This window comes from Empidonax traillii, unplaced genomic scaffold (assembly GCF_003031625.1).
Source record: "Empidonax traillii isolate 1590-97213 ecotype Southwest subspecies unplaced genomic scaffold, ASM303162v1 scaffold554:size495636, whole genome shotgun sequence".
Taxonomy (NCBI): Eukaryota; Metazoa; Chordata; class Aves; order Passeriformes; family Tyrannidae; genus Empidonax; species Empidonax traillii.
In genome coordinates, this window is record NW_020955747.1 from 164496 (window position 1) to 307745 (window position 143250).

The 143250-nt window shown below is 44.5% G+C and overlaps 4 protein-coding genes across 13 annotated transcripts in view; 1 reads left to right on the plus strand and 3 right to left on the minus strand.

Annotated features, from left to right (window-relative positions):
• Positions 1-17200, minus strand: part of BOK (BCL2 family apoptosis regulator BOK) — a 33747-nt gene extending 16547 nt beyond the window's left edge. For all 3 annotated transcript variants that reach the window (XM_027897690.1, XM_027897691.1, XM_027897689.1), the window contains exons 1-4: positions 16908-17200; positions 15696-16054; positions 11728-11856; positions 3890-4053 (exon numbers count right to left, since the gene is read on the minus strand). In XM_027897690.1, coding sequence (XP_027753491.1) covers positions 3890-4053; positions 11728-11856; positions 15696-15918 — 516 coding nt within the window. In that variant the 5' untranslated portion in view covers positions 15919-16054; positions 16908-17200. The remainder of the gene's footprint in view (positions 1-3889; positions 4054-11727; positions 11857-15695; positions 16055-16907) is intronic.
• Positions 17201-32081: 14881 nt separating this feature from the next.
• Positions 32082-49975, plus strand: STK25 (serine/threonine kinase 25). Of its 2 annotated transcripts, none has more exons than XM_027897698.1 (12): positions 32082-32131; positions 32944-33070; positions 39141-39371; positions 40568-40624; positions 41078-41186; positions 42434-42591; positions 42855-43040; positions 43175-43320; positions 44154-44268; positions 44564-44635; positions 47090-47226; positions 47840-49975. In XM_027897698.1, exons 2-12 carry the CDS (start codon positions 33020-33022, stop codon positions 47877-47879), a joined length of 1302 nt encoding a protein of 433 aa, XP_027753499.1. In that variant the 5' UTR covers positions 32082-32131; positions 32944-33019; the 3' UTR covers positions 47880-49975. The 2 variants fall into 2 exon arrangements, with proteins under 2 accessions (XP_027753499.1, XP_027753500.1); XM_027897699.1 differs by having other exon boundaries at positions 32092-32127.
• Positions 49976-51709: 1734 nt separating this feature from the next.
• Positions 51710-120369, minus strand: FARP2 (FERM, ARH/RhoGEF and pleckstrin domain protein 2). 5 transcript variants are annotated; one of them, XM_027897693.1, is made up of 27 exons: positions 120169-120368; positions 111612-111835; positions 97051-97155; positions 95612-95654; positions 91805-91883; positions 91053-91150; positions 88917-89031; positions 82518-82665; positions 81698-81787; positions 80425-80588; positions 80212-80280; positions 79591-79648; positions 78691-78931; positions 68024-68202; positions 67615-67704; positions 66267-66400; positions 65340-65421; positions 64259-64496; positions 63300-63430; positions 62517-62585; positions 62041-62130; positions 61334-61416; positions 59152-59270; positions 58227-58390; positions 55443-55550; positions 54509-54660; positions 51710-53379 (listed from the first exon to the last, which is right to left on the minus strand). In XM_027897693.1, exons 2-27 carry the CDS (start codon positions 111813-111815, stop codon positions 53289-53291), a joined length of 3144 nt encoding a protein of 1047 aa, XP_027753494.1. In that variant the 5' UTR covers positions 111816-111835; positions 120169-120368; the 3' UTR covers positions 51710-53288. The 5 variants fall into 5 exon arrangements, with proteins under 5 accessions (XP_027753494.1, XP_027753495.1, XP_027753498.1 ...); XM_027897694.1 differs by lacking the exon at positions 120169-120368 and adding an exon at positions 116372-116408; XM_027897697.1 differs by lacking the exon at positions 58227-58390 and having other exon boundaries at positions 120169-120369.
• A 6604-nt stretch (positions 120370-126973) lies between these two features.
• SEPT2 (septin 2) overlaps positions 126974-143250 on the minus strand; it is an 18928-nt gene continuing 2651 nt past the window's right edge. For all 3 annotated transcript variants that reach the window (XM_027897658.1, XM_027897659.1, XM_027897660.1), the window contains exons 3-13: positions 142437-142557; positions 139208-139294; positions 138202-138325; positions 136759-136893; positions 136422-136539; positions 134984-135085; positions 134547-134692; positions 133830-133913; positions 131987-132044; positions 130059-130171; positions 126974-129664 (exon numbers count right to left, since the gene is read on the minus strand). In XM_027897658.1, coding sequence (XP_027753459.1) covers positions 130067-130171; positions 131987-132044; positions 133830-133913; positions 134547-134692; positions 134984-135085; positions 136422-136539; positions 136759-136893; positions 138202-138325; positions 139208-139294; positions 142437-142557 — 1080 coding nt within the window. In that variant the 3' untranslated portion in view covers positions 126974-129664; positions 130059-130066. The remainder of the gene's footprint in view (positions 129665-130058; positions 130172-131986; positions 132045-133829; positions 133914-134546; positions 134693-134983; positions 135086-136421; positions 136540-136758; positions 136894-138201; positions 138326-139207; positions 139295-142436; positions 142558-143250) is intronic.

Below are 143250 nucleotides of genomic sequence, written 5' to 3' on the forward strand. Positions count from 1 at the left end.
CACTTTTTCTCTTGCCTTAGTGTTTTCTTTGGAAGACAATCAAGCAAGCCAACCCCTGATTTAAATCTAAAGCAATGCAAGCTTTGTGTGTGGAAATGTGTATGCTGGCAGAGGTGCCTCCCAGACGCGTGGGCCAGATTCAAAGATCGCTTGGGCAGCTGGTTTCAAGTGTTAACAAGAAGAGAAGCTGGCCTGCAATGAATAAAAAATAACAACAACCCAGCAAACTGATGAAGACAGGCTCTCACCTGGCATGGGGAGGAGAAGGTGGAAAAAACCCAGAGGGTAAAGTGAACAGGACAGAGGCAGAAAGAAAATTGCATTTTCTTGTGGAGGAATCAATATTAGAAGCTCTGCCGGTGATATAACTGAGTTGTGGATAAACTTCAGCCTAGCACAAGGAGATGTGGACTGTGGTTGAGTAACACGGGGTGCAGGCTCTAAACCCTGAGATGTTCATCCCCAAAACAGGACACGAGAGATGATGAATACTCCAATAATCTTCTCCAGTCCTTCTGCCTGTGTTGAAGACATGGGTGAGCCCCACATCACCAACTTTGGTCATCATCAGAAGGAAGCAAAAGGCAACTGAAGGGACGAATGCTGGTGGCTGGTTAGTGAGCACAGCAGTACTAACCGACCCCTTTGTCATCTACAGACCAAAGCTCTGCTGACAGCAGCCATGTTTTCCAGCAGTTCCTCCCCCACAGCGTCTGGAATGCTGGCATGCTGCAGCTCCCCGCTCCACTGATCTCCTGGGAGCAACAGGAGATGCTGAGCCCATGAATAACTGACAAGCAGAGACTGCAGGAGGAATGAATACAGGCACGTAAGGATGGGAAAAAACAGGATGACAGGAGGAAGCTGAGTCAGCACCAAGGTGTAGAAATACTGCTGCTTATAGCAAATAACCATGAGCAAACGTAGCACACAGCCAAGGCAGCTAACAGAAGATGCTGCAGTGTGGTATTGGTTGTTATAGGTACTTTATCTGTTTTGTGGAGGAATGTAAAGTGGGTCTCCTTGAATACTTTCAGAGATGACTTAGCACATTCACCCTATTTGCATTTGAAAAAAGTCTTCACTGATTCAGCCTGTTCAATTTTAGAGTCTTTGTTTAAGACAAAGATGTGCCTTTAGTTGAGAAGAAGTCATGACGTGCAGGTACCTGTCTGAACATGCATGTTAGGGTACCTGATCCATGAGAAACATAAGCTCTGAAGGACGTAAGCGCTTCATGTGAGCCAGCACATGGCCCAAATACGCACACTGGGTTGATTACAGCTGCAGAGGGTTAACTGCCAGATGAGAAAATGTGAACTCCTTAAAGCCCTGCTATGTTCTCCCAAAGACAATGGGCTCACCGCTCTGATCAAGAGGAGCTACACTCAGAAGCATTTACAAATTTGTATGGGGCTTGCTTAGATAAGCAAAATTGCTCAGCTGTATAACAATTGCCTTAGCTGCTCTTATCCAAATCAAGCATACCTGATAAGGCACTGGAATTGAAAACTTCAAAGCGACTTAATAAAGCAGGTCTTTGAGCCTTGTCAGGCACTGATAAAGTGCTGCAATGGCAGTTTGATCTTCTGTATTAATTGTTCAAACAAGTTCAAGTCACATGCACTGCTCTGTAGCAAATGCTGCTAAGAAAATTAAAGTTTTTCTATTCTACTGTAAAGCCACTACTGAGGCTGCAAACTCTCCACAGGGAGAGATGATGCCTCAGAAGTTCAAACTTTCTTCATTCCTCTGAGGAGGTCTGAGTTGGGTTTTGCGGGGTAGGGTCTTCTCCACCCCGTGGAAGCAGTGTGGGGACCCACTGCTGAGCGGAGAATTTCATATGCCTTTCCAAGGTCTCCACAGTGGCTTTTCTGGACCAGCTCGGGGCACAGTGGTTACTCTTGGCAGCCTCCATCTGAGCTGATGGGAGCCATGTGCACAGGGGAAACAAGGACTTTGTGCCAAGACAAACTAACACCAGCTAGGCCACACAGTAGGCAACAGGGTCCCCATCACAGAGTTGTTTGGTCTGGCCTCTTAGTGAACAGGGCTGGGAAATACCTTGCTGCAGTGCCTGCAGATCAAGAGAAAGAACTTTCAGGGAAGCACGGCACAAGATGGCAGGAAGATTAGTAGCTTTCCCCCAGACTTGAAGGGCCCTTCATTTCTGGTGGGCAAATAGCCCCTTGTCACAGCTTGTTTTGCAGCTTGTCTGCTTTGCGACAAACTTTCCAAAAATATCCTTTTGGAAGTATCCAAACAACTGTTTTGAACTCTAATGAAGTAATAGAAAACTTAAAACAAGATGCTAGCTTATCAGAACATGCAAGTTTTACCAAAACAAAGAAAAAAAATAGTTGGAAACTAGAAGGAGACAAGTTCCTATGCAACATTTCCATTTTAATGAAACTGGATCTTTTCCAAAGGAAAAACTGTTTCAGAGAACACATTTCAAGCAGCTCTACAGGTGCAAAGTTAAAGTAAGCCTCAAATAACACTGAGGCAGGGACAGGTATTCACAGGCAGGAACAGTGCTACTTAATCCCAGGATATCCTCTTTACCTGCCTCGGCAGAAATAGTTGTGTGGATGCAAAACGGAATAGATCAGGACATTCAAATCAAAGGTTACTTTTAGCCCAAACAACCAGTCACCTGAGTCAGTTGGCCTCAAGGTGACACAGTTTCAGAGAGGGCAGGGATGATTTAAGGTAGGATTGGCACTTAGTAATTGCAAGGGATCCAAAATCAGAACAATGCTACTCTCCCAGTTGCTCTTCACCGAAAAAGGTGCCTTCACTCCTGGAGAAATCAGGTGACTGAACCAGCTACAGGCACACTTGGGAAGTCTGAGCACAGAGGAGCAATATTCAGTTTGGGAAAGGACGTCCCCCGCCTCTCCAGGTTGGTGCAGGTGGGAAGGGCCTGACCATTTCCTGACGTCTCAGGAATAAATTTCACTTCTTGGAAAAGAGGGAATTTGCTGCTGTGGCTCAGTCTGGAAACAGCACATGCCTTGGGAACAAGATGTCCCATGAGCTCAGTGGTGTCATAGGGCAGTATTTAGCTCCAGGCAGCATCTTCCTGGCAGCACACCAAAGCACTTCGAGCTTTATTGCTCCAAGGAGTGTCCATGTCCCTGCCAGACAGGCACACAGAACCTGGTACATACATGCACCACCCAGCTGCCAGCCAGTCATCCCAGTCTGCTGGGGAAGCCACTGGAAAGGTGTCTGGCTATTCCACAGGACCAAAGTAAAGTTCTTACTCTAAACAATCCTCCACAGGAGCCAATGCTCCCAATGGGTATAGAGACCAAAGAAATCAGATGCTTAAAGGCGAAAGGAGAGTTAAATTGGCAAGCCTTGTTTTTTTCAGTTTCTGGAAAACAGCTGGACAGGAGAATCAGAGAATGGTTTGGGTTGGAAGAGACCCTAAAGACCATCTAGTTTGAACCCCTGCCTAGGGCAGAGACACCTTCCACTAGACCAGGTTGCTCCAAGCCCTGTCCAACCTGGCCTGGAACAATTGCAGGGATGGGGCAGCCACAGCTTCTCTAGGCAACCTGTGCCAGGGCATCACTGAAATGACCCCTATTTGCAGTCTCCGACTGTGACTGGCTGTTAGGTCCAGAGAAGATCAGGAATAGGTGCTGGTGGGCCAGGATTGAATTATCTTGGCTCAGCTACACTGGGCAGGAGCAGTAACAGATCCATGTAAGTCTAACAAGGTGTCAGTAGGACAGAGGTGACCACAGGGCTGTGGAAGAGAATCTCATACAGCCTTTTTCAGCATAAAGCTGCAGTGGGGACACTCCCACTTTCATTAACTGGGATGTTTTCTGGTCTGCATGTGCAGAAGCAAGTTTGATCAGACAGCATTTCTTACCCAGCCTCCTCTCCTTTTCAGCCACGTCACCAAGGTCTTGCGGACGAACTCTCCCAGGCAGTCGACGATGGTGTGAACCATGGCTGGCTGCGCGTGCCGCACGCAGTCCACTGCCAGCCCCGCTGCCACGGCGTAGAGAGACACCACCTTGCCCCATGTTATGCCTGAGAAAAGAAGAAATGTCATTCAGATTTACACACACACAGAGTTCAGTCTTGAATAACCAAAGGAAACGCCTCTCCTTCTTAACACATGCCCATGCTGCCTGAACGCAGCCACAGTTCTGCGTGCTCTCTACTGTGGGGGGAAAGAAATACTAGGGGACCAGAGCTGGGGAAAACTCTCCAAAACCAAGAGGCAGAATGAAATAATCTGCCCTTGGTATGGTTTGACCACCTCTCAGCACTGGGGGAACAGCTTTGGGGAAAGCAGCCCAATGGCACCACCAGGGCAGGGGAGAAGTGCACCACCATGGTTCGTATTGCCACTGGCTCCCAGCCACGCACATGCTGCACAGAAGGTGATGGAATTCAAATAGTTTGAACAACCTGTGGATTTTGCCATCAGCACAACTCTTTAACACCCTTTAGACAAAGCGCTCCTGTTTTTTTCTAGATGAGAGAAAACTGTCCCAATGTGACACACAAAGCACACGAGATAAGCATCTTCAGTTCTTCCATGGCACAAAAGCAAAAAAGAGAGGCAAAGGTACAGGGCCAAGAGGGTTCACAAAATCACAGCTAGAATATAGGATTCACAGAATCCTGAGTTGGAAGGGACACACAAGGATCATCAAGACCAACCCCTTTCCTACACAGGACAGCCCCAACAATCACATCATGTGCCTGAGAGCCTTGTCCAAACACTCCTTGAGCTCTGGCAGGTTTGGGGCCGTGACCACTGCCCTGGGGAGCCTGTTCCAGTACTCAACCACCCTCTAGGTGAAGAGCCTTTTTCTAATATCCAATCTAACCCCTCTGACATAGCTTCATGCATTCCCTTGGGTTCTGTCACCAGAGAGCACAGTGCCTGCCCTTCCTCTTCCCCTCATGAGGAAGCTGTTGATCAGTGTTGGCATCCTCCTCTATGTGAGGAGTACACCTCAGTCTCCACCTGAAAAACTGGTAGCTTTAAGAATTTGGCCACTCTGCCTACAATTTTTAACACTGCCTATCCTACCCCACTGAGGGCAGTGCAGGGATGTAGGGTCAGTCAGTTATCCAATCTCCCAGAGGACAGACTTCCTGCCAGGCTGACTTGCCCACAGCAAGGGCTCCATGGAAATTGTCCCAGCAGCAGTCATCTTCCTGTCAGTGCTAATGACAGGCGCTTGAGCTCAACTCTGGGTACCACCCAACTTCCTGGGGTGTCTCCCACGCTTTACCAGCACCACTGGGCATAAACCCTTTATGCTCAAACATCACAGCCAGTTGTCCCTCATCAGGCTTTTATCAGGACCAGTGACCTGGAAATGCAACTCTTCTGCTCTCATGCAGAACTACCACTGCACAATGGCACATGGATTTCCTTTGGATTGGCTAGGAAGTTGAATTCCCCCTCTGCTTTCTTATCTGGAATAGCCATATTTATCGAGCATACTGTGAAGTATTTTACAATGTTAGGTCTCTATGGAATCTGTCCAAGGTCTCTTCCCAAACATAGCAGAAGCCTGGTGAAAGCCCAGTATTTAAAAACCACACAGAACTGTTCTACAGGGTTGCAACAAGAAAGAAAACGGGTGAGAGGATGGAAAGATTTGTTCAGCGACTAGATTTGAGGACCTGGAGGGGTTAAACACACCATCAGAAAACTGGATGTACTCAGCAAGCAAAAATACAATTTAAAGGGGGTGAAGAGTCTCCCTCTTTCCTTTATTGCACTCTCAGATCCCCAGGCACTCCTATCTCTGGGATGGAGCTCCAGCCTCCTCACAGGTGTTCTCGCTGCAGCAGAGCACCCCATATTCCTCAAAAAACATGCAGATTTCAGAGCATTTCCACAGTTCTTCCACTTAGTGACTCAAAAGGGACACTCACACTAACACCTTTAAGAATCACTTTCCTTTTTTTTCCTTAAATAAAAAAAGTACTAAACTTTAGAAGAACTCTTCAAATGTCGGCCACAGGAATACCTTGTTAGACTGGTGAAAATCTATTCAGTGTTCCAAAAAAAGCCACTTTTCACTCATGACTAATGTAAGATCAAAATCTACAGCTGATCCTTTCGTGAGGCTCTGCAGCAAGAGTGACAGCAGTAGCTCAGTGTCCCCTGTGATACTGTTCCTCCCCAGCACTATCCCTGAGATCAGAGGAAGTTATTAATACGACTAAAGCAACCGCTATTCTTGTCTTGGCTTTATTTGCCGAGCAGGCCCTGCAGTGTCCCTTCCCCGGAGCTGTCACTCAGGAAGTTCACTGCCTGTGTGGCATTCACACTATTTATCTGCCTTTCTCACATTGTGTGTCACCATGACAGCCAGCAGAATGAGCCAGAGACTATGAAACCACATGAGAAAACACTAGACAGAGGGGTTCTCCCAGCAAGAAAGAGTCTCAGTGCAGGTATGTCTCTACCTAATGAAAGGAGCTTTAAGGGGTTACACGCCTTGCTGATGATATCTCTGGGACTGGCTTATACTCAGCTTTAGTGTAAGTCAGTTATACAGTTCTCCATCCCTGCAGAAATGTGGATCCTCAAATCTCGAGTTTCATGAACCAAAGTTACCCAAAATTCCAGGGAAGAGTTCACTGGCTTATTCCCAAGTTTTTATTGACCACACTCTTTAAGTATCTGAAGCAAGTCCATTAGCTCTGAGATATTTACATGGAAGTAATGAAGACTGACAGGGCTGAGGTCACTCTGGTACAGAAAGACAGCTGCAGTCTTGTTTAAGTTTTAAACCCAAGTTTCTCTTTCCAACAGAAGAAAAGTGCATCCACAGCTGATGAAAAAGATAAAGGCTCAAGAGACCCATGACTTGCCCAGAACACAGGAAAGCAGTTTACTCTAAGACACATCAGTCCAGGGAGAATGGCAAGGAAGCCCTTCAGCTGCAGCCTCCCTGTCAAGGTTGTTCCGTAGTGGTACCTGCGGCAGGACTTGCACAAGGTGAGGGCTTTCCCGGCACATGGAGAGAACCCCTCTCCCTTTCACTGGACAGCAGAAAGAGGATGAGCTGTTGGACAGTGCTTATCATGGTGATGGATGTGGAGGGCTTGGTGGTCACATCCTCTCTCCAGAGCATGTCCATCAGGGTCAAACCAATCTTTCAGTCTGCTTTTCCTGTTACCAGCACAGCCAGGTCATGGGGGCGGGGGGTGGGAGGAAATTGCCTCCTGATTTTCATATGTCTATTGTCACTGCTGGAGGCAGAAGATGGAGACAGCTGGCTGGGCTCCTCACCTGCAACAGCAGGACACAGCTTATGCTCTTGTTCTCACCTGATGTAGGGGAGCTCTGAAACAAAGGAAGAGCAGACATCTCCACAGGGGGCCTGTGGCTGGTCCCCCTGCCCAGGAGGGCTCCAGAAGCCATCCAGCCCCAGACAGGACAGGACAGGACAGGGGAACGTGCCTCAGCAGCCCTCCTCTGCACTTTTCCAGGACACCAGCTCCATTAACTTTTTTCTCTCAAGGACTCCCTTGGAAGAGGCAGAGGAGCACAGTCTACTGAAAGGGCAGTGCCTCTGTCTGCCACGATGTCCAGGCCAGCTTCAGGGTGACACTAGTGTGAGGCATCTCTCAGGATAAGCTGGAATTGCATCTGGCCAGTGTACATGAGCAGCGAAGACACATCATCTTGCTCCAAATTCCTCAAAAGGCTTGGCTGCCATCCATGCTGGGTGAAATGGGCACACATCACCAGGCAAGACAATCCATTCATAGGCCTTCCCACTGTGTGGACTAGCATGCACAGGAGAGAACAACAACAGGGAATGGAAAACTGGTCCAGAAGGGAATGATCAAAACAGAGAAACCTCCAAAACTTCTGCTCACAGAGATGGAACAAAAGGATATGGAAAAAGTGAAGAGCTGCTTAGAAGGTATTATAAAAAATAAGAAATACAAGATGCAGACTCAAGGCCAGCCATGGAGTCGAAAGTATGTAAACACTGGCGAGCCCAGGGGAAAATGAATTAGCAAGAGAGGAGTGCTCTTGAAAGTGTTCCTGCTCATATGAGCCTGCCTGCCCCAGGGGAGAGCTCAAGAAGCCATGAGACATGGCTGTGCGGTCTCAGAGCACCACACTACCCAAGGTTACTCAAATAAACTTCCCTCTGCTCCACTCGGCATCAAAGCCTCACTCACAAGTCAGACCTAAAAGAAACATGATCCAGTGCTACATTTCAACAGCTGGAAGAATACAGCCAGACACAATATGCTTTGGTGGAGAGAAAGAAGCCAAGAAGGATGTGCACAAGGCAGGGAGCTCGAGTCTTAAGGCCTAAGCAATGAGGGAGCAGTAGGATGCATTTCTAACAGCATTCCATAGAACGACAGAAAGGTTTGGGCTGGAAGGGAACTCAAAGTTCATCTCGCTCCACCCCAGAATCACAGAATCAACTAGGTTAGAAAAGACCTCTGAGACCCTGGAGTCTAACCTATGACCTAACAACACCTTGTCAACCAGACCATGGCACTGAGTGCCACATCCAGTCTTTCACCAGCCTAGCAGCTCTTACAAACAGCAGGGGACTGTTTCCTTAGGAAAGGAAAACGCCTGTCCCTTTTCTACTTTTGTTTCTCCACCAAGTGACCCCTTCCTTCTGGGATTTATTCAAATAGCTAATGTAAATGTCAGCTCAGCTAGGCCCCAATCCACAACCTGTAAAGTCAGGGCAGAGTCTCCTGCTGCCTGCAGAGCAGCTTTGGAGCACACACCAGAACCAATGGTAACATCGCAGAGGTGATGCTGCTGCAGGTCCTTCACCATCCAAAGCAGATCAGGGCTCTGTGGTGCACATCTCCACACAGATGAGCTCTCCTCACCCTGAAGAACTAATGGGTTGCATGGAAACAGGGGAGCAAAATATAGCTTGACCTTTACCATAGTCTCTTCTCCCAGATGCCAAGCAACAGGACAAGAGGAAATCGCCTGAAGTTGCCCCAGGGGAGATTTAGATTGAATATTAGGAAAAATTCCTTCACTGAAAGGGTGGTCAGGCATTGAAACAGGCTGCCCAGGGCTTAGTCAAGACTCGTAGACAGCAGGGACAGGAAAAAGCACAGCCAGAGCTACACTGTAAAGACTCAAAACCAGACTGGAGCGTGGAAGACAGACATGTGAGAGATTAAGGAGAAAACCTCTCCAGCAAGAAAGGATCAAAATCCCCCACTCTCTTGTGGAAAGGCATTGTGAGTGACTAGTGGGACTCCCCAGGCTGTCTAGGCACTGCAGTGCCAGACTGTAGCTGTTTTCTTAATAAACTGCACAGTGAAAAACAGCCTGAGATGGTTTAGCCCTTGGTAATTGGTATGAAAACTCAGACAGAACTTGAATGTCTGGTTTCCTTTGCTCAATAAGAGCCTCTTTCCTCTGAACTATGAAAAAAAAAAAGAAGTAAGGAATGAGTGTTTGGCTGTCACAGCCAACTCTGATTTGCTGGATTTAGCATTAAATGCTGAGTCTTGAGACTGCAGTAGGATCCAGGAATGTTAAAAATCAGCATTCTCCTCTGCCACTCAGCAACTTCTACCAAGAGAAATCACAATAACAAGTTGATAAAAGCAATTGAATACACAACCCCCAGCAGAGTGGCAGAGATGAGAAAGAACTAAAAACAAGGCATAGAGAGCACTGGGAAGGTTTGAATCCACCCCCTGTGCAGCCATCCCACCGCCAGCCATTTCTGCTGCACGGTGTCCCCAGACAAGGAGCAGCACTGGCAACAGAGCCTGAGCCTGGGTTTCTACCATGCTCCCAAAGTCTCCAGCATTGCCAGCCTCACAGGGCTGAGCTCAGATTTCATTCTTACTACCCTGAAAACCAAGGGTTTTGTACCAAGAATTATGACTCCTAGCTTTAATTTTAAACCATCCACGCCTTGCGTTTGACTCCTGAGCTGAGAAGCTGAAGAGCGCCAAAAAATGCAGCTCTCAATGAATTTGTCAATATGCATTGAGGGCAGGATTCCTAGAAGGCAGCAGGGCTTTCTCCCCAGCATCATGTTTATGCAGCTTAGCAGCACACATAGTCTGCTCCACTTGCAGCCATCCACCTTTCTGGCTTAGGTTCCTGTGTCACTGGAGGTGGGCCAGTTCTGATCTAGTCAGCTCTAGTCATTTAAGAAGACCACCTACTCACCTGCAATGCACATACCTGAGCCTGCCAACCTGACCCTTGTTTTTCTGTAATCCTTTAAGCAAGTAAAGCTCAGCACCAAGTGACAAGACAGGGCACCTGCCCTTTGAACACAGCCACACTCAGACATTCCTGCTATACTTGTCTGGCTCTTGCTTTCTGAGCTCACAGGACCTCCCAGGCCAGCCCTGTGTAAAGGCAGTCTGCATCCCAGGCATCTCTGAAAGGCTGCTGAGAGCTGCAGTACCAGCCACCCAATCCAATTCCATCCATTTCCTATGACACAGCATCAATTTCCCCTAACTCAGGGAGTAAATCTGCCCTGCTTGACCTGCCAGGAGCCCTGCCTGAGCAGTCCCTCTTGGAGATCTATTTTGCCATTGCTGTGATTCTAGGGAGGATCCATTCTCTCCACCACAACACACTTCACACCTTCTCCATTTCAAGGCTTCTCCAGGGTGTCAGTGGTTCTGCAAAAAGAAGCATAGCTGATTGTGAAGAGAAAAAGGGTTTAAGTGAGGAAGCTTGTTTGAAAGTACAACAGAAGCCTGGACTTCTATACTGTAGTAACTATTCCCAGTGTGACAAGAGTCACTGCGTCCTGTGACACTTGGCAGGTCATTGTCACTGGTTCCAGTGCTTTCACACTGCTATGCAAGTTGCTGTCTTTGGTTGGTTTTCCTTTTTTTTTTTTTTTGGTTTTGTTTCCAGTCTCTAAGATCTACTGTCCTTCCACAGACAACACAAGACATTGTAGAAAACCTAGGACAATGTCAGGACCTGCCTGATACAAATGTCTGTGTAAAAGGCTTCTCTTCCCTCAGTTCCCACAGGCTGCATTTCCAGTCACTGGCAGGGACTGTTTCCAGGGGAGGCTGAGGTTCCCTTGCAGGAACACAGCACAGGGCATATCTTTGCTTTTGACCATCACTGCTGGAACCAGTCTGACAGCAGCAGCAGAACACTCACATCTAAGCAGGGAGAAAGTTCAAAGCACCTGCCCGTCTGGAACAGCCTTCAGGGCCAAGACTCTACCAATATGAGAAAGGAGGAACATCAGACTCCATCGCAGCTCTGGCTATTGCTGTGGGAAAGGAAGCCAGGAGGAGAGGAACTTCCTTGTGATGAGTTGGTTCTGGCTCCCAGCATCAGCAGCATGAGCTGGAACAAGGGAGACTCCCATGCAATGAACCTTCTGCAGTTGCCAATGGTGAGCAAAGGAGTTTGGAATGAGTGACCTACCCATGCAATGAGGTAACACCACCTCCTATCGAGGAAGGGCAGGAGGTGCCTTCTAGAATGAGCCAGAACCTGCTGGGAGGATATAACAACACAGGGCATTTCCCTGCCAGAACAGAGCTGAGAGGAGCTCTCATTAAATCATTAAAGCAGGGCACACTGCCAAACTGCCCACAGCCCTTTCAGAAACCAGGCTCCACCTTGCAGGCTATCCCAGAAACATGCCTTCTCCGAGACAGGTGGCTCCATCCTGTCCTTTTCCACCCAGCCCTGTCTGTGTATGTGTCCAGGCACATTACCTGCAGTGAAAATCTGGGCAGCCACTGCCAGGAAGGCGTCTGTCACCACCGTCTCTGAGTGCAGCGAGATGTTCAGTTGGCGGGCGATATTCCGGTAGACATTGGGGCGAATGTATTCCAGCTCATCCCCTGGGAACAAACAGCCAGGAGTCAGCACACACAACACCAAGGCATGCTCTCACCGTGTAGGAGCTACAGTTGGGGCCACCCCACAGATCCCTTCAGCCAAACAGACTGAACCACAGCTCCACCCGAGTTTAAGCAGACAGCAGAGTGCTTAGGGTCGTTTAGATGCAATTCCCTAGCACCTGCACCCTCCTTTCCCAATATGCCCCGTGCCTGGCACTTCTGAACAGAGTGGGGACAGCCCATGGCCCTGTGTCAGTGGTGTAGCTGCAGTAATCCCTGAAATGCTGTTCCCAGGCTGGCTGCCTGGCTTTCCTTCAACACAGGAGACAGTCTCCAGATAAGCAAAGCCATCTCATTTTATTTCAGAAGTGAGAAAGAGGCATGCACATCCATGTAAGCTTCTGAGAGATACGCCCTTTCCCAGCACCCCATCAGGCATGTACAAAAACGCCTGAAAGCACATGAGAGCAACTCAAGAATGCTGGAGGCTGATGAAAGCCAAGGATCCACCCAGAGCTGCACAACATTAAGTGAGCAAACAGACTCTCAGTTCAGCTGTTTTACACTCACACAGGCAGAGCACTGATCTGGAGTTCTTTCTCTCCTCCAAAAGGTTAAAGTGATGTTCATTTGTATGCCTGACTCCTCAGGAGCAAGGTTCCTGACACACAGAGACATATGCTTTCACCTCCAGAGTGTTTTTTTCCCAGCTGGGAAATGGCTGGAGGTGTCAGGCCAGCTTGAAGACCAAGATGGAATTACTAAGGACAAACAGAGAACCTCCTCCCACAGGACTGATCAATGGAGCTTGGGAAATAACAGTAAAGCTTTTCCTCTGTAGCAAAACAACCAAGGAATTTCGCTCTCTGTAGGGGATCATGGATATTTAATGATGGTTTCATGGCTGCTGTAGGAGCATGACACGACACATCACATAAGATCAAGGTCCTTTGTGCACAGAGAGTCCTACGGCTTAGATTTAGGACACACTGTGCTCTTCCGCAAAGGGTGCTCTGGGAAGAGGAAGAGCTATCCCAACAGCTTTACCTCCCACTGCAAGATCCAGGTGACTTGTCCCAGCCAGAGGGCAACTGATCCTCCTCAAAATTTCATTTATATGGGAGCTAAAATGGAAGATGCCACCGCAATCAGGAGCTTGTTCCAGAGTCATTAGCTGGTCCTTAATTCATTTAACTGGCACTCAGCACAGTCAAAACCCAGCTCTACAGAATTCCACAGCTGAGCTCTCCTGGCTCTTTCTGAGTATGGGATTGTCCCAGTCTAATGGCAAGAGGAAATCCTGCCAACACATGGTCAGCCCCGATAAGAAGAAACCTTAGCTGCACTACTCAACAGCTGTTTTCTCCTCACAGGCAGCACAAAGGCTTCCCGGTAAATGTAAGGAAATGGGGATAGCCCTAGTTAGCTGTGAGGGAGGCACGGGAGGCTGGGATCAGCACTTGGTAGCCTGCCATAGTTACAGCTTCTAATAGGCAGTGCCTGGAGGCCCCAGATGAGATCAGGGTCTGTTTGGAAGCACACATGCCCCACCCTACAGCAAGGCACAGGGCAGACAGGAGCATCTGCGGAGGGAAAGCATTCCCTGTCCCAGCAGCAGTCCCAGGACCTCTCCTGCAGCACGTTACATTGGTGCTGATCTTCAGTGCCCTTGTTCAGATGTCTGACTTTGCAACATTTAGAGCAATTCTGGGGCTTCTCCTCCCTCCAGTGATTAAGGAGAAGTCAGCAGGGGAGCAGTGACAGTTCCCATGCGCAGAAGCTCATTGCAGTGGTCAAACGGCTTCCCTGGGCCTTGGCCAGAGGAAATACAAGTTCAGATAAACCAGAGCTCTGACACACACAGCAGTTTGGTCTGGGGTGCCTCATTTTGCCACATCATTAGGTTTTACCACTTCTGACTCATTAATTGCACTAATTATCTGCTAAGCCTCACTGAGCTGATGGGCTCTTGCTCCCCAAGACTGCAACTGCATTGCCTGTGCCCAGCACCCCTGCTGGCCCATCAGTCAGTTCACTGGACTCTCTACATCTAAGGCAGCTAACAAATACTCCAACTTCTCATCTCCACAGGCTTCTCAGCACTATTACAGCAGAAAAAAATGGCCTGGCTTGTTGCACTGCTTAGGAAGTGGCTAAGGACTACCATTCCTGGCAGGTGGCTGGATACCACTCAGCCTTGTGCTGGTGAGAGCAGCAAAGGGGAAAAGAAAGGGATGGGCCATATGACAAGTGGAGTTCCTGAAGAAACAGGACAGAAAAAACTCTTCATCCTAATGAGGAGGAACTGCTCACCCTTCTTGTTGCAAAGGTACCACATGGCGCTCTCCAAACAGATTTACTCAGAGAAGCCGCCAAGTTCCAAGGACTATCAGCCAAATCTTTCCATCTGGACATAGATAAGTAACAGGAGAGTCACCCAGGAGACGCCTTCAGATCCAGTGTGCCACCTGCTTGCCCTTCAACATGTTCCTGGCCACCCACAGAAGATCTGGTTGAAAGCAAATAAATCTCAACCCTCAACCCATGCAGAAAGGGAGGACAAAGAAGCAGCGAGATTGACAGAAGAACAGCAGGAAAAAAATCACCCAAAGATCAAACAACAACTGGAAACAAAAACAGAATTCAGCATAGGAAAGAAAAAGTGAAAAAGAACAAATTAAAAAAAAAAAGTCAATTAAAAGAAAGACAGCTATGCCTTAAAAAGAACTCAAACAGAGGTAGAAATGGGAGAAACTGGGGAGACCAGCCCTGGTCCTGAGTTTGCCAGGCCCAGTTAAAGGTTATTTCACCAGACTTATTTGAACTCTGGCGTAATTAAATCAGATGCAAAAGCTGGTGGTAGTTTCCAAGCCAGATGTGAACTAAAACACCAGCCTGCATGCAAATAGGGATGTTGGAAGCAACCTGCAAGAATGAGGGTGCTGGGATCCCAAAAGACAAGCAGCTAGACCTGAGCACACAGGATGCTGTAACACAAAACAAAAGGCCAGGCAACTGACAGCATTAGAGGGTGCTCCTGGTACATACACAGCTCTAGAGCATGTCTTCAAATCACAGCCTTCAGGCATGACCTTCAGACTGCTCTCCCTGCAGCCCCCGCAGTTGCTGTGCCATGAGGGGGGCACCAAATGGCACCATATGACAGGCAACATCAGCCAAACTCCTCCCTGCTCCAGCAAAAAGCAAGAAACTCAGGTCTTGTGGAATGATTAGGATAGATGAAAGAAGATTAAAAACACACTGTCATCCAAAAGCAGCTTTCATAAAATCTCCAATGCATATTTTGGAAGCCAGCTTCCTCCAAATTAAAGGTCCTTGCAGCTGTGTGAGCTAGTGCCGAAGCCCAGATCTAGAGGCAGCACTGCCCTACTAGATGCCAGGCTCGGTTGCTGGATTGCATCATGGCAGCAAAGTCACTCAGGTCTGGAGAAAACACTGCAAGACCACCTAAAATGCCCAGCTGAGAAAGACTGCTGGAAGTACTGTGAGAACTGTTTCACAGCTGGAGTCCTGTGCAGACAGAATTAGTTTGCTGTTGGGCTTTCTTGGACCACATCATGATTTTGAGTTGTTGTAAGTCCTCAGAAAAAAGCAGCTCTGCAGAAACCCTGTGCTGAGCAGTGCTCCAAGGGACTGAGGAAACCCAAGCAAAAGAGCTGTTTAGGGAAGACCACGAAAACCAAAACTAAATGCCCCAAGCAGAAAAGAAAAGAAAACCCTCTATATCGTCACTTGAAAAGCCTCTTCCAGAAACCTTAGTCTGGTGCAAATTGCTCCACAAAGTTTCAGTTCCCCCCCCAGTACCGGCAGGGACTCACCTAGTCTCAGCAGGATGGTGGACACCTCGGCCAGCTTACCCCCAGGCACTGGGACGTTGTACTCGGGTTTGCTCCAGCTGACACCCGCCCGAATCAGCCTTGAGTTTATGTAGTCTCTGCAGAGAGCCTTGGCTTGGGACACAAGCTCCTTGTCCGTGGGAGACCTGTCAAAAACCTCCATCACTTCTGCAGCAAAGACTGAGGAACGGCGCAGCACTTCCATCCTCAGCTGCTGAACCCACACCTCTGCACGCGCTGGCTGGAAGGCTGAGCCAGTGCCTTTGATGAGCAGTCCCTCAATCTCGTAGTTTGTCACAACTCCCAGCAGCTCTTCTCCACAGGCCAGTTTTTCATTTTACCTGGTGAATAAAAGCACCTGTAAGTCCTCTAGCATCACAGCAAAGATGTAACTCAGAAGCCCAAGAATACAGTTACACTAAAGTCAGTAGTAACACACTTGTACCGGTCCATCTGACAGACAAGGGGCAAAGTCTTTCATCTTTTGGCCTCTCTGACTTCCCTTCTAGAATCCTGTCAGCATGGTCAGAGCTGCAGCATGGAAGGGCTGCAGTTCTGAAGTCTGGAGGTGTTTCCTCTTTTCCAGTTCAGATTTGGCAGTTCTAGAATTATCCGTCAAAGAGACTACATGGTCAGAGCGCGGAAACAATTCATAGAATGTGTAGACAATCTCAGCTTGTTTCAATTAAACTGGAAAAAAAAAAAAAAAGAATCCCAAATACCGGCTACTGTTACCTCAACCAGATGTCAACAGACATTCCAGCTCAGTAGGTCATGGATCTTTCTGAAGAAATGGCACTATTGCAAAAACAGGGGTATGGGAGCATTTGGGATGTTTCAATAGAGACAGTTTATTACATTCTCAGTTTAGGTTTTGGTTCTGCCACTCTTTTTCCCCAAAGCAACATGCATACTGCTTCTTGAAAACCCCTAGGAGTAGCAGAGAGAGCAAAACAGAAAAGTAGATTTTTACAAAGCTTTAAAAAGAGCAACTTGAAAATTTCTTCAGTCACCTCAATTCATCTGAGTTTTTAACCCAGTGCTGATTTCAAAGTCAGAGTCAGACCAGTCTTTATTCAGATGCTAGTAAATGCATTTTTTCAGTCTGCAATTTCAGACACCTACTTACAATGACGATTTTCAAACAAAATAAAGCCAGTCATTTCTGTTTATCCCAAGGAAAAATATATTTACCTCTCATGTTGCACTTTTTCCCCCTCAGTGATTTCTTTTTGGGTTTGGTTTCACGTTTCTTTAGAAGATCTGCATCACTGAATACCTGGTTTAGGATTCATAGGTTACTGTCACACTTCTCTGGAGAGCACTAGCCTCCTCTGCTGTGCTCTCTGCAGGGCTCACGCCAGTGCCTCCTTCCCCATCTGTGTCAGCCCTGCATCCTGGCTGCACTCCACTGGGATCCTTGGGGCTTGCTCTCCTGCTTTTAAGGCACCCAGGCACAGAGGAAAGCTTCTGGCTTTAGCCTTGTAAGGAAGATGAAATAACCGGGAGGTGGGGTTGCTACAGCCAGAGAGCGACGATTTCTCCTCCCCTTTCTTCTCTCTTAAGGAGGTTCTTCCTTTTTCTTTGTTGGGCTTTGTTCAAGGAAACCCACGACTTTGGGGTGAGAGTGAGAGCATAATTTCTGGACCAGGTTACCCACGTAACAGACAGTGATGAAAGCACTGCTGAAACAGGAACAGCTCCTGCTGAATTCCCACTGCAGCTTTTCCAGAGTCGAAGTTGGCCAGTCATTTTCATACGGTAGCCAAGTGGGGGAACTACACACTGTCATACTTACAACCATGGGTTAGTTCTACCTATTCAATTCCCTCCATCATTTTGGACTTTGTCCCTGCCCATGACAGGGGGTTGGAACTAGATAATCTGTAAGGTCCCTTCACACCCAAACCATTCTGTGATTCTATGATGATTTTACGATTAACAAGGAGAGCCACAGCTCAGGGCTAAGGCAAGCGGCGTTTGCATTTCCCCAAGGTACGAGTAGTCTGGTTAAAAAAAAAAAATTAAGTGGGTTTGCTGACAGGAAATAGTTTTTCCAGAATGAAGTGTTTTGCAGGAACATGTCAATTTTATCTCCGTATATTAAGAAAACCAACACATAAGGTTCAAGGAAAACATTTCAACTAGTTCCAATATATTTATAAATTCATTTCAACATCAACTTCTTGTTGCAACATTATGGTATTGATGCCATAATGCTCAACTTTCTTCCATGTGCTTGTGTGATACCATTTCATCTCAATAAACCATATACAAATGTTGGCCTTTTGTGTTATGATTTGAAACAAAAGAAGTTTTAGTAATAGAAGTTTCCTGCAGCCAAGAAATTCTACCAGCCCAAACACAAATTCTCCCCAACAAATAACAATTTGTAGATTAACAACTGAGTATGTGGCATGTTTAAAACACAGAAGTGAGAAAAAACTGTTGAGATCTTGTTGCCTTCAAGAAAAGACAGAGGCAAGTACACCTCTGCAAGGTGCTGATCACAAAAATGCCCCAAGTATAACCTGCACCGCTGCTGGCCTCAAAATTGAGGGATAAAAAGGAACAAAAGAACGGCATGAAAAAGCCTTCTTATGTGACGTATCGAACACTCTGGCCAGCATCCAACACACAACTCACGCACAGATTAACACAGAGCATGTTGGCTGCCATTAACTGGATTGCAGGAGACTGCTTTGCTGTGTTGGAGGAGGGAGGGCTGAGGTACCTGATACCCTGGAGCAACGGATCTTCTTTCTGAGCTGGCTCTTTCCTGGGAAAGGAGCAGGGTTAAGGAGACGTATACGTATGCAGCAGTAGCCAGCTGGGACCTCAGCTCAGCTCGATGTGATAATGGTAAGGTAGCAACAGTGGCTGTGCTTGTCCAGCATCAGACGTGTTTGCTCAAAGATTCTCTCAGAAATCTGGTTTTATCCAACAGCCTTCCTGAAATTTAAATATAGACAGAGACCCATCCCATAGATGCTGAAATCAAGACTCCAGAGACCCTGTGCTGCTGCCCACCCCTAACCCAGCCCTTCCCTGCAGAGTGGGCCTGATATTCTCTTGGAAAATCATATTCTTGCCTTTGCAACCCTGAGGGCTGAAAAAATCATTAAAATTTATGTCTTAGCTTCCTGTAGCAGCTGACAGCTTGAAATAGGAGCCCTATCTAAACTGCCCCTATTCAGCAGGGCTCTGAAACAAAGATGAGTGCTTAAATATCAGTATTGCTTAACTAATGATAATGTTTCCCAGAATTCTGGCAAATATGCAAGGGCCACAGTGCCTCCCAGCTCCCCACGGGTGCCAATCTCGTCCCACGTGTTCCCTGCCCAACTGTCACAGCATGCAGCACCCCCTCAACTTCCACCCTGCTGCAAAGACACAAAAACTAGAAGCATGAGGGCTGTGTATAATAAACCAAACTTTGTATTACCTAAAAAAACCCAGCCAACAGTGCATGGTATTCTACCTGTGTTATTCACACACTAAAAATACAGCCTCACACTGAAAGATGCCTTTGTAAGTAAAAATAGATGAAACTACAGCATAAAATACTCAGCTGACTGCAAAAGGACAGGGCGTTACAATCCAAGGAGCTGTCGGTGTAATTGGAGCCCCTTTTTCCATAGTATGTTTATGCTTAGAGACTTGATCTATAATGGGAAAACCCCTGTAGCAAAGGAGTGGCAGGAAACAGTGCAAAAGCAGCTTGTATCGCCCCAAACCACTGCTGCCAGTGTAGCTATTACTGGCATGACAGTGTTCTGGATGGAACAACAGGTTTCACACCACAGCTCTTGTCTTTCTCAGGTGGAGTGACCGTAACAGCTTGGAACACTCCTTTAATAAGACCAGGGGACCACAGAGATATGACTACATTTTATAAGCATATAAAGTGGGAACAAAGCCTGGGGAAGCCACATCAGCGAGAACACAGCAATAGTCTAAATGTGGGCAGCTTCTGCTCAATATTAAATCGTTTAACAGCAAAAGAAGGCAGTCTCTGGAAAGACTTTTTAGCATTCGCAGTGGAAGTAAAATAACCAGTGAATTGAGAGCACGCTGAGTTTATGAAAGGGTCTGCATGATACGAATGCCCATAAGAGCACAAGAATAGCCCCAAGGGCCCTAGGAGGTCATTCAGCCTTGTGTTCCCACAGCCCGGTTCCTATCGGAGTTATTGTTCTGTCTCACTCTGCAGTGCCTGTCCCAGCCACCTCACACAGCCTGCAATTCCAGCGAAACCTACATGCTGTAACACAGAGATCCCACGTTATAACCACCTGCACAGCAAGGACTTTGAGAAGCAGAAGGATGCCAAAGACACAGAGTTGATCTCCAGAGAGCCAGGGAAGCAATCCTGCTAGCTTCTACCCTTTACAAGAGATTTCCCAGCAGAGACGAGATGCTCTGGCAAAACCCTGGCACCACAGGCAGACCAATGCCTTCCACCAAACCATCCCTGAACCCCGTTCAGCATTATTTCACCCAGTTTAACATACAGTCTTATCTCCCCTGAGTCTTCCTGTCTGATTTTTGCAGCAATACTTTGAGTCTCTGCTTGTGAAGTTATCACTTACCACTGTGAAAACATGTACAATGTCAGGCTTTGGGCTACAAAGCTGTGCAGGGAGGTTGGAAGAAACACTTCTTTTCACATAGAAATATTTTGCCAGCTGCAACAGGAAAACAATACATGGAAATAGCAGTTTAATGGGACTTAACCAAAACACTGAGGCTTTTTGAACATTTTTCTTGTTTCTGAAGGCCTTGATTCAAAGCCTCCTCACAGCCAAGCAGTGAGTTGTATCAGCTGCTTGATGGGAGCACTTGGGAGCACCTTTCTTGGAGGAGGATTTTGCAGTGCAAAGTGCCACATGCCAGACCGAAGAGGCTGTGTCACAGTCAACTTATCTTCCACAGCCATCAGACAATTCTCCTTCAGGAGGATACAGGTCTAGTGACTTATACACATCAAGATTAGCTATCAATCCATTACTTTGGGTTCTGATGTAGATTAGCACTCTTACCCAGTATTTTCTTCTCTTAACCCACTGCCACGGCCCACTGTCACTCTAGACACAACTTCTTTGTTATCCATATGTTTGGACAAAGGCAGAACAGAGATATGGTGTACTCCAGAGCTCATATACAAACACAGTGAAGGGAAAACTGTAGCAGGAATTTAACGTTAGCATAGGAGTTGAATCATAGAACCTGTATTCCTGACTCTTATTCTGGAAATGTTGTCCAAGAAGAGTTTTTGTTGCTACACAGGCAGCACTGAAAGACAGCAGCTTCTAGCTATGTCTAGGACTTTGACGATGCTGCATCATCTGCTTAAGAACCTAATTGCATAGATATAACTGTTTTGTTTGCCTTCTATCTTCTAATTTGTTTCCAAGTGGCTCATTTTACTGAATGGATCATCTCACAAGCCAAGAAGGCAGCAGACACAAAGAAATAAGAAGTTTTAAGTTATTCAACAGTTGGAGTTTTGTTTTGAAACACAAATAAAATATTTACCACCAAAATTTCTCTTTTGGTAGGAAGAATATGTCTAATAAGGTCACTGTCCTCAAGAGAGCAGAGTTCTCTTCCCTTTCAAGCTCTTACCAATAAAGGCAGAGAGTAAGCCTTTGTCTCACTCTAGGAACTGACCACCCACAAGGTTTGGGAATCAGTTCATGCTCACACACATGATACATGTAGATGCACAAGACAGGAAGATGCTTCTGCCTGCAATGATCCCAAAATCTCAAGAGCTTGAGGGGAGTGCAGGCACTTCTGCACCGGTTCAGCAGCATTCATGAGCTCTGACATTTGTCTGTGGCTGCGAGACACGTGCTGGCAACACAGACTTGTCCCACATACGCACAGGGATTGCTGGATCTGATAACCAGAGGGCAGGACTCTACCCTGCACACATCTTCATCCTCTAAACCTGCTCCAAGGGATTTAGACTCAAACTTTGCATATCCAGAATGTAATCCTACTTGTAATTAAACCCTTGGTGACTTTTGGAAAACCTCTTCAGCATCTTCAGTCTTAACCTCTATGGCTGGGCAGGGCAGCAGCTATGCTCTTAAAATAACTGTCTTCTCAAGGTCTCAGACAAGGAGGAGAGGCTGATTTCTCTAGTCTGCACAGATCAGTTTTGCAGTGCATGATTGCTTCATACACGGTATTGTACCATAGAGCACCTCCATTGGGATGGATTAGTTTAGCTGTTCCACCCTAATTGCCAGCAAAACACTTCTGCATACTTAATACACCTCTAGACTTTGTACAACTCCATTCTGCCAAAAGTTTTCTTCAAGGTTGCATTGGTAAACAAGATTTACCCCTCTTACTCACTGGAGCAGTATAGAGATGGGTTTTTCTCAGCAGCAGGGTCAGCTACAGCAACCTTTGTGTCCAGCTGTTCATACTCATTCCCAAATTGTCCTTCCCAATTGCACTGCTATAATTTAGTGGTTGCTGGCACTGTGGGCTGGTTCAGGGAGCTGAATGGTTATTTTTCATCTGGATGTGATAAACCTTCCATTCAAAGCACATCTGCAGAGATGTATTAGTACAAGCAAGGTAGCTACAAGCAGAAGGAAAGAAATTCAGCTTTGCCATCAAGACAAATGCCCATGAAACTATAGCACTAGTGTTGGCTGTCCACATAAAAATGCAGCTGCAGTGATCTGGAGGTTCTTCCTGCAGAAGACAGAAAAATGCTGACAGAAGGTAATAAACAGGTCCTCCCGTGAGCACAACGATTGCTCAGCATGTCTGGGCTTTCATGCACTTTTAAGACAACAGCTTTCCTGGCTTCTGATGGAAAAGACTTTAAATAAAAGTGACGGGGAAGGAAGGAACAGGAAGAGATGGCAACATTCTGTTACCTGACACTGAGGTATCCAAATCCTGCACGTACAATAACTACGACTAAAGCAATTCCTTCCTTCTGGCTGAAACATGAGTTTAATCAAGTAGGTGTCCAAAGCAGGGTTAACTTATATTTGTTGACCATGAATTTTATTATCTCCCTTATTTCAACTGGAAACTTTTAGGCTGGAGCGTTTACATGACTGTGAAAGGCAGTTGGGTGCAGTAGCTGCTCTAAGTGTTTGGGATGAGGTGACACGTGCCCACCCATGCTCAGGGAAGAAGGAAAAGCCCACCATCGTTAGTGGTTCCTTTCTAGGCTCCACAGTGCATTCTGGTCATTTTTCTGGGCTCTCAGGAAAGAACTGCTACAGGTCTCGGACCATCAGTTCAGCAAGAACCAGTAAACTCTTGGTGCTCTGCTTCTTGCGCAGCTTGCACATCTCCAGTGCTTCACTTTGCACTGGCATGACAACAGAAAACATCTGGCCAGATGTTAAAAAATATTGCCAAAGACGCTCAGGGTGGATCCACTTTAGTCAAAGTGATTCAAGTCAATTTTAATCATATTTAAGAATCGGTAAGCAGCAAATCCCATTTTGACGTCACTGATTTTAATCTGAGTTTATCTTTATTTCTAAGAGAGGGTGAGCCTCAGACTCACCTGTTTCCTTGTACCTGAACATAGCCCATTGCTATGGTTTCTCTCTCAGCTAAAAAGGAGAAAAGTCATGTGTATTTAAGCAATTCTACAGCTCATACTAATCAGAAATCTGAATGTGTCCAGGGTGTTTTCTACTTAGGCTATTTCAACTTCATCTTGCTAGTGTATGCCCCCTTGAACGTCCATACAAATGCCAATTAAATGAAAATAGAAATAAAATTATGTTTTTAAGTGCTAAATTAATCTATCAAACTTAACATTGAGAAGGTCTCTAGAATGTAGGAAAGGACCTGAGACAGAAAAAAACCACTACACAGAACTGTTCCTATTCAGGTACTGAACTGAGTCAACTGTTGAAATGAATAAGCAGCTGGAGACCAAAAGCCTTCTCTGGGGACAAAGTCAAGACTTCTGAGATATTGCAAGCTCTGAGAAGTCTTTCTTATTGAGTTAGTTCAGTTTGTCATTTGATTATGAGGAGCCAGGTAAGCAAGGGGGGGAGGGGGAATCTACTACATATTGGGCAAGATTTCACAACCTTTCACAAAGAGCCTGAAGAAGCACTCAACATAAGCAATGCTGGCTGCTATTTTACAGTACTCAAATATTTGCCATGCTTTCCATCACTTCAGACTTTCAACAGATGATCACAGCTCTAAAATTTTTATTTTCCAGGAAAGAAAGGGCTTAAATTGGACTTGATGATCTTACGGGTCTTTTCCAACCTAAATGATTCTATGAAATATTTACTGACCTACATGAATAAACTCTAAGGGAAAACTTGCACTAAAAGGTCCCTGTAACATTCCAGAAATTTCACCTGGGTAAGGTGTACACAAACTGGCAATGAGTGCAGTGTCCACAGGTGATTTAGAGGAGAAACCAGCAATACCCTAGCCAGGTTAAATCTGAAGTCTCTCAGCACCAAGGAGGAGATTAGTAAGTGAAACTAGAATTAGGGGAAGTGTTTCTGAAGAATGAAGTAGAAATGCATAAAACTACAGTTCTGGGGAAAAGAGGTATCTCATTTCAGTGAGCAGTTGTAACTTTAGCTGACTTCAGTAATTTCAAGTGAAGTGTTAGTGGTTTAAGGGAGGGAGTCAGTGCTGTTCAGCATCACTGCATGTGGCAAAGACAGTGGGAAATAACACACAGTCAGCTCCCACATTTAAGAACTGCTGCATTGGAGAGGAGCAAGCAATGAGAGAAACACTCCCAGGTAGCTTTCCATTGCCACCAAGACACTGTGGGCAGCTAAGAACATCTCCTTCTCTGGGAGGAAGGCAGCCACTGAGCTGTCTTGTATGCTTCCTGCCAAACATCTGCTGTTTAAGCACAGCAGTGCCCCTCTAGTAGAAGCCTCAAAGTAAGGGTGATGCACAACATGAGTCATTTAATCAATGTTCTTGATATAAAAGAAGCAGGTGCTGCTAATTGTGAGTTATCAGAGCAAAATCAGCAAAATTCCCTCAGACCTGCTCAGGGTCTGTGTCTCTCACTAACTCCCAAAGCATATTTCCACTTGAGGTCTGATTTCTCATTTCCTGGAAATTAAAGGCCAGTTTCTCCAGATAGAAGCCAAAGCAGCATAAAATTTCTGGCTGGCACTAACATACATACAGCATTTTGTTAGGAGGAATATAATCTTTGTGATTTCAGTTCTAGAAGCAGCCATGAGCTCATCAGTCTCACACTGCAGTGGCCTGGAGCGGTTTACATGGATTATGACTGAACCTTGCAGAAACTCATGGGATAGAGCTGTCAATGGTGGCTTTGGCTCAGCAGCAGAGGCCAAGGAAGTGCTCATCAAGTTGATGAACAAGTGGTCATCAAGCTGATGATCAAGATGCTGGCACTCAGTCCTTCAACACAAAGAGGCCTAAGAGACCAGGTAACTTTGCAACTTCTTGGTTTACAAGAGGACAGAAAAAAGTCTTTTCAGAATCCTAATTCCCTCAACTATTTATTCAACCAGGTAGCTCTACAGGTTCCTGTTTAGAAATGTTTCTGGACAAATCTCGTTGAAGATGCTTCTGCTTTTGCAGGCGGTTTGGACTAGATGACCTTTAAAGGGCCCCTTCCAACCGAAACTATTCTGTGAAATGAAAGAGGAGTCTTTAATTTACATGAATTGCTAGTTTTCCCTTCCACAATATGTCTTGGGAGTTCACGGGAGCACGGCAGTCCTTTCCTCTGAAGTACATGCATCTGAACAATTGGTTTTATTTAGTATTATATTTTAGTTTAATGGCTTGAAAAACACGTATTGATAAGAAAATAATGCTGTCAGCAAGGGGAATGTCAGCTATCAAGCCCTCTAACCTCCCCTTCCCTCTAAAACCACCAGGTTTTTGTCCGTAAGACTTTCCATGCTGAACTCAGACCCAGGGATCAGCACTACAATGGCTTTACTCCACTGTGGTTCTCCACACACAGTTGAAACCATGAGTTTCCTTTCCAAGGGGTCTCCAAATGGCTTGCACATATTGAAACTGCCCTCACGAAGCAGCAGTTCAGGCAGTAAAGGTTCAGAAAGCGCTATGGAATTTTGACAGAGGAAAGCTGGAACACAGAGGGGTCAGAAGCGCCTCAGATAACTGAGTTAGGTGATCATTTTGAACTGCAGAGACCTTTCTAAACACAAGTGTGACCACACTGTGGTTTTACCAGAATTACAGCTGAGTACTTCTGTTCCTAATTTGGACATGGGTGAGAAAGTGGGTGTTTGGCCAAGCTGCACGTACAATAGGCAGGAAGTCAAAGCAAGCTTATTTTCTCCAGCAGTTCCAGATAGTACTATCTTTCTCCTTATTTTCCTGGGCGGATAACTCGGAGGGAATTCAACCACATTTAGCAGCTCCAGTTTAAAAGCAGGTAGGCAATTGAAGCACAATGTCATGCTATCAGTTTCAGCATAGCATTTTTTTCTCTGTTTCAAGGAGTATTTACAGTAATTGTCACAGGTATTCTGTGGTTCCAGATAGGAGTTATCCCTGAAGTACTCAGTAAGTGCCAGGTCCATCCCCCTGATAAAGTGTGTGCCAGCACCTATCCTTTATGGCGAGGTCTACTCACTCACCTGCATACAGCTTCCACAAGAGACTAGCAGGAAAGCAACAATCTCTCCAGGAATTACATTAGCCACATCCATTCCTGCCTCAGCACAGCACATCATAGAGGCCTGCAAGAACCTAGGATTCAGCTTCATCGTCTTGAACTGTCTTCCACCATTACCAGAAACCTTGGCTTGGAAGAACATGCATTCCATGCTCTTGGCTTGGAAGAAGGCTAGTTTAATTTAGGGATTAGTCACTGTGGGAAGCAAAGGGATGCTGAGCCAACAGGAGCATCAGCTGCCCTCTGAGCTTTACAGCTGCAAGCGTCACAATCTTGCTTATTCCACTTTGCCAGCAGGATTGGGAGATAAAGGCTCTTTTCTTTGCTCAACACTCAAGACAGCCTTAAGAGCCATAATATCAGCAGAAAGCAAGCCCTGCACAGCCAATATTGCAAGATTTGTAGTGATACAGTCTGAAAGCAGGAAGGAGAGTGTTGCAGCTTTAACAGTCTGCTGCAGTCCCCATACAAGCAGGGATCTCCTGAAGAGCCATCATCAAAGCAAGTGGATTTCCACAGTACCACCTCAGCCTGGTCTATCTTGGTGTTATTAGCATGAGGCTCTAACAAGCTGAGCTAATATCTTGTAAGGTATGGATTCCTCTTTGAATTCCCCCAGCTTTCCTACAACGAGCACAGCTTAAGACCTGGAGCAGGAAACTACTGCCAAAACAAAACAATCACTTTAAGCTTAGTAGTAGCTGTGATGCCCCCAAATACAGCAGAACTATTAAACCCTAGACCTATCCCTCACACAAAAGGAAGGAGCAATTTAGATTCAAAATGATCTCTGCTCCTCCTTTCCTTTGCTAAAGTCAGGTAAGATACTGCTGCAGTTCAAAACTTTCACCAAAAAGAAAAGTGAGCAGGGAGAACATCCCTATTTAAAACTGTCGACGTAGCTTGCAAGCTCAGGCAGAGACTGTTTAGGCATGACCTCAAGTAGCACCTGGTGTACAGAAGCTCAGGGTCCAAGTCCAGACACAAACTATAAACCACAGCAAAGAGTAAAACCGCTGGTGAGTCCAACTCTTGCTTCTCTCTGTACAACTGTGTTCTTTCCTAGGGCTGGAAAGCTGCACTTTGCACTGGGCAAAGCCATATTCCTTGGGACCATGACAAATTCAAAAGGATCCTCTTATCAGAAACTTGCCTTTTGTTCTTACAGTGTTACTGCTTAACTGCATAATGCAGCAACAGTGCTCTTCCACATCACTGCTCTCCAGAAAAACAATACAGAAAACCACTCCAGTCTCTCAGTATCTGAATGGAGACAGAAATAGCTCCTCTCCAAACAAGCATCTCAGCACCAAGAGAGTTGTTCTGCTGCACGTTTTACAGGAGGGTCTGACCCCATCTATCCTGCTAAGTAACTCTACCTTCAGGAAGAGCACTTAACACCCAGCTCTCAGGCTAACTGCTCTGCTCCACAGCTCTGTTTAGGCTAGGAAAGTACTACCACTTGTCAGGGCTCTCCAGGCTCAAGGTGCCTAAGCTGCTGCTGCAAATAATCATAGAATCATGCAATAGTTTGGGTTGGAAGGGACCTTAAAAGTCATCCCATTCCAAACCCTCACCATGTCTCATAGTGACTCCAAAGCTAAGGCGGCAGACCTAACATCACCCATCCACTTGGCAGCTGTACCCAGCTGTGTGCACAGTCATTATCACTCTTCTCTCCACTGTTTTACCTCACCGTGCCTGAATTCCTAACCTGCTACCCAGGGTACACAGAAGAAACTGAACCAGGCTCAGCCTTGCTCATGCAGCAGGAAACCTCAGAGTCCCAGGGCAGATCCCAGTGGCACCAGCCAGCTGCTCCCTCCTTCGGGAGCGAGATGCCTGCTTGGAGGCTGAGTGAACAGCTTTGCGTGCCTGGCTTTGAGCACCGCTTCATGCACCAGCACGAGGGGCTGCGTGATCCACGCAGGAAAGGGATGAGCAGCAAGGGAGCAGCGGGGGGTTGGCAGCCCTGGCGCTGATGCGCGCTGCAAGCAGCCGGGGCTGCAAGGCGCTGTTGCCACCTGCTGGCACCAACACAGAGCAAACCAGGCTGCCTTCCAAAAAGTCTTACCTGTCCCTGAGCCATCAGTGCTCCCTGACAGCATAGTCAGCATAGGGAGGGCGCTAGAAGGGCTCTCCAGACCCTCTGCACGCATGGGAGGGGGAGGAACAGAGTGGAAAGCCCTGAGCTGCTGCAGGCTGAACAGCCTCAGAACTCAGAAAAAGCACCAGGCTCGTGTCCTTGTCTCAAACACAGTCCAGCTGCCCCATACCCCAAGGGCCATACCACACTGCTCTGCCCAGCTCTCCCAGGGATGCCTGCACAACCTCTCTGCAGTGTCATGATGAGTTTCTCAAGAGGGAAAGAACAACATAAATCCAGGTGTTCTGAATAATTCTTACAGAAAAATCTATCAGTGTTTGAACCAACCATGAGTAGATGCTTTCTTGGAGGATTTCATAATCCAGAGCAGAAAGTAGCTCTGGAGGTCCTTTCCTCATGGTTTGCTTTGGCCATAGTTAGCACAAGCCTGCAGCAAGACTAGACACTGTCTACTCACCAGTGTTCTTTGCTTTTATCACTACATGGGGCTCCAGGCTGACCTTCCTTAAGAGGAGCGTGTCCAAAGGAGGGCAGTGAAGCTGGGGAAGGATCTGGAGAACAGGTCTGATGAGGAGCAGCTGAGGGAGCTGGGGGTGACCTTCTCACTCACTACAACTCCATGAGAGTAGGTAGGAACCAGGGGGAGGTTGGTCTCTTCTCCCGAGTAGCAAGTGAGAGGATGAGAGGAAACAGCATCAAGTTGTGCCAGAGGAGGTTTAGATTGGGTATCACAAAAAATTTCTTCCCCAAAAGGGTAGTCAGGCACTGGCACAGGTTGTCCAGGGCAGAGGTGGGATACCTGGAGGGATTTAAAATCATGTAGGTGTGGTACCTCGGGACATGGGTTAGTGCTGGGCTTGGCAGTGTTGGGGGAATGGTTGAACTCAATGATCTTAGAGAGTTTTTCCAACCTATAGGATTCTAGGAGTCCACATCTTACCACACATTTTCACCCCCACTCCTTTCTGTCTGACCCAAGCCACCTACAGGTGGGGAAATTGTGCTTATGCCACAGTGCCAACAGAAAACATCACTTTTCAGAAATAATTACCTTTTTATAGAGAGAATGTTTGGCAATTTTGACACACCTTTGACAAAGGCTCCCATTATGTGGACAGGAACAGAGCAGGCTCCATGGTTAGGCAAAACTTCCTTGGGAATGGGGACTGCAGCACAGCTCACTTGTAAGCAGCTTTCAGAACTGAGGTGGGGTTTGGGGGCTGGGTGTTGAGCAGAAGACTTATTTAAATACTATATTTTTTTTATGTCACCAGGTAATCTTCCATACTACCCCAACAGGCTCGGGAGGAGCTTACAGCCAGAGCCAGAGCCAGAGCCAGGAGACAACACAATCCTGCCCAAGGCTCCCTTTCCAGCAGCCCTACTTCCCAGGGCCAGGTGAAAGCTGTAACCCTAAATACCCAATGGCAGATGTTTTGTACGCTTGGGCATTCCAGGATGTAATCAACCCTCTGCTGCTTTCCTCTGCATGAAATATTTCCTCGTTTGCACTTGCTTAGCTGGCTTTTTCCAAACATAGATCTCCTGAAGGCAGGGACTGGGTTTCTTTCACTGGAGGTGGAGCTCTTCACACAAAACACAGGTAACTTTTTGGGTGTTGAAGCAAAAGTTTTATATACATATATACACACACACATATAGATAGTACAATTTTTCTGTAGTCACAATTGCTAATGTTAAAATAAACTAAAAAAAAACCAAAAAACCAAAAACCAACAAACTAAAAGAGAGAACTACTCTGCTAGGAATGCAGCACTGACTGACAAAGAGGAGAGCAAGGTTTTGGCCCCAGCTGATATATTATGGGAATCAAATGGACACAAACACGCCATGGACAGCCACAGGGACGTCAGGGACGCCTGACTCCCCAGGGTCAGCATTTGTTTCTGCATTCTTCTGAGCACATAAATAATCCTCCCTCACAAGTAACCCTTATGAAAGACTTATCCCAAATTAATCTGACAAAACAAGTCAATAGCTGCTTGTGTATGTTCAGACTTGGCACATTTAATTAATATATGCTTCTTTTTGTGAGACTTGTGCTCCTTGGCCTCACGCCAAGAATGAAACTACATGGCTAAATTAATGAGCGTCCATGACAGGAGGTGGAGAGCTGAGCCATCAGGGTGAAATGATTCCTAAGTAACATACAGAGGGTTCAAACAGGGAACAGTTCACACCCCTTGGCCCTTCCTGCAGCAGAACCAGAGCAGAACTCCATTCTCCTTCCCTTTCCCACTTCACAAAAGGCTTTGGTTCTTCTGCCTCTTCATAGACCTCTTAAGCTAAGGTGTCATGCTGGAATAGGGATGTTTATATGACAAGATGAATCATATTTTGTGTGGCTAGAAGGCTGGTCCTTTAGGTATAAACTCAACGCTCCAGCAATCCAAGGATCCAACACGTAAGATCTCTGTGAAAACCTTCCAGGAAGGTACAATTGATTTAAATACAAAGATATGATCTCATTACAGGGGTATTTGATACCCGTCCTCTAGCTAATTGATGTTTTCACTCAAGTACCTCAAAGTGCTGGATGGTTTGATTAGGGGCAAGGAAACAGAGGGATGGGAGATGGACGGGGGAGGGAATCAGAGGGATGTGGGAAGAAACTGGAGGGATGTGAGGGAGCTGCTGGCTGCTATCCAGACCCATCTGTCCGTCCATGCAGCGACAGGTTCCAGGGTTGTTCCTCTTGCTACAGTCACCTGTGCTACAGAGCAGCACCAGCTCACCGTCAGAAGCAGCAGGTAGTGACAAAGGAGTTTCGTGCCAGTGCCTGGGAAAAGCTGCGCCTGGTTTTGTCCACTGCAGGGAAGAAATGCAGGGCCAGTGTTAAAGCTGCCTGGCAACAGAGGCTGGGAATTTTTTTTTTTTTTCCCTTTGAAAACGTGAATCAGCTACCGACGTTAAAGCACGTGGAGGAAAACCCAACCCCGCACAGGCAGCGCTGGGAAAGAGGCCATGAGGGAGCTCTCGTCCCCTCGCCTCGCCTCTGCTGCTCCCGCACGGCCCAGTGCGCTCGGCCGGCTCCCCCGAGGGCCTGGCACCCCGCAGAGGAGTGGGGGGCACCGGCAGCGCCGGGGGCCCCGCGCCCTTACGGGGGGCAACGGGTAGGGTTGCTGCTGAGGGCCGGCCCGCCCCCTATCTCCCGGCGGGCTACCGGGCACGGCCCCGGGAAGGCCGGCGAGGCGGGGCCGACAGGACAAAGGCGGCTCCTCCCGTCGGCGGGCACGGGGCTCCGGGGTCCGCCCCGCCGCGGGGGCCGCTGGGCCGGGCAGCGCTCGCCGCGGCCCCTCAGGACTCCCCGCCCCAGCCACCCCCGCGCCGCTACCCCGCCCCACCGCCCTCCCGCTGCGCGCGCGGCGTGCCGGGTATTGTAGTCCGAAGAGGCGCTTCCCGCGGCCGGGAGGTGCCGCTCGGAGACCACACCTCCCGGCATGCAGCGCGCCCCTCTCCCCCCTCCCTCCCGCTCCGCCGCGCCGTGTTGTTGCGCCCGGCCCGGCGCTCCCGCTCCCCCCCCCCCGCCGCGCTCGCTGTCCCGGGGCAGGCGGGGCGGCGGCGGCTCCTGCGCCAGGCCCGGCCATGGCGCTGCCCGCGGCGGCGCCGCGCTGCCCATAGGTGCGGCGGGCTCGGGGCCGGGCGGGGCGGGGGTGCACTACACAGGGGCTCTGAGGGGGCCGGGCGGAGCCGGGGGGGCGCGGAGCCCCCGGGAAGGGCGGGGATCTCTGAGGTGTGAAGCGGAGCGAGGTGGCCCTGAGGGCAGTCGGGGTGAGGGGCAGCCGTGGGGCAGCATCGTGACGGGGGGACAGTGAGGGGAGCGGGAGGTGCTGGGCCGGGCTAGGGGGTCCTCAGCCGCTGCCAGGGTGGGCGGGAGGGTCGCCGAGGAGTTGTGCTGGGGGCAGAACTGGGCAGCACTGGTAGGGGAGCAGCCAGGGATGGTGCGGGGTTGGGGTTCCCTGAGCAGGAAAAGGTGCGCTGGAGAGCCGAGCTTTGCCAGCGAGTGTGCTGGGGAGAGTGGGAGCAGAGGGGTAGCCTCAGCGAAAGGACTGCTGGGGAGCAGCGGCAGGAAAGGGGTGCCTGAGGACGATACTGTGAGTTGTGTTGGGGAAGGTGCTGGGGATGATGCTGGGAGTGGTGGTGAGGGGATGGAGCTATGGGGCTAACTGTCATACTGGGGAGCGTGCCGAGGTGATGGGTGAGGAAAATGGTGCCTGAGACTTCGTCAGTGTTTGTCATTAAAGGGAGGCTCCTCGACACATCTGTAAGGCATATCTGTAAAGAATTAAGAAATGGGGTTTGCAAGAATGGCCTGGCAGGTTCAAGGAGAACTGCAAATCAAGGAGAGAAAAAAGATGCAGGTAACTCTTCAGGGGAATGAGGCAGCCTCTGAGAACCTCACATGAGAGCTGTGGTGTTCTTTCTTGTCGCAGTTAACCAGTGGATGAGAAATCATCGCTTTCCCGCTGTGCTGCAACATCCCAACCCTCCCCGATTTTGCAGAAGCGAATGTCTGACCGTCCTGTAAGCATGGCTCACCTGAGAGAATTTGCCAGCCAGGTAAGTGGTGATTAAAAATTTGTTTTAAACTCATTTCAAGGGCAAACGTAGCAGTGTTTGCTCTTGATATAAGGGTTTCAAACAAATCACCAGAAAATCATGTTTTGCCATTGTTTATCTCTCTTGCACACGTCTCAGCTTACTCCTGTTAACTGACTGACTTGTGTCTCACTGTGCTGGTGTTGACTGATAGTGTTGTGTTGCCAGACATATAGAAAGGTAGTTCTTCACACACTATGGGACCTTCCTCTGAGATTAAATTTGCTTTTCTTAGGGAGACAGGAGTCACTGGGAGACAGCCTGAGTATTTTTGGGAGGGGAAGTCTAGAAATGGGAGCAGAAAAACTGTGTGTGTCAGCTCTGCCAGATGTACCTTCCTGAAGTGTTCGTGGCATTAGTCTCAGAAAAACAGTGCTTGTAACCTCACTGCATGAGAGGCAGTGATATTTGATACTGAGTAGTAACTCTTCCGAGAGATCTCATCCTCTGTGGATGCAGTTAAATGCTGCTGTTGTGATGGCATTTTCATAAGAGGAATGTGGAAGGATGATGTCATGACTTGGGACTAAAAGCTAAACCACATTAATAGTATTGGCTTGCATGTTCTTCCCTCTGAATTGGGTTGTGGGGTGTGTTTGATTATTGGCAGATGTCAGTACCAAATGTAGGTCTTCATAAGCCATGTTTTGTGAGAATTTGTGGCATTTTTCTGTTCTAGGTGTAGAATTACTAGAAGCTTTAGTGGTTTGAGATGATGCCTTCTCTGAACCTTTTCTGATTTAAAATTGATTTGCAATGTGTCTTACTTTGCATGCTGTTTTTCACATTCACTGTTTCCCCAAAGTGTGTATGGAATTAAATGCAAATATAGTACCTGAGTGAGTCACTGCACAGGGAGAGAAAGGGAAGGATACTGCCTGGTTGGGGCTGAGAACTGAGTTCTGTAGCTATAGAGAAGGTTGCTCTGAAGTTTTCTTACCAGAGTTCCAGTGGTCTCAGCTCTGAATTTATTATGGAAATATGAGCCATTCTTAGATCTATGTCATCCCATGCCTCACTGATCTTGGAATAGGAAACCAGTCTGTGCTGTCCATTCCTCCGGTCTTTTCAGGAATCCTTGGAGGAACCTTGAAATCTGTGTAACCGAGGCTTGCTGGGAGGGCATTTCTAACTGGCCCGAAGTTCTGTTCACCAGGATTTAGGGAACAGTGGGAAGCACTGTGAAAATCGAAAGACTAAGACTTGGATTGGGATGTCAGAGGCTTGACTTGTCTGATTCCGAGTTCTGGTGCTGACGGCTGATCCTCAGGTTGTTCTGAGTCTGTGCCTCCATTTCACAGGCTCAGAAGGATGTTTCTCTCTTTCCTTGGCTCTGATCTGAGCTCTGTTTCTAGTTTTGTTGTTCTGTATGTGACCTTGAAGAAGCCATTCAAGTTTTTTGGCTAAGTAATGCTTTACTCCCTGAAGCAAAAGCATACTGCCTGCGAAGCGAGTTGGGAGTCTCAAATTAGTGTGTATCAAAGTGTTGAACACAAACTTCCCTCTTGTCTGTAGCCCAGAGATTCAAAACTGCCTTAGGTTTTGACAGTTGCAAAGAGCTGGTCACAGATTTCCCATAGAAGGGAAACTTTCAGATGGTTCCAGATACAAGGCTGAGAACACAATGCCTGCTGCAGACACCTCTGTTGGTGGCCCAGAGGTGAGTGTGCAGCATGCAGTGTGGGTAAATGCTGGGTGGGAAGTTGGGGAGAGCAGAGGAGGCAATGGGGAAAGAAGGTTTATTAATACCAACTTCCTCCTTCCACTGTGTTTTGGCAGAGGAAACTTATGTTTGTTTGTTTGGCTGTTTGGAAAGTGCTCTAGTCAGAAATAACACTAAATGCTTCTGTAGTTCCATATAAACCCTTGGAGGTTGCCAAGCTCCCAGTCGGCTTCAGCTCGTAAAGTCTTGTGGCCTTGGCAATCTTCTGTTACAGACCTCTCCCATACAGAACAGTGGTTCCAATTCCAACCTGCCACAGACCAAGGAATTCTCATTTCCAAAAGTGTTTAAACACCCCTCAGTGTTTTATGCAACAGATGCAGGCATGATTCTTGCTGTTGAATATTTTGAGAATGAGATCCAGCTGGACATAGCCCAGAGAGATCTTCAGCTGGTTCAAGTGGTGTTTGCTTCTGTTCCCAGTACACAGCTTATCTTTCCAGGCAGCAGCTTTGAAATGAGGGCAGATTCTTACTGTAGGCTTTCTCTAGTCTCCTCTCAAAGACCATGGATATCACGTCTCTGCAGCTGGAGGTGGCAAAGTTGCCAAAACCCATTTTTTTTTCCCCATGAAGCAGCGGGTGTCACTGCCAGGCTTGTCTCATAACACGCTGCAGTTCCTAATTCCTGATGGCTGCAGTGAGTTGCTCTGTTTTGAAACATGGCATCATCAGTCAGGATGGCAAACACCCCCACACCTGTCAGGACCTTCTTTCCTGTGCTGTGAGATTAGATCCTGGAGGGCAGAAGTGGAACACATTACCAGGAGATTGTCATCATCCCTCTCATACTTTTTCCCTTCCTGGACTTACAACAGAGATAGTGAGTGCATTGTGTGCTCCCCCTCCAAAGTCTGCCCAGGCCTGCCTGAACCATCTCTGGTGCCTGACTGCTCTCACTGGGGAGGAACAGCATGAGTCTTTTTGCTCCAGAACTGCTGGGTAATAAACATTCAGTCAAGCAAAAAGGTACAGTGTAGTGACCATCCCTTAATGGTTTTACGTGCAGTAGTAGAACAAAAAGCAGCAACTGCTGGCCTAGAGCTCTGTTTTACAGCCCTGGTGGGTTCTGTGAATGTGGAAGAAAATGGAAAGAACCCTAGCTGGTGAGCAGTTGCAAAGGTGACAGGTGCTAATAAGCCTCTTTGTGTTATCTGTGCTCATTTAAGCAGGTGTAAAGCATTTCATCTGGATTATGGTACTTCTTACTAATGAAGTTTTCCAGGTGTGTTTGTAGCAGTGCAGTTCCAGGATTTGCAGCCAGAGTTGATTCTCTGAGATAATTCACTTTTAGGAGAGGGACAGATGGTGCTTGTTACACCCCTCACTGCGGTGCTCTGCAGGTGCAGATGTGTTGGGGTAGGGGAGAGTCAGGCTCATGGAGTGCATTCTTCACCTCCTCTGTCCCTCCAGCTCGAGCTCCCAAGAGTGACTGAGCTTCTCTTCTGACAGAGCAGTGCAGTTCCATAGCTCTCCATTCCTGTCAGAACTGCATTTGTGCTGTTGTCTGGTGAGTGCTGAGACTTTTATACCTATGGATCTGAGCATTTGTTTTTCAGCAGCAAGTTACTGTGTGGCAGCTCAAAACAGATTTTTTTTTAATGGACGAGGGCTTTTGAGCAGATGTCCTGCAGGCTAGCATGATTTTATCTATCTTAGTTTGTCATGGGAATTGAGGATTGCTGAAAACGCCAGCTGGCAATCTCTTCTGTGGTTTCCACAATGATAGTTCACAAGGTGTTCCCCTGGGCAGACACTGACCTGCTTACATCAGGGATGGGCCTGTTTCCTCCTTACTGTTTACAGAAAGTGAAGAAATTTGTCAGTAGACTCTGATCCTGCGGCAGCATCCAGAGACTGTAACCATGGCTGGAATGACTCTGTACCTCTTGGCCCTATACTGGCTCCCTGGGTTCTGGGTGTTGCTGGGTCTGACTTGTGTGATTTTGGCCAATGTGTCAAGGGATATACATCCTCAGGCCCTCCATAGAGTCAGATTCTTGCCCTGTCACCAGAGAGGTCTGAAGCATTTCCAGGTCAGTTTTGAAGTGGCAGGTACTGGGAAGGTAAATCCAGTACCTACAAAGGAAGTTTCCTGTTCCACCCTAATGTGGTGGGCTTGTCTCATCTGCCCATTAGGGTTGTATTGTTTTCCCTAGTCCCTTGGGCATAATTTGTATGTGCTTGTCAGGAAGCTTTGTCTCCTTCACCACCCCTACCTGAACTGCTTTGTTCCACAGAAAACAGGATAAACCAATATCCAAGTCTGGAAGCTTGTTTACCAAGCTGTCCATGATTACAGAGCCTGCCACATAAAGTGGCGGCTGTCCCAAAAGCTGCCTGCCATAGCCAGTGCTGCTATGTTTGGCGTCCTGTTCTTGAGGAATCAGTCCTGATTCTCTGATGTGCCATGCCACACTGAGGAAGGCAGCAGTCGCTTCCACATTGCTGTTTCTTACCTCGTGGAAAAGTTATTTACATGAGAGGGGAGGAAGGTTTTCTTGCAGTGTTGCTTCCCTGCAGGATGTGGGTAGCATTTCTTTCAGGAGCTGAGCAGGTGCTTTGAGGAGGTGGTCCTCTTTCTCTCCCTTCTCCCTGATGTGTGGGAGTGGCTGATGTGGTGAGTGGCACTTTTAGGGTGCAGTAGGTGACTGTGCAAAATAACATCTGGAGCACATTTTTGCCCCTTCCTCCAAATAGGTCAAGAGGTGGAAACTGCTCCTGGTCTGTAGTGAGCCTGGACTAGCCAAACTGTTCTCCCTGCCTGCAGTCACTGTTCTCATATTGTCTCCTGGCATTTCTCAAATCCTCTTCCTTTACCCTGCCTCCCTCTCTCCAGTCCCTGCTATGTGTCTCCAGTTCTTTTCATGTCTGCACATCCCCTCCAGTCTGTTTCCAGTGCATTTGTTCAAAGTACAGCCTGTTTAGGTGTTGCTATGGATGCAAAAGGATATTTGGTTACCCTTCTGTATCTTGAACTGGAGTTTGTGTGGAAATCCTGTTCAGTGAGCTGACTGTAAAGCTTGCTTGGGTCTGGCTTATAGCAATGCACTGGGCACAGAAGGCAAACAACCTGTAATGATGGGCTGGCTTAATCATTAAGCAGCACCTTGGGCTGCTCAACGATGACCTGCTGCTAGAACCTGGTATGAGATGAAAAAGTGCTGCTTCCCTGTTCTCTGATAAAATCTGCCAGCTCAAGGCCCTTGCAAGGGAGTGGTCTCGTGTTAGAGGTGAGACTGAGAAATTCTGGGTGTGGAAAACTCCCTATAGCAGCTTGGCTGCTTCCTGTAGGTCAGACCATATTTTCCAGATTATTTTTTTTAACTATTAAAAAAAAAAAAGGCAGAAAAACTAATCACAAAAAGCATTTTAGTAGCATGAAGCAGAGCAGGGCCTCCTGCTGTGCAGCTGGACTAAATGAAATAGCATTTCATTTGTCTGCTTTTTCATCCACACTCATCTTAATAAAGAGTTAACTGTGCAGCTGCTGTTAGAATCAGTATTTCTGTTAGCAGTTTCCCAGTTGATGTGCTTATCTAATGAAGGAAATGCTATTTGCCTTTGCATCTGGGTGTGCCAGCCATGGGAGAGGCTGTTCCAGAAAAAGCAGGTCAGGCAGATGGAGTGTCCATTCTGTTCTCCTGCATCCTCCTTGCTGCTGACCTTCCAAAAGATGTGAGGTTCCCTCTGAGAGCGTCTGAGGAGAGCTGGGCTGGGCACTGCCTGGAAATCAGGCTGCAGCAGAGAGGACAGCTAATGTGAACTGGTGTTGATACCACTGGGGTATTTCACCCTCCGGACAAGTAGGGAAGGGTGCAAATCTCTCAAGTCATTTCAGTCTTTGAGTGCAGGAAGGCTGACTAGGGAAACATTCTTATGGCCTCTTGCTTGTTGTTTTTACTGCCAAAAGAAGGCTGGTTCTGGTATACCTTGCTGGTCTCTGTTGAAGTGTGAGCAGGTGCTTGCTTGTGGAACTGCTTTGGCACCAGTTAGTGCCTCCAGTTGAGCAGTCCTGTCCCAGAGGGGCTGACACTTTCCATAAAGAGACTTGCTGGCATTCTTTTGCTGAAATTCCCTCCTCTTTCCCGCTCCTGCAGGGGCAGAAAGCCTGTGGAAAAGGTTTCTTCCGTTCTAATCTTGGATATCTTCTATGTCAAGTTTCTCAGACTTTTTTGGATATGTGAGTTTCGGATGAATTGATGAACGCCATAGGTGCACAGATACGGAGATGAACTGTATGGGTATGTGTGGTGCTCTATAGCCCTGGGATCTAATGGAATATTCCCATCTCTGCTTTCTGGTTTAGCACTCCAGAGTGGACCCTGAGGAGCTGTTCACCAAGCTGGAGCGGATTGGCAAAGGGTCATTCGGTGAAGTGTATAAAGGGATCGACAACCGCACCAAGGAGGTGGTTGCCATCAAGATCATTGATCTGGAGGAGGCTGAGGATGAGATCGAGGACATTCAGCAGGAGATCACGGTGCTCAGCCAGTGTGATAGTCCCTACATCACCCGGTACTACGGCTCGTACTTGAAGGTAGGACAAACCATGGAGATTCCTTGCCAACAGCTTGGGAGTGGTGTGGGCTCCTCTGGGGGTACTGCAGCGGATGGTGGCGCACAGAACGGGAAGGTGCCCGATGTGTGAGTGCCAGTGTGGCAACAGGAACAGCAGTGGCTCTGCTCACTGCACTGGTGTGCTCTTAATAGCACACTGGACTTTAAGACACTTGCTAAGCGCATGGAAATAAAGTGCCCGGTACAGTGTGGTACCAAGAGCAGGGCAATTCACTGGAAGAGAAAATTGTTCTTTGAAGACTGACCTCTCCCTCGTCTGACCATTCCTGAAAGGAAGTTTGTGAAATACTTTTCCAGAATAGCACAGTCTAAGGTAGTACCACTGAGGGATTTATGCCTCTGGAAAGAAGAGAAGGTTGAAACTGTACTTTGTGATCTTGTGATCAGCATTTCATCAGAAATGGTGAAAAGAATAGGAATATGGAGGAGTGCTGATACTGCTTCCATTGAGAGCAGGCTTAGGAATCCCTAATGGAAGATACTAGTAGTGATAATCAGAGGTGGCCTCTACATGCTGTCTGCTGGAGGTGAAAGTAACACTGGGACTGCAGCAAACAGTACCCGAGCTCTTTGGATCCTGAATATCCTTCACATGTTTTTCAAAGGCCAGAATACATTTTCACAGCCTTCTGCTGTAGTTTCATGGGCCTGCTGTTTTTTTCCTGCCAGGACCTTGTGAACCTCAGTGAGGAAGTCTCTTCTCTGAGGAGTAGGAGTGTCTTGCCAATTGTACCGTTCAAGATGGCAGCCCTGTTAATGAGATCAAAGGCTGCAAAGCTCCCCTGCCATTGCCAAGAAGGAGTTATGCTGGATGTGCTGTTGAAAAGATGCTAAGTGGCTCCAACCTGAGAATAAGCTTAATTCTGTGGGCTGGGCAGTCTGGTGCCTGTAGGGGCACTTGCTCAGATAAAAGTGCAGACTGAGAGTTAGAAATGTACTGTAGTCAGATCCACCTTTATAATACTGTGTCAGCAGAAAAGGGGGAACTGGGAGCTCCTTCCTTAAGCCTCTGAGAGCTGTGGTGTGCAGCATCTCTTGGATTGTGTACAGGACTACTCCTGTGTCTACTCCTGTGTCTTGCTGCCTCCTGGGCATTTCACTTCTCTGCCTGCTTTTATTACTGTCTTTGCTCTTGACTTGTGCTCTTACTTACAGGGCACTAAGCTGTGGATAATCATGGAGTACCTGGGAGGAGGTTCAGCCCTGGATTTGGTAAGTACATGGCAAGCTCTGCACTATGAAAATCACTGTCTGGAGCCTTGGTTTGGGAAATGCCTGTAAGCCAGACGCTTCCTTGCCACATACCATCTTTTGGCAGTCCTGTGCCTGAGGAGTGCGCAGTGCAGGACAGACATGCTGCTTATGCTTATCCCAGGACAGAGGAAATGTTTACACAGAGTTCAGCTGTCCAAGCATCCTGCTGTTTGTTTGGGAAGCCTTTAATAGACTGATAGACTAGCAGAAAATCCCCCAAAGTTTTTCCATTTAATGCTGCTAGTTGCAAAGTCCAGCATTCTGCTTGCAGAATGTGCACCAGGCATGCAAGTAGGTACTTCCTGCTGAGTATGACCTTCTTGGCCAAGGTTTCCAAGTAGTAAACTGAGAGCCTGAAAAATCCAAGGCATCAGTCACCCTCTTTTAAGTCATCTTTCTACCCTTTATCAGCTGAAGCCAGGACCGCTGGAGGAGACTTATATAGCTACTATCCTGAGAGAAATCCTAAAAGGTTTGGATTATTTACACTCAGAGAGGAAGATCCACAGGGACATCAAAGGTAAGACTGGAGAGCTCAGCTCCCTTTCTTGTCAGGGACATTAGTAACATAAAATTCAGAAGTACTATACAGTGATAATCTGCGAGATTTCAAAGACTGTTTCTCAGTGCTGCTTCTCCTGTTAGGTTTCTGGTTTTTGAATCTGATGCTTGTCACTGTATCACGACTCATGCTTTTCATGTCTCTAGGTGTTTAGAGTAACAGGATCTGTAGCTCTCCTCTGCCACTTGGAGTTTGGACAGGCAGGGAACTAAAGCAGAGGAGTCAGTGAAAGGCATGCTCAGATAGATATTCGCTGACTCATGTCTGGGCTTTTGCTTTGCTGCTGGACCCCAGGGGTGTGTGTGCTGGCCATCATGGTTACAGCTCACAGTGGAGGTGAGCTGTCCTCATGCAGGGTTCACAGCCCCAGAAAATGAGGGCAGCTCGCGTCAGCTTATCCTGTTACTGGTTTTTATAGTCATTGGCTGCGTGCAGTGTAGAGAGAGCTGGCATCTGCCTCCTGAAGAGCAGTGTCACAGCAAGCCCAGAGCATCAAAAGACAGTGGGAGGATGGAGGGACAGTGCTGGGGAGCTGTGGCCAGTGCTGGATGCTCACTCCTCTGACCCACTGCAGGAGGGGATGAGAGCAGGCAGAGCACAGAAACCTCATGCAGGGAGATAAGGATAAAAGATTCTGTTGTGTTTGTGAGAGACTGCACATTTCTAGGGCTGCAAGACTTGGCTACCAGCAGTGGGAAAATGCTGAAAGTTTGTAGGTAGGGTCTCTCTCATGATGAAAAGTCCTACTGAAAACCCCCATTCCCAAACATGCACAATGTTACTGTCTTATGATTGAATGAGAAGAAGCACAAGACTGGGACTTGAGCTCTTCAGAAGGATCTGCAGTTTCACCTGTGCTGAATGCTACTCCCTCCAAAAAATCAAGACCATTAGAGGCCATGTTGCCCTCCCTTTTTTGTGTAGCCAGGCATCACATGTTGTTGATTGTGTGATTGGCCCTTCACATCTACTCCTTGTTCCTACCCTAGCAATATTCCTGTTATGATCCAGCCAAGTGCATGAACTTGTTCCATGTTACCCGGTGGAGTTCAGAGCAGGAGAATGGGTGTGAGGCTGGAAATCCAAGCTGAGGGTTATCACTGGGGGTGAAGGAGAATGGCATAGGAGGGCCCTCCTCAGTGCTCAGTTCTGTGTGGGCGGGAGATTCAGAAGGCAGCAGACTTAATGCTTATTTGTGTGAACAGCTGCCAACGTGCTGCTTTCGGAACAAGGAGATGTGAAACTGGCTGACTTTGGGGTGGCTGGGCAGTTGACGGACACCCAAATCAAGAGAAACACCTTTGTGGGGACTCCATTCTGGATGGCACCAGAGGTCATCAAACAGTCTGCTTATGACTTCAAGGTGAGCTTGGGAGCAGGAGGGTTGCGACTTGGGCCTACCATACATGATGTGGTGCTAGGACTGGAACAGGGATTGGAAGTGCTGCTTACTACAGGAATGATTCTTTCCTGTTATGGTTCAGGGTCTGCTGGAGAAGTTTGTGTATTAGGCATGAAATGCTCCATCTGATTTTATGTAATTAACCTTTTGGCTGTCCTAAAACTGTGGGCTTTCGTGTTGTAGAATTGCTCCTCACTCTTCTGCTCTCGTTCTTCTGCTTTCAGGCAGACATCTGGTCCCTTGGAATTACAGCCATTGAACTAGCAAAGGGAGAACCTCCAAATTCTGACTTGCATCCTATGAGGGTTCTCTTCTTGATCCCCAAAAACAATCCTCCAACACTTGAGGGTCACCACAGCAAGCCCTTCAAGGAGTTTGTGGAAGCCTGTCTCAATAAGGATCCTAGATTTGTGAGTATTGCTGCCCACCCGTGGACTCAATGATCCTTGCGGGTCCCTTCCAGCTCGCAATATTCTGTGATTCCACTTGAAGTCAGTGTGTGCAGAGATGATTAGATGTGACATGCTTTCCTTGTCTGCTCCAGAGGCCAACAGCTAAAGAATTGCTAAAGCACAAGTTCATCACACGCTACACCAAGAAAACCTCATTCCTAATGGAGCTGATCGATCGATTCAAGCGCTGGAAGTCAGAGGGCCATGGAGAAGATTCCAGCTCTGGTGATTCCGATATGTACGTACATGTTCTGCACAGAGTGCCTACTGCAGACAGCTCAGGTCCTTTTCCCACCAGGGTTGGAGATCTTTGGTAGCTCAAGGAGACCTGTGAGCGTCCGTTTGTGGGAGCAGGTGACTGCTGCCTGAAAAACCAGGCTGTTACCTCCTGTTCCGTGGGAGCCAGTTCTCTGTTCTGGTCTTAACCTGTGGAGCCCTTTTGCTGAGTGTAAGGAGTTAGAGTATTGACAAGACACACTCTGTGTGTAAATAGTAAAACAGGGCTCTTGTTGCTTGTATTTTATGCCCACTCTGTTAAGTACAAGAGCGACAGGCATTGTGGCAAGAGCTGCGTTTGTGTGTTTGTGTACTCATGGGTAGAGCTTTGCTGCTGCTGTGCAGGACAGCCGGGTGGGGAAAGGGCACTTTATTGCCAGACTGGTATCACAGAGCTGCTCTTTAACTGTTGTGGCAGTGACTCCAGTGATCAAGAGCTCTGGGAGATGGGCTTGTAACATCTAAGCCTGGACAAATTCTCCTAAAATTCTGAGCCTGTGAAATTCCCCTAAATTTAACTAGCACTAGAAGCTTCTTCAAGCAGGCTAGAGCAGAAAGGTGACTGTGATGGTTTGGAAACATGATGTAGTACTTAGCTCAGATGTCTCCGATGCCGTGTATGTGCTGTAGAAGTGGTTTCTCTTTAGGATTTTTTTCTGGGATAAGGAAATGCCTGGAGATCTGGGATGATATGGCAACTGGGTGGGGGAGAGCTTGTGACTCCAGGAATGCATGGGCAAACCCCTGCTGTATGGAACTGAGGATTTGTGTTGACCTTCCCCTTTTCATTTGCAGTGACGGAGATGCAGAGGATGGAGACCAGGGTCCAATCTGGACATTCCCACCAACCATTCGCCCCAATTCCTTGAGCAAGCTGCACAAAGGAATGGCTCTTCATGGTTCCCAGAAGGTCTGTGTGCTGTCTGGTCTTTCTGAAGTGGACTGAACTAACACAAGCTTTTGGGTGTCTTGGGGAAGCCACAAGACACTCATGTTCTATCTAAAATTTACTTCGGTCTGGCACCAAGGGCTGGTGCTCCAGAATTGCCTCTTCCACATCATCAGAGTACTATGACCTGTGGCTTTCCTAAGACCTGGTGAGGGGACTGCTGTGGAAGTGCTGCGAATTCACCAAAGGCTTAGAACTTTGTGTGCTCTGGGAGCTTTTGCCTGTGCTTGTAACTTCTTTTCCTGTTGCTTTCCAGCCTACTGAGCCCATCAAGAGGCAACCACGGTCACAGTGTCTCTCCACGCTTGTTCACCCAGTTTTTGGGGAGGTGAGTAGAGCCTTCTTGGTGCCTGTGCTGGTTGGAGGTGAAGAGATATGACATGGATAAGTAAACGGGAAGGATTTGGAGAAGGGAGGCGCAGTGAAGTATCTGGTAGGGTTGGGGGATTCTGAAGCATTTGTGCCTCTGTTCAGAGGACTGTGGGGGAAGTCAGTATGTCCCTAGTGTGTCCTTCACAAAACAGTTGTTTGGAAGCAAAGCATTACTGTGTTGTCTTCTGATGAGGATCAGATAGAGGAGTCTGATCCTCAGCTCTCTCTTACCTGCGTCTTAGGCTTACCAGTTAGGCTGCTCTGGTCTCTGATGTCTGTGGCTGAAGTACAACTTCTGTTAGGGCAGACAGGTACTTGGTCTGGCCTGTCACTGGGCATGTCCCCTGCCCTCCTGCTGTCCACAGCAGAGTCATTGAGGGGAAGGTAGGTGGGTTAGAGCAGGAGTCAGCTTTGCTGGTTACTAGGCCATTTCTTGATCTACCCAGCCTGCTACTGGTAGCATGCCAAGGCCAAGGAGTTCCCTGCCACATATCCTCTGGAAGGCAGGCAGAGAAAATGTGTTTGGAACCCCCCCACCCCATTCCCTGCCTCATGTTCAGAGTGGGGATGTGGAGCTGAAGTAAAAGCTGCCATTAATGATAGGATCTGTATCCACAGAGAGGTGACTTGTCTTTCCAGCTGGGTGATGTTTTCAGGGAAGAGAAAAGGAGGATAGTCGTGAGGGGGGGCTGGCTACAGGCTCTTTTATATACCCTCCCTGCATGTGTGTTACTGGATGCTAATATAGAAAATGGCCCATGGGGAGTCAATTAACAGATGTGGGCAGCTGCAAATCTGGAAACTTTTTGGAGCAAGGAGGGAAAATGACATTTGCGTTTGGAGGACCAAGCAGTGAGTTGGAGGCAGCCTGTAAGGCTGAGCACAGTGTAGTGCTCTAATTCCCTGCTAGCCTTCAGAGAGCTCTTCTGCAGTGGGAGAAGACAGGCCAGCACGGACTGCTCCCATCACAGGCTGCTGGGCAAGCTGAAGGTCAGGGGTGTGGCATCAAAGGCTGATGATAAACTGGCAGCTTACCTGCAGGACAGGCTCTGTGTTTGTTCTGAGACGGGCAGCCTTTGGAGGTGGACATCAAATCCTTGGCTTTAGCATCACAGCTATTTTTGGCCTAAGAAATCTGTATCCTTGATGTGTAACTGAGTTGCCCTCCATGCCCCTGCCGCTTCTGAGTGAGCAGAGGTGTGTGTGGGTTCCTCCCACAGCTTTGTGTTGGGCAGCAGGTGCCCCACTGAGGAGACAGCAGCCCTTTTTGGCTGGGAACTGTTTGTTCACAGTGGGGGACTTGGAGCGCAGGGACAGCTGCAGCTATGGATTAGTGTTCACATTTGTCCTGCTTTCCAGAGCATGGAGAAAAGGTGAGCTCCAACAACAGGAAAGGCTGATCCTAAAATTGCGGGCAAAGAACTGTGAGGCTTATGTAAAGCCCTTTAATCAGCGTGGCCTAATGGGAGCTTAATTGAACTGGACAGTGGTAGGCTGGCAGACGTTGCTCCTTCAGCAGGAGGTTTGATTGTTGTTCAGCTCCTTGTGTGATGGTGAACTGGGGAAGGGGCTGTCATATCAGCACTTTTGGGAAGGAGATGGGGAACTGTTGCAGGGGGTGGGAATGTGGTGTTTCCAAGGACAGACTCCTTCAGGATCAGCACCAGTGACCTGTCAGGAGTTTCTTCTCCACAGAGGTGTAACTGTTTGAAATTAACTACTGGAAACATGTGCAAGTAGAGGCCTAGTTGGAGGGCACTGAGCATGAAAGATGTGAACTGGGGCTTTTCATCAGGGAAGATGCTGCATGTGGAGGTCTTGGTGCATGGACTTCTTTCCCTTGCTCCCTGGGTAAAGCTCTCTTGGAGAGGAGTATTGCAAACCAGGGGCTCAGGATCCCTGGCATGGCTGTTGTTTGCCTCGGCCTCCCAGTCACTGGAAGCAACTGAAACTTTCTGGGGTTATTAAAAGTGGTGGTGACTAACTCCTGGTGTTGGATATTGTCTGCCCTGCCTTGTGAGCCTGTGTTTGTGTCTGGGCACTGGGCTGTCATTAGCAGCAAAGGCAACCGTACTGCTTCAGATACACTGGGAGTTCTTTGTGCTGTCACTACGAGTTTTCAGGGCTGTTGATCCTTTTTTCTTACAATTTAATTTGTTTAAGAGTACGTCCTCTTTTGGTAGGGGCTTCAATTGCCATTAGTAGCTAGAGGAAAATCTGAATCCCAGACATTGGATTTCCACCTTCCTGATCTACAGAAAGAGACCTTTTTGGTTTGTTTAAGTACAACATGAGTGGCTTTCTGCACCCTGGTGGAGTCAGTAAAAGGGAGAGGGCCTTAGTGCTGGACTGCTTGACCGGTGCTTTCTGCAACGAAATAAGGACCTAATGCACTGTTTCTGGGTTGCAGCTCAAAGATAAGCACAAGCAGACTGGAGGCAACGTGGGAGCCATGGAGGAGCTGGAGAACGCATTTAGCTTGGCTGAGGAGTCCTGCCCAGGCATCTCTGACAAACTGATAGCACACATGGTGGAGCGGGTACAAAGGTGAGTGTCCTGAGTGTGATCTGGCAGCTGTACTCCATGGGTGTGAGAAAGGTACAAGGTGCCAAGCAGTCAAGACAGACAAAAGTGAATACTGGTGACAAGCTGCCTTAATAGTCCCTACGTCACTTCTTTTAACTGCTTTCATGTAATGGAAGCAGTTTTTCATGCCCCATGTCCAAGCCATGGCCTGCAGCTTTTCCAGGAGAAGCTGTGGGGGACAGCAGACTGCATCCATGGCCTTTCCCTCATCCTCTAAATGGGTCACCTGGTCATAGGAGATCAGGTTGGTCAGTCAGGACCCACCTTTCCTAAACACACACTGGCTGGACCTGACCTCTCACTGTTGCTTCCTTACTGTAAAACGCTAGTGCTGAAAATTTTCTATTAGGTTAAAACAATCTTGAAAACCTGAAAAAAGTGCCACCTTGGCTTTTGGTTAAATCACTGTGTTTTGCTTTCAAGACTTTTTTTCATCCAGCAAAAACGGCAGTGGCAGTGGGGACAGACCTACACAGACTCCTTCCCCCACAGACCTGCTGGGTCCTCTCCCGAGTGAGAGCTTCAAACAGCCAGAACTGACCAATTCCCCTCGCCCCATTCTTCTTCCTGGCAGGTTTTCACACAGTCGGAACCACCTGACCTCTGCCCGCTGACACCCACGTTCCCTGCTGCTGTCGTGAGGGGGGAAGGATTTTTTCCAGCTTCATAAAGAACTACATCTCTAATCCAGACCACCATCTGCCGTTGGATGTGACGTTGTGTGACGGACTCCAGGACATTTCAGAGCCTTCATGTTAGCCGTGTTTTCATGATAACCCAGGGTGGGGTTTGCGATGCAAGTACAATTTAGACCTTTTGCAGAACCCGAGATGGGTGGTCTAATTGTTTTTACAATGTAATCAATGCAGTTTTTAATTGTTTCCCTATGGATGTGTCAATTTTGGCTTGGTTTGATTCACAGCTTGTTTCTGGTAAATGCCTGGCTGCTGGAAAAGAGGGAGATTCTCTTCCACTGAGATGTGTTTCACAGGCGAGTCTGATGGGTTTAGCCTCCTGTCCTTCCTAAAGAAGTGTTTGTGAGCAGTCATGTGTGAGTGCAGGGATGTTGGGAAGCTCTCCAGGCATTAGGGCGTCTGGGAGAGCGAGAGCAGCTCTCCAGTTGTTCTGGAGGATCACTTCAACCCCTTCACACACGAGTAACAAAACACTTTCCAGAGCAGCAGCGGCTGAGCTGATGCACTGCCACTCTTTCCCAGCCTGTTGTTTCACAGGAGGGTGGGTTTGCTGACTGTACTTTTTTTGGCTCTGGGACATCATTTTGTATTAGGCCTTGGTTCATCTACTTCAGGCAACAGCAGAACTTGCTGTCAGTCTCTGGGAACCAGAAGGCAAAGTGGGTCCTTTTGTTGTGGGAGCTGGGGGGGTTCCTGTCCTTGGGGCTTTCAGCAGCAGAAGCAACGAGGCAGGCAGGCTGGGCAGTGCTGGTCTCTGAGTTGAGCAGGCCCAAATGGGGCAGAAGGGTTAAAAAAAAGGGAGTGGGGGGAACACAACAGCCAAAGGCACTGGCAGGGCTTTGGTTCACAGGGCAGAGGGATGCTGCGTAGCAGTTCTCAAAAGGAAACAACCTTTCCTCTACAGGAAGGCATAAAGTGGGTGGCTTGAAGCAGTGTGGTGGGGCTGGGGGTTTCTAAAAGCTGCTCTAGGCATCCCCTTCTCAACCTTTCCTTCCTGGCTCCTCCTTCAGCCTGGGATCTAAACTCACTGCAGCCAGGGCTCTGATCCAGTTGACAAGCTGGGGTGGTGTTTGGTAGCAATTAAAGCATCTGCTGTGTTGGTTCCTTAAGGCATTCCAGCAGAGCCATCCCCAAGGAGCTTTGCTCTCTGTATCATACTAGTTTATAAAGCATACATTTAATTCAGGTAAGCGCACAGATCTTAAATCTACACTTTAAAGGTCTAGAAAAACAGACTTAGGAAAATAACCCCTGATAGCTGGTTGCCTAGAGACCTGCCCTCTAATTGTATAAAGGTTCCCATGAAGTCAGCAAGACCTCAGTTATCCAGATCTTTCTGTCTGGGTCTTTGTGTGTGGATGATGCGGCTCACCCCAGAGCTGCTGAGAACAGAGGCTGGAGCTGTTCAGTTTTGGTTTTTTTTAAAGACAGGCCACTTGGTTAGAAGCAAGGCTTGATTTTTGGTACTTGGATTCAGACCTGCAGATTTTAAGTGCTCAGGAGGACCATATGTTCCCTCATCCTGGTGTGCAGTGTTCACTTTAGCTTATGACTATCCTTTATTCTTCCTGATGGTTAAATCCAGGCTCAGCAACACTATGAACCTGTCCCGTAGAGCAGAGGTGCTGCTGTTGGGTTTTGCTGGATTGCTGCTGCAGAGCAGTGTTCTGCTGTGGTGAGAGCCAGCTCGGAGCCTGCATTTAGGAAGAGCAGAACAAACCCATTTTTCCCTTAGGAGGAGTTAATGTGTAGACAGGAAACTTGGAGAGGGGGAAGGTAAGAGGCTGCAGGCCAGCAGAAGGGCTCCTGCTGCTTTTAAAGTTGCTGTTCACCACGGTAGCAAACCGTGTTGATAAGGTACCTGTATTGTTACTCACACTCTCTGCAGTGTAACGAGTAACCTTTTTAAAGGAAACAATCCCCACAACCTTTGTCCAGTACTCAAAGCAACAATGGGTTTAGTTTTTAATAACGTTGAAAGGGATCTGCCACTTTCAATAAAGTAACAAAACAAATGCGGCTGGTGTTACTTTGTGTTATTAGGGGAGAAGGATTGATTCCAGCTGCTTTTCTCTGCATCTTTCTTGGTCTTCCCCCACATCACCCAGGAGACAGACCCAAGTACTTCGTGTGTGAGGAGGAACTGCAGCTGAAGGCAGGTCTGTCCTTTCTGCTGGTGCTATGGGAAGCACACACTGCTTTGCAAAGGTGTGACTGTGTGCTGGGGAACGGGGGTGCAGTTTTTGCTGGAGTCTGTTCATTATCTGCGTTATTTAGACTCGGGTTTGACTGTGGAAACTCTCAGCAGGGTGTCTCTGCTTTCCTCTGTCTCCCTTTGTAGCTGGAGAGGGTCCAGGCCGTGGCACTGGTTGCCCAGGGATAATCTGCTGCCCAGACAGGGCAGCAGGGGTTGGATCAGACGCCCCTAAGAGTGTGACCACAGGGACAGGATGAACACTTGGAAGATGCCACTTTAGGTGTGTTTAAACCCTTGTGTGTGGCCATCCCTTCTCTGAGCAGGAACAGAGGTAAAGGGCACGGCTGGGGCTGTGACCAAGCTCTGTAGTGCTGCCTCACCTTCTTCCCCTTGCAGCCTGGAAGACTGCAAGGGGAATTTTGCTAAATGCCACGTGCTTGTGCTCACCTGAGCTCAGCAGGCTGTGCCGAGACAGGGGTGGGGGTGCAGCTGGGCAGGTTCAGGGCAGCAGGTGAGGATGCAGACCTGTGCAATATGAAAGAGGGAGGTGACTTCTCTGGTGAAACAGAGTCACTCCTGGGACAGGGAGAGAAGGGAGTAGCCACCAGAACAGCTCCAGTCTGTTGCATTAAACATGTGGTAGAAGCTGCTGTGTGAACTGAATTGTTCTGGTTTCTTAAGCAATGAAGCAAGACTGTGTTACCCTGGATGAAGGGCCAGCATGAGGAGGGAAAACTGATAGTGCTGGGGTTGTTGAGCCTGGAGAAGAGAAGGCTCCAGGGTGACAAGGGGGGAATGGCTTCCCACTGACAGAGGGCAGTGTTAGATTGGATATTACGAAGAAGTTCTTCCCTGTGAGGGTGGGGAGGCCCTGGCACAGGTTGCCCAGAGAAGCTGTGGCTGCCCCATCCCTGAAAGTGTCCAAGGCCAGGTTGGATGGGCCTTGGAGCAACCTGGGCTAGTGGAAGGTGTCCCTGCCCATGGCAGGGGGTGTGGGGGAGTGGAACTGGATGGTCTTTGAAATAGTGAGACCGCAGATACTAAGCCACGTGGTCCCAAATGCATCTCCCCTTTATGTACACCATGTCAGCAAGAAAACAGCAAGTAAGAACCCGATGTAATCTGTTATTGCCTCAGGGTCCTGTTAAGGAAACTGCTCATGCTTGTAGCAAAGACAAAAAATACTCCAGCAGAGTTCTGGAAAAGTAAAATATTTCATAGAGCTGATACACCACTGAAATCCTGACCTCACTGAAAGCTCACTGAGGTGAGGGGTCTGCAGTTTTGCCAGGAATAGCAAAATTTTTGGCTTTCCTAGCCTGAGCTAATCCTCTCTAAATGCAGAGACATTTGAGCTCAGTATTCCCAACCTGAGAAGGGACTTTTGCTGCCTGCTGTCCTTCCAGAAGCTCCTGTTTTGGGGAGTCCCACCTCAGCACGTGACTCTGGAAGGACCAGCACTTGGTGCAGGGTGAGACAAAAACCAGTCTTGGAAAACTACTGAGTAACTTGAATATGGGATGGTGGGCTCAGGAATAACAGGCTTAGAGAGTTTTATACCAAGAAGCTATTTACTTTGAACAGTCATATTCAGCCACAGTATAACATCTAATCAATCCACATGAATACACCTACAACAGGTAATTAAAAAAAATAATAAACGAGGATGCTAATAAATTAAGTACATTTAACTTAGATGGGACAATGGTCTTTGTGACAGCGGTGACAAAGGCTGGTTCTGCAGTCACTCCTCGAGGATGCAAATGCCAAGCGAGACAAATCCCTGGGGATTCCCCCTCCCTGCAGTCCTCATCCTGCACGTACAGAATGCACGTGCTGGCCTCTGTCCTTCCCGTTGTCACAGGGACCTCCACATTCCTCCATCCTCACAACATGCAACACTTTCCTTTTGCTTTCACTGCACCACTGCATTGTTCCTTCTGCTAGTACACAAACACTTTTCTATCTAATAATATAAAGCAGAGTCCCCAGAGCCCATCAAAGCCACGTCCAACGGCATCTTGTGGCACTTAGCGTGTATCAGTCCTTCCGTGGAGGCACCCAAAGGTGACAGCTTTACAAAAACAGAACAAGCTGCGAACTTTTCAGATTTAATACAGAGATTTAATAGAGCTCACAGACACTAATGCTTCGTCTGGAATCCAGTGACTTTTACACCTTCAGGAGAAGCAGAAGATGGATCCCACCCCAAATTAAAAGGCAAGAATAGGGATTTTTCAGAAGTCTTTGCATGACAAAAGCATAAGCAACGGTGACTTTCAGAGAGGCTTGTTCTCCTATAGTGCTTAAATGCCTTGAAAACATCACCCACACCAGAGTGGAGAGTGAATGCCACTCTGTGCCTTACATAATTCCTACTACAGGATAAAGAAATGGGAGCTGTGATACGAGAATAGTGATTGAGTTCAGAGGAAAAACCATGCACTCCCTGCACCGACCCACAATACACTGACACCTTGACAGCTCAGCAGAGGACCAGTTCTCCCACTTCCCTGGAAACTGCTACTGTAGCAGCTTCTGAGGAGCAGAGCTGTTTTAGGAGAGCTGCAGTTCCTGTTTGGAATGAACTGTGTGTAAGCTAACACACCTCTGGGTCCCCATTAGTCCGAGATGTGCCAGCAGGGTGACGTTGACAGCAGCAGGACAGGGGCTGTGCAGCCAGGGACACCGAGCACCCAGGGCAGGTGATGTCTGGGAGGGGCGAGCGAGCCCTGGCACCCACTGCTGTGAGCCACACCACCACTGGCAGTTGCTGCGTTTCTCCCATGTATGCTGATCATCCATTCAACATGTAAAAACAAGGTGGCACCGGCCTTCAGGGCAGGTGAAGGTGTTACTGTACAGGTACAACGGAACAAGAACCCTTCCGCGATGTGTGCGCTCCGGAGCTGTTGTTGGGTTCTCTGTAAGTAGGTTCAGCTGGAACAGACTTGACCCTCTTCCACAGCATCAGGAAGGGATGGGATACCTGTCTGCAGCCCCCTCACTCCCACTTCCCATACCGGGGGAAACAGGCCTCCTTGAGTCTTTGCTTTATCAACTCCAGAGACTCCTGTTCCCACCTGCCTCTTTTGTTGGTGTTGCCAGCAGAGATCCAGCTCTGCCCTGCATCAGTCAGTGTGACTGTCCTTCTCCTCCTTAGGAAGCAGCAGGCTTGACCTGGCCGGAGAGCTGGTGGCTCTCTTGATCACCTCCATCCACCTGCCAAGAAAGGATGTAAGAAATGCTCAGCCCCTCGCTCCCAGATAATCTTATCTTTGGTTATGAGCTGTACCCCTTTCCCCAAAGCTCCCAAAACGGACATTTTCTTTCTTTTACAAGTCTTTTAGGAAATTAACTCTTCAAATGAACAGCTTGAGATGTGCTAAATACCCTGCAGAACGTGGTTGCCTGTCCAAGTAACAGCTCTACAGTGCTCTGAGCTCCAGAGAACTCCCCTGAGAGCTCACCATGTTCTCCCCTCAGTGGGACGACAAGCTGACAATAATTGTTGCTTTTCGTACAATAAATTAGGAATTAGGTACAGCCTTACTCGTGGAAGAAAGCAAAGCAACAGTGAAAAAAAGCAAGACAAACCCACTCTGAATGAAACATTTCCCCCTTGAAATCACTACATGAGCCCAGTGGATTAAAGAGCACAACTTACAGCTCGGGTAGCTGATAACTAAGCTGTTCACAAGCGTGTGACACTCTCCCAAGGGAGGGGGACATATGTGACACCCACATTCCAAAGCAAACAATACGACCCTGCGTGGCAGGACCCTGGGCAAGGGTTTTCAACATTTAATATAAAAGCAAAGTTTTGTGCTTGATGCATTTGACACAAAATTCGGACCCTGTGTGGAAGCCCCTAAGAGCAGTTAATTGCAATTACAGAGAACAAGAATAATTAAAAAAAGTAATTACAGAGAAAGTAGCCAAGTGAAAGGCAGCCCTGGACTTGTTGTTCTCAGCCTTGTTATAAATCCTGCTTCCAGAGGCTGAAGAGAGAAAAAAAATGTATCTTTCCAGAAGCTGGAAATCTGATGCCCAAAGAGGTGGTGGGGCTGAGCACCCCACAGCCCTTCCTCCCATGTGCCTCTCTGGCTCCAAGGAAGCCTCAGACTCCTGGCACAAGGCACAGCTCACGGGTCTGGGTGCACCCCCAGCTCTTCCCCACCCAGAGGAGGGTTCTGGCACAGGAGAGATCTCCAAATATCATCAGTGGGAAATGAAAGGGAATGGATTTCCTGAGAATGTGCTCGGACTGGAAGGAAAGAGAGGTCTCGGGACGACCAACCACTGAGTTAACAGCAGGTCATACAGCAGGATGGAGGAAACAGAAAATTACCTCTCAAAGGTGTATTTGCTCTCAGCCCTGAAGAAATACACGTGGGACTTGAACTGAAGCTTGAAGACATAATCCTTCTGAATCCCATCCGCCTCCACGGGGGAGCTGACCGTGTAGCCGAGCAGCGGGAGGCTGGCCAAGGGATAATCGTCCTGGAAGAGCCCAAGAGCCTAGCCCTTAGTGCAAGGCCCCCCTGCCACACCGCTCAGCCCAACACGCAGGCACGGGTAAGGGCTGTGAACTTTGGTTTAGGAGAAGACAGGAGGAGAAGCAGCCTGCCTTTTTTGCAAGGCCACCGACAGCTTATAATGAAACCTCCCCCCAACTCCTTTCACCATTTTTATGGAGTTATTTGCTTCTGTTCCCCTGCCCATCGCTACCGCCTGGGCTCCCTCTTCCCTCTCTGCACCCTTTCTGTGGAACTCCAAGCACAGATCTGACACAAAAGGTAAAATAACCCTCCCAAATCAAATGTGCCCTGGAGGCGAGAAGCCAGAATAACCCAGTAATTGGGTTAATAAACACAGTTTGTTGGTTTAATAAGATGAAAAGATTGAGCTGCAGTATGGTTTGTTATCAAGCAGGTGCTGAATGCACCATGGGCAGGAAAATTCCTGGAGCCTGTTGATCTGAGCCAAAGCCCAGAAAGCCCAGAAAGGAGAGAAGTGGGCCAATACTGCCTGAAGGCTGCCAGGTCCATCGCCTCCTTTAGTCACTGCATGGGGGGACCCACAGAAGGTCAGTACTACCAGAACTGGAAATCCTAATTAAATTCCACAAGGAGGGCCCACAGCTTTTCAGAGACCAGCTTTATTATGAACTACCTCCCACTTGTTACTCTGCCTCAAACAGCAGTGCCCCTGGAGCTGAAAGGCAAGGACCTTCAGGCACCCCCAACACCCTAAACACCATCCCCTCGCCTACCCCTGCTCACCTGGTGCGTTTTGTAGAAAAACAAACAGAAGTTGGTGAAGACAACCCACAGTTTCTGCCAGCCATTGCTGTTCTTGAACTTCCTCAGCAAATACCCAGAGAGCTGGTTCTAGCACAGAAGGAAAAGAGAACTGCTGTGAGAGCACAGGTTGCCATCCTGCTGCAGGTAAACAGCCCCAGGCTGCCTGCATCAACTGCTCCTGCACTTGCTCCCCAGCGTAAAAGGCCTCCCAGGTCTGGTGACAGTCACCAGGGTCCATCCCTTCAGCCACCCTTTCTTATGTGCAGAAAACCCATGTGGAACACTCGGCGTGAGAAGGGAAGTAAAGCAGGAGACGAAACAGAGGGTGGCAGAGCTGGGGACAAGTGACACGTGGCAGCTACGCAAAGCCAAGCCAGCGTGGAAGGGACTGCAGGGAGGGGAACACCACTGCCTTGGCGTCAGTCGGGGGATAAGGAAACCTACACCACGGAATGACAGCGCAGCAATTCTGGGATTTGAGAAACAGACAGGATACATGGCAGATTTACACAGAGAACCATTTTGTGAGGCATAAACAGAAGGAAATCCTGTCTCTACAAGGCAATAGTACAACTCTGCCGCTGAGGATGAGCAACCTCACGCCAGCAAGTGAGCAGTTAAGAGGCAGGACATTTTTCTGGGCATCCCATGGCTCCTCCCCACCAGTGCAGAACTTTACCTGGATCATGCACAGGTAATCAGACAGGGATAGGCTCTGGTTCCGGTACCAACAAACATGGGTGATTGTGTTGGGCCGTTGGGCCTGGCCCAGCAAATAGCGAGGAGGAAGCTCTGGAGAAACAGCAAGAGAGCAGAAAACTGAGCAGAGAAAGGGGGAGAGAAATAGAAAAACAGAATGTTAGGGTGAGAGAAGTGATGCAAGAAAGGCAGCTGTTAAAGGAAAAAGGATTATGAAAAAAATGATGGTGTTAGAACACAGAACAGATCAGAGCAAGAGAGAGTGCAAGAACTCACGTTCAATCCCAAAACCTATAGCAGGGTGGGCTCATTATCCAGGCATAAAACTGTGAGATTGGTGCCTTTTCCAAAGGTGTCAGCAGGGAAAGGCAGGCCTGTCCTCTCCAACAGAAATCACAACAGAAACCAGCTCAAGTGTCCAACTTCTGGACCCCAAGCCCAGGTCACATCTATAGCATTTCTCTTACCCAGCAGACCCACATGCACTCTGTATCAGGAAAACCCAGGAGCTCCAGTGGCCAAACTTTTAACTCCTTCTATTAAACACGTTCCTCAGGAGCAGGGCAGGGCCGGCAGGCAGGGACAGGGAGCAGCACCACAGCACACTGCCCCATTGCTGTTGTCTAGTTAGTGACCTCCTTTTTCTCTCCACAGTACTTTGAGTCTTTCCACTTCTGGAAGCCTTCCAAGCATGCCAGCCTCCAGGAAGGTGTCCTACCTGCCAAACTGCTGCCTAAAGTGAAACCACAGAGGTGGGACAAGCAGTGTAAGGAGCGCTGAACTGATCTGTCTGGAAATCCGCAGGATTCAGGATTCAGTACCCAAACGTGCCACCAGTGCCACACTGCTCTGCACCAGATGGCAAGATCCGAGGTACCAGCAGCTCACAGAGTCAGAGGATCCCAGAATGGTTTGGGTTGGAAGGGACCTTAAAGCTCATCTTATTCCACCTCTCTGCTGAGGACAGGGACACATTCCACTAAACCAGGTGGCTCAGAGCTCCATCCAGCCTGCTCTTGAACATCTCAGCAAGGACATAATAAACAACTCTGCTCAGTATAACGTGATGCTGCCATGAAAAGGCACTTGGCTGATTCAGTCCTGCCAGCAAGGGAAGGGCAGAGAAGGTGTGTTCCCACTGAACTGAACTCCCTCTTCTTAATTCTGGGTGCAGTATAGCAGCTAACCAGAGCTCAGTACAGCAGAGTCAGTCTCTGAAGGGAAATATCATGGATAGGTAACTCACAGAATCACAGAACCACTAAGGTTGGAAAAGACCTCCAAGATCACCAAGTCCAACCTCTGATCAAATCCCACTAAACCATAAAGTGAAGTGCCACATCCACACATTTTTTGAATACTTCAGGGATCGTGACTCCACCACTTCTTCGGCAGCCTGCTCCCATGCTTAACCACTCTTTCAGTGAAGAAATTTTCCTTAATATCCAACCTGACCCTCCCCTGGCACAACTTGAGGCTGTTTCTTCTTGTCCTGTCCCTTATTCCTTGGGAGCAGAGCCTGACCCTCCTGCAGCTCTCCTCTCCTGTCAGGGAGTTGCAGAGATTGAGAAAGTCCCCAGGAGCCTCCTTTTCTCCAGGCTGAGCCTGCCCAGCTCCCTGAACTGCCTCTCATCAGACCTGTGCTCCAGATGCTTCCCCAGCTCCGCTGCCCTTCTCTGGACACACTCCAGCCTCTCAATGTCTTCCTTGTCATGAGGGGCCCAAAACTGAACCCAGGAATTGAGGCTTCTCACCAGCGCCCAGTGCAGGGGGACGGTCAGTCCTCCAGCAAGGAGGATGAAACCCAAAGGAACACCTCAGTCCTAGGATATCCTGGGTTTCCTTTCAGCTTTCCCTGCTTTGGTGCCGTTGCCGAAGCAAAGCCCTGCTGCACGGAGAGCGGAGCGTGAGTACAGACACACAGACATGCAGAGAGGGGACAAGCATGCGGTGGTGTTTGATGGCCCGTGCTCCCCCTGGATACAGAAACGCTGCCGAGGAGGAACGGGAGATGGAGGCCGGGGCAGGAGGGACAGAGTGAGGCGAGCGCTGCCCCCGTGGTACCTCGACGGCCACACTGTGGTCAGTCATGGAGACGCTGGTGTTGCGGTACCAGCACACGTGCATGGTTGTGTTGGCACGGTGGTGACTCTGCCTGTCCAAGGAGCTACGAGAGGAGTGTATGTCATCTTCAGACTCCTGTTCTAGAGAGACCTCATCAGAGGATCCTGGGGGAGGAGAATCGGGCAGCGGTTTAAGAAAACTGTGCAGTACAAAGAGCAAGAGAAGCTGGGATTCCTGAGAGAGGCTGTTTTCTCTTGCCATTGTCAAGTTGAACTGGTCACACAGCTCCTGTGAGCACACACTGAGCAGGCTGATCTGATTTTTGCTACTCGGCTCTGCCTGGGGCAGCTGATTCATAGGATCACAGGATGGCTTGAGTTGGAAGGCACCTTAAAGCTCATCTCGTTCCAACCCCCTGCTGTGGGCAGGGACACCTTCCACTCGAATAAAATCACAGAATGGTTTGATTCAATGCTGCGTCAAACAAACAAAAATGACCACAACTTCCTCTTGAGTCGGGAGGAATAGCACAGTGTTCCTAGAAGGCACACTGCATGTTTCAGCACAGCCACAACACCGCCAGACACAGGAATGTAAAAGCTGACCTCCAAAGATACCACAGTTTGGACAGAAAAAATCATTACATGGTTAAATTGAGAAAAATCTACGCAAGAGACGAATAAGTACCTTATAAAAGGTACCTTAACAATTCTGCAATGGGAGGATCTCTGCTGCATTTAAAGCTACCTTGAAGTCAGTCTAGGAAGACAAGCATAGTCCTCTTGATTAAAACCAAAGCTCCACTAACTCTCCATTACTATATGAATTATAAAAATACTTCATTTATGTCATCAAATTCACAACAGGAAAGGTGAAAAGGATAGGGTAACTGCTGTTTTTCAAGGAGGCAGGAAACACCACTTACTGTTGGAGCGGTTGCACACAGAGTTTTCCAGAAGCATCTCGGATTTCTCAGTAGATTTCTTGGCCATTTCAATTGCCACGTTTAGGTCTTCCATCCACTTCCCCATCTCCAGGCGGGTACTGCAAGAGAAGCAGTGGGAATGGGGATCCTCCAGCCCAGAGCTGTGACTGAGTGCCCATGTGCTGGAAGGAGGCACAGGTCACCACCCCTTTCCATTAGATAAATCAAAGCAAAATTAGAATTCCTCCAAAGCAGGAGCTTCCCAGAGAGGAAAAAGATCTCACACAGCCTTCATCTCTATACTCAAGCCTTGAAATAAGACTAAAATAACCATCAAACACTTGGACTTTACATCAGAGAGAATGAACAGACAGCTAGGGGGGACACAGAGCATCCCCTCTGGAGCTTTTGGGCTCAGAGAAGGAATCAAACATTTTGGAGATGGAGGAGTATGAGCAATTATTTTTTTGAAGGATAAAAGGCAACCTGAAAGACATCCCATCTTCTAAAGGGATCTGACATCTCACGTGAGTAAAACCCAGATTGCAGGAAGAGGAGGCTTCCTTCACCCCTCACAGGTTCCATTATAGGATGGCAGATTCACAGCTCCTCAGCGTGTCTCTGTATCCATGGATATCCATGGATATGCAACAGAGGAAGGTTTGCCTTTAGACAAGGCCACAATTCTCTTTTTTTTTTTTGGTAACTATCTTTTTTTTTCTGAAAGTTTTTAATTTGGACTACAGATTTCATACATGGTCTAGGCCCAGCAGCAATCTTTATTTCTGACAGGTATTCTGAGCTATTTCAAAGTTATGACAATGTAAAAATTTTATTTATTTTTCCAAATTTAAGAATCTTCCAAGCACCTTATGATTCGCAGCTGCTGAGAAATGTTAAAAAAAAAAAAAAAAGGACATTTTCAGTTGTTAGGCTGCATATCAAAAGTATTGATTCCTGTGCCACTACACACCTGATGTGTGGATATTTTGTAGTGGTTATTTTTCAAGAACAGGTCATCAAACAGTAAAAAACCCTATGAATTAAGGTTGAGATTTAGTGCTCCCACCCTGCATCCTTAGCATTCCCAACTCCATCTGCCTTTTCAGCACACCAGCAGAAAGACAAAACCTCCTAAAGCTGATCCTGAGACACCAGGTATAGGAGACACTCTAAGTACAATTCAGGCAGAAAGCAACAAAAAGGCACCAAACTCACTGCCCAAGGATAAAAACAATCCCTTTTCAGTCTTACTTATCTCCAAGCCAGCCTTTAATTTTTCCTCTCTCTTTCCAGCTTCCTCCATCAGATCTTGCAGGAACTCTCCCCTCCTTACAGGGATTTGCATGTTCTGGAGTTTAATTCTTTTGAGTCTCTAAAATATTTGTATGTTCTGATTTCATTTCGTCTTCTGCAGTGGTTTGAAGGATGACACTTGGCAACTCACAAGTACACCAACACAATGGCAATGTTATTGCTGCTGTTTGTGTTTTGGGTGAGACAGAATCACACTTCAAAGCTCACCTCATTCCACCCCCTGCCATGGGCAGGGACACCTTCCACTAGCTCAGGTTGCTCCAAGCCCTGTCCAACCTGGCCTCGAACACTTCCAGGGATGGGACAGCCACAGCTTCTCTGGGCAACCTGTGCCAGGGCCTGCCCACCCCTATGTCCAACCCTGCTCCCTGTCAGTGGGCAGCCATTCCCCCTGGTCCTGTCACTCCAGACTCTTGTAAACAGTCTCTCTCCTTATTCCTTCTTGGCTCCCTTCAGGTACTTGAAGGTCACAATTAGGTCACCCCAAAGCCTTCTCTTCTCCAGGCTGAACAATCCAAATTCTCTCAGCCTCTCCTGCATCCCTCTGCTCATCTTGCTGCCTCCTCTGGACTCCCTCCAGCAGCTCCATGTCCTTCCTGTGCTGGGGACCCCAGAGCTGGAGCTTCAGGGGGGAATCTCACCTGAGCAGGGGCAGAATCCCCTCCTCATCTGTTGCCTATGCTGTGGGGATCAGAATAAACTACTCCTTCCCAAAACTCAACACTGAAAAAGGAGTTGTGGAGTGCCCTGGGCTTATTCTGAAGTCCAGAGGGTGCATGAAACACCCCCTCCTAGCCCTGCACCAGTAACTTCCTGGAGACAGAATCCCTCAAAGCCACAGGCAATTGAGGAAAACCAGGGTTACCTGGCTGCCACCACTATGGTCTTCTGTGCAGAATAGATGGTGAAGCAGTGTGGGACGGCCCATTCATTCTCACTCTCCTCCACCTGCAGAAAAAGAAAAGACTTTTCTCATCACTGCTCAGTAATCAATAAACACTAAAACTGTCCTCCTTTGCTAGCTGGGATTGGAGTCAAACCCGGCTGCAGGAAGTGCGGAACAGCTACTTTCGGAGGAAAACCACCTACTTCCACGGTTATTTTGGCTCTATATTACAATCTATTGTGTGGTTCTACTGCAGGAGCACAACACCACATCCAACAGGGCAAGGAAAGCGGTCAGAGTAGATTTGACTCATTACTTACCGGAGGGTCGAGCACTATCAGCTGCAAACCAAAGACAGAAAGAACAATCCCATCAGAACAGGGGATGGGGAGGCAGGAGGGCTGGTTTTTTGCCTAGGAGTGTGCAGGGGGGGCAAAACACCAGGATAAATAAATCCCTATTTCCAGATCAGCCTCTCACAATAGTGTGAAAATGAATGGACAAGAGGGTGTGCTCCAGTAGTTTTGCTAATGTGGAAGGAAAAGGTTCATCACCTGCAGACAAGGCTGCTGAGACTGGCCTGGGAGCAGTTTGTGGCTTTGGTCCTTGTGCCCTGAAGGAATTCCTCAACCTGCCGTAGGCAAAGCCATTTCCTTAACCCTGTGATGCAACTTGGAACCACTTACCAACATGCCATGCAGAGAGAGGTGTCCGTGGATTTTGAACTGATTTGTCCCTGTGACCCCTTTGCTTGTGTACAGTAACATATCTGAGAACTGGAAAGGCAGGAAGAGGACAATCAGTGTTCTGAAAGCAGCAGGCAGGGACAAGGATTTTTTGACATCTCCTTAAAAATTTGTTGTTTAAAAGCCACAGTAGATGCATGAAAAATGCCATTTCTCAGTCAGTTTGGCAGACTTTCCTTAAATCCACTCATGTTTATTAACAAGAGAGGCAATTAAATTTTAAAATTCTGTTAAAACTGTGCCATTAAGGAACCAAGTTGACCAGAAGTAGTGCCACAGTCATGCTTTCTAAACATCCCTCAGAGCGAGCTTTCAGTCTCAAGTGCTGATTTTTGCCACAGGCACACAAAAACACACTTTCCCAACAACTTTATGTTGAAGACTTTGGGTTTATGAAAGCCAGAAGCAACACCCACCAGGAAGAACATCCGCTGCTGTAAGCCCTTCTTAGTGAGCTTGTACAAGCAACCTTCCCGAATAAACTCCTGCAGCAGAAAAGAGAAAGTTAGACAAAGCTTGATCTTTCCCAACTAGAGAATTTCATTTTCATCCCAGAGTACACAGATGTTGATTGGTGCCCAGCAATGATCACTAACAGATTTGTTAAAGGCCAGATGACACTTCTCCTCCTGGTTTGTGACATGAATCAGCTCCTTGCTGCAGCCAGCGTTTAAATCAGTGAAGGAAGAGAAAGGAAAGAAGCAGAATTCCTGTCGGACACCAGCAGTTCACCTATCACACTTACATCCCACCGCAGTGACTGCCATAGCATCCCCAAAGCACATGCGATGCTCCTGTATTTATGCCCAACACATCTATCAAAAACAAAGAAACAAAAAACCAGGCAGGAGCTGCACAAATTCCTGTAAAACAGAGACACCAGTTTAGCCCAGTGCCATGCTGGGAGTGGATTTCCTATGCAGCTCCCACTCAAACACAGAGCACCAGTGTACCCAGTATCTGTACTGGAAACACAGAACTGCAGTCAGAGTCTCAGCAGAAGCATTTTTGATTTGTTCCTCAGGACATCACCAAGGTGATGGTCCCATCATCCATGGGATTTACTATGAGACAGTTACACAGAGACTTTACAGTCATCCCATAAACCAGAGGGGCAGCAATGGCAAATCCATGGTTCAAAGGCACTTCCTTGGCAATAAAACCAATACAGGCTCTAAAAATGAAGCAGAGGCACCTACCCTGCCAGGTGCTGTGAGATTGTCTATCCCAATCAGGTCATGCTGCAGCTCTGTCAGCTTCTGGAAGTTTTCCAGGCGGATGAGGCTGTGCTGCAGCTGCGATGTCATCTCTGTGACTTCCTTCAGCGCGTCTGTGCGGAAAACAGCACCGAGGGGATCAGAGCGGAGCAGAGAAACGCAGGCCACCCATTTCACCCACCCCTGGAAAACTGAATCTGAAAGTTATATCTGAAATTTATAGCCAGCTTTAAAACAGAACAGTTTAGCTGGAAGGGACCTGCAGTGATCACCCAGTCCAACTGCTAACTCCTTAAAGAGTGCTTTAGAGCTACCCAGCAGGTAAGTAGATACTAACAAGCAAATTCATAGCACTTCCTATGCTTCTGAAATTTATTGTGTATCTCAAATATTGCTCATATAAAAAAGTATTTACCACGCAGCCAAAAGTAAAGTAAAAAATTAAATCCAACTATTTCTGCCAAAGATTACTTTGTCATGAATAGAATTTAATATCTACGTTTTTGATACTACAAAACAAGCATTTTTTTTGTCACATTTTTACTTATAAAAACCGAAATTTTTTTCCTGCTAAAAAGGGAGACAAGAAAAGGACTAATTTTCAGCTTTGGTTGAAACCTTGGGAGTCATTAAGATTACTATGAGAAAACCACTTCCTGGAACGTCAGACAAAAAGTATTTATATTGAATTTGTGGACCTAATTGAACGTAAGTGTTCCAGGCCAGGTTGGACAGGGCGCTGTGAGCACCCTGGTCTAGTGGAAGGTGTTCCCGCCCATGGCAGCAGAGCGCAACGAGGTCAGCTTTAATGTCCCTTCCAACCCAAACCATTCCACGATTCTATGATTCTACAATTCTTGTCTCCCCAGGGTACAGGCAAAATTTTGGATGTTCGTGGAAGGGGTGTCTGCCAGCAGGCACACAGCTGGGGGCTCACTCACTGCGGCAGTCGGCAAAGTCCCGGTGCTCCGCCGTGTAGTGCTTGCACAGCCTACCCAGAATCAGCTTGTAGTGCATCAGTCTCTGGATGGGTTTGAGCAGAAATGTGTTGAGGGGCAGGTAGCAAACCTTCTGCAGCTCAAACTCCTTATAAACTGTCTCCAGCTTCTTGAGGCGCTTGGTTGCTTTCTCCAGTTCTGTCAGGACCTCATCATGCTTCTGCAGGTAACTGGTGAACTCCTGTGGAATTGGACAAAGGATTACTCAGATCAAAGGAAAACAGTCTTTCATAATTCAAGAAAGTGGCAGAAAGCTCTCAGTCAGTGTCAAAATAGGTCTGTATGGCACTGTGCCTGTGCCTGCTGGTAGTCGAAATAGCCATCCCACACGCCTGCACTCCCATTCAAGCCACTGGTTTTAATGGAATAATTACTCCACTACTACAGCACAAGAGTAACTGTTCCACAGAGGCACTCTGCACCAAACAAAGGTGACTTCATTTCAAAAGCTCTGTCTTTAAAAAATACGTATATTTTCAAATTAAATAACCTTATGAACAAAGGTCTCAATACGGGAGCTAGAGAAACAATTTTTCTTTCTTTTCTGCTGAATAAGCAACAAATAAACACCTTTTCTCAAGGTAAACGTAAGTGGCTAAATAAAAAAACAGTGATCCTAAGCCTTCATGCAATTATTTTATTACGTTTTCTTTTCAAATTGTTATCAACAATAATTGTTTGCAAGTTACTTCAAGACTGACTGAAATAGAGCAGGGTTACATTGGATTCAGGGAAGAATTTCTTCCCTGTGAGGGAGGTGAGGCCGTGGCACAGGTTGCCCAGAGAAGCTGTGGCTGCCCCATCCCTGCAACTGTTCATAGCCAGGCTGGGTATGGAGCAACCTGGGATAGTGGAAGGTGGGCAGCGGGTGAGACTAGAGGAGCTTTAAGGTTTGTTCCAAACCAAACCCTCCTGTTATTCTGTGATTAGTGGAAATACTAAATCTTGAACTCTAATCCTTGACAAAACAAACCAAAAAAGACTCAATAATCCCAAAATTTCATTTCTTGAATCCTGTATTTACCTTTAGGATGCGCATATTCCTGAGCATGACATCTCCAATGCGCTGGTAATCTCCTTTCACGTGAGCATTGGTTCTGCCTTCCCTGGAACACACACAAGGAGGAAATAAGAAGGCAACATAAAGAGGGGATAAGAAATTTCTGTTTCCTCCCTCCATCTTCCTCTGTAATTCAAGACATAATCTTTAGCCACTTGAGATTCCCATTTCACTGCTCAGAATGAAAACCTGTTACATGAAATATGGAAGCTGCATGAAATAAACACAAAGCTACGCTGAGAAAGGACTAGAAATGAATTTGTGTGAAAGTCTATTCAGGAGCTGAACTCTCAGACCTCTGAATAAATGTTGTAACATGATCACACCTGAATTTATTTTTGTTCATACTCCTTTTGAATGGTAATTATATTATAATATGTAACATGTCAGGTCAGGAGAAGGCAATGCAAAGGCTAAGAGACTAAAAACATGCTCTGTGAAATAAATGGTGCTGCAAGAACTGAACTCTCACCTTAACTACAGAAAATGTTTCCTAGATTTTCATCTGGAGTTTCATTAACTGGAAGGTGTGGAAAAAACATGCAGATTATCTTTTAGACCTTGTGTTCCTTCTCTTTTCTAAGGCTTGAGAGACATTACCGAGTTATATTAGCGATTGGACTTGACAATCTTAAGGGTCTTTTCCAACCTAAATTGTTCTGTGATCACAAAACCCTTGGTCTGATGCACAACTCACACGACTACGGGGTATTATACACAAGGCAGAGCTTGAAAAATGGGCTTTGCACAATGCATTTAGTACTTTTTATATAACTACAATTTAGGAAAAGACTTCTCCTTGATTCTACTGATGCAGAAATACCAGTTCAAAGAGCGACTGAGTCTGGTTTTCACATGAGGATGTAGAAAAAGGTCCCCCTGTTCACTTACCAGAGCGACAGCCTTTGTTCAATCTCTTTCAGAAAGCCTCGATGGAATTCATAGATGGGGTCTATGTTGGAGAAGAGCAGTGTCATCAGGCCCTCTGGCATGGCATTCTCCTTGATGACCGCACTGCGGAACCACTGCCAGAAAATCAGAAATTCTGATCAATTTCTCTACTTTGGAAGTTCATCATTAGAACAGAGATTCCCGCTCCTGCAGCGATGAGGGAGGAGAAAGTATGCACAGGGAAACAGCAGGAAGGAAGGAGAAATATTTAGGGAAGGTGTAATTTGTGAAAAATGAAAAGATGGGATTTTTTTTTTCCTTGCCAAACATTAGGAAGATGAGACATGTGGCTGGCTCTGGGCATGAACGTGTTTTGGAATGCAATGATGGGATGGTTGGTGACAGCTGAGTGACGGTCAGTTACCCAGTGGCTGCCCCAGCTGCTGTCACACCACTGCTGTCACTTCCATGCAGACACAACTGCTCTCATACACCTTGGAGCCCTGTGCAAGTTACTCAGCAGTTGGAGACATCTCGTTGCAGGTCACACTCTGCACTTTATCGCTTTCGGTTCCCCGCTTTCTGGCAGGGACGGGGATATTACAAAAATCCGCTGAGGTGCCAGGTGTTCCCCCATCTCTTAGGAGAAGTGCTGGGAAGCCTGTAGGAGGAACTGGAGTGAGATGGTGCACGCTGAAGATGCAGAGAACACCTCAACTGAAGATGCAGGGCATTAAGGGGCTCCAGTTTTTCTTTGATGAAATTAAAACAACAGCTTATAGAAATGCAACAGTCATGGTGCTCAAACATGGAGCTCACAAACAAAGCTGGAAACTCACCCTGTCCTCCAAACCAGGACTCACTTGTCTAGTCTGGGTAAAAGGAAGTGGAAGAAAAAGAAACCAGAAAACAAGACAAAACTCCTCAAACCCCCATGGGCCCTTGATGCCCTTTGCAACTGCCATCTGCTCTCAGATCCAAAGGCACAAAGATAAAAGCTTCCCAAGGAAAACTGCTGAGGTGATGATCAGGTTATAAGCAGAGTTGACAGCTATCACTGAAACTGAATGCAAAACACTTTCAGGCTGTCTCTGTTCACAGCTTTCAGAGCAAAAGTTTGACTAAATTATCAGGATGGAGCTGCTGGAGCTAATGTCAGAAGTCCAGAGAAGATATCTGCTCTCCCACAGGAGGAGCCATGGAACAAGGAAGGGGACAGCTACTTGGCTAATGGATTATGCTATATGTTAGGAAGAAATCCCAAGTTTTTCCAAACTAGCAAATGGGCACAAATGTACCAAGAAAAGCAAAAAAAAAAAAAAATTAAGGAAAGTCAAACCCCCCTTACCACTGTGATAACTTCCAGGTCTTTTAAATAGGTCCGTTCCGTGGCGAGAATCTCCTTTGCTATGAAGTACGCCTTGTCAGTGGGGTAGCGCTGAAAGGATACACAGCCATCAATAAACAGTAAAACACAAATGCTCTAATTATTACTGAGCATCAGCTCAAACCTTACATCCATTTCCCCTTGCTGTGTGCAAATGGAGCAGCCCGTTACTAACGGCATCTCTGTGTTCAGCATCAATTCCCAAACAATGACTTCACAGTATTTTTTATATTTCAAGATTTTTAAAAAATAACATCAGTTATATGTCGATTGTCATAGAACATTCAGTGCCCTCCTCTACTGACAGCATCAGTGCCCAGCACAGCTCCTCACCTGACACCATCACTTCCCAGCTACATCACGATCTTACCTTCCGTTTCATTTCATCATCCTCTTCAATCCTGGCCCCGCCAGCGTCGCTGAGGACAGGACTCAGCAGAGGGGATGAGCCCTGGGCAGCTGCATTCAAGTTCACCTGAAAGGTCGGGGTCAAGCCCAGAGAACTCTTCAGCACAAGGGAGGAGAGCTGGGGATGGTCCACGGGGAGGCCTGGGTGAGAAGAGAACAAGAAAATGGAGTGGAAAAGGAGAGAAAATTATTTCAAAGATAGCACAACTAAGGTGATTACTCACTGTTACAGAAAACCAGAATTGCACTCTCATATTATTTTTAAGAAGGCAAAAAGAAAAAGAGCAAAAAGGCATATAGATCCAAAGACTTCAGTGTATATCTCAAAGCAAAGGGAGTGTTCCCTGATCCCATGGGTTACGTGGCAGTGCAGTAAGGATGGACACTGCTACATCTGCAGTTAAGGATAAATGGCTTAGTGTCAAGGAAAAAGTGCTGTTGAGCAGCAACACAGTTCACAACATAGGGTTATACTGCAGGAAAAAGAACACAGCTTTCTCCTTCTCAATACAGGAGCTGCTTTTCAACCCAGGGAAAAGCTAAGACAAATCATTCCACAACTCACCACTCCAGATGACAAAGTATGTTAAAAATACATTCAGAAATCAAGGAATCTTCAAAATTGGTCCAGTGGGAGAGGAAAACCTCTTGCTATACAGAGAGGGGGCATGCAAGAGAGTTCATTCCTGGCTCTTCTAATATACAAATAGAATAACCTCAAGGAAACCAATTTTGCAGCACTGAGTATTAACTGGATGGACACAATCCACAGCTAAACCTGTTACAAGCAGGAGCAACAGGTACTGCTTTGCTTTAGATTATTAACTGTCTTTTTAAAAAATATTATTATTTCATTTGTGGACCCTTTAGAGATTTCTGACACATAAGGCATCATCACAGCGAATTTAAGCCTCCTCTTTTCAGCATGTGGACCCCCCTTGGCGGTTCACAGGGAAAATGACCATTCAAGATTGGCTTTTTGGGACCAAACAAAGGCGACAGACGCTCCAATTACACTACACATACGAAATTCCTCCTAACCTCATATACTATTTTTTCTGATCTTCCCTGTGATAAACAGATGAGTTTCCTCAGATGAGGCAACTAAACAGGTACCATCACTTCAGTATCGCCTGCTCAAACACCCAGCCACGCTCCCAAGCCTCCCCAGCAGGATTTGTCGAGTCACAAGTGCTAAACCACCTGCCCAAATGCAAACAGGGAAATCAAGAGCCAACCCTAAACTGCCAACCCATCATTTCCCAGACTACTTAGAAATCACCACAAAAGGCTTTCAAAAAAAAAAAAAAAAATTCAGTCTCCACAGATATACAGTATTTCCTGACACAGTCACGAGGCTCGGGTGCTGGGAAGGAGTTGAGAGCTTTCGATTCCCAGCTGCTCAGGCTCAGGAAGCACACCCAGGGCGAGGCAGCCCCAGCCTGTAATTCCACATGGACAAACGCAGGAAGCTAAACAGTGCTGCACTCGGTCACCTGGAAGAGATTCAGATCATCCAGGCTGTGGAGTTAACTATTCATACACTAGTCCAGCACCAATTCTGGAGCAGATTTTTGCTTCTGTCTGAGCAGCCTCCACTCCCACTGCTTTTAATATCACCCCTGGAAAGCAACACTGTCTGGCATTTGTTTTACCTATCCAGAAATAGGAGTTTATTCAAAGTTTGCTTTCATATGCCAGGAATGCTGAAACAAGAGCTTCCAAACAAATGAGCTTGCAGGGGAGAGGAGCTTCTTTAAGTTCTTGGAATTTAACATGAAGTAGCAATAAATTCCAGAATCCATAATTTTGATTGTTTCTGGACAGCCCAAAAGCTCAGATATAGGAGGAGCAAATGGGATGTAACTTGCTCTGAACTCCATTCCCTGCCTATTTCAGTCGGGTTGGTAAGCTGGCTGGTAAATTAATTTCAAATACTGCATCCAAAAGCAAGAACCCCACTGCCCAAGGCCAGAGTGACTGATGGAAATGAGAGACATATTCACAGAATCCCAGAATGGTTTGGGTTGGATGGACCTTAAAGTTCATCTCGTTCCACAGCCCTGCCATGGGCAGGGACACTTTCCACTATTCCAGGTTGCTCAAAGCCCCGTCCAACCTGGCCTTGGACACTTCAGGGATGGGGCAGCCACAGCTTCTCTGGGCAACCTGTGCCAGGGCCTCACCACCCCCATATGGAAGAATTTACTCCCAATACCCCATCTGAAACTACCCTCCTTCAGCTTAAGGGCATTCCCTCTTGTCCTGTCACTTCAAAAATTTGCCTTTTCTAGAAAAGACTATAAAAATGTCACAGAGCAGCTGGGTTAGCTTTTTGGCTAACATTTGTTTAATTAAATGTTTGATAAATGCCCAGTATGATGATGTGTCTTGGCAGATGACATTACAGGTGAGGACTGAAATTTTCATTCTCATAATCCAAGTCTTCTTCACCAGAGCAGCACAGGAGGACTTCAGGCAAGCAGGTGGGATGTACAGCAATTCCTTATTCTCCAGGGGAAGCATGGTAAAGGGAGAAGCCATTTCAACAGCTGTTCAACGTAGAAAACTCCTAATTAGGTGGAAATATTGATGCAAAGATCAAAACTCATGAATGATTCCCTCTGACATCCAACTCTAGTGCTCCGAGGTCCTCCCTTCCCCACAGGCAGCATCCTCCAGATACATGAAAGCGGATTATTCTTTCAGAGGAATGTTTCCGTGTTTCAGTGTTCTGCATGAAGTAGAAAATTGTTCTCTACAAGTAAGTCACACAAACACCCCAAACTGGTGTTCATAAGTGCTGTAAGCAGGAGCCAGGGCTTCCCTGCAACGACGTGGGGATTCAGCGCTGCAGCCCAGACCCTCAGACACAGCTGCATTCTGCACACAGCAAACTTCTGCTTCCACATCACATACAAACGCACTTAAGGCACCATCCAAAAATGCATCAGCTCGGTGTAATATTCATACTCAAAGATCTTCAAGACTACTAATACTTCTTTCACTATGTAGTTAGAAACATGTATCCTTAAGCAAATAAACCCAGTGTCATAAAAAGACCAACATACATGTAATTGAAATAAAAAATCATCAATAAAGCATGGCAAAAGCACTGTAGTTTGCATGAGCACAGCTACAGACTTGGGTGAGGATGCTGGCCTTATCCACCACAGCTACTCGGTAATATTGGTTATGTAGAAGCAGGTTCCATTTGGTTTCCCCTGAGGTAACAAGCAGAATGATAATAAGCTTTTAGCATCACCTCCCAGTTATTTTTTCAGAAGGTATTTCCATTCCTCAATCTAAATTCAATTCCTACACAGAAAGTCAGATTTCAGTGCACAGGTTGGCCAAAATAAAATGTAAGTATAGGTTCTATAAGCTTTATGCCTGGATACTTAAAATACTTCAAAGACAGACAACTAAAATAGTATCCCAGTAATATAGAGCATTATAGGATGGAAAAAAGCTATGTGAGGGTTCAATGTCACCAATGACTCCTTATCAAATGGAGGGCCTCTTGCATTTCACAGAAAAATAACTTTATTATTATATCATTGTTATTACTACTACTTCAAACAGATGAGATTGTTTTTAGGTTTAACACCCAGCAGAGGCTGACTAGAAAAAGATAGGAGTCCACTAAGAGCCCCTCTTCTGCTCAATGCCCTACTGAACCCATTTCATGTACAGACCAAAGGATTATTTCCAGAGTGAAGTCATCAGCAAGCCAACATACTACAAGCGAAATCCTGGAAAACACCCTATCTTCCTTATTTCAAAATACCACAACGAATAGACTTTTCCCCCTGGCAAACTTTTCCTTTAAAAAGATGAGGGATAGTTGGGAGAGAGGGTAAACCTTGAAAATTATCTAAGAGCCTAAAAACCCACGTAAGAGACTTTAAATTCAAAGATCTCTTTCTTACCCTCAAACAGGTACAGATCACGTTAAAGCAGGTTTATAGCACATGGCACGTGCCCCAGGGCAACTGTGTGTACCTGTGAAGCCACATCTACCCCTGGTACTGTTGGAGAGTCCAAAGGCTGCTCCCGGTTTTATGGTTACACCCAGCAACTGAAACAACCTCTTTTGCCACCTTCCCCCCCGCTTTGTAAAGGCCATGCTGCTTTCAGGAAAAGAGAATTTACCTAAACATTGGTCACGATCTCCTGCAGGAGAGCTTTCCACCCAGAAAACATGCAATTGCCTCCACATGCTATGTTTGCAATAAAGGACAAACTTCCAATAAAACCAGATATACAGGAGAGAGTTTGAGGGACATACCCAGTTTAAAAGAAAAGGTCTCTGCAATAAATGGAATTCCTACAAAGAAATCTGAACTTCCAGTCCCATATGTATGCCAAGCAAAAGGTCTGCACAAACCAGGAATTTGAAACCCACACACCGGTGTTTGCCCCAGCTGTGCTCTACTTTCAATGAAGGGGTACAGGGAGAAAACTGTCTGGAGAAAGCTGGGAAGAGAAGTCTAAGATGCCTTGGCTAGGAGAACAAATATTTATTCTATTTCAAAGACAAGGGTAACGAAAATAAAGCTAAAAAGCCCATGTTGTCATTTATATCAAAGTTTTCCTTGTTTTATTGCATAAACAATTAAAATTATGAATTAGTACAAATCTGTAGTTTCATAATTGGCAATCTGAACAGACACAAAGATACTCAAAACCCCAACATATAATTCAATAAACATTTAGCGTATAAAAGATAAAAAAAAGTTCAAGAGATCAATTAAGAAATTCCAGCTGTCTTTGTTTTAATGCAATCCTTTCCTGGCAAGAGTAGCACCTATGGAACGGGGGAGTCCCTCTAACCAAGGCACACGTACCCCTGTATGTATCGATCAATGGGAATCTTGTGTTTCGAGCAACAGCGGAATATTGTGACTTTATAAAACGTACAGCAACACCTTCCCACAGACCAGGTTCAATTAACCACGCTCCAAATTTGAACCTCCAAAGTTCCAGCTCACCTGCTGGACTAGTCCTATGAGAGCCCATGAGCAGGTAGTGAATTAAGTGGATTTTATGATGCGTTCGGAACTGTAAATTCTCCCCATCTTCATACAGTGAATGTATATGTACAGCCATACATATACACACTGCATTGTGAGCAGTGGGGTGTAAGAGCTCCTAAAAATGACAGGCAATTACAGCTAAAGGACTACACAGAGAACTGTGATTATACTCATTCATTCCATCAGTACTGAGTAACTATGGCTTAGAACATTTTGCAAAATGACAATAATGGGAATGACTTATCGACAGGTTTGCACCAAAAAGCATAAAATTATAATAATTTTTATTAGTGTCTTCGCAAAATCTTACCTTTACCAAGACTTGCAACTAAACAAAAACTACCACCACCAAAAAAAAACCCAAACAAAAACACCCAATGCCAAACCATAACCAAGCCACCAACAAAATAAAACAGAAATCCTTTAAACAAAATCACCTATGACCACAATACAATCAAACACAGGAAAAAGGAGATCAATACTTGGTATTATCCAGATTATCCAGCAACTCTGAAATTCACTAGAAAATAAAGTGAAAGTTGAGAGTAGATCAATATATGGCCCTATTCCATCCTAAGATAAAATCCGGCAAGTCCTGGGAATATAAAGCATGTATTACTTTACTAATGAATGAGTACCTTAAAATTACAAAGTCTACACACAATAGATAACACAGGTTAGTAATATTACCAGAGCTTAACCAGATGACGTATAGGTCAGAGAATATTCCACGACCCATGGTTCTGTGCAAATTAAGTTTCACTAACTGCATAATGACAAAAATGCTCCGATGTAGTGCTTTACATTTAATAAATGTATTTAAGCATAGAAAGGTTGTAAGTATACACAGAGAGGAGTACAGATGCAGATTAAATTACTCACTCAAGACACGCATTTTGGTGCCTTTTAGTCGCACTGCAATGTGCAGTTCAGTACTGCAGAGCTAAGCCCAGCAGCCTAACTCATTGGGAAAAGCCACTGGTATTGACGTGCTTCCTATGGCTGCATGTTTGCTAAAGCAGAAGAGGGACATGGAAGGAAGGAAAACAGCCCTGCTTCCATAGGAAAACTCCCTGTGGAGTAGGAGCGATGCCTCCAGCACCCTCCTTTTGCCAAGACACCACGGCAACAGCTGCTGGGTGGACTGTGTGGAGCAAAGGAACGAACCTGGCAACCCCTCCGGTTCTCCTACTGGAAAAACACAGCAGCAAAACCTGTGCATTGACTAGAAATGTACGTACCTGGGTATGTCCCCCCAGCCTCCTGCAGAGGGGGGGTGGAAAGCAAACAAGAAAGAACGTACCTGCAGAGGTGGGTGTTGGGGGCTGGGGGGACGATCACTCGCTGGCCGTGGACTCACCAAGTTTACACCTAGGCTTTATATGCTCTACCACAGCTCCTCAAGTGCTTTCTTCTTGCATGGGATACTCGACAACAATCTTCCCATTTTTAATAAGTCATCTCCCCTGTTGTCCTTGCACGCTACAGCAGCGGTTGCTGCTCAGGGGTCTTCAAGGCTCCTGGCTCTTGGTGAGGTGGTTGGCACCAATGCCACACCTGCCAGCTCATTAATTTGGGAAAAGAAAACTGGTGTGTTCAGGAAATAAACAGAAATCAGTACCAGGAACTAAATTTTTAGTATCAACACCGTAAAAAGAAAATAAATCACAGGGAATAATGCTGAAAACTCAGCAGCATCAGCAGGACTTGGGACACACCACACTGCCCTGCAGTTCACCAGTTCCCTCACACTACTCAAATGAAGGGGACAGAGCAGGGAAAGCCATTCCTTCTCTCACCTTCTCCTGCCACTTCAGGAGACAGTCAGTGGAGAAGAGGATGCCTGGCATGGCTCCACTGCATTGAAATAACCCACACATGGTATTCGAGCTCCCTGCTAAGGTCAGAACCATCCCATTCCCTTGAGGGCAGCTGGTTTTTCTCTCCATCTCTACTGGAAAGTGTCTCTAAACTTATGCCTCTGAAGGAAATGATGAAGAACCTTTGCTCACAGCTTTCTTGATATAATAAAAACTCTACTCACAAACTAAATTTTCTACTCTTTTGTGTCTGTCTGGGAAACCATGAACAAAACAACACAGCTCAGTATGCAAAGATATCCTCAGAAGCCATATGGCTTTGGAAATCAAGAGAAGCACAGAAGGAAACCACAACAGCTCATTGCTATCAGTCAGCCAGAGCACATATAAGAACTAGCAGGGGCACAGCAGCAGCTCTGAACCCTCACTCTAACTAAAACCTTAATCTAAAAATATCTGTACCAGGGTCAAAGCTCCCCTACTCTGTCCTCACCTGTGGATCCACATAGCCTGCCCTCAACTAATGGATTGAGATTCTAGTCATTCCCATTCCTTTAGAAAACAAAAGGGACACTACACCAAGACTCTTATTACTTTCTTTTAAAAAAGCAAATCCCTGAGATTTAAAACGGCCAATAAAGATCTGCACCATTGCAAAATACAAGAAGAAGAACAGTGAAGATGCCTTTTCAAACTAACTGTGATGCAAGAAAGGAAAATTTGGAAGCCTGTCCATTGAAAACACAGGCAGCTTTTTCCTAACATCTTTTGAAAACCAAGAGAATTTAGTTGGATTTTTTTCCCATATTAAGCAATTCTAACACATTTAGAGGGAATGCTTGTGACTGGGGCACAGGACATGAAACAGAGGCAGACACAGTTATATGTAATAGTTGAATCCTGATTCTGTTTTTAGAAGATTCAAGAAACTAACAGCCTTTCTCTATGTCTACATATTTGTCCCTGATGCTACCACCTGTTATAGAGTTTGAAGACAGAAATCTGTCTTTTTTCTGATTTCTCTTTCTTCCTTACTAGTTTGTTGTGAGAGGAAATCAGACAAAGCACCTAAAAACATACTTAAAGGCACCGGCTTTGGACACCACTACAGACCTCCTCCAAGTCCTATTTTGAAATGTCACACCACACACCCAAGACATCATCTCCACAGGCCTGAATAAAGTCACACAAAGAGCCAGAACACACACTCCATAGGAGAGAAATACAGGTAACGTATAGCACTTATAAACCAAAAAAAAAATGAGTAAACTGTTGTACATTCCGGGCGGTCTGAGCTAATACTTTGTTCTAAAAGTGCTTTGGCTTTCTGTGCCACTGTCAAAGCAGACAGGTTTCTCGTGGGACAACAGAGATTTCACTCAAACACAGTAAGGTAAGTGAGACAAAAGCAAGCACTGTGCTTTTACACCTTGGTAAAACTAAGTTGGAAGAAATAGGTGACTAAAGGAGGTTTTACCTCCTCCTGTTCTGCCACGTGTTGAGAAAAATTCCATTGAAGTTCTAGTTATCAGAATTTTGAGAAATAATACTACTTTTTAAATGTTTGAGTAAACACTTAAGGTGTTTAACTGATATCAGTAATATTGAGCATAAAGTTATGACTGTAACTAAGTTGCTTATTTTGGAGGCACTGACTGCATCAGTACTGCACTCTCTGCAAAGGACTGAAAACTGGGCAGAAGGGAACCCCAAAAACAAACGGCTGAAGGAGATGATGCACAAGATTTGGGTCAGGTGTAATGGATTTCACATTCTTGCTTGAAGAAATAGCTGTTGTCTCCAGTATTCACCACTCCTAACAACTCAATTTCTCTGAAAATTTTGATATTTTTCTAAATACAGCCTATATTTTAAAGAAAAAGTTAAAGCTATCACCGGGTTTACCACTAGCTCTCCTCCACAGATAAGAAATTAATTCAGAAAAGTGTCCTATAAGTATTTTTATGAGAGTGACTAAGTAACAAGAAAGCAGGTGAGACAAAACGTGATGGGGATTAAGTGCTTTTATAGTCTCTGTATATCTCCAAACTGCTGCAAAATGTTTGTTGCTGGATTGCTGAAGGCACTTGGAAGTCAGCAAATATGATTGTCTTCACAAGAAGTTTGGTGACTGCTTGGCTGTGTACACATTCCCTCTTCCAAACTACCACACAGGCTATTTATTCTTCACAGAATACCACAGAGATGTTGCATAGGTTGATATTTTAAAACTGTCCTTCAGAGATGATTTGAAGAGTGTTCTTTTTTTGATTGCGGAAACAAAACCAAAATGAGGATCCTGCTACAGCGCTGGAAAATGGGCAGTTTAGTGGAAGCAGCTGCTGGTTAATAAGCATGTGCTAAAGTGACTGTTTCATGCAGGTGTTCCAGGAACAGCATATATCAGACTCTTACAGATACATTTATAGCCAAAGAAATCCTTCAGTATACTGTAAGTTGTGATGTCTGCATGAGCCAGTTGATACTTAACTTCTCTGAAATCAGTGGGTTTTCCTAAATGCAGTATTTTCCAACGTTGTAGCCTATTATAACCCATTCTTGATGCAGTTTGATGCATAGAAACGCAGCACCAAAGCCTGGATGCTTTGAGGGAAACTGAAGAGGTATATGAATTAACAAAAAAAACCCCAAAAAACTATGTTATGTGATTCAAAATCCAGCCACTGGATTGGGGGTTTATTTCCTAAAGCAACTGACATGACACCTTTTGACTTCCAAGCCTGAACATCATAGAGAGGTCAATCACAAAAATCAGGACTCGTGATTAACATGTGACTTCTCTGTCCAGTCTTCTTGCGTGAGATTTTTTAAATTGTTCTGAAAGTCAAAACCAAAGTTATCCCCAGTGGCTTGAGCAAAAGGGTTACTAAAAAAAAGATTTACATCCAGGGGCGCAGCAGTTTCGGAGTCCCAGGAGTCTGTGTCCGTGCTGCTGGAGTCTTCTGTGGTGGTGGGTGGATAGCTCAGCTGCTCCAGTTGGTCAATAATGTCCGTGAACTGGAAGGCTGAGCTGGACTCGGAGCGCACTGAGTAGGCAGGGAAGTTGACCATGGAGCTGGCCTCCGAATGGTTGGCAGAGCCATAGGTGTGCAGGGAGGACGTACCATTCAGCGGTAGGTTATTGAGGGAACTGCTCTCAGAGCGGTTGTTGATGAGGGAACTCGTTTCAGAGGGGCTCAGGAGGCTCTGCATTCTGCTCGCTTGGGCTTTCACCTCAAACAGCTCCGAGGTGTCCGATGGCCTCTCGTTGCCATTGAAATCACTCCCTTCTTCAAATTCAAACTCCTCTTCCATATTCATATCCACAGCTTCGGTTGAGTACCTGTCGGGGCTCGACTGAGCAGAGACTGTGTTCTGCTGGAGGGCATCTGTAGTTAAACGAGGTGACTCGGACATACACTTGGAAAACTCAGAACCCTTTAACTCTAACCCACTGTACACGTAGGAAAATGCCTCAGAGCCCCCAGCAAAAAAGGACATTTCTGCTGGGTCATCATCAATAAACTCCTCTGACACCTGTAACTGTGCATTTGTCAGTGTGAAAAGAGGGGCACCCCGGCTGCCGTGCTGCTGCTCTTTATCAGCAATGAATACACCTGTGGTAAAGTCATCCTCATCATTGTCATTTTTACAACCAGCAACCCTGCTCTCCTTACTACTCCTCTCTACGTCTACATCTACACCACAATCACTCTCAACAACAGGACAAGACAGGTTACAGTTTCCTTCAACACTACCAAACCCAACACCTTGGAGCATGGGAGATCCAGGTTGCTGCATCAGATTCCTCCCTGTTTCTTCTGCTGGTGCTGCAGTGGTTTTGTCTGGAATCCTTGTGTATGGCGCTCGGGAGTCCAAAGAGGAAGGGCTGGATTCAGCAAAGATGGGCAGGACAGGAGCAGGACTGGCCGAGGAGTGAACCGAGTAAAAAGGGGCAGCTGTTGAGGCAGGAGACCCTGGGGTTCTCAAGCCCTCAGTGAATGGGACACTCTAAGAGGAGAAAAAAAGCAGAAACACAACAGAAAAAAGGTTTTTGTAATACACAAAAAACAAATGCAGTTACATACAGATGCAGAAGGAATATTTGCTTCACTTTACAGCAAACAGAACACTGCACAGAAGCTGATCCAGCAGCCCCCAAAGAGACAAGGTCTTTTTCCTTTAATTCTGATAACTGGATGGAAAATTAAATCCATATATTTTATAGCCTCTGCTAAACAAGCACCCACAAGGAAAAATAACAAAATGACAGTGAAATTCCATGATGCTTCCTCAACCTCTCCCATGTAACACAAGTGCATTCAGTGAAATGCTTGTTTCTTGCCATGGTCTGCAGAAGGCATCAATACAATGAACTCGAGACTGCCAGAGAGCACCTGGAGACAAACTAATCCTCTGAAATGATAACATACTAGAAAGTCTGACATTTCCTTTTCAGTTCACCTGAACTTTGAAAAGCAAAATACTACTGACTTTACACTCCACTGCCTACAGCTATCAAACCAGCAACACGCACAAAAAGAACTGTGAAGCAGGGATGAAGAATAACCAGCGAAAGCAATTCTGGAGGGTTGACTCCTTCACTATCACCTCGGAAAGCTGTTTGTCAACGTCCCTGACCACAACAGCAAGAGCACCGCAGAACTGACCTGTTTTGGCACATCTGTGTTGGAGGTGCGTGTGGACGCTCTGACCTTGCTGTGCCTCCTGTGGGACAGAGCAGCCTGTGAGCATCCCAGACAAGAACCAGCCTCCTCCCTTCCCCAGTCACCCATCGCCATCCCAGCAGCCAACAGGCACGTCTCAAGCTCCATTTTACAAAGTTTTGTTAAAAACTGGTTCGAGATTTAAAAGGTCAAAGGAGTTGTAAATTAGATGATGCAGGAGTCATAAACACACAAACAATAGAATAAAGCAATACCCAGATCATCAGAATCACAGAATCATTCAGGTTGGAAAAGAGTTCTGAGATCATCGAGTTCAACTGCTCCCCCAGCACTGCCAAGCCCAGCACTAAGCCGTGTCCCCAGGTGTCACATCTCCACATTTTCTGAGCATCTCCAGGGATGGTGACTGCACCACTGCCCTGGGCAGGCCGTGCCAGTGCCTGACCACCCTCTCAGTGAAGAAATTTTCCCTCATATCGAACCTAAACCTCCCCTGGCACAACTTGAGGCCATTTCCTCTCATTTAAAACACTGAAATTTAGCCAATAAGGGCACTATGAAAGTCCCAGCTACATTTCACCTTACAAAGTTCTTTGATCTTACCTTTCATATGGGGTTCTCTTCATCCCACTGTCCTTAATATAATCCACTAGTTGCTTCTGTGTCCGTCCACTGTGAACCCACAAAAGTACAAATGTTATCAAACACAGGGGATGGGCATTAGAGATGGAATGACTTTAGAATATTTCTTCCTTTTGAGCTCAATTTTCTAAGACATGAGTTCAGCTTTAATGGCTCTGTTCTGTTTCTCCCTACCTGTATCTGAACGATGACCCTCTGGTGAAGAACACTGCTTTAGCCTTTGGCTTTGGCTGATCAAACAGCCTAAAGAACGTGTGATACTCAACACAGATTTTCCAGAAGTTTTTACACTCATCCCTACTTCCCAAAAGAAACTCCAACGTATCTTGGTACGGGCCCTGGAGAAAAAACACAGAAGTTAAGCAGCACATGAAGTGACAGTGAGGAGTAAAGAACAAGTGGGTGCAAACAAAAAGGCTGAACTTCAGTGAGATGTAGAATTTTGCTAAGTCACTTCTCATAAGCCTTAAAGAATAGGAGTCAAAAATCATTTAATGGCTTTCAAAAATATTTGCTTACCTTGAAACTGTAAAAGTGTTTAAAATGCGCTTGGCGTTAGAAACATGCTCACCTTTAGAAATTTCAAAGAAACTAAAATATGTAAGTGAAATAGTAGCAATTTTAAAATATTTCTCCTTTTTTGGGAGTTCTGATGCTTCTCTCACTTAATGATATTTAGATAAGAGAAGAAAATAATGCATATGTCAGAGTACATTTATCACATGAAATTTCTGAGGGTCTCTATATGAGACACATTACTACACAGGCAGACAGTGTGTCCTGTTTCAGGTGTCCTTGATATATGTAATTATTATATGTCCAAAGGTGGCTTTTGCCCCTTTTTTAATATAAATTAATATAATTTAATATAAATTAATATAAATTAATATAAATTAATATAAATTAATATAAATTAATCTAGTCATCCAGTGTGGAAGCAACAACTTTGATGACATCTGCAATCAAAAACATTCATTGTAAATTAGCCAAGCACGAAAAATAACATTTCTCCTATACAGATGCATAGAAAAGATAGAGTAATCACACTCCCCTTAAAATTAATCTCCAGCAATACAACCTCAGCCACATATTCCTTCCTGAGGCCTAACAGGTTATTCTCATTTGAATCAAGAAACTGGATGTAACTTTTTCAGTACAGAGACAGGATGCACCAAATACTTGGGTTTAGTAATTTTTTTTCTGTCTTACATTTATACATGTGTATGACTATGTCAAGGGTAAGCTAAGGCTGAAACACAAAACCTGAAGATCTAAGGTGACAATTGTGGGGAGAGAAAGGAAAGATTTATACTTGAATGATGAAGCCAAGCCTGCCCTGCTGAGGCTGTTTTATAAAATCACAAACTCTAGAAATGCTCATAATAAAATGAAGTATAGGTATTCTTTTCAACTGACCAGTTTATATTACAGTAAAACTTGCACAGACCTCTGGGTGGAGCTTAATAAGGAATCTTTTCCTCTTGAAGCTCAGTTTACGGACTTTGGACCAGTTGAAGGTATTGATTTTCGTGTTACCCTGAATTAAAATGAGAACCGTTAAAATTTGGCAAAAGTTTCAGAAGAGTAACAAACAAAATTCTGTAGCAGTTATATAGACATGTGCATGTGGACACCTTCCCCACCCCAACACATTCCGCTGTATTTTTAGTTCTGGTGACAATATTCCCGTAAGCAAGAAAGAGGCCACTGAGGAGTCCGCAAGGAATTGCAGGACTGCAGTGGTTGATGCACCTCCAGAAAGAAGCTGCCCCACAGTCACCAAAGAACAGGTAAAACTAAAAATCAATAGAAAATGAGTGCCCAAATGGAAGTATTTTAGTAGATCAGCTGCCTAGTAGATCTGTGTTTTGGTGAGAGGAAAACAACATCTGCATTCATAAACAGGACTCTGTGTACTGAGTGTTGTATTTAACACAACAAACACAGTAACACTAATTGTTCCAATCACTTCAATCAATCAGCACTTCTACACACTAAGAGCAATGGTATCCTAGCAAAAATACACTGCAACATTGAAAGAAGGGAAATTGAACTAAAATTCTGGGATGACAAACCTGTCCCAGGGCTGCACCAAATGAATTGATGATATTCCCTCACTGCACACCTAACTCTCACATAAAGCCCCTCTACTTCCCTGCCACTCTTGGTGGCATCATAGTCATGAGAGACACATGATATTAAAATGAGAGACTTACTCCAAGACATGCTAATGGACAGACAGACACACTCCACCCTCCCCACTGTACCTGGAACACCAGCACACCCATGTGTGAAACCGCCAGGTTGATTTTGGTGCCCTCACGGTCGGAGGCAAGGTGGAATCTGATGCCATACATCTCCAGTTTCCGGGCAATTTCAAGCACTTGAAAGTCAGATTCAGCAGGAGTTTGACCCCTATAAAGAGGAAGAAAAAGTTTTAAGAGCAATCTGATTCTATAATAATACCAACACAGCTAATGAACTTAAGTCTGAACTCTGGCACTAAATGTTAAGTATTACACTGAAAGTTCTGTAAGAGGAGTTCTGTATGACACAGCCGATGACCAACCCCAAATGCATCCCAAGACAGATGCTAAAACAGATGTTAACTAGCTCATTTTTGAAACTATGAAGTTGAACAAATCCAATTTCAATCCACTATGCTCTTTCCTCTGCTTGCTTGTGTACACATCAGCGTGAACCAGATAAGAAGTGAGAGCTGGCAGAGCTGCGCAGCCAGCGCAACAGAAAGAAAGCAAATATTGCAACAGAATGACCCAATTCAGGTCTCGTTTTGGGACTACAAAATTATTACTCTATTACTAGCAGGTACAGCAGATTCCCCCAGCCTTCAGCTGGATAATTACCTCCACACCAAGGAATCCAGAGAAGGATCTTTAAAATGAAACCTCATCTGCTGTCAAAATTACATTGAAAACAGGAGGAAGCTGTACACAGAAGGGAGCAACTGCTCTATGAGGGTGTACAACATCCAATACAGCAACACAGAGACTGTTCAGGACTCTGGCACACACCCATCAAAGATTCAGCCCTCACTGCTCCCCAAGTTAGCTGATGTCACTGACATTTTGTTCTCCTGCGTGAAAACAGTCATGCTTTTTTCTCATCACCCAGTTTTTCTCCATGACAGGGAGTGTATTGTATTATAGTATTGTATTGTATTATATTGTATTATATTTTTCAGCTGATACAACACTTTTTCCTGTAAGTCAAACCACTCTCTATCAGCTCAGGGGTCCTGACAAAGGGTTTAGGACCCTCCATGAACATATGCTGCCATGGAAATGAAGGGAATTCTTAGAATCATAGAATCACAAAATCATTACATCTGGGAAAGACCTCGAAGGCGATCAAGTCCAACCATTGCTACTGATGGTGCCCCAGTTACATGACAAAGCAAAGAAGTCCTTATCACAAACACAAGCCTGTCGCCCAAGGAGGTCTCTGAACTAAACATCCTGCAAGACAACACTGTGGTCCAGTTTTAGGCACAAATACAGTCCAGGAGAACCAGGTAAGGCAGGAGACCCTTCTCCTGTGCCAACTGCATGGAAACCCCACCCGCAGTGCTGCATCCACTTCTGGGGCCCCCAACATCAGGAGAACGTGGAGCTGCTGGAGCAAGACCAGAGGAGGCCAAGGAGATGCTCCGAGGGCTGAAGCCCCTCTGCTACGGAGATAGGCTGTGGGAGAGGCTATTTCAGCCACAGCTGGATAAAGTGACTGATAATCATTACTGACAATGATTAGAAATAATAAATACCAAATTACTTCCAAGCAAGTGCTGCATGAGCCATGTGCAAGTTCACTAGGATAAAAGTAATGATAGAAGGAAGACATAGGTGATAAAAATTTATTATTATTCTGTTTACAACCAAGCAGTGCTGAAACCAAATTAGATTCCTGCACAGATTAAGCCAAATTTTATAACCCCTGTTTTCCAAGAAATGGCCTTCCTTCCATAAATCTTCATTTCATTTCATTAAAACAGATGATAAACTACTTTTAGCATTACCTATTTTTGTGTACTACGGAGTGCCAACCACAATATCGGTACTAAATAAATTCTCTTGCTCCTCCTAACTTGCCTTTCTAGGCATGCTCCCTAAAAATACCTCCTTCTATTTACCTAGAGTCATGTGTTAGGTTAAACAACAGTTTAGCTCCATATAGATTTTTTTTTAAATATAGAGAATATTGAAGTGAATGATTTTTACATTTGAATTTATCAGAACCAGGGATGATGGCAATATATATTAATTCCATGTAAGAACTGCCTCTACAATTCAGAGTTCAATTATGAAACTTATTTAGTGTGCTAGGATTTTAAAAATGGAAGTTGTTAGAAAAAACAATGCTTCTTTGATACTCAGTAAAATGTTCCTTAGAGTAAAGCATACATATATACAAAATGCCCTAAGAAAGTAAGACTGAATGCACACACATTTGACAACAGGATTTCAGCAGTGTTCTGTTGCCTTATTCATTCACAAGGGGAAAAACAAGAATCTAAAACACTGCAACAGGAAATCCCACATTGATTTGCCAACTGCAGAAGGCAGGGATCCAGTGACATTCCTAAGTTTACAAGTTCAGTCCATAATCCACCCTTATCCAAATGTCAATATTTGTGACCATGTATGTATAAAGGGATTGCAAAGAACACTCACAGAGGAACAAAAACCTAATTTCAAATGGAAAAAGAAATGCCAGACTACAGAGAGAGTCTTGTAGCTGCATTTCTAGCAGTGTTACTGTTACATGTACTAGTTATGTACCAAGAGCTTCAACTGGTAAAGCACATTTCTCTTCCCCTCACTGAAATGAGTAAGTGCTTTTAATACCAGCTTTAAGTGTTGTTTCCATTTCTACCACAGATTCCTTAACTGCGTCATAAAAGCAGGAGTATCGTGGCTCCTGTTTATTAAACACACACAAGACAAAAGAGGTAGATCATAAATCCTACTTTTGGCTACAGCTTCCTGAGTTACACTCTGAGAGCACTGTGTGTAACTCCCACCCACACTAATTCCTGCTATAATTCTTTTGAACACAACGACATTAGGAATGAAAGTGGGGCTTTGTCTTTTAAAGAGGGTGCTGAGGTTGGCAAGGAGGGTTGGAAGGCAAGGGAGACAAAAACAAAAAATGGCAACTAGAAAACTGGAGCTACATAGTACTAAAAATTCCCCAGGAACAGTCTGGTGTAACTGATGCAGAATCACTGACAGTTATTTCACATACTGTTAGATACGACCCAAAGCACAGCACATCTCAGAAAAAAAAAATAAAAAATAAGGCAGCAGCCAACATTAAGAGTGTTCTCTTGCACACCACCTGCCTGTGCCTACCAAAGAAGGCAGAACCCAGTGTGGGGAAGCCAGGAACAAAGCCAGGCAGCTCCAGGTGTACCACAGACAGGTACAAAGAGAGCAGTTTCAGTAACTGCCCTCAGATGATGGCTGCAGGCTTAGCTGCACAGCCCAGCCCCAAAACAATCTGCTCTAATTTTGTTCAGCCATTAAGCAGATAAATCTACTTAATCTTCCCCAGGTCAATGGACAACAGACTATCTATTACCAGTATTTCCAGCAAAAATCACTGTCAGTGCAATAGGTTTTAACATAAAGGTTTCTTATATCCACTTATCTACACAATACTGGTTGTGTGTTACAATATTCCCGTGGCAATGAATTCAGAATAAATGCTGTCAAGTGTTAGGTGATTTAGAGAGCATTTAAACCCATTGATCAGTACAGAACTTCAAAGGTGAAGTGTAAAGTTAGAATTTTTCTAATTAACACACAATTGAAAGAATTTAAATCATGGACAACTGGGCTAACAAGTTCTGAAAGGACATAAGAGACAACAGTAAACATAAAATTAAATCTATAAAATCTTCTACTCCTTTCCTGACAAAGAAACCACAGCCATGTGAACACAAGTTGAATCCTGGATTGCACTCACCTCACGGAAGGTATTCTACTCCTCTCAGTAGTAGAATACACTACACTACAGCAAAAACAGTATTTTGAGTGTCTGGGTGTCAGGGTTTAACTACACCACCATCAATAAACCATCTACAAAATAAAAACCCTTTCTTTTTTTTAATAAACTACAGAAATAAGTAAAGTTAACAAGAGCTCTTGCTGAAGCAACTAAGTAATGTGCAACACCAAAAATATAACACACTCTGTTTATCATTACCACATTTGCAAAGTATAGTATACTTGTGGAAGTAAAAGAAAGTATTTGTCAAAGTGAAAGAAAAAAAATTAATAGAAAATAAGCTTTCAATTGTCAGCTTTCTGGTTACAACATTCTCAACATACAGAATGGATTGGATACACAGGTTCTGCTTTATTCAGGTTGATTACTCTCTACCACTTCTAATAGCTACAGTGAAGTAATTAAAAAAAAAAGAAGGAAAACCGAGGCACAAAGAAGGTGCTGCAGCAGTGGTCTGGAGATGAGCTATCCTGCCAGAAATGGGTTTCTCTTCCTGGATGCTCAGTTAGCACAAAGGTCTCTGTTAGAAGCACTCATCACTAAAGAATCACAGAATCATAGCATGGTTTAGGTTGGAAGGGACCTTAAACATCATCAGATTCCAAGTCTCCCTGCCATGGACAGGGACACCTTCCACTAGACCAGGCTGCTCCAAGCCCCACCCAACCTGGCCTTGAAAATACCAGTCTGGTCAAGGTAAGTGGAGGAATAACAAGGTCAATTAAAGGAAATTAAAAAATGAAAATAAACCACAAAACCAAAAATATGACACACCAGGATAACAGGAGAGGGAAATATTTATGTCTGTCCAACTGCACTTTGCATTGCCAAAAAGGAGCCAAATGCCCCAGGTCCCTGTTCCTGCCTGTTCCTTGGAACAGAAGTGAGGAAAAACGTGTCTACACTGAGAAAACATGGGACCTCCTCAGCTGCTAAAGATAGGAAAGGGTGGCCAATACTCCCTGAGTAAGGGAAGAGAAAAGAGATGTTGTCCTAGTTGGGGCTGGGGTTGAGGTAATTTTCTTCACAGTGGCTGGTACGGGGCTGTGTTTTGGATTTGTGCTGAAAACAGTGTTAATAACCCAGGGATGTTTTCCTTATTGCTGAGCAAAGCTCACACAGAGCCAAGGCCTTCTCTGCTCTACACACACTCCACTGGCGAGCAACTGGGAGAGCACCACAAGCTGGAAGAGGCCACAGCCAGGACAGCTGACCCCAGCTGACCTCAGGGATATTCCACCCCATATGGCATCATGCTCAGCATGAAGAGCCTGGGGAAGGAGGAGGAAGAAAAGGACATTCGGAGTGACAGTGTTTGTCTTTCCCAGTCATCATTATGTGTGATGGAAACCTCCTTCCTGAGGATGGCTGAACACCTGCCTGCCCATGGGAAGTAAGGAATGAATTCCTGGATTTGCTCTGCATGCTTGGGTGGCTTTTGTTTCACCTATTAAACTGTCTGTATCTCAACCCCTGAGTTTTCCCACTTTCACCCTTCCAATTCTCTCCCCCAACCCCACCGAGGGGGACCAAGCAGCTGTGTGGGGCTGAGCTGGGGTTAAACCACGGAAGTCACAGCTATTTTTAGGATTGCAGCGCTTGCAAAATGACATCTCTCTAACAAAATTTTTTCCACAGGCGTGGGGGGATTCAAAATATGCCTTGAAGGTTATTACTAAAGCTCAATGGCAACCTTTTCTAACTACATGCCTCAGCTGTTAATCTTAATGTGGCTTGCACGTGCACTTCTAAAACACTACTTTAAAATAAGATTTACGATCATTTTAATAGCATGGCCGCATTTTCCAATATTACAGGATGTGTCTTGGCCTTAAACACAGATGCTGCCCTGAAAAATCTCCTTGTTCTGTCTTAAAAGGAAGTCAGTCAGCAACGATCCATGATTTTACCCACATGAAGCAAAAGGAACATTTCACTTTCTAGTTACAGCATTTGGATCAAAACACGCAGCCAGGCACAATAAAGCAGGCAGGTAGATATTCACAATTAATAAAAGCACTTCAAATTGCTAAATCCTAATATTCAAGGTCTCAAAAATTACAGAAGAATACGTTCCTGCAGTTCCTGACTGCCTCTTGGAACCAGTTTTATATTTGTGGCAAAGAGTTTCTTTGTCACCAATAATCTTCCATTATTTCAAAACTATCATAAGATAAGGTGTTGCATGAATTCTGATGAAAGTTACTTCTCCCCCACTGCCTCCATCCTTCTTCATCTCTCTTGTGCTTGATGAGTACAGAATGAGTATGATGCAATTAATTTCTAATTATTTAGACAAAAGCAAGACCTACGCATTTGCTGGCAAACTGAGACTAAACTTTGTAGCCTGGAAATTCTGAAGAATTATTTTGCCTGAACCCATTATTATACAATAGCTTTCTTTGTCTTGTTATTAAAGGTAAGCTGCAAAAATCACTTGAGAAAAAACTACTGCCCAACAACTCCGTCCTAACTATGTAACTATTGCAACACCCAACTTTCCTTGCTCAATGTAAATGGTGTTTAATTCACACTCTCTTAACAACATCCTATCAGACAGCATGTTTGACATCCCCCACGCAAATCACTTTGCTCCCCAGGGGTTAAATTGGGGGTTTACATTAATTCTCACTTACACATGCTTCTTGTGGAACTCCAGGATCTTTCCTTCAATTCTTTCCTGGTTTGGCAAATACTGGTTTGTTTTAAGGTGTTCTCGATCCTCCGATTCATCGAAATCCCCTATTTCGGCTACAACAGAAAATAAAACAATTTTAGAATAAGAAGAAAACTAAGCAGTGTTAGAGTAAGAAGAAACAATGAAAAAGGAACCATGACCAAAAATACTTGGTAAGGAATTACAGAGACTCCAAGAGCCTTTAAGTGCTTCAAATTTGTGTATCACGCTTTCAATCCAGCTTCATTTTACCAAACTCTCACATTTATCCCAAGAAGACTTCCTGGGGATTAGAGCGGTATTTAAACATAATTTGGAAAATTTAGACTTCTCAAGGGTCCAAGACATGTAGAAAACCTGTAAGGTGGTGTGAACATTTGTTACTTACAGATACCTCATACCAACCACCATGTTTCAATGCATCTTTTTCTAAACATATGTAAAGTAGTAATGGACAAGGCTACTTGGGAAGATGGCAAATTATGGATGGAGTTTTGGTCTCCCCTTCACACACCCATGTCTTTCAGGCACAACACAGTGGATTTAGGAAGAGATTTACAGGAGGAAAAGGCATGATTAGAAAGTGCAGAATGGCTTCCATCTGATATACAGTATGAAGCGATTGGAAGTCTTCAGCTTGGGAAAGAAAAGCACAGGGCAGGCAGAACACATGGCAGATGTATATAAAAATTATGAGTTGAATAAATACATTTTAACAAGTAATTTAATTTTTGCTGATAGTAAAATATGAAGCTACAATGCTAAATTAAAGCACTAAAGTTTTTAAAGGACAAAAGTACACATTATCCTAACCCCCCCAAAAAAAACTAAGCTGTGAGGCTCATTTCCCTGAAAAGATGCCAAAAATATAAGCAAAATCAAAAATCAGACAAACACAAGGGCAACTAAACACAGAGATGCAGGTAATCTGTGACTTAGAAAGGCCACATGCCGAGATTATGGGATGCATGCAGCAAAGGAAGAGTTGCAATATGCCTGTTCTGTGTCTGAGGGCTTCCCCATGGCATCTGCCATCAGCTACTGCCAGACAAAAGAGTGGACTTGTTCTTAAAAAAAATGCAGCAAACCCTGTTTAGAATCAAGCCAGCACACGAAACAAGTAAAAAATATTTAAAGGATTTCTGTAAAATAATTTCCGTTCAAAATAAAACTATTCTTTCTCACATCCAATTTTCCAGAAGAGCAGAAGGAAGGCAAGACAGTGAGATTTGCTCACCAGCTCCCCACTGCTGGGAAATCATAAGCAGGTTTTTAATGGCACACACACAAGATAAATAAAATCAAATCACCCTAACTATTATAACTGTATTATTATATAGCAATGCAGAATTAGATAGCCAATAATTATTTAGCAGTGCACGTGTGAAGAACATCATTGAACAGCTTTTGCTTCCAGCCATCAAAGAGCCTCCAAAGGCCCTGTCTGCAGCTCGGGTTGCAGATCTGTGAACACTCCGGCTGCTGCTCCAGCAATTTGGTGTCCAAATCCAATCAAGGTTTCCAGCCTCCTTGTCTCAAAGGCCACGTTTTTAGGTCTTTAGGCACAGACAGACCAAGTCAGTAGCAGCATGGAGGGCTTCCAAGTCAATTGTTTCCCATTTTTATTTTCCCTCCTAGTGAGGAGGAAAGTTGTTGCTGACAGCCCCACTGTGGAACTTGTTCTGGCAAAGTTCTAGCTGCGTTTCAGCCCAGTTCTTATACACTCATCTTCCCCTAGGCACAGGAAAAGTGAGAAGCCAAGTCGAGGGAGCAGAGAGGCAGATGGGAACATCTGTCTGGAAGATGTGGAGGTCTGGTGACATGGCCTGCAGAGCCAGGGACAACAGACAACACGGAAGGGGTTTGGTTTCCTACAGCCTCCACGAAGCCAAAGTTATCTCACACGTAAGCACCAGTTGTTCCTCCCCACAGCCAGCCTGGATGACCATTCCAGGGCTGAAAATCAACATGTTTTAGAGTGTGTAGGGAAGGAAATACCATGAGGCAGAGATGGCATTTAGTTACCAAAAGCTTCTGTGAGCTATTTAACCTGGGTCAGCACCGGCACCGATGTCAGCCCAGCTGGGATACTCACACTGCAAAAGGTGGGAGACCAGCAGAGCTGCCGTGTTGTCGCTGCAGGTCAGTCGCTCCTCTGCCAGGTCTCTCTTGATTTGCAATGCAAACAGGTACCTGAGGGAGAGGTACAAGGGCTGGAGTTACAAGGACCATCCATGTACCAGATGAAAGGACCACAGAACAACTGAGCAGGGGGTTATAAAACCAGCAACTCCTAATTCTTCCTCCCTCCAAACCCAAGGTAACACAGCAGCCTGGCTACCAAGGACACTCTAATCAAACAAAATAACCTGTGACTTGTCCAGTGTAATTTATCAACACAGGACTGATCCAGCACAACGGACTCACAGGAACAAGGAAGTAGAAAGAAAACCATGTCTTAAGCAGGGTTCATTTGTGCAGTAACTGCAGCTGTCATTTTCAGCTGCAAACTGTGGGCTTCAGAAGTTTAAATCCTAAATAACTTATAAAGTACATATTGATTATTTTATATAGGTACTGTTTATAAATTTTACTATTTTCTATAGAGCTTGACACCATGATGTTGGCAAGCCCTAATCTGTGCTGTTCTCTATTTTGAAAAGTATTTTTTCTGATACCATTCATCTGCCAACACATGTCTGCTGAAACTGTGACACTCACTCCAAGTGCTCTTTGACTCAACTTCCACCTGAGTTCTGTTAGGAAGCAGCTGCACTGCCCTCCTACTCTTACCTCCCTGTTAATTCAGTAGGTAATGCAAATCTAATAGTTCTATAACTACTTTACCTAGTATATTCCTCTTGCAACTGACCCGGGTCTGGAGGGAAAAACTTCACAGCTAGACGAAGCATTGTAGTCTTTGGTCCTAGAAGAAAAGTTGGTCATTTCACGAAAAAAACAAACAAACAAACAAACCAAAAACCAACCAACCAAAAAAAAAAACCAAAAACAAAACAAAACAAAAAAAAAAACCAAACCAGGCATTCTTCATAAGTACATGCATATTCTATTTGCACACGAGCAGAGAAGCACAGAACACATGAAGTCTAGCCAGATTTCAACTCCCATGACTGTCCATGTCAAAGGAGATACAGCAGCTGGTTTCCAGAGGAACTTGGATACCAATGCCAAGGTGAGTCTGCAGGTTCAGCGCTGTAAAAAGAGCTCCATTCAACATGAAATCTGAAATACCCCAAAGCAACTACTTGGCTGCTCACAACAGCAGCGCAGGTGACCCAGTGAGAGGGTCCCAGAAGGGGAGGAGAGGGGAGACACATCCCACAGGCTCCCAACACCAACCACACGATCAGAACTGAACCCACAAGCCTGGCTGGACCCAGCTGGCTCCCTGCAGAGATAAAGGGTGTTTGCAGCCTGCTCCCAGCATGCCTGGTAATACCCATTTCCTCCCATTTTCAACACTATCCTGTCCATCTCAACAACAGGCAGAAAACTAATTCAATGTTCAAAACTAAACAGAGTTCTCTCAGTCGCTGTTGGGAATGGTCCATAACGCCCTGAGTAGCATTTTACAACAAAACACAACCACGACTGGTCCGCGTTAACAGTTCCAGCATCACGACTCATCAAGCTGAACCACAATCACCGCTTCACCTGGAGGTTTGAAGGAATTACCACAGGGTACCACAGTCACTCTCCATGCCAGGACTGGGCACCACCATTTTCCAGCTGTTTTTCCTCCCTTAAAACAGATGAGGCCGAGTATTTCACAGGCAGGCAGAGCACTGGCCAGCCTGTCCTTACAGGGGTCTGCTGAGCATCCACCTGACATCTGCAGGCACACTCTGGGCAAGAGCCAGGCCCAGCCACCCCGGGACTCTGTGTGCCACTGCAGTTTCAAAGCAAGCGTAGACAAAGTGAAATTAAAAAAAAAAAAAAATCAAATTTGTTGGAGTATGCTGGTAAGCGCAAGACAGCCTGCTTTAATTTATTTTAAGTACCAAGATATCTTAAAGCTTGACAAAGTCCAGTTTAACCCCATCAGCCCCAAGGCACACTGATTTCTTCTGTCTGGAATATCCAATTCTCATATGCTGAATGTTTCTCCACTCACTCTCATTTGCTAATGAGGGAATTTCAGACTTGGCTTTTTGACTAGGAGAACTGACTCAGAGATTATCACAGTTGTCACAAGAGCAGCTCCCTGCCTCCAATCCCAGAATCACCAAAGCTTTAGTGAACAAAAAACCTCTAAAATCCACATCCCAATTACACTGCAACATCTAGAAATAAAAGAAGGCTGGAAAATAACACCGTATAATGACACAGAAAGCTCACATATGGCAGAGACTAAGGATTTTATAGTTCTTGAGATGTAGCAAGTGAGAAAAATGAATAGTTTTAATGATTCCAGTAAAAAAACCCAAAACTTCACATCAAATTTCTGAAAATATCCTGAGCCTTTGGAAGATCTTCACAAGGTCAACAACAATACTGCATGATACTGATGCCAATCAACTGGAAAGTATTAATGTGGGAGCAATTCTGGAAGTCTTTTGAGCATCACTTACATCAAATGACAATAAATATAAAAAAATTAAAATCATAATACTGCATATTTGCCTCTGCAGCACAACCCTCCTCTTTTTGTTTAGTCAACCTTGCCTTTTCTCTATAAATAAGTCCCATTCAAATCAGGAGAAGAAACACTTGACCAGTGTTAACTGAGATGCAGAATTTATTTTAAGAAGCCAAATCTGAGCAAAAACAAAGACAACAATAAAAGAGATGTGAGGAAAAATTACTTGGGCAGGGATAGTGAACACAACGCTACATAAACTGGCAGCACCTCAGAGAAGGTACCCAAAGGCCAACCTGATATTCTGTGCCTGTTAGGGAGCTGAAAATCTGGATCCAAACCCCTTGCCTCCTGGAGCGGTTTGGTAGTAAAACTGACTGCATTCACTTGAAAATAATCAAAATAAAATTCTTCCCACACAACACAAAGCTAAATGTATCTCAGAACAGGTCACTAGCCAAGAGTAATTTAGAATAAATCAAGAAATTTTGTGTTTAGAGAGGATGTCAAAGACTCAGAAGTGCATATCTGCAGCCACACAGCAGTCACCAGCAACATCAACCATCAGGTTTGAGCTGGAACACCTTAAAGCCAATGACAACATTCCCCTGCTGCTGGACTAGAAGTTTAGAGGTTAACTTCAAAATCATTAAATTCAAAAAAAAAAAACCTCAGACAAACAAAAAGCCCAATGTATAGAAAACAAGAAATTTCAATCAATTTAAAACTGATTTCAGAACGTGAACATCTGCCAGACAAGTGACTGGTACCTCTTACAGATTAAAATTATAGAAATTTTAAAATAAATCTTTCCTTTTCACTGGCAACATAACGTGGGTAGTAGACCACAAAGCAGCCACAAATTTTAGCAAGTCCTCATGATTTTAGACCATTTTAGAACAATATTTGTCCCATCAGGGAACACCATCTAAGGTCAAGATTCCCCAATTTATACAGTATAGAAGAGAATACAGGAGTAACCAAGCAGCACTGCAGAGCTGTGGTCCACCAGATCTTTTAACAAGGATATAATTCCTTCCAGTCAGGAATATATAAAAAGTTGGCACTCCAACATTTTTTTGGGTGGGGAAAACAGAGAGTGAAAGTATTGTATACCCTCCAAAGGAACCCTTCTTTTATAGTTGGTTTGGCCCTTCTGCTTAAAAAACAATGTTGGCAAAAGTCAAAATCCTGACTTTAGTGTTAAAATATTAGCTAGAATTGGTGATTTCATATTTTCTGGCAATAAATTTTAGGCAGAAGAATAACTAAAAAACTACTTCCCAGTACTAATTTTCAACATATTTCAATCAGAATTTGGAAAGGAGTAGGAATCCACCACACCCTCCTGATCTTGTTCTTCCACAAAGTCTCTGCACGCAGAAGCAGAAAACAAACAAACAGCTTAACTCTCCTCTAAAGGAAAAAAAAAAAAAAAGCTGGATCTAACCTTTCAACATCTGAAGAACCAACCTGCATGCTGCATTCTTCAATTATTTTTCACCTTTAGAGTGCCTCTCACATTACTTTTCAGAGTAGGATAAAGGCAAGACAGCCTCGCTATTGCAGCATCCTCCTGGCCAGGGAGCAGAACCACATTTTACAGCCAAAGCAGAAGCTCTGAAGCTGCAGCCACCACCCAGGAGGGAGATCCCTACCTCTTCCCTCCTAGCAAAGCTGCTCCTGAGCACATGGAAAGAGCTCACATGGGAATCAGCCAAAATATTCCTTTTTCTTCCCACGGTATGACAACACAACTTCCAAAAGCTTACAAACAGCAAGTGTTATGTTTCACTTCACCATAACACCAGCTGACCCAATGTATCTAGATATTTATCAGAGAAAGAATCCCACCTGCAGTAAGTTTCCATTCCACCCACCACATACTACCTATTAAAAACATCAGGTTGGCATGTTCCAACAGGAACCACTATCACCCCTACCATGTGTAATTTGCAGGGAAGCATAACCAGTAAATCAAGTAGTAATTGTGAAAGCAACCCACATAAAGCAGATGCAAATTAAGGAAAACTTCCTTTTTTAAAACTACTTACTCCGTACTTGCTTAATAACAGGTTTCATAGGTTCCAGCCAAATCTGAAATTGCAGAGAAAAAAAATTACAAACTGACATTCTTATTTGAATATAATATGAAAGCATCAAAAGTAAATTTAAATCAAGCAGTAATTTATGAGTAGCATTTCTTCTGCAGTGCAGTAATTCCTTTGCTTTACAAACAGAGTAAAGCAAACTTATCTATTTGAATTGACATTTCTCATGCATCAGTAGAAAAATCACTGATCTGTGCTTAAAGCTCCTCTGGACAGAAAAAGAGCCCAGTCAGCAAAAGCACAGCCCCACTGCCAAGAAGGCAAGAGTCATGCCAAAACCCATGGCCTGACAGGAGCCAGGCTGCAGAATTACAGAAAGTCTGGAGAACAAGAAAAGGTCCATTTTTTTTTCCCTTTCCATGCTTTTTCTGGCACTCTTACCTACCTACTTAAGGGTTTTTACTCGTTATTAATTTCCCACCATTTTTTCTCTTTTGACAAGCACATTTTAAAAGAAAGACTATTGGTGTTCTTGTAACAGGAACATCCATAAAAGTAATGCAAAATATTCTGGATGCTCCACTTTTTATTTTCCCCACCCCTCCAAAGAGGAAACTGTTACAAGACAATTATGTTTGGTCCTTACTAGTTACTGCTCTGTCTGAGAGACAGATGAGGATTTTAAGAACGTTATTAGCCGCAGTAACAGTTCGGAAACCATGCAGAAGAACTGGAAACTAAACAAGTTTTATCGTATTTCCTCGGCTCAAGAGCAGCGTGGATTAGTGCCATTAGCACTCCCTATGTTCTCAGTCTCATTTTCTGCATGTCCTAAAACTAGAAAAAGTAAAAGGGAAAAAAAAAAAATGAAAAGAGGGTTTGGGGAACATTTTCTGGTTTAGAAGCCGCATTGTCCTCTTTGCAAGGTACAGGATAAGTGGCTAGGAGGCTTAAAGGTGTCAGCACTGATCTAGATCAATGATTTAAAAAGCTTGCAGGCCTGTATGCCTGCTGAGGTTTGTGTTGGAAAGAGGTTTGAGATGGCTCTTCAAGGGCTTTAATTGAAGGCAGAATTAAATAAGGATAAATATGAACGCTATCAAAGTTACACACTGTAATATGATTTTATAGGTGCTCCACAGAGCACACTTTGACTTGATGTTTCCCTTTCCAGAGGATAGGAGGATTTTATTTCTGTCCCTGAAAGTGGGAATATCAGCAGCTATTTAACAGCTTTATACATTTGCTGAGATTTTAGAAGCAGCAGGATCTGATTCCTCCCCTCTGTTTTAGTAGTTGTCATCATCTGGCGAGCGAAGCAGATCTACAAGAATCCAAGAGATAATCCTACAGGACAGTCCAGCAGACTTGGAAACTTTTAACATTCAAGGAACTGCATTCACCCAAGCTTTTTATTAAAGCTGAATTATCAGAGTACGCACCCAGTATGACTGGAGGTTCTGGAACTCAATTCCAAAGTAGTCCGATTCAATCAAATTCAGATGCTTGTAAACTTCTGTCAGTAATGTCTGGCCATAACATTTTGACTAAGGAAGAAATAAAAAAAGTTACAGTGAGATTAATATGCATAAATTTACAGAAAATAAAAAAACAAATTATAGTATCTTTAGAAACTGTTGAAAAATATCACAAAGATTTTTCACATCTTTTTTTGTCACTGTAACACACAAACATGGGCACAGCTCCACATAAAAAACCTTCACAGAACCAGAGGAACTGAGGCTGGAAGGGGCCACTGGAGGTCACCTACGTCCAGCCTCCTTCTCACAGCAGGGTCAGCCACGAGACCCGAGGAGACCAGCTGCAGGCTATTTGCAGCTCCTTCAATAAACCCACACGTTTGTTTGTGTAGCTGGATGGTGTGGTCTGCCCCAGCAGCACACCGAGCAGGGACTGCCAAATCCCTGCTCCATGCAGACCCCAACACCAGGGACTCCAGGGCCCCGTGCAGACTAGCAGGAACCCAACTAAATTCTCTTACACCACACTTGCTGTGGAGTCCTTTCGATGAATCCCTCCCTCAAGAAACCCACTCACCAACCCTTTTTGACAGTCAAGTTAGAGGCAAACCCACAACCCAAACACTGTCAGAAAGCAGCTACGGCAACATGGGAGAAAACAGGAAACTTCCACAGCACATCAAAACCAGCTCCCCTTGGGGCTCCTTGTTCAATCATCCCAGCATGTTCTCAGCATGACTGTAGCAGCCACCGCAAAAAAAAGAGCATTTATGAACCCACACATCAATCCATCACTCAGAGAAGGAGCCAAAGGGCTATCACACCTCTAGGTACCCATTCCAGCAACACACAAAACCTAGCAGGGTGCAGAGAGGTTGCACAGCCACAAAGCTACACCTGGGACCATGTAAGTGATCCTACAACTGCAGTGACAGGGTCTGGCATCATTCTGGTCAGCTGGGTATCTGACAGAACACGCTGGCAGCATTGATGCTACAGAGGTTTGTTCATGTGGAAGAGTCGGAGTGATGGAAGACTCCACAACTTTCCCATCAAAGCAGGCACAGAGTTCTGTAACTGACTCTTTAAACTCCAAATACTGCCTTTTTTTAAAAGTATTAGACATCCTAATAAGTTATCACAGAATGTTTTGGGTTGGAAGGGACCTTAAAGCTCATCCAGTTCCAGAGACATCTTCCACTATCCCAGGTTGCTCCAAGCCCTGTCCAACCTGGCCTAGAACACTTCCAGGGATGGGACAGCGATGGTGTCTCTGGGCTACCTGAGCCAGGGCCTCACCACCCTCACAGGGAAGAATTTCTTTCTGACATTTAATCTAAATCTACCCTTATTCATTTTAAAGCCAAACTAGCGCTAGAATTAGAATAATTTAATAAAATGTAAATGAAAATATCTGAGAGAAAGAATGGGCTACTTTAGGTTTAAAAAGTATAAAATATGGTGAAAGCTGGGGCAATCGTTTCATGTTACTGGGGTGCACAAAAAATTCAAAAGCAAATGTTTCTTACAGGAAAAAGATTAACTGTAATTTTTAAAACTATGCAATTCAGCTAAATGCCTCTGTAACACTTAACAAAACCCCCAAAACTTCAGTGAGAAAAAGTTTAACAGCTGTGCAGTGCTGCATATCTGACATAGCTTTGGTATTTGAACTGGTGTGAGTGGAGCTGACGGAATCCAACGCTGTAACCTCAGAGAAAAGCACAGAAACAGCACAGAACAACACGAGAATGGCTCATCCCTCTCACTCATCCTTTTACCACTCACATTACCTACAAGGGCAACCACAGGTGAGAAGCTTTGGTCGGGTGAATTCATCTGGCACAAACATAAGCCATTCAAAAAGGTTCTTGATATCACAGTGGCTCAGGCCACTGATGCTGAAACCCCCAAATAAAACTGCAACTCAGGTGAAGTGATCCAGTTTTTGGTGACTACAGAGGGTACAGAGATGCCTGGCTGAGGGATGACACAGTACGGGAGCAGGAGCACTCTCCTCTTTTTCTGAACAAGTCTAAAATGGCATTTTCTTTTTAAGAACACAGGTAAATTTTTTTTTAGCCAAAATCTGCGCTTACAGAAGGTTCTGAGGGTATGGGTTTTGCTTTTTAAATGGTGACAATGAAATAAAGAATGATACAAGTAATGGCAAGCCACATGTCCAGTAAATTACATTGTTGCTCTGTTGTCTCCAGACACATTTCCCAGGTAGGTTACAGACTCTGCCAGAGGGGAGAGATGCATTTTGAAAGTTAAATTTTTACCTTCCAAATTAAATACATTTCTTGCTATGCAGTTATGAATAAAGCTTCAAATAGTAACAGAAATATCTTTAAATATAGTAGGACTCTTTTTTTTAGGGTACTGATAAACACACATATGCCTCCTGCTCCCAGCCCCACAGATCCAAGAAGGGATTACTTTTCAGTCAGCAACATTTGTGGGGATGCAGCAATACCCTGACCATCATCATATTCTTCCGTGTGCAGAAGATGGGACATGTCACTTGCCTTTTCATGGAGAAATCTACTGAACTCTAGAAGCCCCTGACCAGGAGATGTCCTGCAACCCAAATCTCACTTGTGAAGCAAGCAGCAATTCTGGTTCCAGCCACCTTCTGTTAGAATTGATACACTTGGATTAACTTGTGAAAGGTGCCTGCTATCAATCAGACAACTTTTACAGCCAAACTGTGCACTGTGCTGATTAAGTAATCTATGTCCTGTCCATGGCTAGTTACATACAGGAATTAAAATTATCCCAACAGATCGTAATGCACAGGTTTCCCTCATTTAAACTGAGTTACATCTCTGCAGCTCCACCAAGCTCCATGCTTGAAGACAGTCCAGCTGCCTTCATCTCTCCAAAAAAACACCAAAAAAAAACCAAAAAAACAAAAGCCTGTATGCCACATTTCCCTGGTACCTCTCCTTCCAATGTCAAGCCCATGCTCCTTCAAGAGAAGCTGAAGGTGAAGAAATTAAGATGGTTAAAAGTGGGAGCACTTGACAACTGATCAAATTATAAAAGCATAAAATAATTTTGCTTGGGCTAACAACTGTAATTTTGGGTGTCAAGAAAAACCCCAGTCTAAGGTGAGTAGCATTTCATGTCCTTCAGGAGATAAATGCCACATTTTGAAAGAACAGTATTAATTTTATTTTGAAGTGAGTTTCAAAAGCTTGAGACAGAACAGGATTTTTTACTATTGTGCCTCAAATGCTGTGGGAAAACTCTTCTTAGAGCAATTTAGTTCCTCAAATTGTTTACTATGTTTATAACCATCCTTTCCAAAAAGCTGGACATTTTGAAGTGGACAAAAATGAAAGTGACATAGTGGGCAGCTCCACGTCACTGTTTTATTTGCATAAAAGCAGCACAAAGTAAAATATTTTAAGTAATTCCCTAATTACTGTAATTCTGGCATCAGGGCAAGCAGCTGCATGAATGCGTTTCAGAAAGGTCCTGCTTTCAATACAAATCCACAACACAGCATATTTTCCATTCCAAACTTCTCAATTACTCTTTATTTTCTGCCAAGACAACGACTACTGATATTACTGAATTATTTCACATATAAAGAAAGAAAAAAAAAAAGGTAAAAAAAATTAAATAGGCAGCTAACAACAGTTTTTCTCAGTGATTCCGTTCTGCAGATAATTACTGCAGCTAATTTTAACAAGTCATCATTAGAGGACTGTTCAGCACAATAGATTTATTTCAAATTGATTTGTTTATTCAGATCAAGCTTGAAAAGTTCCCTCAGAGCTGTGCAAGTGCAAGCAGGGTACCCTGACTGGTGGTGATGCCACAGAGAGCCCTGCATGGCAACAGAAGCAACACCTTCAGACCCTGCTCACTGCTAAAACATCATAAGGCAGGGAAAAGAAATTCATACGATCAAGCATTTTCAGCTGAAGTTTCTTGCCTGAAGGAGGTATCTGTATTTGTTGCTTTATCAGAAAAATAAACATATTCAATGTTAGCAATCTTTAGGACAGAGGAGTAAAATATAAATAATATTAAAAAGTCGTAAAACCAGTTATTTTTGTTTTATAGAATCATAGAATCAGGATGGTTTGGGTTGGAAGCAACTTTAAGTATCATCTCATTCCATGGGTAGGGACACCTTCCATTATCCCAGGTTGCTCCAAGGCCCATCCAACCTGGCCTTGAACACTCCCAGGATGGGGCAGCCACAGCTTCTCTGGGAAACCTGTGCCAGGGCCTCACCACCAACATCCCATCTAACCCTGCCCTCTGTCAGTGTGAACCCCCTATCCTGTCCCTCCAGGCCCTTGCCCAAAGTCCCTCTCCAGCTCTCTTGGAGCTCCTTCAGGCACTGGAAGGGGCTCTAAGGTCTTCCCAGAGCCTTCTCTTCTCCAGGCTGAACACCCTCAGCTCTCCCAGTCTTTCTCCAGAGTAGAGGAGCTCAAGCCCTTGAACCATCTCCCATGGCCTCTTCTGGACTCACTGCAGCAGCTCCACATCTGCCTTGTGCCATGACCCCAGAGCTGGATGCAGCAACACAGGTGAGGTCTCACCAGAGCAGAGCAGAGGGGGAGAATCAACCCAAGAGTTATTTGCTATTTTCTCAAATATCACAACCCACATGGCAGATCCTCTCTATGTGCCATAACATTTGAGCTCAGGGAGGAAAACAAACTGGGAACACACAGTCATAGCTCAAACAGTAGACCATAGCTCAGTATTATAGAAATTAATTCTTCTCTAACTCCCAAACTTGTCTTCCAGAACATCTTAACTTTCTGCTTCCACATATTTTAATTTAAAAACAAAAAAACCCTGGTACTTTCATAACAAGTAGTATTCTCATCTTCCAAAATGGACAAACTGCCCTTGCTCAAACTTTCCAATAAAGAAATCCGCTTTTGGCAGCAGTTAAGCTGGAAGGGAAAGAGAAAAAAAAGTATCAGTGCAAAAGTCAGGGGTCTGGAAAAACTGAAGAGTTATAAACTACAGGTATAGAATGGAAACACTTGAGCAGCCAGAGCCAGGGGAGCCACCGGTCCCCAATGTCAGCAAACACCTTGGATTCTGTGTTATAGAAATCTGCAACTGTCAGGAAATCAAACCCTCCAATAAATAGTGGATCTCCATGAGAGGGAGAAGTTTAGATTTGACGTCATCACTGACAAGAAGCCAACAGAGCCAACATGGAGCCAACACAGAGTGCCCTGAGAACAGCCAGAGCAAAGGGAACAGAGTTAAATAAAGGTCCCTTCACCAGTCATGGATTTTTATTGCTTTTTCTTCTTTGGGGGACTTCAGTGGTCTTCCTAAGGAAAATGTGATTTCTCGTTTTTGGCAAATTAAAAAAAAAAAAAATGGCAACTACACATAGACTTGTTATTTCCTTTCTTAATCACAAATATGCAAACATTTCAGTGAGTTTATAGCCCTGTTTATCTCCAGCCCTCCTGTAATCTGTTAGATCTCTGTCCAAATGCAGTGTGAGACAGAAAAAACACCCTCAAAACTCCCTGTTAATAACTATCATTAATGCCACACATAAACAAAACTGCATTTCTGAATACAGGGTGGACGCTTACATGTTTATTAGAAAGAAGGAAATAATCTAAGACGGCAAAGAAGACCATTTATTAACTTTGTGTTTTCGAGGCTAAAACAAGAAGACCTTACTGCTCCATATCTAGTATTTAATCTGCAGACTGAGAAAGTAAGAAATAGCTGCCTTCCTTTTCAGTACTTTATTGCTTCTTCAATTTTGATTGGATCAAGTGACTCCAATGAAAGCATTCCCTGCCTCCCCACAAAAATGGGTATCTGGTGACAACTGTGTCAAACTCTGGTTTCATGTGCTCAGCCAAACTGCTTAAGTACTATTTTATTTTGATCATCTGAGCATTTAACAATAACTTTAGGCTTCAATTCTTTCAATTTCTTTTTTAACTCTTTGTGAAGAAAAACAGTATTTTAAATACATTTGTTTTATCCACTCTTCTATATTGACAGGTCTCAACTACAGGTTACTTTATTGAGACCACACCTAGAGCAGCCTGCAGATCATTTAACAGCTTACAGAACACGGGATGCCCTGCTGGTGACAGCAGGGGATGTGACTCTGGTGCAAGGTCCTCATGCCCTGCAGTCCCCACCTGCCACTGACTGAGGTTCCCAATCCCAATTTCTAACAGAACTGGTCACGGAGATGACCCAGCAGACATATAAGGTTTGTGAAACTTCATCCAACCTTCTACCCTAGTCATTGGTATGAATTTATTTTTTTAAAACCTTCCTCCCCGTCATCCCCCAGAGAGCACAGTTCAGCTGCCAGGTCTCCCACTTGCAGCAGCAGTCTTCCAGCACCCAGCTCCCCTGATGTAGCCAAACCCTTGGCCAGCCCTGGTTTCCCATGTCCCTGTGCTGGTAGGGCAGCTCTGGACACTGGGAATCACTTCTATTAATGCAACACCGACATCCACACCCACCCAAGCCAGGGCCTCGCAGCATAGCTTGTACCATGGTCACAGACTGAACTCCCCCATCCTGAAAATTATTCCATAACTACTTCATCACAAAATGGGGCAGTGTGCACTTTCACCTTGAAAATGAGCTTCTTTTTAAAAATACTGTCTTACAGTATTTCTACACAGCACTGAAATCCAGTATACTCAAAAATGGAAGCTGCAAACACAATTACCAATGTCTAAGCTATTTGAAGTTCCATTATTGCACTCAATATTGGGCATATTTTTTTGTTTTAAAAATAAATAATTCTATGACTCCCTCCCCATAATTTTTTTTTGTCCTAAGATTTCAGTGGTTACTTTTGATGTGGGTTTGTCAGGGGTTTCTTAAGCAGAACCCACAGCCAGACAAATTATTCTAGAAATGGAAGCCTCTGGCTCATTTAATTAAAGCTAGCTTTAAAACTGTAATCATTTAAAGGTTCAAGCAGTGTTAAAGCACTTCACTGCCAAATGAACCAGTCCTACCCAACAAACATGCTTTTCCAGCGTGGCCAGACTCGCTGGATGCCTGAAAGTAGGAAAACAACAATTGGTTGACATGGGAAAAGATCCCCAAGAGGGAGGGAATTACGTGAACAGATTGGGAAATGTATACTTAGGTTGACAGCATATAGAGGCAAAAAAAATGGTCTCAAGTTTAAAAGTGGTGCCATGACGAAATACCTGTAGTACTTGGAATAAAACACACTGTGCTCAGAGAAAAATCAAATGGCACCACAGTTAAGCACTCAGTTCAACACACAGTTCCCAAGGGCTAGTTACAAACAGCCCATAGAAGAGCCATATCAAAAATACTGGCCACCAAGCAGAAATTCTCAGTTACTTTCATTACCTGGAGAGATAAATACAGACGTGAACCCCCAATACCTCTGCTTCATGCACTGCTCCAGACTACATGGGGAAGAGCGAAGTCACGCAAATTAAAACCCTGGAGCACTCAGACAGAGTTTCACAGGACAGTAGTACTGCCTGACGATTTGGTACCAGAATTGCTGCTTGCTAATAATCAAACATTCAAGTGATAACAGCAACAATATCACAGAGGAGAGCTGCTCTGGGGTGGCTGATCCCAAAATCAGGTTCATAACAAAAAGTCTAAACATCTACTTTGTTCACACAAGCTGTAAATCAGCATAACAAAGTGAAGGGACTAGTCATTAGCAGACTGATCACAATTTCTTCCCCCTTGAACTTTGCTACAAGCCCCTACATACTTGTGCAAACCCCTGCACCTTTCTATCCCTGCTCCCTCAGACGGGCCTGGTCACTTCATGCACTTAGCCTGTGGGTGCTCTGGGAACTTGCACAGTATCATTTCATGTCTATATATATGTATATAAATAAAACTACATTTTAACGTCCCTTTAAACACAGATGATATTTTGTTTTCCTTTGTTCATGTAAAAAACCATACTAAAACTGCAAGTCTTTCTCCATTAATTTTGCTTTTGCCTCAAAACCATCATCCATGCCAACATTGCCCAGATTTGATCTGGGCTTTCACAGAATTCCAGAATGGTTTGAGTTGGAAGGGGCCTAAAAGCCCATCCTGGTTCCAACACACTGCCATGGGCAGGGACACATTCCACCTTCTCAGGTTGCTCCAAGCCCTGTCCAACCTGGCCTTGGACAATTCCAGAGACGGGTCAGCCACAGTTTCTCTGGGCAGCCTGTGCCTCAGCACCCTCACAGGGAAGAATTTCTTCCTAATATCCCACCTAACCCTGCCCTCTAAAGCCATTCCTCCTTGTCTCATCAATCGAGGCTCTTGTCCAAAGTCTCTCTCCAGCTCTCTTAGAGCCTTTTCAGGTACTCAAAGATCACAACAAGGTCACCCTGGGGCCTTCTCTTCTCCAGGCTGCACAACCCCAGCTCTCTCAGCCTTCTCTCAGAGGAGAGCTGTTACAGCACCCAGGTTCTGTACTTCCCCTGCGAGGTGTTGTGTTACTCCAGGCTGACATACAACTCTGAGGAAGCCTGCCCAAAGGAAATAGTTTAAAACATAAAGAAATTAACACCAGTCATTAAACTCTACGCAAATGAGGTATTTCTATAGGAAAGGACAAACTCTCTTTTGTTTTATGCAAATTCAAAATTGTAAAAGCTTTCCTAACATCAATCTCCACTGTACTTTGAGCAGAGGCTCGATAACATGGTGATAAATACCTACACACCAGATTAGACAAGCCCAAGCTTTGCTAACTTCCCCCTCACCAGCAGGAGTCTTTTCTACACCCCTGGCTTCAGGCTACCTGCCTGAGAAGAGAACTGAGGGCACAGCAATGCTGTTCCTTCATGATTTCAGTTGAAGACATATCAGACAGCTCTAACAGAGTCTCTACAAAGCCTTTTCCCCCCGCCCTTTTCTTTTCTAATTCTTGTTTTTATTAATGAGTGACTGCTCTGTCAAAAAGAAGGGTTCTTCAACATCACAGCCTTGAAAAGTAAATCTCTCACGCTAGGCAGTGCCGCCATAGCAGAGCTTTTAAAATATTCAGTGTCTCCCTTTAACCAAAGTAGGCAACACTGCCCTTGCCCAAGGTGACTTTGGTTGTAAGGAGAAATGGCTGACACACAGATGTGCTGTTGCAACCCCGTTTCACTAAATGCACACCCCCAAGGCTGTGCTGCTCTGAACTGGCGGCACCACGAGACACCATCCCTGCTCACCTCCACGTCCCTTTTTTCTGTAGGCACAAACCTTAAGTTCCTCTGACCTGCTGCATAGCACACTGCACTTCTATAGCTGTCTTTAGCTGCCTGCAGGTTGTTTCTTGGTTTGGTTTCGGTTTTTTTTTTTCTTTCTGAGGCTCCATATATTCTACATATTTACCCATATGTGGACCCAACTTTGAACGTCGCACACAGCCAAAAAAGAGTTCCAGTGGACTACCTTTTATTTATGAATACAGCATTTCTTATACTTGTTCTGACTAAATGGCATAGGACTGTGGTAACACCTGACCATTTTCCTAAATGGTTTCTGTGTCTTAAGTTACAACATGTGCACACAATCAACTTTTTGTACAGGAATATTCAGATTGTTTCTCCTTTGCTGCAGCATAATTCAATTTTCTTTACACGTAATGGGACACCTAGTGTCAAGAGAACTGTAAAATAATAAAATGTGTTTATTACACAATTTAAGTTCACATTTTCCCTTAAAAAAAAAAAAAAAACAAACACAAATGAACAAAACACACACCCCAAAATGTCTCTCAATAAAATGGCTGCAGTTTCACCTTTCCCCACCCAATACCACATTCCTACATAGCATCAAAAAAGTCAAGCCCCCCCACACAAAATAACAGGTCTAAAAAAATATACAGTCGAATCAAAAAGTACACAAATTGCAAAGTTTCAGTTACCTTCATTTTAAACCCTATATTAACTTCAAATTTAAAATAGTGAATTACTAACTTTCTCTTCTGAGGTCAGACAAAAATAAGTCCTGAGGCAGTTTATTTGCCATATTTAGGAGCGTCAAACCAAAGCAATGACAAACATCTGGCTATGATTCTTTCTGGAATTTTGACTATTTCTTCCTGGCCAGGGAAGAAAAACACTGAGCTGACCAACAGCACCTCAGTTCCTCCAGCACAGCACTTAATAGGATTCAACAGCAGCCTGTCCCTCCGCTCCCCACATATTTAAGCTGTTAATACTTTCACAGTGCAGAGGGGAAGAGCTTCATGAAGGGAAGGTCTAAGCAGGCGCAGGGAGAGCAAGGCAGAGGTGGGAGGGCAGTGAATGCCAGAGTGCGGCTACACCCCAGAGCCACCGGCAGCTGCCCATCCCACTGGCAACGCGCTCGGGGTTCACCACGGCACACAGGCAGTGCTTTTCAGTGCCCACAATGTGATCTCACTTCGTAACATACACATTCCTTACTTAAAACTGCTCAACAGCAGCTTTTTGAGTTGCATGGGTTTCGCATCATCCCCACCAAAGTTCTCAGGGGCACCGAGGGTACCGCACGCAGTTACTGAGAGCAGCGCTTTGCAGCGCGCACAAGTGGGAAACACACTCTCCAGGCCATGGGAAGCAGACTGCAGTCAGATCACTTCCTCTGCCATCCCAAAACCCTCCTGCAGTCCCAGCCCAGCATCTGATTTCAGGGCTTCCGATGGCTGGTCACGAGCAATAGACATGCAAGGGGGAGCCACTTTCATGGCACCTTTCAGATAACTGCAAACTGCACAGAAACCAGAATAACCAGAGTTATTCTATTCTACTCCAAACTTAAGGATGGAAAGTAGCTTTGCACTTAGAATAATGTAATTTATAAATTTAAATAAGCCAAGGAAGAGTCATATAAGTGGACAGCAAAGACAGTATCTCTAACAGAGTAATCAAGTCCCTATTTTCAGCTCAGTATGGAATTAGCCACTTCAGTTTTGTAGTAATGTAATAGTTTCATAGGGTTACATCAGTAAACACCAAAGTAGATGTGAACAGTGAGAGGACAACACTTAATAAGACAATAAAGAGGGGAGTTAAAGTGTACTCATATCTAACTAGCCTGTTCTCAAGAACAGCAGCGGAGTGGAACATCTCCCTGTCAGGAATCCACTGGTGTCACAGGGAGAGGGACACATCACACAGCACCGCAGGGATGCAGAACATCATTACTTCATTTTATATTAAATTAAAAAAAAAAAAGACTTCTGTGCTCAAAACAACCCAAAAAGAATAGCATGGAAGCAAATAAATTCCAGTTTAAATCTTCCCCTTAAGTAGATCATGCAGGCAGACCTGACTGGATCTGCTGAGAGCGAAGAACCATGCTATGATTTTACAATGGCTATTACAATTCTACAGAATTCATTCTCCAATAGGTGAAATAGAGAAAAAAAATCTACTGTAATATAATGAAAAAGTATTTTTCAGTCCCAAATTATATCTGATGTTCAAGCAGAAGGAGAAGAGGAAGCACATGCCATTGAAGAGGTGCTAAACTCTCCCCAAAACAATTTGGTAAACTTGAAGAATAAAAATCTAAACAGCTTCTTCTGGGGCACTTCCTCATAGCATAGAGCATAATTCATGTAAGAGAATTTCCTACATAACACCTATTTCCTACATAAGGAACAACATACAGACCAACTATTAAACATCACATTATGGCAGCAATTTCATTAAATGTCATTTTGGTGAATTCAACCCAACCCAGGCCCTTCTACTTTAAAAGCCTGCCATATTTTTGCGCTGATCAAAGGCCTCCAAGTTTAATCTCTTCAGAAAATCTGGAAAGCTGGCAGAACTTCTACTGTAAAACCATGATTACTTTGAAGTGTGCCCACAGTCGGAACTAAATTGAATCTTCTGATCAGTCATCTCACAGTCTGCACAACCACCCTTCAGACAGACTTAGTTTGGAGGGAAGAGGTCAGGCACCCTGTGACATGGCAAATGCAAAATTAGAGCTGACTAAACAGGCTAGCTTGGCTGTAAAATGGGAAAAAACCCCAACCCGTGAAAATAATGAATATTGCAACCTGGCTTTGGATGGGTATATTTAATTCTCTTTTCTGTTTTGGGAGGGAAAACAGAAACCATAAATAGCCCATTTTCAGTTTTTTAAACTCTAGAAAACACTGAGCACTTCTCCACTCCCCCTAACATTCAAATCAGACTCCTTGAAGAACATCTCTGCTTCAGCATACTTTTAAGAATAATTCCCTCTTACTGATTAATAGAATTCCCAGCTAGAAAGCAAACCTTACAGTGCAGACGGGGAGAGTGGAGAGAGACAGTGGATTTTAGACGAAAGGTGGTGGAATGTAGCTATACTGAACTTATAACACACTGTTCTAGGTACATTGATGGGAGCACCCACCAACTCCTGTCAGGAGAGAAGCAAGTGTTTTAAACACATCTTGGAGAAAGGAGGGGATGACAAGTGAAAGGTGCCTGGATTAAGTTGTTATTGTGGCTACTCTGTGTATCCCATGTGGTTAAAAATGCTGCAGTGGCTCATTTTAGGCAGCAAGGCAATAAAAAAGGCTCCTGCACCAGTTTCCCCACCATGTTACGCAGGGAAGGGCCCCTCTAGGAGCTGATCCTGTGCCCAGTCAGTCTCCTGCACTGACACATCACCTTTCCCAGCATAAAGTCATTTGCTATTTGTTCTCACAGAAGAGAAAACTATTTGATCAGGGGAAAAAAGAAACCCAAAACCACCTTTTGCCATCAGCTACATCTCCCTGAGCAAGCAGGGCCAACAGCCCATGGGAAAGGCCTGTGTTCCACTGCACTACCTATTGCTGACTTGAATCGAACACAAAGCCCACAACATCACCTCCTGGTTTTACACTCAGTGAAAAAAAATTGAAAAAGCAAAGAGTGGACAAGTGGCACAACGATCAGAACCTCCACCCCTCTAGGACAGCTGCTTAATCACCAATTTCTCTTATTATTTAAAAAAAAACCTGTGCTAGCTCACACCACCTATTCAGCCACGTGGCTGCCTTTTCCTAACTCTTGCCCTCAATCCCCAAGTGAAAAATTCTCATTTTCTGTTACAAACAGTAGTCAACAGTTCCTGCTATCCTAACAGCTCACCAAAGAAATCAGGAGGCAGAGGGTCACAGCTTACTACTTCATGCCTGTTTGCTGTCATTGCTACCTCATTTAGACAAAAATGAAAGGCCACGGAGGCAGTGTATTAGCAGGACTCTAATGCCACAGCTGCTGACTCTGGAGTTTTTTGTGCTCGACACTCTGGGCCTGACCCAAGGCTGACCCCTTCTCCTCACCACTCTCAACAACACAGGTTGCTCAAAGCCTCATCCAGCCTGGCCTTGCACTGAGTTTCAAAATTACAGGGCTGGGGGTGTTGCTTGGGGTTTTGTTTTTTTAATTTTTTTTTTTTAATCAAAACACCAACGTCTACACCAACTTGGAAATATAAATAAAATCATCCTTCAAAAGAATCAAAGTCAGCAGATTTCCTAAAAAATATTCTGACATAATTTAAAGGGAAAAAAAGAGGGTTTTGTGTTCTGTGCAGTACATGCGGTGGGTTTGCAGTACCCTGTGTGTGCTCAGGTGGGAGGATACAGGCACAGTCTCACAAACAAACAAACAAAAAAAAGGCGAATTTCTTGTTTGAGAGTTGAACAGCTGGACAGAATCTGTATAAGACATTCCCAAAACCCACTATTTCTTCAGAACTCCACAGGCATATTTTTCAAATTTGGAAAAAACTCTTTTGAGTCTATGCAACAAACTAAGGCTACAAGTGCTAATTATAAACTACTGATTACAGATTTGATACTAACACAGAATACCTGATAGCTGAGTATCTTCACTAGAACACAACTGTCTTCTGACAACAGATCTTAGGCAAGCTAGAATTAAGCTGAGGTTGACACTGAAAATGTAACGAGAATTGGAAGAATAAAAACTTCCTTAAAAGCAGAATCCTCCCAATTTGAGGTCTGTATGTCTTATGGCAGCTTTCCCCAGGCACACTTTTAAATAAAAATTTTCAGTAACACTGACACTGCTTTGGTGCCTCCTTTCTAAAGCGTGGCAGCAACCAAAGACTTTCAAAGACGAACAAGTTTGCTTGAAGAGGATACAAACCATTAGAATACTTAATATAAATCAGTCACTAAGACAAAGCTCTTCTGCTCTCCCAGTTGCCAAACAGACAAAGCTGCATGTGGCTCAGGAAGCAAGAACAGCTTGGCAGGAGACAGTCGGTGTTCCCTCAAAGCAAACAACAGTGAAAGACTCTCCTTACAGTGTGCACTTATGTTTGAAGTCTGTTAAAAACACAAAACATCTGTTATACTTAAAAGACCTTAAAAAACAAGCCGTGCAACTAATTTCACTACTTGTAAGTAGGTAAAATCCCGACAGGAATCTTTATTCAGATATCGCCTCGAAGCACCCCAGCTCTGTACAGAGCCACATCCTTGTGAGCTTTACACCATCGGAGGCTCAGTGTACTCAAAATCAGGTTTCAATCTCTCTTACCTCTATGTCAAGTACTTCCACCGTGTTGTCCAACATCTTGATTTTGATGGGGAGGTCGCGCTCATGCGCTTTGGCAGGCGACGATGCCATGGCAGAGGAGAGGTTCTGTCCTGGCTCCAAGGTACTCACTCCTGCAGTTTTCTGGGCACCCAAACGAGAGCCCGGCGTCTGCAGAACTCTGTATGTTCCCTCTATCTCTCCCATCTTCCAACAGTGAGCAGAGCCTAAAGAAACATGGAAGAAAACAGATGGTTACAGCCTGAAAGATCTCCCGCAGACATTCCGTGTGAAAATACTACCCACTGAAGCGCTAACACAAAATCCTTATTAAAGGCTCTTTGTCCCTCTAGCAAAACCAATAATAAGGTAAACAAAACTCTGGTCAAAGACAGAAATGTTTAAGGCCAGATTGGACAGGGCTTAGAGCAACCTGGTCTAGTAGAAGGTATCCTTGCCCATAGCAGGGAGTGGAATGAGATGAGCTTTAAGGTCCCTTCCAACCCAAACCATTCTATTATGACTAAAATCCAGACACTGGGAAGAAAAAGTAGCAAGAAAAAATAACCATTCAGAAACATGGTTAGGAAACAGGATACTCAAACCTCTGCCCTCCACCCTTCTGACACACTATTTTCTGATGAGTTTTCCTGCTGATTGGGCTCCCTACCACCAGCAGCATGAGCGCTGCAGACAGGCAGTGAAGGGTAAGACAGGACTGTGCCTCTCACCTGTACCCAACCATCCCACTGACCACACCCCAAGATAACAGGAACAATTAACTTTCTCCATTACCAAAATGATGACTCATACAAGACCTTAAACTGCTGGCAGCTCAGAGCCTTCATCAGGCACTGGCTGCAGATAACAGTTCCTCACCTCATTAGCAAACCTGCCCAGATTAAATCAGTGGGCAAAAATCGCAATTACAGAGACCAATGTTAGTTCAACTAGGCCGACTCCTACACCATGAGTCTTGCTGTCATGGTTTGGTGGCAGTTGTGCAGAGCCAATGTTTAATTTGACATGGGGAACAAGTCCCATATGGCTCTCCCCAGCTCTCCCACGCCACTGGAGCAGTGGTGCTATTTGCACAGGGATCACAGCAGGATCTACATGGAAGGTGAGGCATGTGGGCTCAGGGTGCACCACAGCCCCTGCCCCACGCTCACCGCTGGCACAGAGTATTTGGCAGCAAGGTGCAAGGAGCTCAGCAGGAAGGCTGAGGCTTCTCGGTGCTTTTGGGTGCGTTACCCAAATACCACAGTGTGTCTGAAAAATCCAAATTATGTGGGTACTGCAACTGCTGAGCCCACCACAGAAAATCCAAGGGAGTGTTAGGTTATTGTTTTGTCTGAAAAGGAGAGAGGCAGCTCATGAAAACATTCCTTTGTCCCTCTGTACTGCAAGTAGGTAGGCAGCCTGCTGCAAGGATTTGAATGGAGCCAGCCTTACATGTCCTTACAAATTAGCGGGGAGTGATTTAGGTTTCAATCCTTACACATATAGAGTCTGGTCAAATATCTTCCCAGCTTACAGACCAGTGCGTTTTAACATTATGGGGGATTTTATTTTTATACTTGCAGACCCCTATACAGATAAACTTCTCCCAGGAGGGCAGACAGATGCCTCCTACCTAATCACACCCACCACAAGACTTGTTTGGCCTCTGTGAGTGCTGCCTGAGCAGGGCAGCTGAGACCACCAGAGAGAGTCTCCAACCTCCCAGCTGACCATTCATGTGTGAGAATCACAGAAACTCTGGAAAAAACTGTCAGGTCCAACCATTAATGCAGCACTGCCAACACCATCACCAAAACACATCCCCAGATGCCCCATCCACACACGTTTTGAACACTTCCAGAGATGGGGTGTCCACCACTGCCCTGGGCAGCCTGTGCCAGTGCCTCACCACCCTTTCAATGAAGCAATTTTCCCTACTGTTCAACCTAAACCTCCCCCAGCGCAACTTGAGGCCGTTTCCCTTTGTCCTGTCCCTTGTTCCCTGGGAGCGGAGCCCGACCCCCATCTGGCTCCCCCCTCCTGTCAGAGAGTTGTAGAGCGAGAAGGTCCCCTGAGTCTCCTTTTTGCCAGGCTGAGGCCCTGCAGCTCCCTCAGCTGCTCCTCACCAGGGCTGTGCTTCAGATCCTTCCCCAGCTCTGCTCCCTTCTCTGAACATGCTTCAGGGGTCCAAAACTGAATCCAGTATGAAGGATGATCTCAACATAAAAGTGGGCACACACTGTCCAGTGTCCAACTTACCAGCTTGGGTGACAAATAAGCAGAGAGTTTCTTACTCAAAGAAACTCAAAGTGGTTTATGTGTATTTTTGCTGAACTTCTTGGTTTGTGTGGCCACACAGCCAAGCAGAAAAACTTTTAGCTCCGAAATTTTAAAACCACCTTAACAGCAAAATTCAGCAGAGAGATGTGCCCAGGTTACATCTTTTAAGTGCTGATGTGAAGAGAAACCAGACCTCAGTGTCATCTGTATCCTCCTGACACCGTGTCCCTTATCATGTAACTGCACTGTAAGGTTTTTGTTGGTGCCTTTCAGGAGCCCATGAGCAACTGGAGCTGCCCAGGATCGGTCACACTCCTCACGAGGCTGTTTATTAGCCACCTGCTCCTAAAGTTAGTGCTTCGTGAGCACCTTCATCCCCTTCTGAATAAACAGCTCCTGGAAGGGACAGACACTGCAGTTACTCAAAAGGGAAAAAATGCAAGCAGCGACAGCCGAGGCAGAACACAGAGCAGCCCCGTGGCAGAAGCCTCAGCAGCCTTCCCTCCAGCTGGAGCCAGCCGCTTCCTGAAGGCAAGGCAGGCAGGCAGGCCACCCAAATCCGGACTAATGAGGAGCTCCTGGGTATTCTCACTGGCTCTGGTCACCCGCCAGGAGAGACCAAAGTTTCAAACAGAAACTGCAGATGTCAAAGTCCTTCCCCACAGGTGGTAACAGGAAAAGTGAACTCAAAAGGGCTTAGCCTTGTGTCTTGCTGATGACACGTTCCCAAAAATATTTACCCTGGCCAGCACATATTCAGATTTTAAAGGCCTAACAAGCACTAGGCGGAAAACACAATGTGCAGAAGCAAGTTTGATCCCCAGAAGAGCAGTGCTCTGCCTGCTGTGGCAGCTGGGAGCATGTCTCCATGCCACATCCCATTCCCTGCCAGAGCACCCCTACTGATGCCATCATAACTATTCACAACCCCCAAATAGTCTCGTCTGCTCCCACTGCCTCCAAAACCCAATGTGTGAGGAATGTTACCCAAGCCAAGCACTATTTCCAGTTTTACCACCAATTAGAGTTACCTATCATGTTTTATGTACTCTGACTACATATGACATTTCCTAACAAGAACTGTTGTGCCATGGTTTGAGAAACACTTCAGTTGAAGGGGCTGACCACATGAAAGGAGGAGGAAAATAGACCAGTGAAGCCTGAGAAATGTTACAAGCACCAGGAGGTTTTACAGGCAGAGCAGACTGCCGCACAGCACTGAGAGCCTCCTGCCCCGGGCAAGCCACAACACAGTCTCACCACAGAGAAACTAAAATGCAACATTATCACAATATTAGTGGTTCTAAGATAAAAATCTGCCTTCATTGCCCCTCCCTGAACTTGTCTGCACCTAATCCTTGTCCTGATAATTTCCTATAAACAGGGACCAGCCATCAAACCTATATCAGCTCCCTGTTGCTCTCAGCCCTAAGTAAAGGAGCATATAAAACAAAACTTAAAAAATTTAGGTAGCTGTATATAATTTTTCTTTACTTTTTGTACTTTGTATTTTTTGTCATCTTTTTGAAATAGCTTTTAAGTCGCAATGAGCTTCATCTTCTACTTGGATGGAATAAACTTATTTTTCAGAAGCAAGACAGCATTTTCAGCTAGCAGCAAATCTGGAAAGGCAGCTTACAGCTGAGGACATGCAAGATCATAGAAACAGAGCGGTTGGGGTTAAAAGGGACCTTAAAGCCCATCTTGTTCCAACCCCCTGCCATGGGCAGGGACACCTAGATCAGGTTGCTTTGAGCCCCATCTACCATGGCCTTGAAAACTTCCAGGGATGATACCGAGGGCTTTCAAAGGAACTCCTCTGAACACAGCATCTTTTGGTTAGTGACAGGGTCACTGTGATGCTCCATCCCTCCCCCCGTGCAGAAAGCAGGTCTGAAGTAAGGCCAGTTTCCCCGCCGCCCAATGTGAGCAGGGTGATCCCTGCCTTCCATACAAAGGGATCCCCACTGCCTGAGCGTGGCAGGAGCATGCACGGAGCAGCAAGGAAGCACTCTCAGATCAGGCCCCTTCAGCCACCAGAAGCAAACTTTCTTCTCTCAGCTTTCTCGCCGAGCAACACCCACCCCTCAGCATCACTACACCGACGCCCCAGGAACCCACCCACGGCAGAGAAGAGGCACGAACACTCCGAGCGGCCCGCTGTGACAGCAGACACGTCTCCGCGCCAACCGGACCCCACACTCCCCTCCGACCACCGTCCCTCCACACGGCCGCGAAGGGAGGGTCTCACGGCTCTCCACACGCCGGCCTGGAAGCGGCGGAAGCGGCGGACGCGCAGGCGGGGCGGGGCGAGCCGAGCCGAGACACCGGCCTGGGGCGCCGCTCGCCGGCGGCGCCGCTCCTTCCCTCCCTCCCCCCCGCCCCTCTCACCTCCCGCCCCGCACACGCTCTCCCCCCCCGGCCCCGGCTGTGGGATGGGGTCGATCCGATCCCGCTCCCGATCCCCGCTCTCTCCTCACCTCCGAGCCGGGCCTGTCCCGCCGGAGCCGCCGCCGCCGCCCGCACCGGTCCCACGCTGGCCCCGCCCCGTCCTGCGTCCAGCGCTCCCATTGGCTGGTGGGGGAAGGGGCGTGGCTAGTGGAGAGGGGGCGGGGCCAGCGGAGATGGGGCGGGGCCGGCCCCACCCGGTGGGCGGTAACGGGACCCGGGGCAGCCTCGGGGGGCTCCGAACGGAGCCCCCCGAGGCTGCTCCGGGTCCCGTTACCGCCCTCCGGGTGGGGTCGGCCCCGCGTATGGATCACCACCGGCATCGCCCCCTCCTCCCGCCCCGCCGCGCATCGCATGTGCACAAGGAAACGCCACCCCTGGGGGTGACACCGTGTGCCAGTAACCAACCTCCACCGGTTCGGTTCAGGCCGAAAAATCTTACACGTTCCGTTCTTAATGAGTGTTTTAGGTCCTCGTGTCTGGTTAAGTTTCTCACAGGCGCGTTTTAAGCGGGGGTAGGGAGAGCCTCGGCGCTACAGAAGGCAGGGGTGCGCTTGCGCCCAAAATCCAGCGCGGAGGTGTCTGGGCAGGGGTTGGTTGGTGGCCAGGAGCATGAGAAATTCGAGGAGCCACCTTGTTTTCTGAGAACTTGAGCTTTTTCACAACGATTTGAAAATCAGCGTATTAACATGGCATATGACTTTTGTAAGAACAAACACACACAAATCGTGCAGAACAGCCCTTTCAACCTGAAGCAACTTCACCGCGCTCACCCACAGAAAAAGGCAACTCACAAATTTAATGAGTTATTCCTGACTAGCAGCATTCTCACGTCTTCAAAAGAACAAAAGACACGAGGTTTTAAAAAATATATCCCATGATTTGTTTTCCTTAAAAAGTGAAACGGAGCTGAAGAATCTCATGGATACAAAAAAAAAAAAATAAAATAGGAAAGTTGCAAAAGTATAGCCAGCATTTTAGACTACTCTATTCATAACATCAATTATGATTTCAATCAAGTGGAGTGCTCTCATTACTGATACAGCTTTCTCAGTGTTCTCTTTGCGTGCCATTTGCTTGGCTCTTCCATAGGCAATGGAAACTGAGCAGGCAGGTTTATTTGCAACTTAAGTGCTAATACAGTTTCACATCCTTCCAAGTGCTTCAGAGTCATCTTCATTTCAATCACTTGCTTTAACATCTAAAAAGAGCACTAAAGTTTTCTTGTGCAAAAAAGCAGCTGCTGCTAAGCCGGAGAGCAAATAACAAATCTGATGTGATCACTTTAAAAGCCACATATGACCATGCTAAGGTAGACGAAGCAATAATTACAGATAAGGCAGAGGCTTTAGAAATGTCAACTCCCTGCTGCTCCTCTTTATGCTTCACTCTACAGTCGAGACTTTTATTGCTCACCCAAAACACAAGTAATTTACTGTGCTGAAACAATCCAGTAAGGAGAAGGCACAAAGGTTCAGCATGTTTAAGTGTCCACATCCCCAGCATCTCTGTCTTAACGCTCAGCTCCAGGCCCGTGTACCAAGTCCCTTTCCAGAACTCTTGGAGCCCCTTCAGGTACTGAAAGGCCACAGTTAGGCCTCCCCAAAACCTTCTCTTCTCCAGGCTGAACAATCCCAATTGTCCCAGCCCTTCCTTATAGCAGAGGTGCTCCATTCCTCTAATCATCCAGGTGGCCTCCTCTGGATTTGCTCCAACATAGCTGTGTCTTTCCCACGCTGGGGACCACAGAGCTGGATGCAGTGTGTATATATATATATATAAGAGGAGTCACCACCTACTTTCACACTTCTACTTGCACACTTAGAACCAGGCTGCAAAGAGACATATGGCATCACCTGCCACCACAGGCAGGGGAAGGGACAAGAAGCGACAAGACTTGAGTTTTACAGTCTAGAAGGTGACAGCTCTACCCTCTGTGATTCCTACTCCCAACCAAACATAATACAAATAGGAAGTGCCTTGTCAGGCTGAACCTCTGTACTACACACCCAATCATTTAATAAATCCTCATCAACTCTAATAAAAAACATGCTTGAGATGTGATGTTTGGTAATTTTGAAAGCTGAAAGAGAGAGTGGATGGCTATCTGACCCACTATACCCAGACTCAGCAGTATGTTGTTCATGGTTACCCACAAAGACCTCTGAGCTTCCATAACACCCATGAAGTCAAATTTTCCAACCATCCAGGCAGTGTTTGAAGCCTTTACAGCAGGAAGAGGGAAAGTTTAGAGAACAAAGCTAGAAGAAGAATGTCATCACACATGAAAGCCAGCTGTTGCTGTTGGAAGGATGCAGTGTCAGAACAAAGCACAACTTTCTCCCTGTGAGAAAGAAACTGATTACAAGCTGTAACTCACTCACTGAACTAGTATAACAGATAATCTATACCATATTCTCCTCTTGGCCTGAGTGAGATAATTAGAATTGCCCTTATACTACACCATGATGTCATCTCTTTCTTTAATCATCCTCTGGATGAGGATGGAGGAAGTCCTTCAAAGCAGATTTCTTATCAACCAAGAAACTTGGAAAAGCTTCTTTCAGAAGCCTTTCAGATCATTCAGATCCTTCACCATGGCAAAGAGCAACTCTGCAGGCTGAAAAATTATACCTATTGCTGATTTTGTCAGCATATACTTTCCAAATACACACTACAAAGCTCTGTGTCTCAGAGGTCTCCCATCTCATAACAGCAAGGCAAGCAGTTTCAAAAGCTTACATTATGTCTCCCTTCTGTCTAGGAAGATGGATTGTTATGGGTTTCATGACAGTTAGGTCACTGAAAGCACCAGAATCCCTTCTGGGGCAGTTCACAGAGCTTTGACTGTCCCAGTTCACTGTCGCTGTCCTACTTTGGTTCAAGCCAGTGTCTTGTACAACAGTTCTCCCATCCATTACCACCTGGAGGTATTCAACAATTTGCTTTAGACATGCTTAACCCAAGCCTAAGCTTGGGTTAGTGTCACTTAGGCCTAACTGCAAGGGCTGAGAGCTTTCTCCATGGGATGATCACTCTTTCTTCCATCACTTTTGAGGACCTGGTGTCACATCACCAGCTGCAGAGCACCTCAGAGGTCCACCAAGGGAAAAACTCGCATTTCCATAATGGTGTTCACATCTTAGATAGACTGCCATGACAATTAGTTACCACCCTGGTCATGTTCCTGGTCTGGAAGTGTTTCAGCCCTGAAGAATTCAGCAAAGTACTTTGCAGTCTGTGCAGCAGAACCAGACAGAGACTAGTTGTCTTATCTCACCGACCCATTTTTTGGAATGCCTTCCACATCAGAGTAGAGATCAGTCTAGATGGATCAATAAATCATTCCTCAACCTGTCTCATCACTGATTAACAAGTTCTCTACCAACAGTGGCAAAGAACACCAAATAGCAAAACCAAGGCAATTTCAGTGATTATAGTGTGGGGCGTTGTTCTGTACTCGCAGCCCACTAGTGGCCCAGATGGTAGAAAAACATGAAAAGAGTGAAAACACAGAATTCGATCAATCTCCAACTGTCATTAGCAAATGGTAAAAGACTCAAGTCAAGGTGAACAGGAATTGCTGGATAGTGGGAGATATAATCCACATGATCAACACAAAGAATGAACAACACAGCCATACCTGTACATACCACTTTCCAGAATTACTCTCTCACTCCAGGCTCACTTACTGTTAAAACTGATGTGCAGGCACAGGAAAATTACTGTTCTTCCACAGCAATAAATGCAGAAACTTCAAAAAGGGGCAGAATGCACCTCCTTCTACTGGCAGAGAGAGAATGGCAAAGGCACTCAGCATTAACAGTACCTTGCTAAACCAACTTGAGAAACTGATTTCCATGCTACAGATATTTGCAGTCTCTGTGGGGGGAATTTTCCACTTCCAATCTTAAATACCACTGCTCCCCAACAATCATTCTCTACCACTTCTCAGAGAAGGAAGTCTTGGGGCTTTTCAGATTGCTCCCCTTTGGGGCATTTTTCAAGAGCCCTTCTACACACATTGCAACTACCAATTATATTGGCCTTTATAAAGTGCAAAGTCCACCAGCCTCAGCCTGTGACCTAGGATTAAACTCTCAATACTAACCGATTCTTTAGAACACGTCTGGTCACTTGTGTTCAGGAAAAGTCTGCTAACAGAAAAAAAAACCCGAGAGGCTGCAATCCCTTTTTGCAATCACCTACTTTGACTTTCAGAATTGTATCTGAATTTCAACTTGGCTCTCATGGTGAAAGTGGCAATTAGAACAAGTCAATTAAGCACAGCATATGCTCATACCTGCGCACAGAGACTCACTCGCTCGGCAGCTTCTCTCGTTCTGATTAGTGAACTTGTCCAAACACGTCCTCCCTACCCAGAAGGTTCAGCCTGTAGCCAGCAGCAGTTCTGAAGCCACAGCACAAAAATCAAGAGCGTAGACAAGCTACAAGCTGCAAAGAGAAACGGCTGCTAAGCCATGGCACTGGAACAAAAGTGCAGGCAAAATCTGACAACTGTGTCTCCTGTGTTTTTCATCCACAAGTAAAAGCTCAGGCACAGACAATCCCTTATTGCCCCCATGTGGTACATCGATCCTATTGCACAAGAGCACAAATTCCTAGAATTACACTAAATTTGCTTTGAATTGAATCCTAAGTTTTTTCGATAGATGTTAGTTCTGTGACTGTAACAGCTTAAATGTCAAGCAGATACTAGTCTCTTTTACAACTACACCTTTTATTTCTCTCTTACATGTAACAGGCCTGCGCTGTGAGGATAACCAGGCATGTCTGAAGCAGCAAGGCCTGAAAAAAAACAACCCATACAACTGGGAATGTCAGAAAGTTCCGTTCTTTTTTTATTTTTAAATCCCATTGAGGTTAATCTCATTTCCCTGCCCATCAAATCAAGCTGGGATTTGTTACATCAGAGGAGCTCCAGTCATAACTTGTACTGTGCCTCAAAGATCTACATCAAAAATTTCTATGTTTGAGGGGTGGGGAACAAGACATTCCCAAACAGAAACCACCACTCCCCCAAAATCTGAAATTTTGACAAGAAAGCTCACCTCACCTTCACGATTAACTTTAGTCAAAACAACTACACAAAAGCCCAGTTAATAAGGATTTATGTTTAAAACAAATAAAGGAGAAAAAGGCCTAGTTCTATTTGATGGATAGGACACTTCAGAATAAAAAGATAAAGTTAGAATCTCTATACATTAGACACAGCTAAGCCTGGCAAATATTTTACTGCCAAATAAACCTGAGCTGAGGCTTCAGGAACACAGATTGTGCTGCCTTAAGGTCCTTTCAGAAATGAGGCAGCCAAACAGACTCCTGGCAAACCAAAGCGGCAGATTCCCCACTCTGCTCCCAACCAAAAGGATTGTTCCAGCTGTTTGTGCCAGGACACAGAGCATGGCAGTCCCACTGCTGCTGAGAGCCAGACTCCAAGGTGAGCCCATCTGTCAGACACATGGACAACTATCCCTGCCACACTGTGTTTCCATGTTTCAAAGCAGCCTGAGACTATTTGATGGGCAGGAAAGAAAGATTCAAACCAGTTTTCTTGCTCTGGGTAAAAACTTTCAAAGAGAGTAAAATACTCCTGGAGAGCCAAATCACATGTTCTCTGCAGGGCAGAAGCTCTGAACTCAGAGCAAGTGCCACTACAGGAACAGCTTGACCAAGGGTTTAGGCTCTGCCTTGGTGAAAAAGCTTCTTAAAAGTAAAAATTTAACAACAACATTAAAACAACAGGGGAATTGCAAATTGTGAGGCACAGGAGTGGGCATGTTCTGAACAAAGCCTTTTACTGTCAGTGCCTTTCTCTTTTTTAAGAAATATGCTGTTGAAGAAGCACAGGGTCTGTTTTAATGAGTGTTTTGCATTTGCTCTCAGGGTGTATTTATTTACCTATTCTATAGAATATGCTGAGTTACCTTCACATCACTTGGGAACTCCTCTGCTTCCTACATGGGTTTTTCCCGTGAATTTTTTGGCTTCTGCTTATAAAAATAAGGTAACTCCTTTTCATTGCCCCATCAGCTTAAATTGTTTCTCAATAAAAACCAGAGGAACAGCCAACCTGAGGCACTTTAAATATGATGCCTCAACATGGCCAAGTTGCTAATGGAAGGCATGACTTATAGCTCAGATCTCCCTGACTTTTTCCATGTCTTCCTTGATGCAACTCATATGGTTGAGCAGAAATTTCCACCTGGCAATGTGGATCCCTCTTGGAACGCAGCCGTGCCTCAAACCTGACACCAGTTACATCACCACAAATGATATGTGCAAAGCTAAGAGCCAAGTAGGGTTGGGACAGAGAGTAAACAATTGGCTGCTTCAGTTCTACAAACCTGTTTGCACCAGGTCTAAAAGGGATCAGGGTAAGCGCTAGGCTTGGGAGAGAGAGTAGAGCTCCTCATTCTTTTCCTATCTAGGAGTCCAGTGTTTCCTACAGCAACCAAAGTGCTGCACTGCTTGCTCTGTGGGACTGTTCCATACAGCCAAGCAGGCTGGCTGTGGGGCTGCCTCTGCTCTTGCCACGGGTAGTTTCCCAAAAGCATGTTGTTCTCCATCAGAGGCAGCCGGATACCTCCTCTGCCTTGCTGGACTGACAGGCTCTCATTCCTGTGGGTGGGAGTGAAATTCATTTGTCTCCTGCATTTCAAGCACCGAAACTAAACTTGCAAACACACAGCTACATCAGATCTTGCCTTGCTAAATGCTGCAGAAACTTCACAACACGCCTGAAACTCGGGCACACCCTGCTGTGGCTGTGAGCCAGGCCCAGGTGATCCCGTCGTGTCTGGGCTGCACTGGCAGCATGGCTGGTCACCACACCACCTCTTAGACAATCTTCTTCCTCTTTCTGAACTCCATTCCCAGTTTCTGGCCTTGACCAACAATGACATCAAATGTGACTTCACCGCATGTGGTCACCTGGTCACTGGTTTCAGCACCATTCAAATCTCCAGATAAAAGGCCACACGAGCAGGTGACAGCACCGGGTTTTTGGGTGATGAAGAGGTTCATCGGGAAGCAACTACATGGCCAAGGTCTGCTCCAGCTCAAGGTCAATAGCTGCCCCACTGGTAAACTGGCCTGCACTGCCAGCCATGTGCCTTCCAGGCTCTCCGAAGGAATAGGACATACAGCAGCCCAGAGCCATGCTCAGCATCTCCAGGAAGAGGTGGCAGACACGGTGGGAACAGTGCCCTGAGACAAAAAGCTGCTAGCAGTTGACTTTCGAGAGGAATGCCCTTGGGAATCGTGGGCTGTGGGAAAACCTCTAGAGCAGGCTGAGTTATGAAGTGTTTTAATCCCAGCTTTCTTCCACTGCAGGAATCCTTTAAGAGTTTCTTTCTGGCTTTCTCTCTCTCTGTCAGCAGGAGCCCTGTGTTAAGCTCTTTGTGCACTATTCCATACACAACGTTGAGAAAACAGCAGATAGGGAGGAGTATACAACTCCCTGGAGTCCTTTGCACTGAACTGCTGTGCAATGTCTTCCCAAGCAACAGTTTCAACTCTTCCCAAATCCTTTATGGATTATACTCTTGCGCATTACCCAGACTGTAAGCCATTAGCAACCTTGTTTGCCCTCTAGTTCAGACACTTCCCTAAAATATGTAGCATGTCAGGATCTATTACTAAGTGTCCAGAAAAATGCAGGAAAAACGATATTTTTCATTTTTCATTAGCCAGAGGTCAAGAAACAGGAGTTAGTAGATACTTTGTTCACCACATTTTTCTTTTTTAAACCACTAAATCTGTGTAACAAGCTCAGAAAATCCTGATGGAAATCTCACTTCAGGGCACAGAAGCAAGATAAACCAGCAAGAACACCATGGAATAGCCAATGAAATGGACACACGAGGTGTGCCTAGCCATGTTCAGACACTCAGAAAGATCCAGACAATATTTGGCTGTGTAGAACAAGAGAATTATCTGAAAACAAGGCACTTTTCTTCACTCATGCTGTCTACTCAGATAGAAACAGCAGAGGACTCAACTGACATTAAAGTTACGATTTGTGAGTCCGAACTGAATTTCTTTCAGTCTCGGGAGGATTTGCTACTAATTGCCAGCTTCTGTAGAAGATGAAACAGTGAAAAACTCCATCCCTTTTTGCACTGGACTTTTCAACATGGCTGCCCAGGAAAGTAAACTGATAGTGCATTAAGGGAAAGGCTGAATATAGTCGGTTTTGGTAGCATTTGTTAATGAAATGCCAAGCATTCTTTTCCTCTCTCATCACAGGACAGCTTTCTCCTCAGTCACTTGATCTGAGGTTATTAGTGTTTATGAAGAGAGAGGTATGACTAATTTATCCCCAGGTGTCACCCAAACTGAAAGCCTGAGAGCAAGCAGTGTAAATCTGATCTCCAGCCCAGCCATCCTAATATTCAAAACAGCCTGGAAAAGGCACACCACAAGCTCTGAATGATCTCCACCCTCATTCCTTGCTGAAGAGCCTCAGTGGCCAGGGAGGAAGCTCCAACTACTCCCTTCATTTGGGCATCCAAGCCGCCATCACTCTAACTAGCACAAGTGGAACCTACAAAAATGACACCCCAAAAGTATAGATGAAATACAAGAGAAATGCCAGGAGCTTGCAGGATCCCAAATGGCAGGAACAAAGAAAGGGTAGGAGTCTAATAAAAGCAGAGAAAAATCTACTGAGTAGCACAGAGATTATTAGAATCCTAGGAAAGAAACATTCATAGAAGCGCAAGCATAAATTGCATGAGAAATTAATTTAGAAGGAAAGGTTAAAAGATACAAGTACACCTTTCTAGAAAAATCTGTATCCAAATACATTCAGCTGTATGCTTGCATATAACAAATATACGAGTTTATCTGCATAGCCATATCCTAATGATGCCCTGCAATTCCTCCAAAGTAATGGGATAACTTGTGTCTATTAAGCAGATTTAAAGCAAAATAAAACTTGTTCCAGCATGTGAGCACAATGCATTAGTGCACTAGTGTAACCTTCCTGCTAGCCCTGTCAATAGCAAAAGAACAGACAAAGGACATTTTCAATGTGGCTAGTTGGGATTATAATGATTTTAATAATACTTATACTGTTTTTATTGTTGGGTTGGTTTTTTTTTTTGCAAGACCCTTTTTACCTACCTAAGAGTGCATAATATAAAAAGGTTTGAGAAGACCACTTGCACCAATCCACATGCTTCTGAACAGAAAGCTAAAAATACACTTACCCGGTTTTGTGAGGTGTTTACAGTTCAGTTCTGACACTCTATTTCAGTCCCTGTCCACAATTACAATTCTTTTTGTTTGTGTGCATGGAACTAACAAATCTGGTAGATCTTTCTACACTAAGTTTTCCAGTAATCCAGTAATTGTGCAACTCTTAGTGCAATTTTTTTCCAGCACTCCTTTCCAAAATTGGATTTGATTTCAAGGAAAGTAGTCTTCTACACCTGACTGAAAGGATGACATTCTGAAAAAAAAACAACCACAAACAGTACAAATAAAAAGCTTTCTTTCAAAAAGCAGGTCTCACATATTCAGGATGCTTCCTTTTCTCACTATAGCCTAGAGATGAATCTTCCTTTACTGTACCAGTTCCACACTAAATATTTCAGCCAAAGAAAACATGAACATACAGAGATCGTTCCAGAGCAGGGCAAGAGCAAAAGCCACACATATTGTTGTAAAAGCAGTTAGCTCAAGAATCCAAAAACAAGGACACAGGCACCAGGCTCTTAATTTGCAACAGCCATAAGGGTCATTGAAGTTGTTTTACAGAAGATGAAGCCTAAATTATTTTGGAATATGTAGAAAAAGGATCAATCAGTCTTTAACTCTCGTCAGAGATGAAGCAGGAGAAAATAATGACCCTAAAAGCCCCACCTAAGAATAAGCAGCTCCATTCTATGCTAACATCATGATTAAGGGTCATGCAAGTTTGGTGAAAGCTGCTGAAAAAGCAAGATCCCATGGGTAGGACTTCGGGAGCTCTGGGAACAGCCACAGGGAAATGCACTGTTCCAATACACTCGGAGCACACAATACTTAATGACTACATTTGATGCAGGTTCATTGTGTTCTCTCTCGACAACAACTGCATTTCTCCTTTATGCTTGTCACGGTTTAGGAAGTGTACTCCCCAATTTAGTGTTCCCACTGAAACTCCAAATCACATTGCTGCTCACTCGCTCCACCCCCCACCCCTTGCTGGTAGCTGGAGAGGAGAATTGGAGATAAAGATCATGGGTTGAGATAGGAACAATTTACTGGAAACAGCAGTGAGATAAGAAAAAAAAAAAAAACAGTAACAGCAACAATATTAATAACAAAAGTATACAAAAGAGAGAGGGATTCAGGCAGCCACATTGCTCTCTCTGGCTCAGGACCAGCACCACTCTTACTCACTGGGAAGGAGCCCCTTCTCCCTGGAGGAGACTCCCTTTCCCCTGCCCCCAGCACTGCTGTGAGGTGGTAGAGAACAACCTCCAGGTCCTGGCCATGGCCCCTCTTGGCTGCTGCAAAAATTAACCCTGTCCTGGCAGGAATGAGGAAAATATTTCAAACATATTACCACAAATTAACATTGCCGGGGTTGATTATAATAAAGAATTGTAATAGAAACAAAATTGTTTTTTAGCATTTTTTTATTATCCTTTTGGCTAATGGTAGTACATAAAACAGAATATAACAGATTTTTGTACCAAGAACAAGTAATAAATGCTGCCAACTATAAAGCTCTGCAAATTCCAAAGTATTCTGACTCTTAAAATGAAAACCGTCACAATGCTGTAACAGAAAAACAACTGTGCTGGTTCAACAAGCCACCAAACAACATCTACCTTTTGTCCCCAAGTCTTTCTGATACTTTGAGTTGTTATTCTACCAGCAGCTGAGTTTGTCTGAAACAGCTTCTGAGAAAAGTAGTCCCACTTTACATGTCTTAACATGAAACCACAAATTTCAAGACCATCCCAAGAAAAGTGTAGGGGAAATAGACCTTCAGAGACATCAGGCACACTATGAACAATCACCCCAAGGGCTTAGGAAGAAGCAGCAATTACCTGCCTTTCAGTATTGCAGTTAAAATGGCAAGTGCCATAAACTTGCATTTCCCCCTCAAAAAACCCAAAACAACATACAAAAATATTTATCCTGCTAGAATCTGTAGATCAAAAATCTTTTTTGTCTAAGAACCAAATAAAATACTTTATCCTCATCAAATATTTTAATAGATATGTGCTATTTCAAAGAATCACATATTGCCTGAAATAGTTCCACAGGTAGTGAACAAACAGCACCAAAAGCATGGACAAGCTACTTTTCTTTCCATGTTAAAAATTCCAGGAAAAAACTATCAACCCAACAAACACAGGGAGAGTGACACGTACAACGAGGCCCCTGTGCAGACACTTTAGATTTCACAGTTTTTCTTCAAGTACAGGCTCATAGCAACAGAAATAAATAGGGTGGTGTGGAGTGTTCTGTGACAGTGCTGCCACATTGTTTCTGTACTTTCTTTTGAAAAAGCAACCCAAGAATTTAGAAGCACACGTTTTTCCACCCAAGGTTTGTATGCAAGTATTTGACAAAACGGGACTTAACGCTTCTGTGAATTTCAGCACACAAAAAGGTTCTCGTTTTCACTTTTGTCAAGGTTAGGGAAGGTCAATGAGTCGTGTCCAACTTTGACAGTAATTGCTTTCGTAAAGAGAGCTGAAGCTCCCCAGCAAAGGCTATGATGCAGGGGTTTATTTCATATTTTTAGAAAGATTCAAACATAACCCAGTTTATAAACAGTAGTTTCAGGCAGGCAAAAGTTTCAGTTGCTTAGCAGGTTTGTATTTAATCTAACCACTGAAGTACCAGTGGGATTATACATTAGCTGTAGAAATCGTGTTATTTTTGTCAAAGAAACATTAAAAAAAAATTACAAAAGTCACAGCTGCACCTGAGCTCAAAGAGAAGAAAGAAGTTGTAATTCTACCTGTTTATTAGCTGTTTTGATAAGGATGTTCTGCAACAGATCAGAAGTAGTAGTCTGAATGCTGGCTTTATCAGAAGCAGTGGACAACCCAAGGTGTGTCACTGCTTGCCCTGTCAGCTACCACCTGGGCAGCTGTGTGCTACAGATGTGATTTCCTGCTGCAAACACAATTCCAGGCATGATTCCAGACTTGCAGTACAAGCCCAGCCAAGCTGAAAACAGCCTCCTGTGCTATCAGTGTTAAGGGAAGTAACCTTGGCCTAATAAAAAAAAAAAAAATCAGTCATGTCCAAAGTAATACTGCTGACTCCACCTTGAAGCAAGAGCTTAAAATACAGTTTGCATTGATCCTGTCAGGCACAGATTACTTTTAAAAACAGAAGTGCGCTAGTATATATTTTATACTATATTTAACAGTTTTCAATGTCCTAAAAATATTATGAAAATACTAATTAGGGATTATAGAATTTTTTATGCTTTTGAATATAGGAAACACCCATGCATAGAAAACTACTCTTTGGGGTTTACCTCATTTAACAATATCAGCATTATTCAAGTTTATTTGGATACAATAACACCAGAAAATAGAGGGACTGACTTGTGCTAACCTACAAGAAACTCTTCAAAGTCAGCTGCTATAGAGTAAGAGATTTTAGGCAAATAATAACCGTCAAGGTTAAATCTGAAGGAAATAATGCCTGCCATGTAACATACAGTGTGCCTCTCCCAGAGGCATTTCCTCTCCTTTCTTTTGCTAAGACACAAGGAATGCTTGAGTTTTCATTTGATGCTTGCAGAAGCCAAGGAAATCCTCCTGCAGTGAGCAGAGACAGAGAAGGGGTTCATGGTCTCCCAGACACACACATGTAAACACTGCAATAGATATAAAATTAACCTTGCAGGGTTCCTTAGTGATGTGACTGATACCTGGCTCTGAAGAAGATATCACTGACAGACATTTGTTTTCTAAATGGAATACAAAGTTAAAAGCAGAGAGCTAATAAGGTATATTAAAAAAAACACCACATTATCTAATGCTGTATCAAGTTAGAAAAGTTACAATGTCTATTTTGTATCCCTAATACAATGGGAAATAAAAAACAACCTCAAAGTAAAAATTACTAAATAAAACCAAAGTAAATGTGTATAATATAGAAAATATTGTGTGACTACATGATACAAAATACATCTCACAAGAGTTACCACAAAACATTCCCACATTAAACTCTACAGCCAGCTCCAAGTCACATGGGAGCAAGAGACATCCTTTCTGCTCCAACACCACTGCAATCCAACTCCAGGAGGTCTCCTTTGAGTCAGGAGATATAGTCATCTAAAAACAAGGCAGGAAAATACAAATTTCAGATCAGCTGTCTTCTCAGTCAGAAACCCAAAAAAACTGCACATGTTTTATAAGTCACAAGGAAACAATGACTGCATTTATGAGCTTGAGAATCAACTGTTTAAACTATTTCAAAGACTTCTTCTTACCAGCATATATTGTATTGAGTTTCTGGAAAATTTGCATATACACATACACACAACACCACAACAATGACTCTGAGCCATTTCACTTCACAAACACCAGTCAATCCTTAAAAATTAAAATTCAAATTGAAACCTATGGAAACTCATCTTGTAAACATTTTTTCAGAACTTCTTAATACCAGTCACACTAGTGGGCAGCTAAAGGAGAAGCCCTTTAAGTGGCTGTTTGAACATCTTACCCACGACTTCACACATGGTGCCCGTGAACTGCACTGCTGTCGCCTTCTCCACTTTGCATCTGCATCTGCATCTGTGCCTGCATCCTCGCAATCATCTCCTGCATGCGGCGCAGCTGGAAAAGTAGCACAGAAGAATTCTGTGGTCTAATCTCCCCCCAGAACATAATTCTTCACTGTCATCAACCTATTATTTGTTTATATAAAACAAATTTTCTTTATCTGACCTTGGGTTATGGTATCTTCTACTGCTCTTCATCCCTGAAGAGGTTGGCATTTACTGACCAGAATAAACAGGCTTTATTATTGCACTGTGGGATGGGACTTTTAAGCATCTCTAAATAGAAGTCTCTGAAGTTAAATGCATAAAAATGATGCTGCTGAAGTGCTGAATAAACACAGTTACTAAAGTTTATCACAAGAAGAAAAGCAGCTTGTTTATGTCCCTCCAAACTATACCAGTATCTGCCACCAAAAAAAAAAAAAAATTTGTCAGGATTGCTCCTCAACTCCCTTGCTAGTGACGACTAGTTGGAAGCAAGTATTACAGGCAAACCATCCAAGAAGACATAAGCATTATTAAACTTGGTTGAAGGTCAGTTTTTGCAACATTTAAACACAAGATAGTTATATAACTCAGTTACTAAGATTAATTCAACCATACTGCACATACAGTACTTAAATCCTTTTATTGTACCCAGCTCTGAGAGGTGGCGAGTCAGCCTCACTGGAATAATTTTGAGCGCCTTTGTGCAGTTACAGTGTAAACTCAAACTAAACAGTTAACAATGAGTTAAACCCGTAGAATGTTACACTATTATTTTTTTCATGTTCCTCGAAACAACAACCCTTTTAGTTTTTATTCTGGTTATCTTTTGAGACCTTTTGTCACCACTAAGATCACTAATAGAAGGCTGAGCATCTGCTTGTGCTAGGGCAAGCCCAGGAGTTCATCTAACTCAGCCCCCTCTCCAGTACTGGCTCTTAGGAAGCACATGGAAGAGCCTGAACACGAGATGCCCGCTCCCAGAACTTACCCACACACACTCTCAAACTCGAGAATCTGTCCCTTTGGAACTTGCTAAAACAAAAAATTCTACCTTTGCATTTAGCGAGCGCATTCATGCAGAAAGCAAAGTCTCCAGTCCCTCAGATTTTCGGGCTTATCTGCTCAAAAATACCTTCTTATGCACAAATGCCACGCTAATGAGTTTCACAATTTACAGATTATCTTAGAATCATCTTTTTTAACTTTGAATTTTTTTTAATCAGCCACCTGTTAATCCCAGTAACCAAGACCTCTTGCCTGTACAGTAGATTCCCATTCATCCTGCCATCTACTTCTGGCATCTACTTCTGAACAAGAGCACTAACCTCATCTCCCCTTGTACAGGACCTGCTTCAGGTCTCCACTTCAGCCTTTCTGTCCAGTTTTTGCTATTCACTGCACTTTTCCTAGTATTTGATATACCCTTTTTTGAGTTAGGGATACAACAAAAAGAGCATTAAGTTACCCATTATGAATTTGTTATAGTGGCAGAAGGAGAATTACTGTTTCATTCTTTATTCCTGACCATTCCTGCCATCATTCCCTCCTTTGTTGCAGAGCTGAATTGACTTCTTCCCAATCTGCAGTTGTTTGTGAGATTGGTTCTCCTTGCCCACAGTGTGTGTTACATCCATTGCTGAGCACTACAGTGGAATGGAGTTTTAACAGATTCCACTTGTTCCAACAAATCCCTATCCTGAGACTTCTCTACAGCTCTTTGCATTCTGTTTTCTTAGTGAATCTTATACAACTTAATATTGGTAAACATATATAACTGTCTTTTCCTTTACAAATTACCAAGACCATATAAATAATTTGACCTAAAGTAGTGATGCAAGAACAAAAATTCCCCCATTACAAGAATACAAAACTGTCATCTTACTTCTGCTTCCTTCTCAAGCAGAATCTGGTCTTTATTTACTTCTTCATCTTCTATTTTCCTAAAAAAAAAAAAAAAAAAAAAAAAAGAGTGTTGTTAGAAACATGAAACCATTAAGGTTGGAAAAGCCTTGCAAGATCATGAAGCCCAACCATTAACCCAGCACTGTGTTCACCACTAAACCACATCCCCAAATGTCACATCCACAAGCCTTTTGAACTCTTCCAGGGATGCTGACTCCATCACTGCCCTGAACAGCCTGTGCCAGTGCCTGACCACCCTTTCAGTGAAGAAATTTTTCCTAATACCCAATTTAAACCTCCCCTGGTGCAGTTTGAGGCCGTTTCCTGTTGTTCTGTCACTTGTTATCTGGGAGAAGTGACTGACTCCCACCTGCCTCTATTCAAGACCACCTATTGCTTTGTTAACAGCTTTCTCCTACTCCATGTCACAATAGGAAAGATCTACTAATGGATCTAATCAAGCAAATGCCATCAAAAATTCAAAGTGAACAAACTGGTGTTTGTTAAAAGTTTAATGAAGAAATAGATTGTCAAAAAATCCTCTGTGCCCAAAAACCTCTGGGGATATTAATGAATACAGTCAACAAGCACCTATTACCAAGCCCTCTTAGTGGAGGAGGTGCAAGCTTGACTAAAATTCACATGCAAACTATCCTCTCTTATAGTAAACGTGACTGCATTCTAAAACTCATTTCAGAAATGTGAAAACAAAGGTATATTGGCCACTTCACTAGATAAATTACAAAAACATGTTTTAGTTTCATATAACCCAAACTAACACCAACTTATTGCCGCAGGTCACTGGCAGAGGCAACTTTAAATCCTCTAAAAATTTTAAAAATTGACTTAACTCTGGATGACCTTAGCGATACTTCTAAGGCCTTTCTACACATCTGTTGAATAACAAGCATCAGAACTTGGGAAATTTGGGGGGGTTTACCTTGAACTTCAGAAGCCAGGATCTAAAAAGCCAGGAGAGAAGGGCATTTCATCTTGCCCAAAGGGCAAAATTGGACTTGTAGGCCAATGCTACAGGCAGAGACAAACTCCTTTGGCTGAAAACTGCCCAGGCATGCGACAAAACTTCTGTCAACAGCAGGATGGCAAAAGTTTTGCAAAATGCATCAAAGCCCCTGAAATGTGCAATTTGGAACCCTCTAGTGGCTGCAGTAAGAGACACAGCTGAAACATCTAAACCAGGAAACACCCAATTTTCCACAAGAACTCACCATCACAACTTTACAAATCCTGCTATTGCAGTTAAAAGTGGGGTGTTCTGCCCTTCTCTCTTACCAGGAAAGCTGTGCTCAAACCACCCCAGCTCAAAATGGGGCTGACAGCACTGTGACTGCTATGTAGAGAAAATGATTTATGCATGGCGTGTTTAAGAAAGCACTGCAAAAGAACTCAAGCATCTTTTTTTAAGGACACGGTCCAAATATTCCAGTTGTTAATTCTGAAAAAAAATCCACTCTTTTAAATATATCAGCCCTGGCCTAGCTTGCAGATTTTCTTAGACAATGTTTATCATTGACATCTGCCTACTTATGTACCTCCAACATTCCAGTCCAGCTGTGTTCATGTCTCAGACCAAAGCACAGATCTAACTGTTCCTTTTCAATGTCACAACTGTCTCTTCAGATTTACCAAATACTTTTTCTTATACTCATTGGAAGCTGGTCAATTGAATTTGGTGCTTCCTGGAGCTACAGAGCGGCCCTTCATCTAACAAATCCTAGCAATGAAACAATAGGTGAGACACTGAGAGACCAAAAATTAAATTCAGAAGAGGAAGGAACAGCATGTAACCATGAGACAACAACCTGCCGCCTCGTTTGAGCCTTTCAGAGCGGAAGTTCTCATAGTGAAGGTCCTGGGTCACCTCCTGAAGGTCTTGCATATGGGTGCTGGAGGAAGAAAAGTAATTAAAAGATGAAACATCCCTGTGTCACATCAGCTTGCTTAACCAACTCTCACATTCAACACTGCCTTGGCTTAATGTGTTTAGCATGCACACTCTCTTAAAATACTAATTTAAAAGTTAATCTCAGGGAAATTGATGCAGTAAAGGGACCACCTCAGCCCTGAGGCTGCCCTGGCTGAAGCTGTCCTCCTAGGCGAGTCCTTTGATGAAACTGGGCAGGAGAAACAGAGCAGCGAAGCCTGGATAAAAACAACCAGTGGACTTTTGAAGTCTGTTCCTTTGCAGATGTATCTGCCTATAGATACATCTGAAATAAGCACAGGGCCTCAAACAAGCTGGTTTATGTTCCTGGGGGTTTGAATGGTGCTACAACACTGCATTCGACAAAAGAATTAGACAAAAGATTATTTTCACAGAATCACTGAGTAATTCAGATTGGAGAGAACCTGTCAGGCCTGTGTGAGTCAATCCCTGACTGGGCCTAGCTCAGCTTTCCCCAGACAAATTCTGAATTCCTCCAAGGATTCCACAATCACTTCAAACTCCCAGTATACTGTTTGAGCACCTCAGCAATTGTTTTTTTAAGCTATCATTTAACTGGAGTTTTCTAACTTACATTAACATGGTCCTCAGCTTCAGGAAGTCATTATGCTCCGGATTCTCCACTTCAACTACACCCCATGGGTAGAGCCGACCTCTAACTTTTTTACCTTTGGCTTCAATGAGTTGGTTGGATCCCACTACACAAAATGGAATGCTGGCCTGAAAGCAAAGAGTGCAGAAGTTACTAATAATGAACCAGGACAAACAACTCCAAGAATAACTCTTGTTCTGCTCAGGACTGCATACTATGGTAATAAGTTGGTAATTCTTTTAATTTAAAGGTGTAAAAAGATGAATGTAATTGTTGCCATCATCTTCCAGCTAGTGAAGCCTGGGTACAGAGACACGGTGACTCACTCCAGGTCTCATCTCAGGTCTTGTTCTAAAACCATCTGAGCAGTCTGAATACAATATATTATTCACATATGTAACCTATGAAGCCAGTCACACCTTCAGGAGTCTGGTCTGCTCTTTAAAGTCTTCATCCTCATCTGATTCAGCATCAGGCAGGTGATAAATCTTGATGCCATGCTCTTCTATTTCATCCAGAATCTGAGATTTGTAATGTAAGAAATCAAGATAATATAAATGTAGAGTCAGTATTTTTAAATCTTAACATAAAATTACTTAATACACAGTCTCTTAAGAAACCTGGATCTATCTTACTGATCCAAGTTACTTGACAAGGATTTGTTTTTAAACACTGTATTTCTTCAGGACATTCAACAACTACTTGCCATAGACTTTCAGACAAACAATAGTGTTCACACAAACACTGTCTTTTGTGGAAACTATGTTTTTTAAACCTTTTTTTTTTGTTGTTATAATAAAAGCATTGACTCAGAAGCCACAGCATAAACCTCCTAAACCTCCTTGTTCTTACCTCTGAATTACTACTTGGGTGGTAGAGGTGGGAGTGTTTAAAAAACTAGCTGAACTACAGACACAACAAATACTTTTTTCTCTCTTCATGACTGCCAAGAATGGTATCTGCAGCTGGAATCCATTTGCCATAAATACAAATTTTCTCTTTAATAAACAATAAAACAATCCTTATTTCTGCAGAATTCTAGCACAGTAAGTACTTCTACTGAAGTATATGCCTCTCTTTTTATTACAAATTAGGTAAGATAGTTATAAGGATTTTCAAAATAACTGAAAAAAAAACCTTCATAAAGTTTTAAATACAAGAGCTAAGACTGGAACAAGAATGCCTTTTGGCAGCTTAATTCTAACCCCTCTTTCTAAACTTCATATCTCTTATTAACTCATGATGGTTTGTTGACTCCTCCAGCCTTTGCTCTCCTGCTCTCCCCTCCAGCAAATATGGCATCAAGTCCTGCAAGATTCAATGTGTTAAGAGCTCTTGCCTCTGGAAGAACTGGAATGATTTAGAAGAAGAGTGACACGGGGAAAGAAAAACAACCCCAAAATCAGAAACATCTCTGAAAAACCCATTCTTCAACCATCAAAATTCTGACCGGGTTAAAAAAAAAATATATATATATATATGTATATATATACACACACATATATATATTCTGATGCAGTCTCTGCTTTGCAACTGATTAAACAGGTAAGAGAACAATTACCATCAGCAAATGTATCTAAGTATTTTTTCCAAAGTTTCAAAAAGCTCTCATAATGTAATTGTAAATGTAGCCAATCTGCCACTTTGCAAGCAACATTCGAAGGACAACTTTTCACTTAAGTACATAATAAAATAATTTACAAGATATCAAACTACATATTAAATGTTATGCTGTGCAGGAGATTATATTTTCCTCAGCTAGAACTGAGTAAGGTTAATCAGAATGTCCCTCTCTTCAGCCACCATACTGCTACAATCAAAGGACAACACATTTCTGCAAGCTAGAAAAACACTCACCCTTTTCTTCAGTCTCTCTCGCTCTTTCAGAGAAAGTGTATCAGCTTTTGCAATCACTGGTACAATATTTACTTTGTTGTGTATAGCCTTCATAAACTCAACGTCCAGAGGCTTAAGGCTAGAATAAAAATATGGAAAATGTTTTATTTATTTTTACTCTAAATTACCAATTTACTTTCCCATCAGTATCTCTCTTTACACACAGAGAAAGAATACATCAAATTAATGCCAGTAGTCATAGCACTTCCTTAAGTAATGGCAACCTGATTCTGAAAATTTAGGTCAACAGGCAGGAACAAAGTCCCTGAAAAAAAAAAAATGACAGAGAAACACCTACCCATGACCAAATGGTGAAATGAAATAGAAGCAGCAATGAACCCGGTTATCTATGATGTGCCTTCTGTTCAAACCACTCTCATCGTGCAGGTATCGCTCAAACTGCTCATCAATGTAAGCGATTATGGTCTTAAAACTGCAAAATAAATATGGATTTGAGAAATCACCAAATGGTCAGTAACTGTAGTGCTGTTTCAAAAGTAATATTAAAACAAGAAGACATCCTGCTGGTGAACCAACCTTCAGATGGAAAAAAATTCATGTACTGATTCGGTAGGACTGGAAAAGTAGAAGCACACATATCTTATAATTGTAATTGATTTATAGAATAACAATATACTATGTGCATTTTTTTAATATACATATATAGTAAGACAAAATGTACATATATATAGCACAACTTCAGTTCCACAACAAATTTCTCTTGGTTTCATATTTATATTTTGATTAGCATTAATCACACATGTGCCAGATAATTTAACGCTCTTGTTTCAAATTGATTTAAAATCATAGAATGGTTTGGGTTGGAAGGGACCTTTAAAGATCACCCAGTTTCAAACCCCTGCTGTGGGCAGGGACACCTTCCACTAGTCTGGGTGCTCCAAGCTCTGTCCAACCTGGCCACAAACACTTCCAGGAATGGGGCAGCCACAGCTTCTCTGGGCAACTTGTGCCAGTGTCTCAACATCACCACTGTAAAACATTTCTTCCCTTCTCTTCCAGGTTCAGACTGTTGCCCCTTGCTCTGTTACTACAGGGCTTGAGATCACACAGTTCCTACTTTGAGGTTCAGAGGCCTGAGAGATGTGGGGAAAGGGATTACCAATGGAAACTGATTGCCACTGATCTCCAGATTATTTCTCAGTACTTACTACAGTACTTACTGAGTACATTTCTCAGTACTTGTAAATTTGTTAAAAAAGAAACCTTCAAACCAAACAATCAGAACCAAAGATGATGAAAAACACTTAAAAATGAAGCACAAAATCTGAGAATGCTCAAGTGAACATGGGCAAGATCCAAAGGTGGATTTTTGTTCACACTAAAGACTAGATGATTTGCTTTCTCAGAGTATTGTTGAAATTCTTGTGTCCCAGTGGTTCCATTACTTTGTGACTACAAATTAAGTCAAGGTCACTTTTCACTTTAAGTTCTTTCAAGCTTAAGAAAGTTGACTGAAAAAAACCCCATATGTGTGTCACAAAACTTATTTCAAGTTGTCTGGAAGTTACTGATGCCTTTTTACATGTACCTGAATTAATTCGTAACACTTAAGTTAAGCTTCCTCAAAATTAGAAAACGTGGTTTTCTAAAAATCCCACGAAAAATCGCACCTCATATTCAGCATTTCACACACACCCCGTGTTCCCCCCCCCAAGGACATACACATGAAATGCATGTCAGTCTCCACACAGAGATCAAGGTATACTCTCTGTGCACACACCAGTCTCGACAGTTGATAGCGTCCCCGTATCCTGGTGTATCTACAACTGTCAGACGCAGTTTCACGCCTCTCTCTTCGATCTCAACTGTCGAGGCTTCAATCTGCACGGTGCGTTCAATCTTATCTGAAAGACAACAAACTTGGTATTTCAGAATCGGATTTGTAAGAACGTGTCACTTTGAGATAAGCTCCGAAGACTAACTGGCAGATACAACCATATAAATATTATTCTGTGGATTACATTCTTAGGCCCTGATAACAGCAAGACTCAATACAAAAATTCTTCAGGTGTTGTCAGAGGATAATATGAGACTTCATGCTTTTCTTAAATATAGTGTAGAAACTAAAGCAAAAGGGACTGAGACAAAATTGTAGGTAATTGGAGAACAATGTGAAATTATACATAATGGATTTTTTCCTAAGGCTGAATGTGATAAGTAATCATCAGCTAGCATGATAAACTATCAAAAATCTAGCAATTAAACAACTAGCAAAGGGGAGAAAATAGCATTTTCCTCTATTTTCTTACAATATTCTCTTCTGTTGGATTATTGTATCCCTTGGTTAACAGAATGAAAAAAGGACAAGGGACTGAAGAACAGCAGGAGGTGAAGTTCACATTCACTAAATACCAACCCAAAGCAAACAAATTAGGGCGCAATCCAAGCAGGTATAAACAATCCATATGTTTAAAATTGCAATTGATTAAAAACTAAATAAAACTTCTGACTGTTTATCTTTCTGTGACACAATGATTTTCTTTAGGCAGAAGAAGGGATCAACTTTCTTGGTGCTAATTGAATACGCACAAGGACTAAATAACAAACATCCCATAGATATCTGGTGCAGAGGAAACCAATTCTATGACACAGTTCAAGTGTCATGAAATACATTAGGAATTATTACAGGTTGAAATCACTAATGACTGTTACTAAATTCCAAAGATTAAAGCATTCAAGTCCGAAAATCATCGAGCACAGAGGAACTACAACAAAGGTGTGTTTACCAGCAGCTCCTGGGATTATCCTTTCTGGGTAGAGATCCGTCAAGAAGAGGCTGTTTATTAATGTAGATTTTCCCAATCCAGATTCACCTGTAATGAATTCAAAATATGCACATAGATAATTTCAATTGTATCCAGACAGTATTATCTGACTATAAATTTTTTCATCCTTCTGTCAAATTAAAAATTTACAATTTATAATTTTGCATTGGAAAAGTTTGCACAGAAAGGTCGAATAACAGTTTTTACATCTCACCTTCATAATACACTTTCCCAGAGCTTTCACTGATGATTTGTAATTAAATCTGCTAGTCAAGTGTAGGTCTGATCAATTTAAACTTAATATTTCCTATTTCATATCTAGGGCATAGATTTCTCTTATCACTCCAGAATGTGAAAGATCATACCCAGTGAGAAACTAGATCCTGCCTAGGCTATATCATCAATTTAAACAATGAAAAAGGCATTGTCTGTAGACCCAGACATCATTAAGGGGGATTTATTTCTGCTTTTTATGCTAATATGGCAAACAAGAACCCAAGGAAAGAGAAACATGATGGGACCACTGAATTGTTTTTTTTTTCACACTGATGAACTTGGGGATTACCAAATTATACCACAGATTTTTGTTCTAGGGATACTGGCCAAGCCATGAGGGAAAAGTGCAAAGGCCAACTAATTAGTTAAAGACCAAGATCTTAATCAGAACAATTGTTCACAACATAAAAAAGAGCAGCCTCTTGAAGTGCTCAGTACTTAAATTCACTGAAGAGATCCTTTTCTAGAATTTTAGCTTTATTTCAGGTGTTGATAGAATTAATTAGAAAAATCAGATGTTAAAAATGGTGGGCCACATAATCCCTAAGACAGACTATTCTGCAATAGGAGTCTGACTAAAATATCTGAACAAAAGGAAAAAAAATAGATGGAAATTGTTTTTAAGCAAATATTGGAGTAGGAGCTGCCACTTTTCACTGCCTCACAGAATGCAGGTCTCAAAATCAGCTTGTACCAGTGCAGCCTTCACCAATGGAGAAATTCACCCAGAGTAACTCAACAGTCACATGGAATCATTTCAGCAAAACCAAAAAAAGTATGATTTCATCCAGTGCCACACACCATACTTGCAGTTTGGGTAAATATAATACATTAACCAAATCAGTTTTCATAGTTGCTGTCAAGGATTATACTGGTTACAGTAATTTAGTGACTCTTCAGTGAAATAACTATTTAGATGAAGTCTTAGCTTAATAATGAGAATGAACACAAAATTGTTAATAAATACAAGTGATTTGGATTTCTTTAGGAGCAACACAGCCAAGCAGGCAAATTCAGCTCATATTTTCAGATACCAGAGTAAACAGAAGGAAAAAAAAACTGTGTGAAAAAGAAAAATCATTGATTAGGACTCTGTCAGTGCAGACAGCTTTTAAAGAAGTATTATCATGCTCAGAAATGAAAAAAAAAAGGCAACTTAATGAAGAATGATAGTTGAATACAGGCACTGTGACACAGCCCACAAGGGAACATAGTTAAACCCTGTGCATATTTGAAGGGAAAGAATTCACATTCCAAACTGTTGAAATAATCAACAATTTAAAGCACAGTTTATTTTATCTTACATCAGCTGCCTCCCTCTGCTAGTGTATCTTAAAATACCACTCCAAATTTTCAATGAAATGACATTTTTCCAAGTTCTCGTTCTTGTAGTTTTCATTTATCCCTCAAAATATTGACAGGCAACAACTGTAAAGTTCCATTTTACTCTGACATGGGTGGATTAATTGCCTTTCTGATATTCTTACACCACGTCATTTCCCCTCTATTTCTATTCTACAAGGGGCTAGAAACAGCTGTTGGTCTATATAATTTTACATTGCTTTCTGCCAGGACCCTCTCACATGGCACTATTCCCAATTAGTCTCAAAGAAATCTGGAAATCAGGTTTAGCTGCAACAGAGAAAGCACATCTTTTCTTTCTCAAAACTTCCAAGTTTTTAGGCTCAGTGAACTGTAAATTCTGAAGAGTTACAGCAGATGCCATAATTTGAAACAGTTGCTTATAGTTTGGCTTTACCCTTAGATTTTATATGATATCCTTTATGGTATCATTCAAAGGAAATCCAAGGAAAGATACAGTAAACAACTATGATAAAATTCTAGGAAGCCAAAGACAAGGGCCAAGTCTGTCCAACAACGAAGTACAAAAGACAGAAACAGGATAACAGCAGTGCTAGGGCTGTCATTTGGCAAAACTAATGAAAGGTTTGAGAATATAGACTCTCCCTGTAACTACCAGAATCCAAAACAATTAAGAACTTAAACACCTCCTATCCTGTACTATCTCATCTCTCCTGCTCATTCCCACTGTGATCTCTCTTGGACAAGTCTAACACACAAATGGGATTTACTTCTTGTGGTGCCAGGTAATAAAGAGCCTAATTCTATTAGGGTACTTTTTGCAAAAGCCTATTTAAAAGCGAGAATGGCAGAGTTCAAACACCAAAACTCAGAAGTTACAGCGCCTGACAGGAGAGACAGAGAAAACACCCAACTCTGATTTGGGAGTCCACATAACTTTGAACAGCAACTGACTTCTCAAAGGATCAAGATATTTCTGCAGACACCACATCTTTCTTTCCATTCCAGATACCAACACAGACTCTTAATGAATTATCAGTTACACTTTAAATTACAACTGCTAACAGGAAATCATGATCCATATAAAAAGTAACAGCTCACATCAAAACCAATTCTCTCTTCTTTTATAAGAGTATTTAAAGAGGTAGAAAGACCAGAGTTCAGATTACGTTGAACTACAGAAGCATAAACAACATTTTAAATAGAATGTTCTCCTTAATACAAGTCTCTTAATAAAAATGTGGAAGTGAATAAAGACTGTATTCAAATTGAAAAACAGCTTAAAACTACGTTTTAAATGGAATGCTTGAAAACTGTAAGACAGGAGAAAAGGAAGGAAGAAATGATTGCTGGAGTGCATAATAGAATTTCTTTGCTCACAAACCTATTAATGTGTTCAAACATGGTTTGAAGTGTGGAAAACAACTGCTGCGAGAATTAATAAACTATAAAAATGAAATTACAAACTATAAAAGAAAGTACAGGTGATGCAAGCTGGAGCCTTACAATAGTGGAAGCAACATTCATTTTAATGTCAAATTCCCCGTGAGCAAGTACTAATTTCGAGAAAGACTATAAAATGTTTCCTTACCAACCACCATAAGAGTAAATTCAAACCCTTTTTTCACAGATTTTCGGTGAACCTGATTGGGAAGGTTTGCAAATCCAACATAGCCAGGAGTTTCTGGATTGGTAAATTGAGCAGGCTGTTGCTAAAAATGAAATAAGACAATAATAAGCAATCACTCAAGACATACTTGTCCGTATAATGCCTTCCTTGTTGATTTCAAATGGTTTGAAGCTGCGTGACATACGGAGAGGGAACTATGCAGAGGTTCCTACTATTCAACAGTTTCACAAAGAAGTACAGAAAACTACACTGACCTAGAGCTTAAAAAGAATTTCATTTATTCAGCTCTCCAGCCCAGAACACCTAAAGTAAAAAAGAAACAAAATCCCAAAGAATAATTTATCTTTAGATCTCTTAGTTTACCTCTTCAAACACATCACTCAAGCACCCTTCATCATTCATTTCACTCCAATAAGCCAACAGAGATGTTTTATGCATCATACCAAATCCTGGGGGCCAAGACTTAGGTGAATCCCAGCAGGCCAATAATATTCTAGGTTATCACCAACCCTTTTAATGAAGAAATTAGATCTAAGAACATAATTTTCTTAAATGGTTCCTCCTCAAAACAAAGTAGCACAATGGAAGTTTCAATGAAGATGCATCAGGGAGCTTGTGTACAACTCCATGACCAAAATTAAATCCTTCCAAGAGTATTAGTTAACTGCAGAGGTTTATAATTGCAGGAAAGTAATTTAATGTATGTTTTACATCACTCAATATTTTAATATCATGTCTTCTAAATGTGAATTCTCTCTTATGGACTGTTAGTAAA

What these genes read in the sequence shown, in the direction of transcription:
- FARP2 (XM_027897693.1), bottom strand. Translation starts at nt 111,815, where the DNA reads ATGGGAGAGATAGAGGGAACATACAGAGTTCTGCAGACGCCGGGCTCT. An exon ending in GAGTTCCACAAGAAGCATGT is followed by an intron (nt 82,666 to 88,916) that starts GTAAGTGAGAAT and finishes TCCTCTTTATAG; the next exon opens with GGGTCAAACTCCTGCTGAAT. An exon ending in TGGATCTCCCATGCTCCAAG is followed by an intron (nt 68,203 to 78,690) that starts GTGTTGGGTTTG and finishes CTTCTCACCCAG; the next exon opens with GCCTCCCCGTGGACCATCCC.
- STK25 (XM_027897698.1), top strand. Translation starts at nt 33,020, where the DNA reads ATGTCTGACCGTCCTGTAAGCATGGCTCACCTGAGAGAATTTGCCAGC. An exon ending in GATCCACAGGGACATCAAAG is followed by an intron (nt 41,187 to 42,433) that starts GTAAGACTGGAG and finishes TTGTGTGAACAG; the next exon opens with CTGCCAACGTGCTGCTTTCG. An exon ending in AGCTCTGGTGATTCCGATAT is followed by an intron (nt 43,321 to 44,153) that starts GTACGTACATGT and finishes TTTCATTTGCAG; the next exon opens with TGACGGAGATGCAGAGGATG.